The following is a 123,263-nucleotide window of genomic DNA, read 5'->3' as shown; positions in this document are numbered from 1 at the left end:
CCTCCCACCCTTCAGCTGGTGCTTAGGAGGAGGCTTGTTGGATCAGAGGGAGCAACTAGGGCCCTCCTCATGACCTTTAATTCATGACCTGTGCTGCTAAGCAGAGGAATTTTGGAACTCAGCAACCTGTGCAGCTTGGGGAGAGATAGGACCTCTTCAGACCCTACAGCTTCGAGAGCCTTGGGCCCCACAGTGCAGACCTGGACAGTCTGTGACTAGCAGAACTACAGGTGGAATACCAGTGGAAGGCAATGGCTGGAAACTAGTGGCTTCCAGCACTGCATGTAAGGCTCCTACTTGTAGTGCAGTTTTAATGGTGTAGCAGAGCTACAGTTTCAAGGCAGTCTCATAGATATTGCAATAGAATCTTCTGTACACATTCCAAAATTGAATATAATGCATGGCAGCAGTGATACCATACCAAAAAAGAGATTTTCTCTCTGAAAAATTACCTTCAGGCAGGAAAACAGGAATTAGACCCAGTATTCTCAGATGCTTGATGAAAAAGTAAACTGTTAGGAAATCATGTCCAAATAGGTAGCAGATATAGAAAACCTAAATAACCAGTGGCCCAACACTCCAGGGTCATCAGGGCCATAACCTGTTAATAGTGAGAATCAGTTTTCTGTAAGAGGAAGTAGAACATGGTGTTAGTGGTATATCAGATCCACATATACAAGGACAAAAAGATGAAACAATTTGTGTTACATTGTTTTGTGATTTTCAAGAAAACTGGATGTAAAGCCAAATTTAGCTCTCCTCTGAAATTCTGTGCCTACCTGTTTAATTTCTTTACATTACCCTTGTACACCTCTTCAGAGTGCTTTCAGCATACTCTTAATTTTAACACTACTCACTGACCTAGGCATTACTCTCTGCCTATCAAAACTAGTAAACTTGCAACTAAAGTCCTCTTTGTGACAGGAGCCACTCACTGCCCTATCCAATTTCATTGCAAGACTGGGATGCATTGGGTCCAGCTGAGATGAAGTTAATTTTCCTTACAGCAGCCCTCACAGTGCTGTGCTTTGCACTGGTAGCTACAGAGGTGTTGATAACACACCAGTTTGGTTTCTGCTGCACAGCACTGGCACAGCACCAGCACTGTCTTCCCAACCAACATTCATCAGTAGGCCAGGATTGAGGAAGATCTTGGAAGGGGACACAAATAGGCCAGCTGACCCAAACAGACCACAGGGTGGTCTTTTTCATGCCGTATCACGTCAGCTCAGATAGAAAAGCTAAGAAGAAGAAGGAGGATGAAGATGGGGCATTTGTTTTTTTACAGTGTTTGCATTCCAGAGCAACCAATGTCTGTGCTGATCCCCTGCTTCCTGGAAGTGGCTGAACATCATTTGCTGATAAGAAGTAGAAAATAAAATTATATATTTTCTCTTTGCTTGTATGTGTGTAAACTTTCTCTTTTGCTTTAGAAAACTGCCTTATTTAAACATGCAAATTGTTTCCATCTTATTTTCTCTCCTGTACAGCTAGGGAAGGGGGAATGATAGAGCAGTTTGGTGAGCACCTGGCATCAAGGCAAGGTTAACCCACCACATGGGGTTATTCACAAAAACATTACTTTGTTGTGAAGAACCCAGTCTTGCAAGGAAATCACTTAGAACAGACCCGTGGACACTGAGATGCACAGAGGCAGGAACACAAATAAGACTTTACTAATGCATATTGATTGAGTACTGAGGTTTACAAAAACTGTAGATTAATAAATAGTGTTATGGAGAATTTCCTAAAACTTAAATAAGTCAATTTCACACAGCTTTAAAGAGCATTAGTTTATTATCTATTCTCCATGTGTTACCTCAGAAACAGTCTTCTTATATACAAAAATTTGGAATGTTGAATAAATGCTGATCAATAGAAACATTACATAGCTGTTGACAAGGGAATATTTCTAAACAAAACCGAAATAATAATGAATGTTTGATTCTGTGTGTTGCTTATTGCTATGTCTGTGTTCATAGAATGCTTTCAAGTATTTACACTTTTTCTTAATTCATTCAAAAAGAAACGAAAAAAATATTTACATAATAAATACGTGGGAGACTTCATCTTTTCATTACATCAGTTGAACTGATTCTTTAATGAACTATTAAGAAGAGAAAGAATTAACACAGTTTGCATCAATTCACTGCCATGCTGAGTAACTCAGGTTGCTGATGGATTTTATTCTATTCAAAATGTAGTTTACAATGCATTCAAACTGAAAAGTGCTGATATTGTCTCTGCTCCTTTTGAATCCTGGCTGGACTAGTTCAGGAGTCCTCTTTCTCCCACTCCCCACAAAATCATCTAGTCTGACATGTTTACCTTCACACACTGACACTGACAAAACAAACATATTTCAATTCACTGAAAACTCAAACATTTAGTGAGTAAAATGAGCATAATCCATGTTTTATTAGACGATTAATTTGCTAACTGACGGAAGACAAGCTTTGGCCAAGTATTTCCACAAGAAGTACTAAACTTCTTGCTATAAATCTCTACTTATATAGTTCTACCAGCCGAACAGTTTTTTGGTAGGATTTTTCTGTGATACATAAATCTGAAAATTAAGTGACACAACAACATTTAAAACTTGTTACCATTAAAGCAAAATACAATACAGTATAATTTCTCAGTGATATATTTAAATGTACTGCAAAATGTATACAAAGTCAGTCCAAGATCAGTAAAGAATCAGTTCTGCTTTTTGGACTTTTCCCTTCTCAAAGATACAGGTTTTATAGAAGACCAAGGTCATTTAGGACTTGTCTGTATGTATCCCCATTAAAAGGCAGTGTGTGATAAAAATAACATGATTAAAAGTAATGAACACATGATGTGAACATTTTGCATTTTCAATAAAAAAATAGAAACTAAATAACAACTAAACACTGAAGCCTGCCATTATATAGCTATGTTTCTCATTCTTTAAGATTAACAGCACACAGAAAATAAGTGAATTTTATCAAAATACAGCACATTTCTGCTAATATATCAAAAAAATCACTTTCTATGCAAATATTACTGAAAATCAACTAAAAAGAATTAAAATATACAAAGAGTTGTTAAAGGGTTTCAATTAAAATTATTAGAACTATACACAGTACAATAAGCAATAGTTAACATCTTTGAAAGAAGTGCAATAATATTGGAGTTCACTTATTAAAAAAGTACTGCCTGTTTATTACTGCTAGCTACGTATAATTCCTTTCTCTTCCAGCTCATTGTTCCAAAACTAAAGGAAGCTGGTGTTTTTGCTAGCTTTATTAAAAGCATTTACTTTTTGGGTTGAAAAAAGCGCTTATACCTGTCCCAAACTACCAACTTGTACATAATTAAAAATGAACTGCAATAATTGAATATTGCTCCAATGATAGGCTAATTATTAGCCCTGATTAAAAACAGTTATCGGTCTTCTATGGCACTTTTCCCTGGTCCATAACAACCGTGTATGAATTATCACTGCAGACTATGCAGTCTCTATTCAATTACAAAGGAGAAAGATAATGTTTCTGGTAAACAAAATTAATAGAAGCATAATTGAACCTTTTATACAGTAATAAGGAACAAAGGCAGCCTGTGGTAAATCACTATTACATTAATGTAATTAGAAACCCTTTAATGACTCTGAAGTGTCTAGTTCACATTTAATGTTACCTGTAGGAACAGCCCTTTAAGAAACCTCATTACGAACTGGTGGGTTGTAAGGACACCCTCCCTTTGCTCTCCATCTCACCACAGCAATTCTCCATCACTGCTCAAAGTTTTACAAACTTGCTTTGGTTACCTAGCTCCATGCGTATGGTTTCCTTTTTGCTTAACAAGGCAATGCAGAGGCCAAACAAAATTGAGATATCTTTCATAACCTTTCCTGCATCATTTTTGTATGTTTAAATTTATATTACAGGCAACAATCTTAAAAACTGGCCATTTCAGTTTCATTTTTAAAATCTGTCAGCTTAAAATGGAGTCTTTTTTATAAAGATAAAATTATCACCATTTCCACAAAATTGGGGATTTCCATAGCAGAGAAAAATCTCTGGGCACAATTCCACAGTACAAGTTGAAAAAATAATGTATGCAAGAAAACAACTAAACATGAATCACATGTGGCAAATGAATATTCAATGACTACATTAAGAACAAATCCTGTATAATATCACAAATTTGTAGTTACAGTCTTCCTAAAAAAAACACCGTAAGCTTTTATTGCATTTTCTATTGGTAGACGTACACTCCAGAACTGAACACTTTTTCTTCTCTCCTGATTCCAGATTTAGAAAGCAGATAATTGTTTCACCTGACCTTTATTCCGTCCAACCAGCACCACCTTCCATCTACCCATTCATCTATACAATGTGCACATAGCAAAGCCAACACTTCATATCCCCGTTCGTATCTACAGAAGTGGTTCAGCGTAACATGTTAATATCTGGTGAATAAAAATAAAGGCAATAAACAGCTACAGGACAGACAGCCCTGCCATCTGTCCATTGGCTACAACTGAGGCTTCGCAAAGCCTTGCACAAAGTTTAGTAATGTGTATGAATTATCCAAAAATAAACCTACCATCTGTACAAAAAAACAACACAGGTTTGTTCTTGGAGGAGTGATCCTTAAATTGCTATAATGCTTAAAAACAAGTTTATTCACCATACGCATTTCCAAAATTATTTCCTGTATGTTCTCTACAGTGGTTTTTCCCCCTTTAACCTCAAGTTCAGTATTTCCTGTACAAATTTTGATCATAATTCTTTTTGAGTTCTTTTCATGTATAAAAATATGCAAAATATTCAGTTTCCCCATAGTCCTTCAATGAATTCTGTTGGTTTATCCCCACAATCCACGGTACTTATGAAGAAACTTCTCGCACAATGATGAGTTCCACTGCATTCTGAAAAGTCTTTAGCAACGACACTGCTTGTCCATGATCAATATTGATGAAGCTGTATCCATTAGCCTAAAAAGAAATACATAAAATTGTAAATTACAGTCTTTATTCCATGTTAGTAAAAGATATTTCATGTACATTTATTTAAGCCTGAAGGTTTCTGTATGAATGTGGAGAATAAAACAGCACAGATTACTTGGATTTGTACCCACATGCTACAAAAAACTAAATTACCATATCAGCCTTGGAAGAGTATTGCAAATAACAAAAGAAAACTGAACTTTAAGCTATTAATATCAGACATCTAATTCATCAGCTGTAATACAGCCACATGTGCTACAAATGACACATCCTGTTTTAAGTATCAGAATATTAGAAATGGCATCTGTGAAAAATTAAAACAATTGAGTCCTGTGACAAAAACATTAATTGCACTGGGAGCTATTTTTTTGTGTTAGACTCTGAGGTCATCCCCAACTTGTTTTTGTGTGTGACTCCAAACAATATTGCTACTCTTGGACAAGTTTGTCTTGGCAAACACAGACAGGCCCAACTGGCCTACAAAAGACAGGGAAAACATGGCTATGGCTCTACTTCTCAGAGTCTACCAGTGCAAGATCATGCTCAACCTGGTCAGCAAAATGTTGCAGAAGGACAAATTTGTCCATTTAAACTGCTACTGCTTCCATCTGTGCATCCCATCTTTTTCCCTGAGCTGCTCATATGGTAACAGAGAACTGGACATACTCTCTGTGCCTTAACAGTGACATTTTGAAAGTTACAGTTCTTATCCCATCACTGAACACTCGCTGTAATTAACAGCTGAATCCTTGGTTAGAAAACCAGGGATTTTCAAATCTTTGCAGAGGAAGATTTATGTAGAGTGTTCAGAGAGCAAAAGTAGCAACAACCCTTCCAAATAATAATTAGTACAGAATGTCCTAGCCTAGTTTTAAGTCTTACTTTGAATTATCTAGTCATTAGTCATGTAGTATATTTTACTAGAAATATGTATTAGACATGCATTGTAATATGCATGCCTTTTGAATGTTTTTACAGAGAAAATTGCAAAATCAAGCATAGCAAAGGCAATTTGGAAGAGATTATATAAATTTAAAAAATCCACAGAAGTCTGAGTGGCTCAAGACAGAGTGGGACTGTCATTACATCATCACTGGGACTATCACAGCTAAAAAGAATGTGCTGTTACATAAAAAAATACTCTTTGTTATGAGAAATAAAGTGCCTTCTGATTGTCTAAGAGCATGGAAACGCAACCTGTTCTTGAGCTCTTTTTCAAATTTAATTCCTTATTAAACAACATTAAAAAAAACTTCAGTAAGTAATTTGATTTGTCTGCATGGCATTTCTAAAGACAGGAATAAACCACTAGAACAGAAATTACCTTTCAGGTATGTTCCACTTTACAAATACGTAAATGTGCTAGCAGTGTTTTCAAAGTTTTAACATGCTTCCTGTTCCTGTATGTGTTGGTAACCCTGGGTGTTAGGTTATCACCATCCTAGTATCAGTAAGAGAACTAGGACCCCTCTCACCCCAGTGCGGAGAAACAAGCAGAGATTCTTTATTGTGCTCAGGAACAATCCATCTTTTAGCTGGGAACAACTTAGTCTCAGTTCAGTTCTCTTGTGTGCCTTTTGGCTTTATCTTTCATTTGAAGAATTAGGCTGAGTTTTCAATTTTGTTTTGTTTTAGAATACAGCTCACAGGATGTTGTGGTTTAATCAAGATACTAGTGGGGGTTTGGGTGTTTGTTTTTGGGCTTTTTGTTTGTTCTGTTTTTAGAAAACTGAAACGCAGCAGAGTTGGCTCCATCAACATTTTCACGACACGATGAATATTTTTAACAAGCTCTGGAATTTAAGAGTATCTAGAACAATTTTCAAATGTCCCACTAGCCCATTTTGGTTAAGAAAGTAAGGCATTATGAGTATACCGTTTATTTCCCTGACCCCTCCCCAATAGCTAACAATCTCATTCATATGAGACAACTTCAAACAAATCTGATACAGAAAAGGTCTGATAGGTACAGCCTTCCTAGAGAAAAGAAGAACACAGCTTGCAGTCCAGAAGCCATGGCTCCTGAAATGCTTGATTTGGCTGGCCAGCAGCAGATGGGCAGCCAGGAGGTGCATGCTGTGACCAGCCAGACACCAGACAGCAAAGGGGCAGCTCTGGCCAGGGCTCGGGCATGTCTGGCCTGCCAGTGGGGGAGAGGCAGCAAACGGAGAGGGATGAAACAGGAGAGTGCGACTGTGGAGAGCGGCTGTCAGGGGCAGCTGCTGGTGTTCACACAACCCATTGTTCACAACACTGCATGTGAACGACCACGAATGCAACAACTGAATGACAGTATCGCCTAATGAAATGTTCATGCTCCATCTCAAATGACATCTTTTGCCACTGTTTTTTGTCTTCAGACGTGTGGAAAATGTTCAGAATTTGAAAAAATTATCCACTGTGCTTTAGTCTGAATCACTTATTGGCATGTTAGGTGACAGAAAATGAAAAGTTTCATCCCAGAATGTATCAGGATTAGACAGCAAAGGAAAAAATCAGGAAAAGATAGGTAATCTGTCTGAAAAGTAAACATTCTGCTCTTAAGTGCAAACTGAAACCAAACCAGTATATTACATTGGCTAGTTAATTAAGTCATTACTGTAAATAATTACATTAAGTACATTACCTGAATTATTTTATCCCCTGGCTGTAACAGCTTAGATGCTGGTCCATCTGGCTGCACTCTGGTTACAAATATGCCCTTGAAAAACAGATGTGGAAATATTTTTGACAACTTATTCATGAATAACAGGGTAACATCAATCAGATGTAATTCAAAATATTTTTGCAAATTTCCATCCTAAGTAGAAGAAAACACAATACTATTCTACAGGTCTCTCTGGCTTTTAAAACTGTCTCCCTTTTCTGATGTTAAAAATCCAGAATTATCTTTAAAGGTAATTGCGATCCACCTTGGTTTAATTTGGCAGATGTATATATCAACATGAATTATCTACTACCAGAAATAGAGCTGTAGGCTAAATCACTGTCTCTTTTATAAGAGGATTCCTAATTGTATACTCCACAATTCACCATCTCAAATCTGCTGATAACTAGAACTGTTAACCACTGCAAAAACTACTCATCTGGAATAATCATCTATACTGTCATTCAACCGTGACCACCTACAACCTTGATTTTCCATACAATTTTCCAGTTCTCTCCTTTCCAGTCCTGGAATGTAGTGGTTTGGGAAATATATATACTTTCTTTTCTCCCATTGCTGAACGTGAGAAACATTACAGATCAGGAGGCTTTCAAGAAGCATTATTATAGAATACTTACATCATCTTCTGGTCTGAATGGATTTCCTCTCCCTCCAACTCCTCCTGATATACTAAATCCAAGTTCTGGATCCTTGTCAACTCTCACTCGAATCTAAGTAATTACAACCAAAGTTAGATGAATAGGCTGAAAATCTATATTCAGAGCTACTGTAATGGAATTATTAGGAATTCAGTTGAATAAAAGCTTTGAAATGAAAAAAAAAATTAAGCAGGTCAGAGAGTATTATATCTCATTATATTAATGCAGAACAAGATTGCAATATAACATCATGTATCATTGTGCCTAAGTTTTACTCCAATATCACACTTATTATAATAACAATTCACATGGGCTTTAAATTCAGAGATATTTTGATATTATGTAGGTTACTTTAATGCCCCGAGCAAATATACATGCTTATGTGAAAGAATCTGTTCTTCCTATTTCTTTGCTACCTCTAGGTAAATTTTGAAAATCAAACCTCATTCCTACTTTGACTGCAAGTTGTACATAGCACAGACTGTCCTCTTTCTCTTGCTAGAAGAGTTGAATAAAAAACTTAATTGACACAGGAAGTGGACATTCTCATTCTAGCACAGAATGAAAATGAAGTTATCAGGATTTTCTCAAAAAAAAACTCAAACAATATAGAAAGATGGCTGTCACAATGAAAGAGTCATTAAATGGTACAAGAATTTCTTATATACACATCTGTCTATCATAAACAAAACATAATTATCAGGCATGCATCAGATTGCTCCAACATTTTTATGGATTTTTGCTTACAGATACACATTTCTGCACTTGCAGGTTTTTTATCCATTTCAGATGCAAAGTACTCTAAGCTGTACTGTGATTTTGTGTTTTCTTCAGTTACTAGCTAAACAATGAAGTTGAGAGAAATAAATTTAGTTGAGAAAATAATTTTTAGCTGAGTAAAAAGATGCAAGTTAAAGTTTCTGGTGCGTTCAGTTAAAATTCTACCACATTTCTCTCAAAATGGAAGGAATGTGTGATCTGAGGGACAGAATTGCTCTGAGATTTTTTTGCTGGAGATAAATCCCTATATAGCTTCTGTCACCATCTACAGAGAAATGATAATAAATGAAAATAATGTAACAGTGTCTCTGACTGACAGATGTTGTATGTATCAGATAGATTTTACTCTTACCTCTTGCTTTGCCAACTCATGGCTTTGTCTGGGAGAGCACTGGGACTGGGTATAGGGAGGTTGGTGGGCAACTTTCAACATCAGATAATCAATTAATTGCTCTCTAGATGGATGTCTTGCGACTGATGATTGAGGAGGGAGATGATGGACTTGGCTATAGTTTGCTGGAAGCCTCTGAGGCTGGCACATTTGTCCATTTGTTAAAGGCATCTGAAAAAAAAAATATCAGGGTCATACATTTTATAAGCATCAGTCCTCAATTCTACTCTTAATTTTCAGCAACATTATTAAAACTCTTCTAGATCATGTACAATTACATCCATTTTGTTTATAGCTATCAGCTCTGACCTACTGAACAATTTGAAAAACAAAAACTTAATTTGAGTGCTAATTTATTATCACATATTATACAGCCTTTGCTTTTAGCATGTGTTTTTTTACTGAGTTTTCCCAAATATTATTTTCCAGCAGTGCAACTGATAGTATTGACACTTGATTCATGCCATTATAGTCTGCACTTTTCTTGCCAAAAATTCAGAGGTTTTGTAACAATTTCCAACAGATCATACAAAAATAGACGTTCCCACCCACCATCCCAGGCTAGCAGACTACATGCTCACCAAGCATATTATGGTGACCACTTCATAAGAAAACACCCTGAGCAAGTTACCATCCAAGCTCAAGATTTTTGTATCAAAACTGTAGTATTTCCAACAAATGTTACTCTTTGCTTAATGCATATGTAATTGATTGATAGGTATAATGATGACAAGCAGCAGTGAGGTACACAACTGTCAAGACATACAGTGCACTCCAGTCATGTCACCAGGAATGATGCTAATGTTTCGTAAGTGAAGGTGTGTTGAGATGCACAGCCTTTTTACCCCCTTGCCAATACATCTCATGCTCTTATCCACCTTAATTAGTCACTGATTCATCTGTATGATTCCAAAATTGCTATCACTCAAGTTACAGACTGGCCTGTCACCCTTATCACATTAGTTATGGGATACAAGGATATTAAAATACTCACTCAGTATTACAAGTAATATGTGTGCAAATTTCAACCTGTAACCATGCTATGTGAATGGACACGCATAAGAATATGCTCTGTTGAGTTTATGTCAGACTGATTGTGACGATAACGTGTGTATATAATACATTTTCAGATTATTTACAGATCATATGTATTTAATATACACAATTTTGCATTGCCTTTTCTGAAAACCTGAAGTACACCAGAAAAACTTTTTTTGTTGCTAGAGGCAGAGTTTATATAGGTAAAATGTATCCACAGCTGTGCAAGTTCCCAATACCCATTGTCAGTAAAATGCCACTGAAATTACTGAAGGCGTAAGAATAAAATCAGCTTCTGCTGATTAATTTACAAAAATCCATTTAGTTTCATGGTAGCAAGACCCGCTTCCAGACATGGTGCTTAGAGATGAATACAGAGTGTTTCCTACTAATTCTGGTTTATCATCACAATTTCATCACAACAGATTTCAAGTTTGTTCTTCAGAAGGTTTAATCAGTTTCATATTACTTTTCTGAATTCATCTGCCATATTCCAATTTTCCCTTGCAAGTTTGGCTGCAGATTTCTTCTTTCAAATTACCTACTGAAGAAAAATAAGAACCATCTTTCTTCATACAGTCAACTGTTTCATTGAGGATGCTGTTTCATTTATGCCAGTTTTGAAGCCTGTGTATTTTAAAGAAGCCCTAGTTCCAACTGCTATCCCAACATAAGTTTCTACTGCTAATAAAATATACAGACTTATGAATAAAAGCAAATAATGTCCTATCCATGTTTTCATCCAGATAACTACCTGTACAGCTGGTTTTTTCATGCTGTCTGGAGGAACATCTTTTAGACTAAGTGTGGCAGATGAGTAATTCTGCTGTCCCGAAATAAATACTTCGTCCTGGCATTGGTCTCCTGGAGCAGAAGCCTGGGGATGCTTTAAACAGAATGAAGTGGTAAAGATAAATGTCTTTATATAATTTAAACTTAAAAATTCTCAAAAGAAACTCAGGATAAAACAGTTTAAAGGCTTTATAATTCTTTATATTTTTTTATTGACTAGGACATTATTTATGCAGAAAATCTCACTAACCAAGACATCCACACTTAAAATACTGATGGACATATACAAATCTCACAACTGCAGAGGTGTCTTCTTATCAGCAGTAAATTAATTAACAAATCCTAGGGACTAACTATTCAAAGATTCAAGGAAAATTTCTGATGACTTTATCCTGCTCACTAGGGATGCCATACACACCACTCAGGGTGCTTATTTAAAAGCTCATTTCCTCATATTTTCTGACTATAAATTTTCTTGAACGCCTACAGTATTTTACACTACACTTTATATATTGAGAATTTCTTTTTGGGGAGGAAGACGAATAGTAAGGTTTTTGTTCAAACCTTATCAGCGTAGGTTAAATTCAGAATTGTACACTTTTGATCACAAATGTACAATGAAATCAGACAGTTCTACACATATTCAACTATTTACAAAGCCAGTTAGAGAACTCCATTTCATGACATTAAAATGAAAAACCCTGCAATAAGCTTACAACATATGAAGGTACAATATTTAATGCCTAAAAAAATAATTTCAGCATATAAATTATATTCTTTTTAATAAAGCATTGTTCATATGTAAAAGGATAACTCAATGTATCAATTTAAGGACCCCCTTACAGTTTATTCTTTCCCCCTCTATATATTGCAATAGCCTCCTGTAGGTACTCACTCGAACAATGTGCACACCAGAACCTCTTCCGTCTGCAACACTCAAGGCAACACTACCCTGGCTGCCATGCAGATCCCTAGAGCTGCCATAGTGAAAGTTGCTAACTGCACCATAATTGGAATTAAAGGACCGAGACAGCATGCTCTGAATAAAGAGGGGACAGATTTAACACAGAGATTAGTGCAGCATGCATAAACCACAAGACATGTTATACATGTAATACAAACATATTCCATTGTCATGCAAGATAAAACCATGCAAGAACAGTACCACTGTGATATATAAACACAACTCAGTGACCCTATTTAACTTTATTTACTGTAAATCAGCATGCAATCAGCAGTTCACATGCAGAATTACATGTAAATAAAGTAACTGAAATATTCACATGTCTGAAAAAAACAACAAATGTGCTTATCAAAATTTTCAGGTTTTCATTTTATTTGCAACATAACAAGTATGTTATAGGAAGATAAGCTGTAAAGTAAAACACCTGTGGAAATTATCTAATTACCCCTTACTATTTTCTCATCCCCCATCACCACTACTAGTAAAGTACAAATAAAAATTTAGACAGAGATTTGACTGACTGAATTTTCTTGCTATAACCACGCGGATAATATCCAGTGCATTCCAGTAATACTTCACTCAAGAATTTAAACAAGCCTCATTTAAAGGAAGAGGTGTGAACAAAACTGAGACTACCCCTGTGCTACTGTAGGCAATCAAAGAGGTAACGTGACCTCAAGGACAGATGTGACAGTGGTTGGAGTTTGAGCTTCATTAGCCTGCAAACCTGACCCCTGCAATACTAGCAAGGACAACAAAATGAAAGCAAGAGACATTACCATCTTGCCACCACGGTCTTTTGTAGCTGTAAGAACAAAACGAAATGAAAAGACAGGGCAAAAGAAGAAATAAAAAATCTTCCATGGGCCATCTGATAAATAAAAACAAAGCTATCTTGAAAATGTGACAACCCCATGAAAAAAATACTATTGTAGAAAAAAGATACACCACAAACCCAGCAAATTCAAAAGCTGTTTTCTGTAAAGCTTTTAATTTTTCTGAGTTAAAGAAAGGAGTGTTCAAAATAGGTATAATTGACTAAGATACTGTAACAATTCCTACATGTATAAACACATTTTGGCATTTGCCTGTTGATTATGTATACTAATATGATTCTGAAAATAGTCACTAGTCCTTAGGCAAACATCTGGTCTTTTGTCCTAGCTTCATCTTGTAGAACTAAAACTAGTTTAATAATCAAAGCCATATGCCTCTGCATACTCATATTCCCCAGATGCTCTGGTAGCACAGTCATTGGAAACTCCCTCGAAAAACTGTCTTTACTGACAATACTGGTTTTATCTTGGCTGAAGCTCTTGGATAACCTCTGCCTCAGTGACATAGTAAGCATTCTTCGTGTTTCTCTTTTACACCTTCCCTGTTCTCTAGCCAGTGGATTTTTCGAGCTTCCAAGAAAGTCTGCAGATGTTTTCCCTTTCTTGGGAGAGGAAGACTGTTCTTAGCATTTAAATCTACATTCACTAAACACTCAATCTGAGCTTACTGCTCCTCTAAGTTTTAGGTTAAACACCCAGGCAAAAAAGCCAAAGTCAATTTTCCTTAGCTTCCTAGTGCCTCAAACCATCTTCTTACTATTCTTCTCATAACAGTGTCTGTAATTAACCATGTGGTCTTCTTGCCCCACAACTACAGGCAATTCCTTGAAGTATCCTTACAGGAAGCTCTCAGAGGCTCCTATATCTCTCCATCCTCTGTAAGTGGCAAAAAGACTGATAAAAATAGAAATAATGCATGGTGGGACTAAAGAGTGCTCTCTTCAAAGTGTCTCTAGCTGACTATCGTACTGCAAAGACCCCTAGATCCACTGGGTTCATTCTCAGAGAGAGCCAAACAGCCAATAAATAGCAACTATCTGTGCGACAAGAGAGATAAGTAACAATGCAAATTTGGATTTAAAATCTAAGATAGATCTGCAAAAGAGAGGGAGAACATTCCTAAAATTTACAGAGGTATGAACATCAGGAACTGAGATTTCAGTTAAGTGAGTTTCAAGGTGACTACATAATCTGAGAAGTATGAACTCTCAAGGGTTTATAACATTTTCTTTCTTGAAAGAGACTTTTTTCTAAAAGTACAAGAAATCATTATGCAGTTGGTGTAGGGAAGAGTTGGGAACACTGCAAACACTGTTACTCTCCTTTTCTACATGAGCACAGCACCTCAACACTAAATTAGAAGAAACCCAGAAGCTGGACTAACAGTACAAAATAAATACTATTTAAAATGGTCATATAAGAAAGTTTTAGCTTAACACAAGAAAAGATTCCTAGGGACAAAACAAGAGTATTTGTCCTCTACCTGTTTGAGCTGGGAAGAGAGAAACTAATGCATCTGGAGTGTGAACAGCATTCCTGTTAATTTTGTTTCTCAATATGAGAATGATGGTGTATATTTCTGAGAAAAATTCCTGAAGACTGCTGCACCAGAGAACACATCTTCTGAAATCTAAATATGCAAATGCCACTAACTGCCCTGATTTTCACTACAAATTATTAAAAACTGAATCTGGAATAAATGCATGATCTAAATTTCACACTAAGTATGACTGTTAATTCTAAATACCAGCTCCATTATTTACCTGGCTTGCTACTATGTCTTAAGGCATAATGGCCTGCAAAATATTAATTCAACTATTTGAAGCCTGAGAAGAATTACTTCAGTTACTCTGAACTGATACACACTAAGAAATAAACATGTCATGTTTCAGCATACTTTTTACTATATATTTAATGATTTATATATATATAACGTAATAGATTTAAATTACATTTATATTTATATTTCATTGAATATATTTTTACTAGAAAGCAGTTATTTAGCCATCAATAGTCCATATTAGGAACTACAACACATCAAGCAAAAATAGCTATGTACAAAATAATAATCAGTATGTTCATCATAATAATTCCAATTTGTAGTCAAATTAGTCTCTAATGGAATCAGTTTAGATGCAGGCTAGTAGCATAATTCTGGGGTTTACTTGTATTTTTTTAGATTATACAAGCTGGAATGTGTTATCTTTTTTGCAGCTTGCAAAAGAACTAACGTTTCAGACTCCAAAAGTGTGTGATTTGGGAATTGAAATGCCTTAATGCATTTACTTAGGTGCAAGCAAAAAAGTAGTGGAATTTATTTAGAAGAATTTATAGGAGAAAAATATTGTAATTTTTATAGGCGAATTATATTGTAATTATTAGGAGAATAATATTGTAATTTTAAGACTGTTTGGAGTCTGTCATGGCAAGCCATGACATTTGGGCATTGAAGAGGAACTAATAGTTTCAATATCTGCAGAGAACAATACTCTACATTCTATTTATCTTGAAACAGCCTAAACTGGTAACTTAACTGCTAAGCCTTAGTCTTTTTTATTTATTGATTTATTTAACATTACCTAGAATCAACTGCAGGGTAAAGGTGGACATAGGTCATCCTTTGAGACAATATTAAGTGTCTAGAAATCCCCTCAGTTTTCATTCCCACTATCCACATAACAGACTCTTCCTATTGAAGAGTTACATATGGAAAAACTACACCTAATTTAAATTCCACGTCAGAAAATGTTTGCAGATTGGGAACTTTTGCTGTTTACATACCAAATGCACAAGAATTTTATTCCTTTTAAAGCATGGTGGTTTGACTTCTGAACTCCACAAAATATCATTATAACACAATGATGGTTCAGATGTCCATTCAAAAAGAAAAAAATAGTAAATATAACTAAAATAAAAATGTAAAACTAACAAGTACTAAAGAAATAATACTCCTGTAATTTATTAGGATATGAAACTATGTAAAAATATTCTTCAGGTTATGATCTTATGAACACTTCAGTGTTTTATGTATGCACAGACCCACTGAAGTCACTGTCCTTGACACACCGAAGCAAGTTTAACTAGGAAGAAAATCTGAGGTCATATCAATTGAAATATTTTTGCATGTTAACTATGTGGCATTAAAAATATGTTGAAGAAAAAGTTTCAAACTTTAATTAAAACTGCAATTCCACATCAGTACTGAAACAATTACACATTTTTCTTTTAATAAGGCACTCTAAGAAAAAAAAGTAGGAATTAAACTATATCCCTCCTCTGAATGCATTTTAGACAATCTGTAGATTAGGTAAGTAGTAGATAAAGTAGATGAAAAACACAGGACTTAATTTCAGGTGAAATTAGAATTGAAAGCAAACACACATCTAATGAACTCCCATGAGATCTGCAACAAAAAAAGGAAAATATACATATGCAAGGGAAGGACAATCAAACTCAGTAACTAATTTTGTATTCTCAGCAAGGTCAAGTACTCATATTTGCAGGTAACAGTTGCAGATACTTTTTACAGCAATTTATGGATGAGAAATTCCTCTACCACAAATGTGTGATACTAGTCTTTTTACACAGGTGGAATTTTAGCTTCATTTCCTTAATAAAAGCCAACAGGAGTAATAAAAGAGTCTATTGTAACATACTAAGTAGTAAAATGGGTAAGTCACACTCAAAAAAGAAAATATGCTGAAAAATATTATTGCTTTTGAAACTCTGCACTAAATTTTTTAAGTTGGGGTAGGGCTGAATTGACTGCATGCTTTCCAACATGTTATGTATGTAACCACTAGAGAGCAGTTTGATATTTAAATAAGCTCCTGTATCTCCCAATAAAATATGCTTTGCATCAGGTAAGCAAATTGTTTCTTCTAATATATGCAGATTTTCTATTTACAAATGGTCTCATGAACTATTTTCACCTTCATTCACTCAGATGGATAATTTTAGTTATTCATTTCACAGAAACACACAGTGTTCTGAGTGTGAAGGGACACAGAAGGATCATCAAGTCCAACTCCTAAATGAATGGCCCATACCATGACCCTTACAGGTTATTAAAGGTATTACAAATGCTAGCTATTTGGCTGGAACCCATTGTTAATAATTTTTGCTAGACTTAAAACTAGTTTGCATCTTTGCTTAAGCAAACTCCTAAAAGTTCTTCCCACCTATCTCAGGTAAAAAGAGCTAATAAACAACTAGTTTCTCCAGTTTGTCCAACAAGCAGACACTGTTGGACAAATTTAAGTGGGTTCACTCCTCTCTCTCTTCAGTTACTAAATGTTATAAAAATACAATTAACATGTCTTTCAAGTGCTTAGGAAAAGAAAATAAAACAACCAAACAAAACAACAACCAACAAAACCAATCCCCAAAAGCCCGCCACATTTTCCTTCCTAATAAGCATTTCTACCTGTAAGGATACAAATGATAAACATGATTAAATTCAATAACAGTAGAGTCACAGCAAAAGTATTACTATTAATCTATGCTGGTCAAGAAAATAGGTATTAGATATTCATCACAATGCTTAATTTTGAATTTGTAATTTTTTCAGTGTTGCATCTTATGTTAAAAAAAAAGTGCCATTTTAAATCCATGAAAACTTTGTCATAGTTGTTTCCAATAAACGTTCCTTAAGCAAGCTCTGTAACTGAACTTGTTCCTTAAATGAGTTCTGTTAATTATTGGATTTTTTTTCAGATTTCAAAGCATTTCAGAAATCTGCTTTATAGATAAAGCACCCTCACCACTTGGCTAATTTTTAATTACAAACAGAAATACCAAAGCCATTATTTAAAAAGAACTAAGAAATATTCAGTTGATTGCTAGAATTTCCCTATTATCATATCTGCCAGCTGCCATACAGGATCGTATCTACATTTTTCACAATTCAGATTTTTCTTTTTAAGTTGGTTATATCCTAAAGAATATAGAGAAGACAATTCAGTATACACATTCACTCTAAACCCTTAAATAAGTCTCAGATTGTTAAGACTACTTTAAAAAACTTCAAGGCCAAAACAAAAGAAACATAAAAAACAGACTTAAATGTTCTGTTAAATTAAATGCACAGCTAAAATCTTAAGAGCAGTTATTTTTCCTACTAGACATCAGTCTAGTAGGAAAAATTAAAGTTTACATATAAAGCATAATGAAAAGTATTGTCAGATATAAACGGAATCAAGTCAGGCAGTCAACGCCATTTAAGTAAAGGTGACTACACTGCTGCAGACCCAAACAGATATCACTGCTGCATTAAAAACTGATCCTAACATACCAATGAACAAGCTATAAACAACTGCATTATCAGGGCACTGCAGCTCTGCTTCCCTTTGTACTCAAGGATTGCTGGTATTTTTGCTTCTCTTGTCACTTTATGTAAGATTTGATACATCCATCCAGGAGAATGGAAAATGAGGGAATGCGCATTTTATTTGAGTTGGAACATGGTGAGACTAGTGACCCTCTTGTGGGACAATGGGTCCCCATATGACAGCACAGTACTACCCTAAGACACTTCCTGTTGCACATGACGACCTGGATCAGAAGAATAAGTACAGCTTATGTGCAGGTGTCTATAAAAAAATGAAACCCATCCCCTTCTGTCACCAGAATTTATGCAATTTGAAAGAAAAAATCCAACCCAAAAAACGCCCCAAAAAACCAAAAAGCAAACCCCTCCCTCCAAATACTGGGATTTCTGAAGAAAAATAATAGTTAAAAGTAATTTCTCCAACTATCTCTAATTAAATTTCTCTAGCCATCACAGATATTCAAGTAGTTACCATAATAATTACAAAGCAAACTATGTTCTTAGAAAAGAAACTAAAAAACAAAATCCATCTAACAGGCACAATCAAAATGTCATTTGGATAGTTAATTCCCTTCCAAAGAAACATGATCTGGCTAAATGACTTTCAAGCCATTTTTAGTGATGATATTTTCAACTGGGTTAGCAGGACAGCACAGATTACACTCTTCCAGGCTCTACTCAAATTCTTTGAAGATACATAATTGTTCAGCTCTACTTATCAGCTGAAATTCTTGATGGCATTTACAGTACATAAAGAATCCTGTTCATCATCTCTACTTATATCAAAACCTACTGTGATTTTTCTGAAATGAACAAGATTTTAAAGTGTTCTCATCTCACAGCAAGCAATAAATATTCATTCAACAATCTGTCAGATACCCAACTTCAAAAGATAACTGGCTTGAAGGCAAATACATGATAATTATGGCTTTTGAATTCCTCAGCAACTAAAGCTGCAGAGCCATACTTCTAAATAGATTTTACTGATTTTCTTTTTCCATGTTCTTAAAGAGAAGAAATAGGGTGAAAAAAAGGCAGAACAGAAAGATCAAGAAGTCTAAGGGAATATTTTAGTAAATTGTGAATACAAATCTACAATAAAATTTATCTTAAAAATTACCTTAAAAGAGCTGGCTTTGCAGTCCAGCATGTCTGTATGACATTATTTAATGTATTCAAAAGTAATCTAGCTAAGCTGGCAAGTATGATGTTAAAAAAAAAAACAGCACCTTTCTTTTTTTCTTTGGGGGAAAAGATGTTTTTTTCCTTTGAGGGAAGAATTAATTTAGTTCAGTCTACCATCTGAGTGTTTCTCAGATATTCATCACAAACACATCCTTTTTAAAGCAAGATTAGAATTAGATTTTCACTAGTAATTAAAAGCTGTTCAAAACAGAGTGTTTACCTTATTCCATATCTAGGTAACAGAAAAGTATAAAAAAATTATTATGATTGTTTTTACCTTTTCTAGCTTTTTAGCCTCAATATGTCGCAGCACCTGTTCCCTCCAGTCATGAGGGACTTTAGTTTTTCCTGCAGGGTCTAATAACGAGTGCTCGGAGTTAACCCTTGGGTTTGATCTCTTGGAGGGGCTAGTCCGCGAGTAATTGAAGTCACTGACTGACATAGTTCTTTCTGGTATTTCGCTGACCGACGGCCGTGCGCTCTGCGGCCGGGCCACGTTGGGACCATCGATGCTGTATGTCCGGGCAGAGAGAGGCCTCTGCTGTCCCGACATTACCGTAGCTGCAGCTCTTCCCATTGAATGCAAATCTCTGTATGTTAAGTAGTCCCCCTCAGGAACTTGGGCTCGTCTTGAAGGTCCACTATCCCCAATATTTATGGAAGCTGTAGAAGATACACTGCTCTGTCTTTGAAGAGTGTGCCTGGTTGCTCCTGGGAGCAGTCTGTCACCTGGTGGAACAGCCCACAGATCTGCGTGTCTCCCAGCCATCCGCTGGTGAGTGTTGTACACAGCACTCGCCCGGACATTGTTATGATTGGAAAAATTCATGTTGCCAGAATGCTTTACATAACTTGGAGTTTCTGTACTGTCAGATCTAAGCAGACGTGAAGGAGGTAAAGTGCCTGGTTCTACTTGGGTGTTTTGTTTCTGGGGCCACAAGGCATCTTTTGCTGCTGCACTGCTGCTGTACTGAATATTATATTGGGGAGCACAGAGCATCTGTGCACCGCCTGTCACTGATCCCCTCACTACATTAGCACCTTCAGGATTGTGATTTGAGTCAAACTTGAACACCGTTTTTGTAGAAGATACTAAATCAGATGATGACGATGACCCAGGAAAAACCTGTAAAGGCTGATCATAGAGAAGAGTAGCAGATTTACTTCGGACAATGTTTTTTCCATCTGCAGTATCTGATCCTGGTTTTACCGCTGAGTTTGGTTGTTGAGATCCATTCTCATTTACAGTATCATAGATTTTCAACCCACCACTCTCCATACTTGTGATGCTGTGAGATTTCATCACAGGACCGCTTCTCTGTGGGGACAAATCTTCAGTGCTTCTAGAAACAGACAGCTCAGCAGAATCCCCATCAACTGTAGTGCTTTTTGCAAGTTTTTCTTTACTGGGAGACTGTACTGTTTCCTCAGCAAGTCCATTTACTTTATTTACACAATATTTATTTTCATTTTCCAAGTGCTCACTTTCTTCTTTTGCGTTGTCATTCAAAAAGCCCATTACTGAAACCATTTTCTGTGTTTCTAACTTTTCTACAGGAACAGGCACTGCCTCTTCACTAACAAGTTTATTGATGTTCATGTTTATTTGGTCTAATTTGTGAGACTCCTCCATAGGAGTGCTTAGATCAACGCCTTTTCCTATCAGGCCTAATCTTTCCTCAATGCTCAATTCATATTCAGACAAATTTGTAACCTTCTCCTGCACATTTAGTTTTTCTTCTACAGTTATATTCAATTCTCCTCCATTTTGCAAGAGATTATTCAAATTTTCATCTTCTCGCCTGGAAGGAAAAAGATGGCTCTTAAGAAATTCTCCTAAGAATGAATGCATTTCTCTAAGTATCATTTTAGAAAAAAATTACCATTAATATGTAACCATGCAGTGCATACCAAACAGGACAAAGAAACACATTTATGATTTGCTATCTTATATCGAAGAAATATGTTATAGAAAGAGTTCATTTGGGCAATGTTTTTACATCACGTGGTTTCAGAAGTTTGTTTAAACTCAACAAGAATAATTAAAAACAGTTCAAAAGTGTCAAGAAGTACACTTCTTGACAAGTGATAATAACTTACTTTTAAATTAATTTCTTTTAGTTTCCATTTTGGACAACTTTCCTGTTTGTATTAGCAGTTTTTATGAAAAATGGCACTTTTAAACTAAAACTCCTAGAAGAGTAACAACCTGTAATTCCAATCTTTGCAAGTTTTTAAGAACCTTTAATAGTCATGTTAGCAATCAAATTGATTTTTAAAATTAAGCAAATAAAAACACGGAGCTTTTAAAATGGCACACGGATGTATTTTGTAGGGAAAAAAACTTAAAAACATAAAATTATTACACCCTATTATTAACAGAAATGAGAACCATGTATTGTGTACTACAGCTAGTCTCTGAATGTTTTCATTTTTTTGAGAACTTTATTAACATGAAAAAACATTATTAACCCTATTATAAAACACTGAAATTTTAAATATTTAATGAATGATAAATGAATGAATTAAAGGAAGGAACACCATATAAAATATTAAGTAACATTTTTCTAATGTATCTTCTTAGTGGTCCACAATATCTTACAAACCTGATTTTGGATAGAACAGCAGCATGTGTTTCTTTGTCAGGAGAACAGAGAGAAATATCTTGGCTACTGTCAGTATTTAAGGAAACAGAATCTGACATTCGAGAAGGAGAGGAACAGTTGCTGTTATTCTGATTACTATTGTGGGTAGCTTCATCTGATAAGGAATCAGTATCTTTTGAATCATCTGAAATAAAAATTTGCCAATTTAGTTAGACACACAGATTTTATTAATAACCATTTCATATGTGTATGTATAGTATTTAGAAACTGTCTATTGTTTTTCAGTAATTCTTACTACCAGAAACTAAAATGTAAGCTAACACCTTAGCAAAGTTCATTTAAACTTACAAAATACTGTTGTTAATAGTTCCTATCTTTTAAAATATTTGGCCTTATGTAAACAGCCCTTATCTGCTAATTAAAACTAAATTCTTGCTTTATTCCCATTTCCTTTGTCATACACAAGTGCTATATTACTGAATACTTCCTTAAAATATCTATCAAATGATACTTCTGTTGTCATACTTAGTTATCATACTATAAGGATTTCAGAATTGCCTATTACATGAGTCTCTTGGCTTCTAAGAAAACGAAGCACACTGCTTCACATGCAGGATTTGAAAGGGTACACTGTTCCTGATTTTGATTATTTTATCATTATTAAAGCTATTGACTAGACCAAGTACTCTGGAACTATCTAGATCACTGGATGAGATCTGTAAAGCTTTTTAATAAAGTAAAAAAAGCAGCAATGAAAAATGTTCTTCTGCAGATTTTGAATTGAATGCATTCCCATGCTTTGCAGATCCCTTAGGACAACATTTTCAGAGTAATTTACCCCTGTGCACATTGATTCTTGCATAATGTATGCATACTTACATACTACATCCGTATAAAAATAATTTCTCTGGGGGAATTCAAGGCAGCCGTGATTCTGACATGAGTGTAGAAACAAATACATTTAAATTTTTGCTTCAAGCCAGTTACAGATGCCAAACGCATACATTTTGTGGAACTAATGTCTGTCTTCAGAGACAAGAAAGAAGTTTTGACCTGGTACTTAAGTCAGACAAAAAATCCAAGGAGAGCATTGGTAAACATCCACCTTTTCATCTGTATGTGATCCTCAGCAGACTTCCTGCTTCCACCATGGGGTTCTCCTCATCAAATCTCACCTTTTTACATCTAATGTCCAGAAAAGCTTTTTGTCCTGGAAGTACTGGACTTGGATATCATATGAAGCAAAATATTATTCGCTATCCTCTTTCTATATCATGTTTTCTCTGAATCTTACGTCACTTCTTAGTCCTAAGGAAATTATTACCCAGACCAAATTTATATTTCAGAGAATATAAAATTTAGTTATAAAAAACAGATTCAGAATTTTCATGCTAGAGGAGCAAAGAAAAATAAAAGAGTAAAATAACTCTGGAGAAAGAGTTTTCACAAGAAAGGATTACTCTTAAACCTTAGGAAGAGAGCACTGTAGAGAAATTTAAATAAGTGATACTGCTGCCTATAACAGCAGTTATAGCAGCTGCCTATCTCAGCAAGAATTCACAAAATCTGGGTGAAGGGGGAGTTACTAATATAAATACCACTTTCTGTAATCCTTTTCTTAAGTTACATCAAGATTATGCTCAAGCTCCAAACCCCCCAAAACTTTCTTCTCTTCCTCTCTGATTTAAACTGACAAGAATCAAGAAAAATAAGGTATCAACACAGATTTCTCTAGCATGCACTCCAGTATATGCAGTTTTTTCCCACTTTCATTGCTTAACTAGGAAAATCTTTATTTTAAAACATACAAATTAAGCCTACTTAATTTAATTTGAAAAAATAGCCACTTTGAGTCAAGAAATTATTGAAATCACAAAACACTTCCAATGCTTTTTATGGTTTGTTACCTTTTTTGCTGTTGCTTAGGGCTACCACTTTTGGTTGGTTTATGGAGGTTTCTATCAGTGGTGGTCGCATTTCTGCCATTTTCATCTCTTCATCAGAGGAGAGTTCTTCTGATTCCTGCTAAAGGAAAAACAGCTTTAGGGTGTCCATTTTGAAGAGCAGTTCAAAGGTAAGTAAATGCTGTCTAAACTATCACCCACTAAACAATAAAGGGGTAAAAAGATAAGTGAGCCACATAACATAGGCAAAGCAAAACAACTTTGTAGTGCATCTGTAGTGCAAGTCAACTGAACTATCTTTAAGAAGCAGCACTTGCAGACTTGCATTGTCACTGCTGAACTCTGTGGAATGACATTCAGACAGGTAACTAACTGCAAAAAACTTATTGGAGCAAGCAGATGAAGCCTTCATTCTATCACTGGAGAGAGCATCCAGTGGAGTCCAAGTCACAAAGTGATCAGTGAACCAGCAAACATGCAGACTGAGCAGCTGGTATTGGTTTTGAAGAAAAGAGCTCAAACTGAAACAGCTATAAAGTAGCCATGATCAAGGCAATCCTAGGAATGGAGACGTAGACTGTGAGAAAAAACTGAAGGAGCTTGGCTTGCCTAGTCTATCTAACAGAAACAGATTAAAGGTAGCTTGCTAGGGCTAAATTCCAAAAGGAAAAAGTCATTTAACTTCAAGAGCAATGGCAGAGAAAAGCAATACTGAATACATTTAAGCTAGTAACCACTAGTTCTGAACCAAAAGAGACAAATCAATGCACTTATGAGAGAGATTAATAGACAAAGCTGCTGCAAGAGCTGCCATGCAACTAATTCAGTTCCTACTGCAGCCCTCTTTCTGAAGATAAATATTCATTTATCTTCAAAACTCAATGGTTTTCAGTAATATTTTGAAGAAGCAAATCCCCAGAAAACCTTTCCTCAAAGCAGAAATTTCTTTCTAGAAAGCATTTTCCTGCTACAAAATCTATGTTGCAAATTGCAAAGAAAGTCTGCCAATATTCACTTTTTCTTACTGTTTTGGAACATTTAATGCATGGAACCTATTGGAGCACTTTCCCATGATACCAATTACCTGGTCAGTTCTTAAGTCTGCATAAAGGACAAACTTGACTGAAACGTAACAAACAAGCTATGACAGTCCTAATTAGAAATAAAAAATAAAAATCCATCGGCTTTTCTCTACAACCCAAATAACCAACCTGTTCACTGCATCTACCACATGCCCTTCCTCTTGGATGTGACATACAAGGGTAATCGATGCTGAAATGAAAAGCTTACACACAGGCAACATTCTGGATCTATCTGGATCCTGAAACAGCATTACCAGCAGGAAATAAGGAAATACAGGGAAACAAAGATGTCACTGTACCTGACTTGTGTACTTACTACAGCTACAAAGAATTACTGTCACTATCATTAGGCAACTATCATGAACTTTCAAAATCACATTTTCAAATGAAAGAAAAAATGTCAATACCAGTATTTTCAAAAAGAATGTAGAAGCACGAACATACTAGTGGGGAAGTAGCCAGTGACAACCACAACTGCCTGTCACTCAAGTCTTTTCACTGTATGATATAGGCACATTCCACAGCTTACACAACACAGGCAAAAAAAAAAATCACTGGTGAAAAAAGTTTTATTTTATAGGTTGTGACTGGGAACTGATTGAATGACAGCTTCCAAAATTTGTCATAAATCTCAAGCTTTCTAAATAAATAAATACATAGTGTTTGACAGAGAGGTGCACAGTTCAGAAGTTTAAAATCCTTCTCTGTAAGAGGTAAGTATATTCCAAGTAATACAGCTGTCAGGAATAGACAGCTTACTAGTAAATACAGAGGAATAAATATTTTTAAAACCACTTTCTACATTTCATTTGAAATGCACGTGTATAACAACTTGGATACAGAAACATTTTATTGCTACCACTGATCCTGATTTCAGCAACAATTAAAAGTGATTATTAAATGAAGTACTGACAGTCAAACAACTGGAGAATTCCACAAAAGTATGAGTTTTTTCATGGTGTATATCAATCTTTAACTGAGTTTGTATTATCTTTTCTTTAATTTAATGCATCTTTTATTATGAACTTTTTATTAGCTGTTTCAACTTTTACTTAAAAAATCTGAAGCAAAAAAAGTACTGTATTGAAAACCATCTGAATTTACAACATTTATGGAGGGCAATTTTCTTCTATTGTCAACAGAAATTTTCATCTCCCAGAAGAACAAATTCAATACAACACCAGCACAATTTCTGACTGCTATAATGCTCATTGCAATGCCATACCTCAAGCATGTCCTCATGGTTGACAGTTGTTTTCGTGTTCTGCAAGATTTTAACAAGTGCAGTCATCTGTGAATTTGCAGTGCTGTGCTCAGCTTCTGGTTCACTAGGCTTCTGCAGAGAGCTTCCTGCTGAATATTGCTTTCTCTCATCGGCTTTGTTCTTTATTGAACCAATTTCAGAGGTCTACAAAATAAAGAGTATTAGCAAAGAAAGCATCCTGAAACATTTTTAATGACATATAGATCCAGCATTATATATTCTGGGAAAACATGGAATGGAAAAATCTGAGCTCTGAAATTATAAAGAACAGAATGCATCAGGTATGAAATGCTAAGAAAACACAATAGATAACTAAGCTACAGTCCCTACCCTATGTCAATCAGTCTGACTTTTATCCTTATGGTGTCAATATGTACCATTATATTTCCAGTCATATGAAAAAGAAAAAAATCAAACAGGCCAATGCCAGCAATGATTCAATGTGAGCACCAAAAAGTAGTCCTATCTTCTATCATGCTGCATCAAGCTCTTAGAGACTTGGGAAATTTTTGCCAGTCTGCTATTACTGCTTGTTACCACACATAGCTTTCAGTCATGAGCAGTAAAAGCCTTTGAGATTATCCAAATTTCATTGTGAAATCTGACAGATGAAAGAGGAGCAGAGGATGACAAAGATGCCATCCTCCAGAAACCAAAGAAGGCAGCTCCTTAACACATCCACAGTTCTCTTTAGGTGGCGGAGTGGTAAACTGGTTCTGCAATCTAACAATTTTTCTTGCTAAAGCATCAGAGGGGAGGGAAAAGAGAATTAAAAGGAATCAATGACACTTTAGTCTTTGGAATTTTTTGCAAAACCAGAAGATAATGTTATTTCTAACCTTTACCCCCACATCTTTTACAGAAACTGTCTGGACTTCTCGTTTTGACTCCTTGGCATTATCTTCAGTCGATTCTTCATCCTTTAGTCTATGTACAATTGTCTGGACTGTTTTGACCATATTCTTAAGTTCATCAGGATAAGGAGTTGGGTATCTCTTCAGATTGCCCTCCTGTGTAACAAAAGGCAATAAGGTTCTACACTTATTTAAATGTCAGAACTAAAACATAGGCTTTAAAACAATTAATTAATTAGGCCTCACCATGAATACTCTAGAATCTCCACCTTGATATTCAAGTCTGTTGGCACTGAGGCAGACATAAGCTAATACAACCAGGCAAGATTACGAATCACTTTCACTCCCTTTCCCCCAACATGTCCAATGATTCCAAGCAAGGATTAAGCAAACTGTAATTTACTCAAAATAAAATCAGGATTTATCATGGTTTCCCCACGTGTTCTCCACAGCACCATTAGTCAGGTAGTATTTTAGGTAGGCCTACACTGCCAAGTATTAGCTCCAGCTCTTCCCTTGTGCCCTGCTGAAAATGATTTGGCCAAATAACGGCCAAACTAAAAGCAAACACAACAAAAAAATCCAAACCATAGTGTTTCATCCTGCTAGATACTCTAAACTTATGACTTGATTTATTCAGCAGAGTGAAACCTATAACCAAAGTATGGATAAGGCTGAGGTTAAGGGTGGAAGTAAGAGGGAGGGAAGCACCACGTATGCAAAAGTAAATTCACTACTAACCCGAGGTGGTGCCTCTCTCTCATCTTTGTCTTCATCACATTCAAATGCCACCTGAGCACGCTGTTTCCTCTGTTCCTCCCACAGAGATGGATTGAAACTTTCATTATCAGATATGAACATAACTGGAAAAAGAACCCCAAAGAAGCTTGTATAAGAATAGGCTACACTATGTAAAACAAAATATACTCTTTTTCTTTCTCTTGAGTGGGATTGGTGTGCTTTTGTATTCATTCTTTTATTTAAAAGATGAAAGACTAACAGCATCATTAATTGAAGATTGGATGCAATGCCACTGCTTTATGAATTTTATGTACTTTTATATTAGAAAAATCCCTACCTTTAAAAAGAAAATCATATGCTCAGCTGTACATTAGTCTTAACATTCACATTTGAAAATTTTCAGCAGAACTCTGCTGAGTGGTTTTAGTCTACAAATAAATATGAAATAATGTATTTGTGTGTGGATATGTATATAAACATGAATTATACTTGTATAGATTTATGTAGCCTATTATCAGTGTTTAAAATCATTAAGCACGGGTAAGAACATTCATCTTATTTAATTTAATGAAAATTTAAAAATGAAAACTCAGAATGACTTAGTGAGAAAAACCTGCATTCTTACTAATCCTAAAGCACTGTAAGCATATAAAACTGGAGGTTAATTTAATCTGCATGATTTTGCAGCACTTATGCAGTTGACAGGGGCTTTAGATACAAGTATTTCTTGCTTAATTTTACAAGAGATTAAAAAAATCTTGTCTCTTATTTTAGCATGTCTTGGTGTTACGTCAGCCAGGTTCTACTTTTAGCATGACAAGTAGTCTAATAAATTTGCCACTACCACCCAGAAAGTGTATATCCTTCACTAGCAACACCAAGACTGTTCATATTAACCACTTCTACACCTGACATAGAAAACCACTTAATTTTAGAGCTTAGTAAGTGCAATGGAATATTTGTTACTCCGCATTTAAGGGGTAAACTTAGAATTTTAAAAATCTGAAAGTATTTTAATAAACTTCACTATCATTATGAGTTCCTGACCAAAAGCCAGGAACCTAACCTTTCATAAAAACAGTTCAAACTACATGTGAACAATATGTTTTTTTCTGAACGGATTTTTTTTCCTAATTTCAAAATAAACCAGAGAATACTAAGTACTTTTCAAAAAATACATACTTGGTAAAGAAGGAAACATTTTGCTAAAATAGTTAGTTTGAAGCTAACACTTGCTTAAAGATAATTTCACCCCAAACCATTAGGCTCTTTTGGAAGGAATGTCATGCTGGGAGTGGCAACCACTACAGAACATGTTCTGTCAGTCCATTTCTCACCTTACTCACTGAAATAGTTTCATCTAGAATTTACCAACATCTAAATCTCATTAAGTTAGTGCTCTCATTCATCAGACACAACTCATCATCTCCTGTAAGTATACTTCAAACTTTAAGCATTTAGGTATTTAAGCATTATTTAGTGAAAATCATATTAGCAGGAAGCCTTCCCATTATTATTTTCAACAGTGACCACTGTGACAAGTAATTTCAAAAATTCCTTACCCTCCTCAGTCCTTGGTTGCTGAGGGAACATGTAATTAGTAAGTACTGTTTTCTGTGTGTCAGGGTCAGCTTCTTTTTGAAGAGGGATAAGTGGTTTAGACTAGAAAGTAAATGAAAGAAGGCTATGTTATGAGAATACATATATATGCATATATATATATAAAAAAGTAAATATGACCTACATATCACAGAGCATGCCTGTCCCATAACTTTGAAGGCTACACTCCCTTGAATTAAACCATTTCTCCTCTGAATAATTTTCACAAAATGATGAAATTAATATGTCTGTATTTGATTGATGACAGGCTTTTTGATTGAGGACAAACTCAGGAACAGCTTTTGTGAAAAGAAAACACTAGACAGTCCAAAAGTAACCCAGTTTCTTTTTGATACTTACTACTATCCCAAAGCACCCTTATCAGAAATGCATAGATATATTTAGCTATTTAAAACTGCAGACAATCATATAAAGAGAAAAATTCAGCACCCTTGTTTATTCATTTTGAGACCAGATTGAACATCCTCCAACTCTTACAGGGAAATGCAGAAGATTCTTGAAATTACTGTTTTAGTAAAAGTGCACGTCGGAGGCTACTGGATTTCTGACAGCTCTGTACACTTTAATGCCCTTCAGAAAATCAGCATAATATCAAGGACTTTAATAAAAAGGAAAAATACAAGCACAGGAGTTATTGCTTAACTGCTTCAAAGCTGAACAGTGACACAGTTCAAAGGTGTGCAAGAAACCTAATTCAAAACCAGGCAGGCTGAGCTTCCCTGCTGGTATAGCTGTGAAAGCAACAGCTGGCTACATGTTCAAGTTCAAGCTTATCAAGCACTAAACTTACCTGAGTAAATTAGCCTGCACAAACAAAACCCAAAAAACCACAAAAAACCCCCCAAAACAAAGCAAAAAAAACCTCAAAAAACCCCAACAAACAAAACCAAACAAAGCAAACAAAAAAGAAAACGCAAAAAACCCAAAACAAACAAAACAAACAAAAAAACCAAAAGCAAAACCCAAAAAACCCCAACCAAACACAGAGAAAACACAACAAAACCAAAAAACTTCCCAATATCAGTTCGTCTGCATTTCCTCACAGCACAGAATTTCTCCAGGATTATGAGCCTCCAGAGACAGGTAAGCTTAGTATTGGTTACTTAAGGAGAACTGACATTGTAATGTCAAGAAAGTATTGATTTACACAGTACTAGGTCTCTTTATTTAACAGATGGCTCTGTTCTTGTCAATCCCATTAGGAATGACGTCAACAATCATTTATTTTCAATATTAAAAAATCTTACCTGATTGTCTGATAGCCACATCGCAGTGAGTTGTTGCAGTTTTGTAAAAGTAAATGGTAAATTCTTCAGTCTGTAAATTACAAGAATTTATGTAAGTACATTTAGCCATACTGTTAAGACTTTAAACAATCCTGCATTAGTCTGTAAAATATTTTAAAAGGACATTTTCATATGAAATTCACTTAATAAATAGTGAGAGCTGAAAAGCTATAGCATGTAATTTAAATTCAATTTAAAAAAAAAAAAAACAAACAAGAAAAACTTGTCTGCCCAGTATAGCAAGTAGCTTAAAACAAAAAAGTGACATTGTGACCTGAATTTAACTCAGCTGAGTGACTTGAATACAAAGACAATTAACATGAATTAATAAATCCGAATCCTCACCATTTTAGCTGTCAATATACATGCCAATTAAGGAAAAATGTGTTACACCTGAAAATCTTTTTTTTTCCTAAAGATACATGTATGGGGAATGGGCTGTCATGGAAAATGGGTGCTCTGGCATTAAGGGATAAATCAAGCTACAGAAAGTGTACAGAGAAGCTGGATTGACAGAAGGGGAGAGAGAGCTCTGCTAGTTCTCTCTCCCAGTACACTTCAATTCTATAAACTAACAATTCTCCAAAGCTAAACATGACTATCTCTAATAAAAGACAACTTTATCCCCCTTGCACAGAACACCATGGTCTTTTACACTATCCTATGATACTGTTGGGTGCTCCATATGCAATTCAAGAAGCTGTTAATCTTTAAGTAAGAATCAAAAAAAATTTTATGAAAATAACCAAAGTAATTTCTAAAAAACAGATGCTAACAATCACGACTGTAGTGAAGCTGCACTTCAATGCACTTTCCAGGCCATAAAAATAAAGATAGCTTAATATAATGGAGCTGCAAGATCCAGAATATGACAATAATCCATTAAATACATCTCAGTCACCTTCTGAGCTATGTGTGAGATAAGGAAAGATAGCCATAATGTAGTCATAACAATCCGTCTACATTATTGTTGCATTTTATACAATGTCTACTTGATTAAATGCATTCACAAACCTATTGTCACTCAGATTAATGACTTTTAATTTCTGCATATCACCCATTTCTTCAGGAAGAAATTCAAGCTTATTAGAATGCAGAAACAACACTGTTACATGCTTCCAGTTTCCAATCTAAAAAAAAAAAAAAACCACACAAAGAATGAATTCATCTTCACAACATAAATATGAAAGTTTTAAAAACAATTAGTATGAAGGCTATTTCGCCTTGAAAATTTATTCTTACATATTAAACCTTTTCGTTTCAATACACACCAATGAATTCCTACTTGTTGCTTAAAAAAATCAAATTTCATTTTTTGTAAACTTGTATATTTGCATACATCCTCCATTAAAAACATACACAAAGAAAATCCCCTCAAAAATTAGTAACTTGTTATTCAGCAGCTGTACAGACTATATAAACACATTAAAATACTCATTTTACAGACTTGCAATTATATACATACCTCTGATGGCAGCTGAGTTAAAAAGTTATGATCTGCTGCAAATGTTCTTATATTTGAGAGCTGCCCAACAGATGAAGGCAATGTTTCAATTTCATTGAAACTACAGTCCAGTTCTTCCACTGATATTAACCTGCAAAAAAAAAAAACTTAATTCCTCTATACAGATTAATTAATCCAACATTAATTTAAACTCTGAAGTTAATATCACTATTAATTATTAATCACAAATGTAGTTCAAAATAAACCCTAAGGAATTAAAATCCAAGAAGAATCCTTTACTGATGGACTAAAATGTGTTTTAGGGTGGGTGTTTTTTCCTGTTATTGATTGCAGGTTTTTTGGTTCTGTTTCGAGCTTGCTTAATTTTTTTAAATCTCCTTTACACTGTCCTCACAATGAAAACAGTGAGGCCAGCAACACTGAGTACTTGTGTACTGCATGACAACATGCCAGTGTAAGGCATTAAAAACATTCAGAATGGGATAGATCATAGTGAAATTAGAGCTGAGTGCAGCTTCTGAACAAGCAAAGAATTTCAAGAGTTATAGACGGTGAACCTAAGAATGTGGCAGCAAAGAAGTACTTTGTAAACTCTGACAACAAAAGACAAGCTATATTAATTAAAATATATGAAAATAAATTGGAAGACGTTGTACATTTGTACAGCACTTAACTGTGAGCCAATTATTTTTGCTATCATTTGCAAGTTTAAAATTAAATTGCTGAACACCAAAATATATACTAAAAAAATCTTGCTGATGGACAGCTGAAAATTCTTCATATATACATAAAAAAGATAAATACATGTTCATATTTACTTTTTACAAGATTTTTGAGATTGGGAAATCATTTGCAATATCTACCACAGCCATGTTACTGTCAAAAAAAAACCAACCAGTTTCAGAAAACTAACTGACTGTTGAAATATCTTATTTTCTGTCACACTTAATTTTTTTTTATAGATTGGTGGCTGCATTAAGTGAGGAACATATGTGCTTTGGTATTAAGTAATAGAAATATACATGCTGCAAAGCAGAACTAAGATGAAAAATATTGCTTTAAATTGTATTAGGGCATTAACATGTAGAAGAAATTAAATCAAGTAGTTAGAAAAAAACTTCGAAAGAGGAGCCACTGTTACAGAAGAGTGTTCAGAAAGGCAATTCAACTTTTTATTTTGGTGAAATACCTACCCTCCTATGGAGTCTGGCAAATAAATTAACTGGTTTTCATCAATTTTAAGTGTTGTCACCTTTTTCAGAGAACCTATAACAATAGGAACAAGTAAATCAAAATGGACATTTGAATTAATTGAGCTGAGTTTTAACTTTAAATTAAGAGGGGGAAAAAACCCAACATTATGGGCAAGCCACCACATCATCTCTATTCCCTGGTGTGCCTATAGTGCTGTATTCCTAAGGAAACAAGGAGATGAGCTTACAGAACTTGTTTGCCAGTTTACAATGTGTCAACCATTTGGGTAGGCAAGTGGGGGCAGGGAGAAAAAGAAATATTTTTTTTCTGATAGACAGCAGGTTTTCATCCATTTACAAACCACTGTATAAAGTAAAAAATTCTCCAAACCAATTTTAAGTTTATTCAGCCATACATTACAACTTTATCAAGAATTGGCACTTCTACTCAATTGAAACAGATCTAGAATATGATTTTTGTATTTTCAAGTTCTCTGTGTCTGTACTACAGGCTTCTAACAACATGAATTAACTTAAAATACAAACCAATAGACTCTGGTAGTTGCTGAAGTGAATTACTGGATAACAGTAGGTCTTGCAGGCTTTCACAACCTGAAATACCTTCTTCGACTACTTCAATGTTGTTTTTAGAAACATCCAAGTATGTCAGTTGTTTCAAAGTGCCTATGAACTAAAAGCAAGAGAAAATAATGCATTCTAGAAAGGTGCAAGTTGAAAAAAAAATTGCAGCATATTTGACTTCTCAAGTGTAATGCCACAGGAAAAAACTTACAGTACTGAAATACAATTTTGTACAAAATATACAAACTTTCAAATGAACTATTTTGTGCAGATAAGGAGAGCTGATGTTTTTACACACAGAGACACCCCAGAGTAGCTCTGCATGTCCCTAAAGTCAGTCTTCTGCACATTCAATGGTTTAGTTACCATGAATCAAGTAATTGAAGCTTTAGAACAGACTTCAGAAAGAGACACATAATGTGAGGACATCATTATGCTCCAGTAGACTTTTAATGCTCATTTTTGCCTTTTGTGTAAAACTGCATCCTCGAAAACAACAATGAATCCCTAATTGTACTAAACTGAAAGAAACAAGGCAAAATATAAGCTTGTATTACCATTCCACATGAACCAAGCATAAGCTTTAAAATTCATGCACACTACTCTATTGAAATCTTCACTCTCAGAAATACAGTTTTATTTTACTGCAAAACACTGTTCAGCTCATATTTTATAATCAAACCAGTCAACTGTCTAAGAGTTAGATGATGGAAAAACAGTAGAAAAGACTACTGATCAGGCAGGAAGGCCACATTTCACATGACTGCTAGTGATTTTAAGGCTGAAACAAGCCAGCTGCTTCCCAAATTTCAAATACTTATCTATTAGTTTGCTAAAACTTAAGCACGGACTCTCAAGAACTGCAATAATAGGTCAGCCTGGACCACATGTAATCCTGAAAGATGTCAGGAACCCATACAAAGCCAACAGACTGTTTTCTCAGGAACTGACTATGCTCCTTGTTTACACAGCACTGGAACTGGCACAGCTCTTTTACAACTGTGACCAGTAAAAAGTCACACAACATATTTATCCTATATATTCCTGCTTGCTATCTAACCTAGAATAATCCCTTTTTGGAAAGGCTATTCAAACCTAAGTTTTATTTAAGACTTTTACTCGTTTCCCTGAATTGCAACATAGTTTTTAGATGAGAAATATATAACTTTCAATGAAAAAAACCTCACCAAAAAGCTGAGAACTCAGCTCTCATGATCAGCGATTATTTCTAAGTGGACTAGTTAAGCACTCAAGTGCCATTTATCCTTTTGGCTTTAAGTAACACTAAAATTACATAACAACTTCAACATACATAATCAATGACAAAGCAAGTACCTATGTAATTCAAAATACTGTATGTTTAACACAGCAAAAGAACTTACCCCAGGAATAAGCGTTAGTCTATTACCATCCATCCAAAATTCCTTTAATCCACTCAGTTGTTCAAGTACTTCAGGCTGTAATGGGAAACCATTTAAAAAAACTCTTATGAAACATCCCCAGTGAATGGCAAAACCAACTCCAGCAAGTTTGTCTATTGCAACTTTAGTAATGTGTTATTGTAGCTGTTATACCCACTTTTTTCACTGGGTCATCAAAGAAAACCGAGATAACTCACTTTTGAAATGAAAAATATATAATCAGATATATAAAAACTTGGAAGAACTTGACCACAGCACTAAATAATTTTTAGAGAAAGGCTTTCTGTTGGCTTGGTATCTTTTACAGAAAGTATTGTTTTTCAACAGGCACACCCTCTAAGTACATGTTACATGTACAGTTTTGATGGAGGATGTCTAAAAACCTTTAAATTTCATAAACTCACAGGACCCGTTTTTCAAAAACCCCAGTGATTTTTCGGTTTGGGGGAAAATCAAAACAAACTTCATTTTTTCTATCAACAAGGGTTGCATCTCCATGATAAAAGCTAACCACTCCATGCATAAAATGAAGTCCAGGATTGTGTTTCCAATACAACTTATTGTAAAAAGCATCTTGTTTATCAGGGAAAGACCCCTTCTTCGTAAACATTCATGTCGCATATGCATATGTTTAAACTTCCCCTCAGAGAAAGCAATACAAAAGAGGTACTACTGCACCCTAATAGATATAGCCAAGTTGAGATAAATGCCAAGTAAATTTTGTTATACAGTAAATAGACAGGATTTCTGCTGAAGCTGTGGTCCTTACTCCTAATAACTTTATTATTTCCCAATAACTAACTCACTTTCCAAGAAGAAGATGTAATTTAAACATCAGTTTAAGGCTCCCACACAAATATATACCCTGTGATGAGAATATGGCAGTCATGGTAAGGGCTAGATGTTTAACTGTAATAATGAAAAATTCCTTAAATACACTCCCCTATTTTCCAAACCATATCACTAGGCAAGTGTTCAGCTCTGCATGTTCTACTGCTGGCACACAAATACTTGACTATTGTGTTGCAGGTCAGCAAGTTTCTTTATACTTCTATTTCAATTCCTTTATACAGGAAAGTATTTGTGTAAAAGCAGAGACATGTTATGTGACCCTTAAATACAACATATATTTGCCTGTGAGAACACAAACAGGAAACAAGTCAATGCATGCTGAAGGAAAAATCAGAGCACTTCAACTGTGAACATTCAAATTTAATATACTTTCCCTTGGATCTAATAGTGCACAATAATAAAAGCAGGTTAGGCAAAAAACTGTAATATTCAATACATGATAATCAGTAAGTGTTTAGAATTTATTCTAAGCCTAACAATTATGTTTATAATTCAAACACATATTACTCTTAATTATTTACCAGTACAGTAACCACACTATATAACAGAGTGCTATTTTAAAATGGAGTAAAAACATACCCTCATTCATAAGATCACACATGTGAGTTTTATAACAGGCTCCGTAAAGTAGCATAAGGTATAGATAATGCTTGGAAGCAGAACTCTTATGATGATGTTTATGTTTTCATATTTGTTAAAAGCAGATCAAAGGATAAGAAGATTTATAAAAGATGCAGAGCTCTTTAACTAAGGCAAAACTCACCACTTCTGTGAATTCATTACTTCCTAAGTCCAGTCTCTCCAGCTGAGTCAGTCTGGACATGGTTCTGCACAGGAAGGGGATTAATAAAGAATTAGGTCTAAGAAAATACTAGCAACATCAAATCTGCCAGATTTACAAAAATCTAGTAATGAGTATTAAGTAGTGATGCTATTCTGTAACTGGAATGATACCTAGTTAAAGTTAAATTTTTCACACACTGGTCAGTCAGGTAGATATTACTGATCCTGCAGACTGCTGAGTCTCACACAAAGCATACAGAGCAACACATTTGAGGCTGCACAATGAACATGCCAAAACTAAAGTCCAGTAAAGAAATTTTCATGATAAAGAGTAATGCAGTGGTGCATCTCTTCTTTTGAGTGGTTCAGTTTTTCACCTTCAGTCACAATATGTCCCTTCAGCAGTCAAAGGCTGGTTAACTACATGTTTTCTTCTCAAAGGAAGACTTGTGACCAGTTAAAACAGAGAAGGGCCCTGTTGAATCACAGTATGCAACACCACCTTTGTACCTCTCCAGGCTGCTACATTACTTCCATGTGATGTGGTTTGGAACTCTAATTATTTCTCTAGTCATACATTAAATGAGATTACTAAATTGGATTTTGTGACACATCAATTCTCTTTAACCTAACTTACGGCAAATGCTAAATCAATGTCTGAAATAAAAGTAAAATCCATTACTTCGAGTTGTGTTTTAGAAACCTTTTTCCAAAAATGTCTCTTTGGGGACTCCATAGAGATTATCTACCACTGCACATGTGGTCATAATGGGTACTTCACAATCAACAGCAGTTCTACCTGGAAGTATTTTTTAAGAAATTGTGACCCCCACATATGAAAACATATTCATATATTCATTTAATGAGACATTTTCACAGAACTATTAGTAGTATCTAAAACTTTTATATATAAACTGCAACTGTGTACATACTATAAAATTCTGGAAAAATTAAATGTAAGAGCTTCTAAATGGTAAAGTCTTGTATATTGTCAGAATATCACACTAATTTCTTCAAGAAGCAATTGCATGAGCACAAGATACTCTGTGCAGCTACGCAAAGCTTCAGTTTTTCCTCAAATACAGTAAGATCTACAATTGCTCTGAACATACAGTTAAAAAATAATTTACTGGACAATGTCATATTTACTGAAAGTAATTTAATGTGATTATTAATATTATTAATGAAATAATCTCCAAGAAGAAGAATCAACATTTGTTTAGAAACTTGATTTTCATCACTTAATTGGAGTAATTTAGCTAGAGACAAACAAGGAATTTGGCATAAGTAGGTAAAGACAAGACCAAGACAAAAGCAGTAGAAGCCTTTTTTGCACTGTACAAAGCGTATACACAGGCTTTGAAGGAAAGCCTCTAGCTAACATTCCTACTGTGCTAGAGAAGGAAAAAAAACCCCAATAAAACATAAAAATACTATTTTCAGAAGATTCTAAGAATTTCCTCATTTCTTGAAACTAATGAATAGGATGATTATCAGTAAGCTAATATTCTTTTTCAATTTCTAACTAAACTGATATGAGTCCCTCTGAAACCCTGCAGAAGATTGATCACTCAAAACTTTGTGAGACCATGCCCATATCAATTTTAGTGCTGTATGTTCCTAACAAATTTGCTCCAAAGAGTCTCCCAGAAGTACTGCTGAACAACTCCTTTTGAGGAATCTAACATAGCATTTTGTAGCTTTTGCAACTTCATAGACCACATTATGCAAGCCAATGTTACATAACAATGACAGGATAACAAGTTAACTTCATTGATCTGGAGCCCTTTTTTCCCTTGCCCAAATGACTGTGATCTAGCAAACAAATTTGCTCAATGACTAAACACACACAAATGTTTTTGCAAGATGAGAGTCTCCAAAATATTTCCTCCTTTCCCTCCTGTTTACGTAATAGCACTATCAAATATTCTAGGATTACTATCTCCTTGCTCTTCTGTATTGTTTATAGAGAAATACCATCAGACAAAATGCAAACAAGGCGTCCAATAATATTATTGGTAGCAGGAAAATTCAATGCCAAATCATGTTGAAACAAACATTAACTAGATCATGGAGTTACACCTATTTTCATCTTTGACAAGGTGCTGCGTAATCCCGCCCATAAATTAAAAGCCTCTTTCAGAATTCATATTATTGAACTTGACATCAATTCAACTGAATTCTAAGGGATCAGATAGCCTAAATTATGTCTCAAATTATGTTGTATACAGACAGCTTCACTAAGGTTAACAGTACAGCTTATATCAAGTGGCATACAATTCAAAGAGAGTATGCATGATGGTAAGATTGGGCCCCGCATCACTGTAATTATACTCTCAAATAACCTGCTTCTTTCTAAAACACTTACACTTTTTATTGACAATTAGACCATAGAAGCTTAAAAAATGAAAAAAAAAAAAAAGTACCATATTTTTACTGGACCATCTTTCCAATTTACCCATCAGAAAAATGCCTCTAAAATAGTCTCTGTGGTTTTGCTTTCCTTTCAGTGGAAATAGTTTCATCCAGCTGTTTTGCATTATAATGCTGCCACTTGCAGTCTCTGGCTGTGGATAAGCTCCAAAGAAAATGATACATATTTGGCATAAAGTTTGGCATAACGTAAGGTTGATGTAGTGTGTCGGCATTGATTACCCATTTTGATTAACATTCTTTCAAGGACTTCATACTTCAGTGTCAAAAGTTATGTGGATGTTTTACACAGAAAGAGGGCTAGTTTGATGCTGCCAAATTTATCCAAATACATTTCTTATCACAAATAGGAAAGAATTTGCTGTATGAATATTAGAAAGATGAGAGACACAGGAAAATCAGAAATATATTCGTATTGTATAGCAAAAATATTAGGACCTACTGCTGCATCTTATTAACTGCTTTGAATTTCCTACACTTTTTAAACCTGTATTGCATCTTCTATAAGAGCGCCAGAATAAAATAATGAAGCTGGCATGTACCATAGATCATTATGGAACAGAGGAGCTCTTCATGACAGTTATTGTTTAGTTTTCAATCAAGAACAGAACTCTGAAAACACTGAAGTCTACAAAAAGTTTCCCAACACCTTCAACAGAGGGTATGTTTGACTTAAACACATTAAAGTACATATTACTGTCTCATCACTATAAGAATAAACCACATTTTCAGAAATATTTAATGTAATTCATGCTGTTAGTGTTAATTATGGCAATTAAGGTCAGAGTGATCTTATACTATTAGCTATAAGTTTTAATTATAGCCAGTATTCCTCAGTTGGGAGTAACTTAATTTAGAGAGCTACCACTCTAAATTACATGTCCTGTATTTTTTTTCTGCTAAAAATTAATGATAGCAGAGAGAGCTGAATAGAATTGAGAGTATTTATACCACAGAATGCTTCACACTTTGAAGATGTAAATTCACACTTTCTGATGCTGTACATGTCATTCTAGATAGAAGTTCTGGCTCGTTTATACTGCAGACTTCAGAGTACAGTATGTAGGCACTTAAAAAGGGAATCCCAATAGAACATAACCCTTGATCATGTCTTACGCATACAATTAGCTACAGTCACTAAAAAAGCTGGCTGTTGTATTTGAAGAGCTCACAGTTTCCACTTCAGCCTACATCATTCAAGGGCTTCCTAGCATGAATTGGACAGAGCAAATATTGAACTGTTAGAGCCTCCTGTTCTCCACCAAAATTTCCTACATCCACCAAAACCAGCAACTCTACCAATTTCTGTTGCCCGAGAAAGATCACTTTTACAGTACACCACAACATATTCATGACTCTGTGGTGGCTATTCACATCCCATCTTTGGGTTCTGTTTCTTTCTTCATGGACCTCTTGTATCTTTGTTAACCTGCTTGGAGCTCCAGAGTCCCAGTCAGAAAATACTGAGCATTGCCCTTGTTCATAGAAACAGCAGGAAGTGCATCACCATCAGCCTAGGCTTGTTTGATGAATTAAGTGAGAATTGCAAGCCAGAGACTAGAAAAATGTTAAATTTTAGGAGAGAGGTACAATGGATTAATGTTAAAACAAATGCTGTATGAATTTCTAGAACTATACAATACTTACTTTGGCAATATTTTTAACTGGTTTTCTCTAAGTTCCAATATCTGGAGTTTAGTTAATCTGTAACAGAAAGGCATAACAAATTACTACAATATTCTGTATTTAATGACAAAAGCAATCTCTGACCTTACTTATACTGTAGAATTAAAAGAAAAAAAAAATCTGTAAGTTTGAAATTTTTTTCCTGTAACATGAAGGTGAAACTTTGTGCAAAATTTGCATGCTATTTTAAATTCATTGGCTGGAGTTTGATTTTGGTAAAGCAACAAACAAAAGAGATTTTGCCTGCTTTTCTGCACCTATTTGAACACTATTTGTTCCTTCACCCCAAAAATTTTGAAACACTTCATTGGATTAATTATGGGTACATGCTATCATCATAATTAAAAGTACACAGGAAGTAATGGAAAGTTAGGATGACTTTGCACAACTAAAAATGTTTGATTTCTCCTACTGGCAATGTATTGAACACTTTAATAAAAAAAATATTATCTGAGGAATACCTATAGTCTTTCACTTGACAGCTTTAAATTAATCTTGGATTTCCTTCCATATTCTTTCTAGTCAGCTTTTGAATCCATTTTGACATTTCTGTCAAAAAGGTCAAGGTAGTTTGCCCTTTTTTCCAGTAAATCCTTGACTGCAAGACAAATAACCTCTAAATCCCAACTCAACTGCTTAGCCAAGGTAAGTTTCAAGTAGTCTTGACATACATGCAATGTACCATTCCCAGTGAAATTTTTTGTATTGGTACAGAAGTGACAAAGCTCTATTTGTTAAAAAAAAACTAAGAAACTGATTTAGTTTAAATACAGATAGGATTGTAATGACAAGAGTTCTACATGTGACCCACTGACAGCCCTCACACAACACAGAATAGGGCATTAAGGTCCCTGAATCAGAAAGGAGCTTGGTGAGTAGACCAGTCTTTCCTGAAGGTGCTTAACTTAGTGCATTGTAAGGACAGAGACAAAAATCTTAATTTTAATTAAGTGGTAAGAACTGTATTTTGTGTAGAAAGAGAAAGCAGAAAACAGTATTTATTTTTCCTCTAGATATTCACTCATTTTGGATTGCTCACTTTGAAAGCAGCAATATGCCATGCACACAAATAACGTTAAGAATGTAAGAGTCACCTTGAAAGGGAAGAGAGGTCAGTGCAGCCCAGCACTGCAAGCAGCACTCACCATCTGGTAGCAACTGCTGGAAGGGAACCTCCTCCCTCCAACTTCTTAAAAAAAAAAAGCCTGCTAAACCCCGATATCCTAACAGTGGTGACAGAATACCCTAATAAAAACCCCATTCATGGTAATAGCACTGCTGTTCACCTATAGCATAAGTGGGAAAGACCTCCTAGGGCATCCTACCCTACCAGCACCCTAAGAAACCAAATCTAGAGCAAAACAGAACTTTAAGAAACCTCAGACATGAATGCACATTTTGGGCTCTGATTTCTAAACCAAGCACTGCATTAAGCTTCAGCTGGTGTTTTGCTTTGATGACAGGCAAGATATCTACACAGTTTGTAGTTTTTTCTTCACAACCCATGTATGCAGTCAAATTTCCACTGAATGCAATGGCAGCAAATCTCCCTTCATATGCTAATCTATAAATATGCACACCCACACTTTGCTGACTTTAGCCAGAATTGACTGTGTGATGCTTGCAATAAGCTAATTCTGTGAACTTAAAGATTGCCTTTGATGACAGAAATGTTTATAGCTTTGTCACTTTGTTCCTGTTCTAATCTTTCCTCAGTTAGGCCTAAGAGACTGAAAATACAAATATTGAATTTCTTATGCGTAGAGCTTCACAGAAGCTACTCGGAAAACATTCTCAACCTTTCCTAGCTGGGAGACACAGGCTGTGTCTAAACATGTAATTTTCTCCCAGCAACTGATGAGAAATCCTGGACTGATGCAGTTGTCACCTCTTCCATTATGACCTGAAGAGCTAATTCAAGATTAAAATAATAATGCACATCAAATACTAGGTCTAGCTGTTTTTTCAGTTGCTGGTGCTAAGCATCCACCATCCATCCAAGCTGAGTATCTGAATTGCAATAAGGGATGTGAAGAAGTGACATTTAATTTGGAAAATAAATCAAGAACTAATTCACCTATACTAAAGGAAAAATGGAATTCATAGTGGCAGAATGTATATTATCTGGGCCACTCTGTGGCAAAGGTCTGTCCTACTGGTACAAAAATATTTGATTTCTGAACTTGAAAAAACTCTTCACAGAACTATCTGCACATCACAAATGCACAAAGCTGTAACAGGTATTATTCAACTGGAAGTATATATTTTAAGTATAATAGCTTAAAAATTATTTTTTCAGTATTGGTCTTTAATCATAATCATCTTAGCATGCATTTTAAGTACAACACAACTTTCCAATAAAACAAAATCTCTACAGGAACAATTTTTCAGAAGATCAATATCCTTCTTAAATCTGATTTCATAAACTATGCTACCTGTAAAAAATGTAAAAGAAACATATAGCAGGTACACTCGAAACTTGCTGTGTGACAAGCAGTAATTCCTTGGAAATATAAAAATATTGCATTGAGAGATGTTCCTTAATTTACACATCCTCTGCAGTCTTCCTAAAGCAGAATATTTTTATTTTAAATTGTTAGTAGAATGCAAAGGCAAGCAGAATAAAAAGTATGCATGTTGAAGGCTGCATTTACAAAAGTTTCTGCAAAACACATATATACACACACATATATACACACACACATATATATGTGTATATATATAACTAAATATATATTAAATATATTATATACATATGCACACACACACATGTATTTTATTATTACTTATATAATATATAAGTAATACTTATCTTAAAGTACACTTATGTAAAAAAAATCCTGAAGTATATGCTACTAAAACCATCTACTACAAATTGCAAATTGTTGAGAAAGTAGATATAAAGCAAATTAATTGCAACATCCAGTAAAGAGGCTCTGGAAGCAATATCCCATTATAGACAACATTGCCAGACTTTTAGAATTGCACTAAAGATAAATCCTGGTTTATCCTAAACACTCATTAGTAAAAAATGTTTCCCTTTTAAAATCCTGTCCCAAACTGAGCAAGAAGTGAATTTCAAGCATTTTCTGCTTATATATTTGTGTATTTAAATGTAAATATATATTATGTATTCAGATACAGCATATATGATTTTCTTAGGCAAGGATAATAATTCTCATGTATTTGTGCACTGGCATGAAGGCTAATGCCACAATCTGTGCCAATATCAATGCAATCAAATTTCAATTTAAGAATGGAGGAAAAGCCCCCACTTTGTCACCTGAGAATTCCAAAGGAATGGGTATATCATATCAAAAGTCTGGTGACTTTTAGTAAACCGAAGAGGCTGGACAAGAATAACATCACTGAAAGACAGCCAATATACAGTACTCACAAAAAAAAGGGGAAAAAAGATGGCACAATCTTGACCTCATAGTTATGAAAATCTTTAGCAAAAATTCTGAAGATGAAAATAAAGCATGGAGATAAATCTAATAAAACACTGCATGGATATACTAAAAGTGCTTTCCATAATAAAAAATTTCTTTCCTAACCATCAGGCTGAGTGTTAGGTTAGTAGTGATAGAGGTGCTCAAAGACCCTTTCTAGGACTACCCTGTTCAATATTTTTTAATAGCAATCTTTTAAGATCAGAAAAATATTTTACTTGGCTTATGTCATGACAATAGAGTGATTTAGTAAGACACCATAGGAGGGGAAAAACCTGTACAGCCTTAAGGACTAAAAAAAAATTAGAAAAAAGGACAAGATACCATAGCACCAAGCCAATTACTTAGGATTTCCTTGTAGGCATCAGCCATTTTTAACTGAACTGTCCAACACATCAGTTAATCATGTAGGAAATTACACTAGGCAGCTGCAAAAAGGATAATTGGAACACTGGAGCATAACCACAGACATTTCCAAGAGAAACAAGAAGATAATCATGACACTGTACAAGCCATTAAGAGACCTCAATTCAAATTCTAAATATAGCTATAGATGTCATCATCCTCTGTCATGAATTAAAACTGCAACCTGTTCCAAGATATATTAATATACTCAGACACAAAGGAAAACTTACCACACCAGAAGAAAGCAGAATTTTGTTTAGTCTAGTAAATTGAGGGATGTGAGAACACTACAAATACAGCAGGTGAGAGAATGGGGGACAACATTAATGAGAAATGGCAGCAATTAAACTGTAGAAACAATGAACACTCAGAGAGAAAGAGATGTAAGAAATCGGGTTTCTAACCTGACACACAGAGCATAAAAACCTTGCTAGCTGTAACATGTATTGGCTTAGCTTTTAGGAGACATTATTATTGACAATAGTTGCCAGTAACAGCAGGCAACAGAGTTGAGTTACTTCGTATATTCCTAAACAATGACAAGTAATAAAAAAATTCCTAAACAAGTAATAATAAAAAAAAATGCACTGAACTGGAAGAAACAGAAGGTTTCTTCCTTAGTCATGTATGAGATTAAATATTTCAACAGCTTATAGGAGAGCTTTTATTTGTTTATAAAAGAAGTATTTCCATATTCTGAAGCAGAAGTTAAAAGATTTTGCACTAGAAAGTATTTATACTTAGATGAAAAATTGTGGGATGTCAAAGCAGTCCCATCACATACAGAACAGAAGTATTCAATGTTAGAGGAGTCTGAACCTTACTTTAAAATGGTATTTTAATGTTCCATCGCTTTCCAATTTATTTGATCTAAACACTGTCTTCCTATAGAACACTATACTTTCTATCAACACTATTTCGGAAGGTAAACTTACATACATGAATACTTCAAATTCATTCTCCTAGGTATACAACAGGATGCTGCAAATCACTAGATTTTAACAAACAAGACAGAATTCTTCATAACTATCAAGATAACTTCAAAGCCAGCTCACCATTGTAGTATTTGTCTTCAGTAATTGATTTATTCTTATGATACTAGTAATTAATGACTTTACCATTTCACTAACCATTAAGCATTACAGAAGCTGACAGTGACAAAAAAACTATGAGAATTTTTAATGTGTATTATGTGTAAGATTAGCCACTTAAACTATCACCTGTGTCAACCTCAACTCTTCAAGTTTATCTGTAGTGCCTGTTTTAATTATGAAAATCTTGCCATTTAGTAGTTAAGACTACTAAAAAACAAAACAGAAAAAAGCACAGACAAATATTAGAACTCCAACAACCTTAATGAAGGCTTCTGAAATGCAAACTTTGTGCACCAGAAAAAAAAGCATGACAATAATGCATCTGCATAATAAGCAGCTGTTTTGATAGCTGAATGTGTAGAAGATCTGGTGTTCTTAGTCATTAATTAACCTGGTAACAGAGAAGAGCAAGCCAACCGCTCTGATCACAGATGACTAATAAATTAATGGTCACTAGTGGAGAGCACCTGTGCTTATGTTCCATTGTTCATCTCATCTGCCCAACTGCTGCAGCACTGTTTGGGGGCTGTGCTAATCTCTTGCAAACTGTGCTGACCCAAATACAACTATATGGCCTAAGGCATTTTTTTTCACTCAGCAACATGATTGCTTAACTAATTGCTGTATTTTCTGAAAGAGATGCTTGCTAGACATGGGAGGGGTAAGGAAAGCAACAACCTAGAAGAAAAGAGTATAAAATAAGAATGGAGAGGGGAAAACTGCAGAAATGGCTAAAAGCAGTGTGATAAGGACAGCTTAACCTATGCTCATCTAGGAGTTTTCCTTTTATGAGTATTACCCTTTCACTTTTGCTCACAAGATATAATCTGTTTTACAGAGATAGCAGATTAGTATTTATCTTGTACTGAAGCTATGAACATGTAACAGTTTTGCATAGTCAGAATGCACCATAAATACGCCAGGTTTTTCAGAAATATTCCTGACAATAAAGGACTTGAGAGTTATAGTTGTGCATGAAGTAATTTGTGGATCCAGGACAGGCAGAACAAGTGGAATTACAGTTGTCATTATTTGCTTCACTCCAATTACTACATGACAAGCAACAAAAATTTCAAAAATACTTCCTTACTTACCATACTAGTGTTGGAAAAGAAACAAGAATGTAAATGAATTTTACGCCCTTCATAAACATTCTGTCTGTCCTTCAAAAGTCAGAATTAAAAGCTGCTGATACAGATTCAGGGCTTTTTCCCCCTGTAACTATTGCAAATTGCTATGTGCACTTTTCTCCTTTCTTCAGTACCCAGTTTGCTTCAGAACTAGAAGAAACTGCTCTGCAGAACTTAAAACTAATGTAGATATAAAGTTTCATGTTCAACTTACCTTCCAAAATTGGCTGGCAAAAACTCAAGAAAAGCATCATTCAGGTACAGCTGTGTTAGGTTTAGCAGTTGAGAAAATCCATCTGGCAGCCTATATAGAAGTAAAATAACATAGTACCTTTGTTTCAATTATTTTCAGGGCATTAAGTCATATTTTCTTAAGAAAGAGTAGAGTAACGAAGTCCTACACATTGATAAAATTAAAAAAAAGGGGGCGAACTTTTTAAAGTCACGCTAGACAGTTGTTTTGTATAAGATAAGTTTCAAAATTATTTTAAGTATTCAGAACAATGTCTACAGGCAATAAAAACTACAAATAGATGGAGTCTTGCAACGAACTTGTGATCTCCTGACATGTAATGAGAAGAAAGCATTAATTAGAAAAACAGGATAAATTTTAAAATACACTACCCCTTTTTTCCCCAGAAGAGATATGTTTTATCTCTGGCAGTGGAGATTTCTGGCAAATTAATTTTGTCACTATAGCAGAAATGCATATTAAACCAGAATTCATTTTTGTTATTAAGAAAACTCTTTGCACACTTCTCTACAGTCACAGAGAAGTGATGGATTTTAAGAAGCTGACAAAGCTACATGGTGTAATGAAGGATAGTTCATATAGCCTATTAACTTTGGCAAAGTACTTTAATGAGATAGCTATACTGGATCACAGCGCAACAAGGTTAATGAAAGTATTTCTCAGGGAATTCTGTTCTCACCTCCAAGGGCTGGCACATGTCTTGGGGCAAATTCAAGACTCAGTAGTATTTGCACAAAATATAAAACATCAAAAAATTTACAAACTTACTTTGAAATTGGATTTACGCTTGCCTCAACAACTGTCAAGACTTTACAGTTTTTTATATTTTCTGGAAACTCCTGTATGCCTGCAAGATGCAGAAAGGGGTAGAAAAACAGCCTTTAATTATTAGATTCCACCATGTCCATAAAAATTATGCACATGAAACCACTAGCTGTAAAAACTTTGATTCATTTAGCAGCTAGTGAACTGGTTTTCTGATGTCTCATTTTACATACAGTTTTCATTAAAGAAACACTCCTACACAAGATCATTTTTTTACTGTACTATTCCTAAAGCGTTTCAGGTTAGCAGGAAGCTCACAAGCTACAAATGCACACTACACTAAATTCCCATTGCTTATTGCCAAATATTGAAGTACTTGTGCTTTGGAATGTACTTAAGAACCTCTGTCCTGATATAATTTATTTTTAAAAAGGCAATCACTTGGTAGCATGAAGTTTCCAGTGGGATCTGTTGATCAAGTCCATGGCTTTTATAACATCCACACAAAATGGTAAGGCTTCAAATATTTAAGTATTTTTACAGCTTCACAGTTCTGAACAGATATCCATCCCAAAATGTGATGTATGCTTGCTGTAAGCTTCTAGATCATTTGAGAGAAGGACAAAAAATGCTCCAGGCATACTTATGTTTGAAAATTAAAACAATAAGCAACCTCCTTTTTTTCCAAGATTATCTGTGAAAATGCCAGAGTGGAGCTGCATTCCACATATCTGTCAAATCTCTATTTGTCAGAAACTGATAAAGCAGGCCTTGAATATGACAGGTATCCATCACATCAGAAGAAAATCAGTATTGAACCATTCTACCATGCAAAACCTTTACCTCCATCTTTACTATATATACCATAAAAAAAAAAAATTAAAGTAAACCCACTGCTATTAGAACTGCTGTTGCTTTTGCAATTGCAACATGTTCTTATACCCTGGGACAGGTATCGTTACTTTAAATATATTGTCCTAAATACAATTACCACTCATACTGGTATCTTTCTATTTGGAATAAGAATACACTGTTGTTTGCAGCAAAAAAACCCCATATGCTAATAAATAAAGCTTGTTTAAAATTACTTTTTTTCCCCCAGATACCAAACCTTAGCTCTTTGTCTTTGAGTTAATGCCTGTTAACTGTATTTGTGAGTGCTTTATCAGGTATGTGGAAAGTGCAACTGAACCCAGGGAACAAGACCACTAAGAAGGAACTACACTCTGTGAATGCTTGTTTGTAGATTAGTGACAGCACGGAATTTTGTGCTGCTTGAAAAAACATTAACAGTCCAGCTGCAGAGAGAACAAGGGCAACATCACTTCCCATTCAGGCTGGCAGGTGGAACTTCATGCATCTGTTCTGAGAACACGTGGTGAAGCATTAGCTGCTAAGTAGCATTTTTACTTACATAAGAAATTGCAGAATATTTGAAGTTAGCTTAAAGCTTGATTCTGTGTTTGCGCAGTAACAAGACTGGTCTGGTATATTAGGACTTAAGAGATGGCAGTAGACAAGTAAAGCAGTGACAAAATACAAACTTTAACCAGTTGGTGATAATGAGTGGCAAAGCTACTGTGCTGACTTCTCCACAAATTCAACTAAAGCAGTGACACCATTTCTTTAAAAACAGACTTTTAGGTCTTTCTTGACCGGAATTTGTTTGTCATACTACCATTGAAACTATTACTTTTGACTTATTGTACTCTGCTACTCAAAGGTGAAAGGCAAGAAAAAAATATGACATTCAGTTAAATCCAGGAGTTTAAATACACCTAAGTATCATGGACATTTTTGGGAAATGACTTGCTAAACTCAGAAGCAGAAGGGACCAGGAGGAACAGAACCATCCATGGTAAAACAGGCCAACATTTCTGATGCTTCCTGAGTAACAGGCAGGTTTATGCATACGCGCAGGTGTAAATAAAAATATAGCTTATGTATATATATATATACACACACACACATATATATATACACATGTGTGAGTGCATGTTCACGCGTGTGAGTTCAGCCATGTGAAGTTTACTGGGTCTGTGAGTGGAGTCAAAGCAGAAGATGGCAATGGGATACTAATTTAATTCATTTCCATTACTCAGTACAAAATCAAAATTAAAAAGGTATCATTTATAATGTTATGAAGTTTAATTTCTGTAAGGCACTAAAGTTATTTTCGAGTCCAAGAAAGATTAGGAAACTACCAAGACGGACTAGAACTGCACCTTATTTATTGCTGTCATATACTCTTAGTACAAAGAGAAGTACACTTCCAAGAAACTTAAATATACATGATCTTAATCCCAGTTGTAGCAATAAACCTCATTTAACAAAAGGAATATCCATACATGGAAAGCATCTAACATGACACAATACTCTAAGCCTGTAGAAATAAATTTACAGATGATTTGTATGAAGTGACCTTCTGGTGCCTGAAAAATAAATTAATACCTCTTTATTGCTGATGATACAAATTTACCTTCTTAAAATAAGCATTTACACTAATCAGAGTAAACCACTGCTAAGGTCTTCCTTGGAGGCAAATTTATGTCTCAGACTCACTCTGTGCCCTTAGTCTTGCTGTTTGAATCATGCTGAGAGATTCTCTAAACTTAGTTTTTCTGAGAGATGGTCTCACTACTAGCCTTGGCTTGGTCTTTGGATGAAAGATTCTCATCCAACACATTAAACCTTGTTTTTGTAATATTAATATTAGTTTCCACTGTCTGTGTCATGAACTCATGGAAGCACAGAAAGCTTAAATTTGCGGTAACTACCTAAAAACCAAAACACATAGCGCATCTATGAGAGAGGAGAATTTAAGCTTAGTCTCAAAACAACAGCCAAATAAAATATTAGCTATCCAAATACAGACATGTTAAATCAGCAGGCTTTTATACATAATCAGAGGACACTACAGTAGTCCCCTATTTGACTATGCCTTGGGCAAGAGACAGCAACAGTTTTAACAACAAATTAATAACAGAAATCCAACTGATATGAGAAACCTAACAATGAGGGAGCCTGGGAACTTAATTTTGCTTTTTCTTCAAGCCAGAATCATTATGGTACATACCATCTTAACCAAACTCACTCAGTACTTTAGTACAGATAAACAGCCATCATTCAAAAAAGCATCATATTGAGAATGACAGCATGAAATATACCTAATATTTGTTATACACATTCTGAAACTAGGAAAAAAAACCCTAGGAGACTGCTACTCTCTACCACTTGATTGGAAGTTGCATTTACTGACTGGTTATATAACAATGTTCTGACCATTCCCTTTTCCTCAGCTATACTCCTTCTGCATGCTAGAAACATGCAGTTACTGTTGGATTAGTATTGTTTTATTTCTCCCACCAATAAAAATTCAAGAAGCAAGTAGAAAGAAGAATAAATAAGAAGACAGAGAGACATGAGAAAAAGATATGAGGAAAATGGGGTTGTACAGAGTGCTTTGTAAGAGGAATTGTTGGTTGTTTTTCTGCTTTACATCTATCCTCAATATTCTGAACTTTCTCCCTCATTAAGGAAGCTCAGAAAATCTCAAGGGATTCTGTGACCACATATACCCTCACTCATTTTTAACACTGTGCTAATTAATTCATTTGATAGCCAACTCAATCCTTCCATAAGCTTCTCATTAGATGAGTACTGCAAATTGAGATCCACATTCCTTCTAAATCCTCTTTTTCTTTTGGGGTTTTTACTGCTTTCTCTGTACACTGATACCCAAGGATTACAGAAGACAGCACAACAGCTCACGTCATCTGTTGCAGCCTTATTCTACTTTCACTGAAAAACATTATATGGACAGGTTCTTCAACACATCATTAATTTTATATTTTACATTGCAACAATCACTATGCCCAACACATTTCAATGCTCAAATTTTTTATCGCTCATGTTCACTGTTTTCCAAAAAAATACAAACCATTGTGCCTGTGGACATGAACATTTGCAGAACACAATAGAAGAAAACACAATTTGCTGATCATCTTTGACCACCAGATCCAAACTGAATTGGGAGCACTACTTTTTGTAGTGTAGTTTACCAGAGAAGTTAGATTTATGTAATATCTTTTAGCATTTACTTGACTGTTCTTTCCTCCCTGTTTTCCCAGACTTCAAGCACTTTTAAACTCACTGGCCAGTTTTTATCAAAAACATCAAGTCCCCTCAACAATAACACCCCACGCCCCCCCAAACAAAACAAAAAAGCCAACCAACAAGGAAAAAAAAAACACAAGAAAAAACCCCCACCCACCCCCCAAAAAACACACAACCCCCCTAAAAAATCCCAAAACAAAACACAAAAACAGACCCCCAAAACAACAAACAAAAAGACCAAACAAAAGTGTAAATAAAAACCAAACCAAACAAAAAAAAAATCTCTGAAAGAATGTTTAAGAACATTTGGCAGTAAGGTAAGGAAGAAGAATTTAAAATTCTTGTCTGGATTAGGCCAAAAGCAGAAAGCATTCATCATTCAGATCTCTACTTGGCAAAATCTCACTATCTAACCTTGTGGTATTCAACTACGATCCAAGACCAGCTGTGGCACATGCCCAAAGGACATACCAAAAAGGTCATACAGGGATTTTGGGTTAACAAACGCAAATCTGGAGGCAATCAACCTCAGTTCTTGATCACATAACATGACTGAAATACAGAATTTCACCTGATTTCTAACCCCTTGGAGAGCAATGATTTTTTTTTTTTTTGCATAGCCTATCACAGCAAGTGTGTTCAAATGTCCTTTCACCTGGCTTAAGGACTGTAAGTATAACAGGGGTCCCCCTCACCATTTGGAGTTACACTCATCTCCTCCGCTATACAGCACAATCCTCTCCTATCACTAGGATCACTGTAACTTGCACAGCAGGAGAAAAAACTGAGACTTTTTTTTTCTCTCCATCAGGTAAGACTTTTTCACTCAAATACTGGCAATTCCATATCTATAAAAAATTGTGCAAGTCAGATCCACTGTTAACAGAATCCTTTGCAGCAATCGATCAGTGCTGACAGCCCTGTATGCTCCTGCTTCAGCCCTAATGCAGATGGGGGCTCACTCTGCAGCTCATACTTAATTCAGAAACAAACGCTAAAGTTAGCACGTCCAGACATCAGTTATAGAAACCACCACTGCTATACAGAACTGGCAGTATCTATTGATTTGTGGTAGTATTCGTAGAGAGTTACACCTCTTCTTACACAGAAAAATTTTAATTAAGCTTAAATAGGACCAAAAAGAATTTTTGGTTCAATACCTAAAATGAACAGAGCAAGAAAATCACTAACACATGTGAGACCTCTAGAAGCTGTACAGGTGATGCTCCCAAAGGAGTCTGCAGCTAGATCTCCCAGTTTGTAGAAAATGTGAGGGGAAAAATCTCTCTCCAACACACAGGCACACTAAAAAGCTCTCTTGGAGCAAAATACATTAAACTACAGCCTCCTGTGCACTTACTCCACTCTGCACCCTTCCAAGTATAGAGAACACACAGGCAAACATATAGGTTCAGTTTGCATGAATACAAATTACCATTACAATATAAATGAAGAAATTACCAAATGTATTCCCTCACCTAGTCTGTTTATCCTGGTCTAACTTCTGGGCAAGCAGCTCCACCACAAAAAGAGAAGCTGTTGTTTGTTCTTCCCCTCAGGCCTCTGCTACAACTGTCTTACAAGCACATATGGATCTAACATAGTAAAATATTTAAAAAAATATATGCCACAAATGTCTCAAAGAATATGAAGATCTGTTTTCAAAATCTGAAATTTTAAACTGAAAACAAAGTATAAGTCACAGCCTATATTCTTACATAATTATGTATTTACATATTTAATGTTGCATACCTTCTGAATGAAAATGAGCACTTTCCATTATTTGAAGTAAGTTGTGTATTAGAACCCAAACAATTCAATGCACAGTACTGACTCACCTACCCTTACTTTGTGAACATTCATTCCCCTTTCCATATTCTTTCCTTGCTGCAGCTGGTTTCAGACCCGCCAGCATCTCAGGTTTACATGAGATGCAAGGCTCATCTGTAGGACAGCAGTAACACCTTTCTCATTACAGTTTTGGGGTTTGTGGGTTGGGGTTTTTTATTGCTTTTATACACATGTCCCAGCACAGCTAAGACAGTGTAGCAAACATTTAAGAATCTTCCAAGCATTCCTCCTCAAACCATTTGTAAGATCTTCAGTTTTTAGAGAAAGGTCTCTCTAAGCCTGTTCTAGCCATGTCTCTTACATAATGTAAATGAGAAGGAATATGAGTAGCAAGACGGGTTGCTCAATACATGCTCTATGGAAAAAAAGAATGGCCAGTAATTCTTGAGTAATTCAGACAGGCTTCTTAAAGACATGCCTGACACACTACTTTACCTAAAGTAAAACATGCCAGGGCAGGGTAAAATTGCAAAATGTGGAGCACTAGCAGAGTTGTTGACGATAGTTGTGGTCATAATGCTGTTTTGGACAATTTCCAAGGTTAGATGGTTTTCAATCATGTCTAATTCATGGATGGAATGCCATCAAGTACCCAGAGAAGCACAAAATGTAACCATTGGAAGCTGCTTTGCTTTTCCCTGTCCTGTCCCCTACTACCCTGGACTGCAAAATCAGTGCTGCACATCCAGTCACTTTTTGCTATTACATGACAACTGTCACTCAAAGCACACCCTGTTAAAAAAATAAAGACACAAGTTTCTCCTTTGCTGAACTAGTGAGGCGCATAGTGACAGTGGGGACACCACCAGCAGCTACAGGTAAATTCTCGGTGGACTTAACACTAGGTTTGAGCTGGGCAGGAGGTTCCTGGAGTCAGGGAAAACTGAGTAACAGCTGAGAGACCTATCAGAACTGCCAGGAAACAGTGAAGTCCCTGCCATTCTTGCAAACAAGAGAGAGCAGTTCTGCAGTGGAGAAGGGAGTAGCTAGGGGCAAGCAATCATGAGAGACTTAAATAGGTCCAGTGTGTGTGAGTGACTGGGAGTGTGAGGAACAGGACATGGGGCTTTAGAAGGAAGTGGCACAGGGGTCTCCATGGCAATCCACGAGGAAGGGCGCAGAGGAGGAGCCACTTCATCCTATGGAGACATCAACATGCAGCAAACCTTTCTGGCAACAAAGTTGGTGTCTACCCCTTAAAACTGCTGTGCTGAGCATCAAACCCAAACAGAGAGGCTACAGCTTCCTCAGGTAGATGCCTACACCTGAACAGCTGCAGGGAACGCCAGAATGTGGGAGCCCTGATAGAACCCAAAGGCAGAATTGAGTGCCATGGGTGCAAATGTGCCCAGATAGACAAGCTTCATTGCATAAAGTGCTGACTAGCCAGGGCACCATCTGGGAATCTGAGAAGACCATTGATGCTAGCAGGGTGATGACCCTCCCTTAAATCCTTGGGAGCTGAAGGTAAATTAACATCCAACCCAAGCAAGTAGGATCAGCTAATTCACAAGGCAAAGGAGAACACACTTTTGTCTCAGCCCAGAGCAGGAGAAAGAATGTTCCCTGTGCTACCAATCCACCCTAGAAACAGATATGATGTTCTGGAGTTAGAAGGAGAAGAATCTAGGACAGGTAGTTAAGATCCAGAAGAAGAGAATTCTACTAAATTTGTATAGTCATCTTCAGGGGACCGAATTACAGCATTCCAGTACCTGAAGGGCTGTACAAGAAAGGTGGAGAGGGACCTTTTACAAGAGCAAGTAGGGATAGGACACGGGGTGGACAGGACTATGTTTAGATTTAATGATAGGAAAAAGTCTTTACTGTGAGGGTGGAGAAAACTGGCTGCCCAGGGAAGCTGTGGATGCTTCTTCCCCTGAAGTATTTAAGGCTGGGTTGGATGGGATGGGACACTGAGCAACCTGGTCTAGTGAAAAATGTCCCTGCTTCTGTCAAGGGAGTTGAAATAAGATGATCTCTGAAGTCCCTTCCAACGCAAATCATTCTATTCTACGATCCTATTCTATGCTGTCTTTACATGTAAATCCATATCTACAAACCCTATAATTACTTTTACAATACCTTTTCTTGTGTTACAAACATTTCTTCTGAGTCCAAGAAGACATTTTAAATAAACTTATTTCAGAATTTCTGATACATACATTCAAATTTCACATTCAAAACCTTATTTGCATTGAAATTTCATTCCATTTGCATCCTATCTTACACACAGAAATAATTTTACTCTGAATAGACAGATTCTTTTCGCTATCTTCAATATGACAATGTATTTAAGGATAAAGTATTACAAACACTTGAAAAAAACTTTAAATAGAAGGACTGCCTACATTTAGTGCACATTTATAGGATCTATACAGTGATACACTATCTCAGAGCTGCATACTCAGAACTCTGCAGGAAATCAATTATCTTTCATTTCACTATCACAAATGATTTTAGAACCCTGGTCCTGTCCTCCCCTCTGTCAGTATAAGCAGAGAAACAGCAAATTTACAGCAAGTTACTTTGTATTCAGGATCTTCCTGTCTTACTTCTTCCTGCAGAAAATGAAATTTGGATCTGTCTCCCTCTATTACTATGAACAATTCTCAATCCCTTAGAAAAGCCAAATTCCTAAACGTACCAGATGGGCAACACAAAACTGGATAGTTTCTTGAATTCTCATTCTCCAATTCCACAACTTCTGGCACAAAGCATATCAAAGACAGTTTGCCAAATCAACAGATTAATTCAGAACATTGAAGAAAACATATTTGATCTAAATTTGCATCTGTTAACAAAATTCTTTAAAATTACTGGAAGAGCTTCATAGGCACATATGCCTGGAGGCAGGGGGGTGAGAGGAGTGTTTTCTTAGGTTTAGATTGCCTGTTTTTCCATGAAGATTCCTTGTAATACAGACTAACAAACTGACATGAGTAAATTTGTTGTAACATCACTGTGAAAGAAATACCTAAGAGACTACTGAAGGTGCTGTTATTTCCAAAGCCCGAGGTTACTCTTGGTCTTGCTAGTAATTTTCTCATCTTGTGGTTTAATCCTCCAAGGTCTGAATAATACAGAACTTAAGAATTCAATCTTTTTCTTTCACCATCTGCATGTAGGGAAAAGTAGATCATATCACTGTTTCCCACTAGGATAACCCACAGTCACAAGCAATTTCAAGTGCATTTCCTAAGGTTCCGGGAAAGCCTGATTTTCCTGGCAGTCACCTCATCCTATGTTTCAGCTTTTCAAACCACTTGATTTGAGTAACCTGTAAAGCTAACTCTTCTGTACATTTAGATACGCCATCAGACAATGTATATAAATTCCTTCCCCTTCTTCAAGAAAGAGGCAAAAATATTTCCTTGACAGCCTTTCACATTGCCCTAGATGCATGCTAAGGCTGGCATGCCAGAGTCACAAGGAAATGATTGTTCCTTAAAGTTTAACCCCAAAAGACATTGATTTAGGGGTGAAGAGTAGAGTTGCAGGGTTTTTTGGAAGGTGGGTTTTTTTTCCTGTACAGCTGTCAGTTAATAAATAAATTTGCCATACAGGATTAAAAATGTTTTGATTTCCTTTAGCCTCATAAATAAAACATTAATGAAAACTAATTTTTCTACACTGGTCTCACAATCTGTATGCTGTAACTTCTCTTTTAAGATGTAACCCATCAGGTTACAGGGGTGGGAGAAAAGGTATCTCTCAATGCTTTGTATCGTGCAGGATGTAATTTCTGGTATAGGAATGCAGTTTATTTATTGAACCATTTGTTCAAGTATGACTTCCTCTTTGTGACTAGGCCATCACAAGGCTTCAGCTAGAAATCTCAAAGCTGAGGTGTATCTGGAAAGAAGCAACAAAATACTTCTGATATTAAGGGTTCACAGTAGCCTTAGGAATCAAGTTAAAATGCCATAAAAGGACAGTAGACATCCCATTACCAAAAGGCTACAGAATTTATTGACTACTAGCAATAATAAAAGCAGAGTTAAGACTAACTCTAGTCTATGCTTGCTGCATGTATAGCAGCAATTTGGTCTTCCTAGGTTACACTCACGCCACAACCACTTCAGCAGCCAAGGATAATACATTCCAGACCACACTCTTGTACAAAGACCTCTCTATGCTCCTCAACTCACAACCATTAAAGGCTTGCATTCTTAACTCAGCACATCTCAAAACATACATCACTTCCAACAGTACAAACAGAAGAGCAGTAGTCAAATGAAAATTTGTAAACTAAAAAAACACCCTGTCTGGCTCAAGGAGACCCAATAAGAGAAGGAACTGCATGCTGGGAGCACACAGGGAAATATGCATGTCTCCTGGCTTCCTGTATTTTACTAAATTTTCCCTATGCTTCTGCTTTTGGTCACTGCTGGAGGATGCTAGATTAGATGAATCCTTGTTCTGATAAAACATTATCAAATATTCTTAAGTATCAGCATTTGTGCATCTGCTGTGTCTCTGTTACAGAGCTTTATATATTGTGTGCCTGAAACCAAACACATTTAAGCCAGAAATTAAAAGGGCAAGATTTTTCCCATGCTATTAAAGCACCATTGCTTTCTTGGACTAAAACCTTTAATGCAACAAATCTGCTACCTCGTTCTGTGATTTTGATATTTCATCTGAACATCAAATATTAAGCATACACATATATATGCAAAGAATTCTACTTGGACAACTGGATGGTCTCACATATGACTGGTCTCACTCTGTAAACCAGACTGCAATTCATGAAGTAATTTGGAAACATTTTAAATTTGAAGCTTAGTTTTTCATTTTCCTATCAGCTCTTTAGAAAATTAAATACTGTGGTCAATACATCTGATTATGTCTATGCAAGAAACAGCTCAAATATGTTATGCGAAAGTCCTATCATATTTCATGTATACTGGTATTTGAAAACTAAAGTCTAACTATTCTTCTAAAAATACAACCTTTAAAAATAAATGCATATTTGATGTCAAGGCATCTCCACGTCATGATTTAGCCCAATTCATCTCAGAAGGAAACAATGGTATATCAATACTACAAGAAAAATAGAGGAACTATCACCATTTACTTGCCACAACCACAGAAATCTGAAAAACACTGAATTATTTTAGAATTCGGCATCTCTCATCATCCTGCATTTTTCAGGCTTAATCTCCACTAATGATGTTTTTTTTTTCCATAAACTAAAGGAAAGCAATTCTTTCCACAGTAGTCCACTGCTTCCACATTGTATTGTTTTGAGATATAACAGAAAAAGGAAGAATTGCAGATTTTGATAAATTTTGCTATTCTTAGAAAAGTAGAAAAATACCTCCTATTTGGCTCTATTATAGACACCCATCAGAACAATGAGAATGTGAGCAGTAAATTCTTACAAAGAGAAAAACAGACAAAGGGGAGGAGAGTAGGCTTGCAGTCATCAAGAGAAAAATTTTCCAGGGTTGAAACAGGGGAGAGCTGAATAGAAATGCAAAGGCACTTATGCCAACAAATGAGGTCTCAAATAATACAGAATTTATTACAGAATAAAGACCACTATTTCTTACTTCACCCAGCAGGAACAAACAGGGACTCTAATTTGGTTCTTTTAATTTTACAGAGGTTTTGGAAGACAAGATGACCCTAGTAAACTTGTGACCTCACAAGTTTTTTTTGTGCAACACTAGTCAGAGAAGCTATCCAAATTGTGATAAGTCTGACACCAGGCACATGATGATAGTTTAAAGAAGCTTGTACTCCCTGCCATTTCTCTGAAGGATGTTTAAAAAAAACCCCTATCCTCTAGAAAACAGAGATTGATAGTTTACTGGGATAGTGTATCTCATGTCTCAGAGGAACAAGTGCTCTTTCAGCACTGAACTCCGTAGGCTTAGTTCAGGGCCATGACACGTTAGACAGACAAGTCGGTCCTAGGCTTCAGCTGTCTATTTATGTACATGAGCTATGGAATTTGCCAACAGCAGCACTCAAATTCCCTTTTGCTGCTTTCAAGTCTTCTGCATTGAGAACCTGTGTTGCAAACATTTAATACTTTCAACTGTTCAGTCCAGGACAAAAAGATTATTCTTTCTCTCTTCTGTGTTACTGTGACTGTTTTAAGGCCAGCATTCTTTAAGAAAGACTATCAATCCACTTGTACCAGGAACAGATCAGTAACAATCAGGTCATTTATTGCACTAAATGCTGTGTTCATTAAGCAGAGATAATAGAGTAAAAGTTTAAGTAAAACAAACAACTAAGGAAAATACCAACACCTCAACAACTGGAATGCTTTCTTAATAAAGCAGAATTTACTTCTCTTCATGGAGTCACAATTACATAGCAGCCCAAATAAAACAATAAATTGAATGGCATAATCTTTGGAATATTTATGTAATTCTTATTTTCAAGTATTATTTCAATGAGGTATCCTCTTACTTAACTTTAAATTAGTAAGACAAAACTATTTTATTCTCCTCAATTAGCATGACTTAACTTCCCTCTTACGTAAGTCACACAACTAAGTTGGATGACAACGTTATTTCAATTTCTTCACAGTTGCACATACCTGCCAGCTTACCAAAGCACCACCATCAGTAAAACCCCATTAATACAACACTTGGCTGACAAAATTTCATAACTTATACAAGTCTGACTCTCACAGAATGATAGATTTTTAACAAGTCAGGCAAGCGAACCAAGTCACGTCTAAGGACATATAAGTACACTCCCCCATGCAACAGAAGTTAGTATCCCCAAAGCAGGACAGCAAAGTCAAGTCCCACTATACTACAATACACTACAATATTCCAAAAGCTTATTAAAATAAACAAAACAATTTTCATATTAAATAAATAATACCAATAAAATCTGGCAAAATTTACAAGTTCTTTTGCCAACTCTCTTCAGTATAGTGGCAGATGACAAAAGTTACTAAAATTAGTATTTGAGGTTATGTATTTTGAGAATATAAAATGCCAGACAGCGTTGTCTACAAGCCAAAGTAAGAGATACAATTAAGTATCACAACCAGATCATAAAAGAGAATATTTTCATTGTAAGCAGGGATTTAAAGTAGTAATTTTAAAATTACTAGCTGTGCAACTTCTAGAAATTATAGTTTTGCTAGTGTCTTTGTACAGTCAATGGTGATTTGCCTTTTAGTTACCTCAATACAATAAGCAAAGTGACTTACCATTCTTGCTGACATCCAGTTCCCTGAGATTAATGAGATTTGCAATGGATGCTGGCAATGTGGTTAGATCATTGTCTGGCAAACTCAGCTTGTGTAGAGACTGACAGTTAAAAAGTTGCTGTTGAAACAAAGGAAAAAGTGAATGTGATTTTCTCTCAGTTTTCTCTATACAGCTTTTGTTTTTAACCCCTTGAAACTTCTGATCTCATGGGCTGAAGACCAAGCTATTTAGAGTTTTTGTCTACCAAAATTTTTAAATAGTTTTATTGAAAATTTACTCATTACAACTCTTAAGAAAGCAAAAAACTGTAGATAGTTACAAGGCAGCAGTTAAGCTTAATCCTTCCTACAAATGCCTTCCAGAATGCCAGAAACTGTGACCTGTAGTTACATATAGACCTACAAACACTGCAAAACATTTCCTATAATAGAAATGCCATGTGACAACCCAGAGGTAAGTAGAGTTTATTCAAGAAGAAAAAATTGACAGACACATCTTTTGAAGTCAAATCATTCTGGAACACAGGATTTCAGTAGGCATTCACCTCCTCTGAAAGTATAAATTTCATTTTTTTATGTCTTCCAATATTTTTTCCTGCTCATGCTTCTTACTTGAAGTACAAAAAAACATCCAAAAAAGTTGAAAAAAACTTGAAGACTAGTGAAAAAATTTAAACTAGTCAAAGTTCAAACTAGACGTACAGAAAACTGTCTTATCGCTTCTATATACATGCATTACCATCTTTATCAAATAGTAGTTCAGAGCTAGATCTCTTCTTAAATGCAGGGTATCTAGAGATTCTTCTTCAAAAGCTTAACAAATTGACAAAGTAGGGCAAATAACGTAATGAAAGAAAAAGCCTCACAAGATATGCAGGAAACTTACAAAAATTATAAAATAAATATCTCTAAGAAAGCAATTGAAAAGATTAATCTGAAAAATTTATGATGAGTTTCCCTTTCATGACAGCTTTGGATAAGATCATTCATAAATGCCTAGATTAGTGATTTTGGAATTCTGAGAAAGTATCATAAAGAACCAGGAAGGGTTCATTGACTGAAAAAATTTATCCCCATCACTACCATACGATGAGATCAGTTTGACCAAAATGTTTTGTGTCTCTTTTAACTACAAGGCCACTATTTGAACCAGAGACTGAAAATGCCCCATTCCTGTATAAGTTGCACATAACACCCCAGAACAAAAGCAGACATGAATTAGCAAGATGGACAGTTAAAGGAATAGGATAGACAGTTAACTTGTCTACTGCTGTTTCCATCTCTTCAGAAATATGCCTGTTAGAACTTATTTACCATTAAGACTTTGAAGAGTTTCAAGTCCCTTTGGATACGCTGATGAGCTCAGGTGTTTTGGAGCCATTCCCTTATTTCAAGAATATATACCTAGACTCTTTCCCTGGAAAGCAATAATCTAAACTCTTGGAATCGTTAGAAATTTCTCTGCAGCACAAGGAACTGCAAGATCACCTAAAGGAAAATGGAAGGGGAAGGGAGGATGATGTTGACTTTGCAATTGTTCCTTTTGTTGCTCTTTTTCAGTGTTTACATATTCATAGTTACTAGCAGTAAATGCAGGAAGCCACAAAATTAAAGACTATTTTACTAAAGAATTCTTATTTCTTCCAAACATCAGAGTGAGAGAGAGAAGTAAAACTGTTACCATTTGAGCTTTTCAGCTCAAATGCACACTGTGGCTCCTGGGGTAAAAAAGGGTACTTTTCAGATGTGATTTAGCATATAGGATGAAGGAGGATGAAATAATTCCAAGTGCCAAGTCAATTTTGAAGCTGAGACTATGCACCAACATTTCATGTAAAGTCAATTCCTTCCCTACTACAACCTTTCTCCCCTCCATTTTTTTTATACTGTGCCCTTTAGTCAGCTAAATTAAGGAGCTACACTGTAAGAACTGACTTTTGAAATAAGCTGGAATTCTGAAAAGATTCAGAGCAATTAAAAAAATCCAACAGCCACGCTGATGGGTTGTAAGGTTGACAAGCAACCTCAAAAGAGTTGTGTTGTGGCATACAAAGGCAAGATCACAAAACACTACTGGGGCAAAGAAGAAAGGTGAGAGTGAGAATGTCTTAACAGGGTTTCAGAAAGCTAGAGAGGGCCTGATAAGTATCGACCTTTCATATTTGAAGTGGCTTAATAAAAAGTGTTTTTCAGAGTTGGAAGACTAAATAAAATGGAAAAGGAATACACAGCTTGAAACTCTGAGTCCATATTGGCTAGGATAATTTCAAATATTACAGGCCTTTCCCTATAGTTCTGCTTGGAAGTTTAATTATAAAAATTTTCGTCAAATGAATAAAAATCACTTTGACTACATCTTCACTACCCCTAATCTCTCTGCTTGTGTCCTTTGCTGTATTTGAATTCATATGTAGGGGTATTTTCTTTTGAAAATTGAAAGGGTAGCAAAAAATAATGACCAAAATTACTTAAAAGCTGGAAAAAATCTTTCGTTTCTCAGAAATATGCCTTTAAGTATGACTTATTCTAATATAAAAACACATTAACTCGAAGCAATTGTAGGCTATTACATGTCCCTGCACTTAAGAAAATATAACCAAAACCTGAAAAGGAACAAAAGGCAAATGTTCAAGCAACCTTTCTGATCACATGGATAATTAAACTGTAGACTAGACTAGGGCAAGTGGTAGCCTACCCACTCCACAGAGCAAAGAAACAGATTTATTAGCCAGTCTTTTCTGCTTTGTAACTCTCTTGATCTGGATCTGTCATATGAACAATTTCATTACAACTCATGCAACAAAATACTCCAGCTGGAATGCATAAACTTTCAGTCCTCCAAGGCTGCTTCATGACAAACTGTGGCCCTAAAGCTGAAGCCGGACACTATTAGCTTCTACAATGCTGGTAAACACGTAATAAGGGTAGTAGAAGGAAAATCATCCAACATACCTTTGGAAGCTCTTCAATCTGATTAGCATCTAAATACAGTTCTTCCAAGGTCTTTTCAAAAGTAAAAATCTCCTTAGGCACCTGTTCCAGGCTGCAGTGAGAATAATCAAGTGTAGTCACAGTTTCCTCCTCTCCACGCAAACAGCGGCATGGCACCAGCCGCAAAAACAAATTCCGCTTCGTTGTCATTTTCAGGCACTGTAAAAGGGAAATTGGTCAATTTAAAAACCAAGACAACCTCAGAAATACTCACGTGCAGTTTCTCAATCTTCCACTGACCGCTAAATACTGAAAAGAAGTAGCATATATATGTTCCTGCATATATATTTGTATACACATGAGACATAGTGAGAAGCATGGACTTATTTTCTTTTAAATACTACAGAACTGTGATGACATTAAATGGGGTTAACATACCTGCAGATACCAGAAGATGAAGCTGAAGTTTAGCCTATGACTTGTCACCGACTAACACAATCTTACACTGCAGAGAATCAAAGAACTTTGAAATGGGCATTTCTGAACTGTCAATTATGCCTTTACAATACAGCTTATCCCACTTTTACAAAGGTCAGTAGGATATTTTTGTTTAGCACAATAAGATTCACCCTCTGCAGAGAATTAAAATGTAGCTATAGGAAATCTAAGCAGGTTTTTTTTTTTTTTGTACACATAAATTCACATACATTAATTTCAAATCCCTCATTTAATGACAGAATACAATGAAAAAAACCCAGTTTCTACCAACTGTTCTATCTGCAATTTAAACAGACAGATTTCCAAGATAACAACATGACCTCTTCTTGCAACTTCACTCCCTTTGGAAAACTTCAACACATCTTGCTGCGCACAGTGGAACAAAGAAACTTCAGCTTGCTGTGGGAATGTACCTTTAAACTCATTGCTACAACAGTTCCCTCTATTCTCCATGACTTCTACATTATCCCTATTCAGCCTGAGAAGGCAAACCTAAATGGTGCTGACTTGCTAATCCCTGACAGCATACACCAGCATTGTTCCTGCCTCTTTTCTCCTCGGCAGCAGCACAAGTTTAGGTCTCTTTCTCTAATAAGCAATGGATTTTCACAAAATCTTCAGAATGTCACCTCAGGTTTCAAGTTTGGTTGAAATTAGATGACAGACTCAATTTTTCAAGAAGGACCAACATATGCAGACAAACAACATGATCATGTCAGCTTCATTTCCTCAGGAAATTGGCCTAAAAATACATACTTCTCCAAAACAGCACTGAGTATTTACTTTCTCAATCAAACTGCCTACACTCCAAATGAAAATATGCCTTTTTTATCTCCTTTTTTTTTTGAACTGCTGAAATTGTATTTCAACTTCTGGACTAGTGACAGGCAAGTTTCTCCTCCAAATGCCAAAAAAGTGTTTCAGACACATTTAGCAGACTGCACTTCAACTTTCAGACAGTATGTTAGTAATCCAGGGAGAAAATAAAATACCATGCCCATGGCACTATGTAAAGTCACAAGCAAGACCCCTTTTCTCACTAAGACAAAGAAACAAGTAATGCACTTGGATTTTCCTCTATGTGCAGCTTAGCTTTCCAAATATTTCACAGTATGTATAATTCATATGGCAACAGATCAAGGGACTGCTATACTTCAGTATTTTCATTAACCAGAAGTAGAATTTATCATACAGGCTGTGAACAGTCAGATTCTACATACATCCATTTAAAAAATGGAACCAAACTTTTCATTAGAATAGCGGGATGTCAAAACCTCTTTTTTTAGCAATGCTTCCACATTGCTAGAATTTGCTTACAATATTGATTATCAGAACACAATATTTCCCATAAAACTGTAGCCATATTTAAACAAAAAGTGATCTAATTATTTTTTAAAATATTTAACTGTATTGCAATACAAAGAGATTGGAGACTGCAAATTTCACACAGGGATCTTCACAAAATGGGAAAGTCAGCAAAACAGATGGCATAACGTTCTCCTGCCTCTTTCACAGTAACAAGCTCAAGCATGACATCCTCTAGCCACCCACAGACAGATGCCAAGGATGCTATGGAAGCTGATATGCTCACTGGATCAAAGTTATCCATGCCTTCTCCAAGCCTCTGATGCTGCACATGAAAACACAAGTTGAATTCCCTGGCCAACATCTAAAAACAAAAGAGCCTTTGACAAAACTGAAATTTTGTCACATTTTGCTAGTAATTCAGGGAATGGCAAAGCTGTGGAAAAACACAATACTTCTGAAAGAAGCATCAACAGCAGTCTCTTTAAACAGGAGTATAAACAGAAGAACGTATGTCATGGAAACAAGCATTGGAAGCAGAGATTGTACATGTGAATTGATTACCAGAAGTCTGGCAGAGAAAGGCACACCTATATCCCACCAGCTGCAGCCGTCAATAAGTTCACTTTGTCCAGCCATTTCAACTTCTGAGAACTACAGTTTGAAAGCAGAATATTAAGAAGTTTACTATATGCTTCATATAAATAATCTAAAAAAAGATACTACTTGCTATTCAAATTCCTTAAAAACACATTCATTACACTGTTTGCCCCTCTTCTTCAGTGGCTGTTCTTTTCACATGGAGTCCTACTTGTCTATGTCTCTACCAAAACTCATAAAGCCTAACAATGCAAAACCCACACATACCTAGTTTTCCTAAGTTATTCCTTTAATTTGTAATCTTGAGCTTTTGGAAAGAGTGGGGGTAGAAAGATGTGGTAAAAGATCACATGCATCCACAGCACCATAAACAGATCAGTAAACAAGTGCCTGGATAACATCACAGTGCTGGGTCATATCTCCTTCAGTCACCATGTCCCTTTAAGTACCTAAACTCCTATCACATCTTAAGCCAAAACAATCAAAACTCAGATATGAGCATCAAATAAAAAACCACCCGCCAAAGCACTGGTTTGACCACCCTGGGTATATATCTACTTGTAACTCTTCAAAATCCAGAATGAACCAAGAAAGCTTCATTTAAGTGAAGGCAGGAAACTGCAGTGTGATTTATTTCAAAATTATTTTATGTTTGTTCGAATTTTACTTATCTACACATACAGGAAGAACTGTTTAACACTCGTGTTCTACAACAGAGATGGCTGCCAACACTAGGAAATGGTTGCATCAGGATAGCGGCAGGAAGCATTCCCCACTGCCACTTCTCTACAATATATGTTTTATAAACCAACAGTCAGACATACACACTTCTTATCTGTCTCTGTCTACCCATCTTGTGGTCAGTTGCCGAAGAAGAAAAAATTTTAATGGATGAAAGGAATGAGAAAATACAGAAGAGAATCCACTGTTAGAACCATCAAAGATAGGGAAATGTAATTTCACACACATGTGCTTTTCTTATGTTGCTCAAATAGGAACTTCTCCATGTTTAGGTTGAGTAAATACACACAATGTTAAAAGGAACACAAAGGATAGTGATTTTTTTTCCTGCCCATAAATCAGGCAAGTCTAGCAGGAAGAAGAATCTTGATTTCCTAATATACCACAACATCAGACTACCTGAAGCACCCAATTCAACAACGTAAAATTGTCTTGCAGACCTACAACATTGTGATGGCTTATTTTTCTCCACCACTTAACAACTCCAGTTCTTTATGAGGCAGATATAATAAAGACCTCGAAGGGAAAAAAAAGAAAAACCTGAAACACAAATAAAAACCCCTTGTTCCCTAAATCATTAGAGGTTAGATTAAACACAAGTTTATCTTAGGTTCAGTGTTTACAGCCAACCGGAAAATTAATGACCTTTATATAGTTCTTGGGTTGTTTTGCGGGTTTTTTTTTTCACTTCTTGAAGGAACAGGAAGGGAAAAACACTCTGCACAGGCTGCAGGTGTATATCTGCTCCACCTTGGACAATGGTCTGCAGGAGGAATCTCTGTACTAGTGCCTGGAGCACCTTTGCCTGCTCCTTCACTGGCTCTGGTGTCTACAGGGTTGTCTCACATATTCCCACTTTTCTTGCCTGACTGTTGTACAGTTGTTTTTAATGCCTCCTTAAACATGTTAGCACAGAGGTGCTACCAAGATTGCTGACTGACTCAGATTTGTCCAGTAGTGGGTCCATCCTGGAAACAGCTGGAATTAATTCCTATTTGCATGGGGGCAGCTTCAGGCAGCTTCTGCATGTGGTGAAGTCACATCTGCAGACCCCCTGTAGGATCTCAGAAGATAAGGGGGTAATGTGTTTGTCTCAAACACCAGTATCAGGGTAGCTGTGGCATCAAGGACTTCAGGTAACAACAGCCAAGGACTGTTGGCAATACCATGCTGTGAGAAAGAACAAGATGTGACTGGACAAGGGGCCACACAGAGGTAGGACAGCACTTCTCTGGGACAAAGGTCTTTGATCTACCTCCTGGAGATAAGCACAGCTCAGTACAGCACAAACAGAGAAATGAGAAGCACAGACTGTATGAGGGGAACAAGACCACCAAAGACCCAAAACCCTCTGACCCATTTCCACCAAGAACTGGAAAAACAGACAGCACATGATGACTAATTAACATATGAAAATCCAAAACTTTTCTCCAGATCAGGGAAGACTTGCCTATTAAAAAGGCACCCAAAACCAAGCCCAAGTGCGTGGGTGCCCTCTGGACATCCTATTTGCTGGTTCAATACTGGAGTCAGGACTGGGTCTCTCTCTCTTACTCTCTCTCTCTTACTCCCTCTCTCTTCATCTTTAATTTGTCTCTTTGTCTCCTTTCCATCTACCCCTTTATCCAAAATCCACTACTGTATACTTACATTAGGATTGTAGGACTAACTTACCAACTTGCATGCCATATTTAATTAACTAACCAAACTTCATAAGTTTTTGTGGACTCTAATTTTAGTTATTCCTTTAGAAAAGCATCTACAAATCTTGGGTTCTCCCTTTCCCTTTCAGGTGGGACATCATACCCCAACTACCAAGATCCTTGCCATCTACACCCAATAGAAACTATAAACAGTAAAACTGAATAGAATTCAATCATGTAAATTACTGTAAAATGAAGCTGAAAAGAAAAGTATTGGTTTGAAGACAATGCAAGAAAACAAGATCAACAGCAAGCTTGGGTATATACCAAATTCTAATCCAGAAGAGACTAGCATTATTCAGTGAACCACCACTCTTCCCTTTAACTCTGATGATTCCCTGCATACTCCCATCATCCAAATACCTGGCAGTCCGACAGCATCTGGAGACCTGCTGGAACCCCATGGGACTTTTGCAATTTAACCTCAAATAGAGCTTAGGATCACAGTAATTTTGTCCTCAGTCTATGTTAACTTGTTTTGAAATTAGTCCCTTAGATTTCCTGTCTGATGCCAACAGGATGAGATCACTCATGGTCAAGAAAGAGCAGCTTTCCCCTCCCAGGCCTTGTAAAAGGATGTTACATCAGCAGCAATTGAAAATGAAACCAGGTATCAGATGTCTATACAGAAAGGCAAGTCAAACTAGGCTCACAAAATACACAGTGAAGTACTTTTTAGTCCACCTCACTGTCTACAAACTAGTGCAGAATTATGGAGCTAAGCACATGTAAACACAGAAAAGGGAAAGATTGTGTTGGGGACCACATAACCTAATATGCTGCCTGACAAATACAGAAAGGCTTAATTGACCAACTGACAGAAGTTCCAATATTTTCATGTTGAAACAAAGAATTATGAAAAAGCTCACAAGGTTTTTTCTCTGCCCAAAGCAGCAACAAGCACCACAGAAGACACCAAAACACAAGCTTTGTGGTTTCTCAATGAGAGATGCTATATTGTGAAAAGTAACAGCACACTTTACATTAATGTCTTCCAGTTAAAAACAGCACTAATTCTCATTAATTTGGGAAAACTATAAACAACACAGCTGTTTCTAGAAGGAACAAAAAACATCCTAGGTTTTTACAGTAAACAGAGCACAGAATTATTCACTCTTTAAACCCAACGTCCTTGGCGCCTCTTACTCAACAGGAAATCATGGGGGGTGAGAGGGGAAAAGTGTGTAGGGGGTGGCACTAATGCTTGGTACAGACTTCCCCTAAGATCAATCCAGTCCTCTTGGGCAGGAAAGGTGAAGTCTTAAAATAAGAAACTGTAACCACCATTTTACACACTCTAGCTTGAAAGTGTGTTTCTCTTCAATCTTTCTGCTTGTCGTCTTTGGGGAAAAAAAGGATGGCTCAAACCTGATGGCCACTGAAACATGCAAAGACAGCCTGCACTGTGAAGAAGCTTTCCCTTTTTAAGGATCACTGGCATTCTCTGGTTGAGGTGGTGAAGCCTCATTTAGTGACAATGCCAACTTCAGGTATTTTCACTTCTTCCTCTCTTTTCATCCCAGCTGTTTCTTTGTGTCTCTTCTAGAAAAAAAAAAATTCCCCAAACTGGACTGGTTATATCATACATTTCACTGAATGAGACTGGCAAACATACCACTACAAACAAATAAACCAAAGTACTGTACTCTGGAGAAAGAGCAAGTGGGTGGAAATAAAATGGACACAATTTTAACATGAAGCTATAACTGAGGCTCCCTGGTTCTGGCATAAAAACAAACGCTTAACTGCATCCATGGCTGTGTGTCCTCACACAGGCAAGGAACATCAAAAAACACAGTGCTTGCTCACAGACTGCATTCACAGAAAAAGAAATAAAAGCCATTACTCTTGAAACAACAATAGTGAATGGTAACAACAGGAGGAAGAACATGTTAGTAAATACAGTGAATGGCCAATTGTTAAATGAAAACATATTATGGATGCTTGCTAAATTTTTGAGAAAACTAAGGGAACAGAGAGCACAGAAATCAGGTTTGTTTACTGATCCAGCCTACCAGAATGTAACCAAACCCAGCCATTCTCTACTCCTACCTTAATAAATACCAAGCTCAAATTTTTCTTGGGGTTAACTATTTGGCAAATTCTCAGTGCCTCTATACATTAAAATAACCAAAACAAACCACCCGAAACCATCCACCCATCTCCAAGGGCCAGGGCAGCAAGATAATTTCAGTTAATTGCCAGAAAATCAATGTCAGCTATGAATTCTGGAGACATTAGCTTAAATTATCTCTTTTTTGCATTCTATAAATAAATTCTAACCAAATTTCAATTTACCATTTCTATTTTGCTCTGATTTAAAATAATCAGAAATCCTTTACACAATTAGAATGTGAAGCTTCTCATCAAACCATAGTATAAAATCTTACTTGTTGCTGTTACAATGCTGTTACCTGTATCAGTAACATTTTCTTTGTGCAATAACAGCATTTTCCTGTTTCACAGGAATTAAAGAATCTCTAATTAGGAATATGTTCTAACAGATACTTTTTAGCTGAAAAGTTAATCTAAACTGCATACACTAAAACAAACCTCAGGAGTTAATTTTGACAAGTAAAATCCACCCTAAGCATATCAAAAGAACTCTTTAGAATAATTATTTCTATTTATTTTCTGCAATAAAGCTGTCAGCAGTACTTGGCCTTATCATGGCAAAAGCTTAACAATGACAAAACCAGAATGACTCTGCCAAAATAGAACAAAAGTATTATTTTTAAACCGAGAAGAAAAAAATCTCTGGTAAATAACCTGTGTAATAAAATATTCTATTTCAAGTGCAGCCTTTAACTGAAATGCAGTAATATTCAATATCCTTATAAGCCTGGACCAAGACATCAGTAAATCAGATGCACGTGGGAGAATAGATCCATAATTCAATAACCCTAGTATTTTTTGGAGAGAGACAACATGACTCAGCACACATCCAAAGTTCCTGCAGAATTATGGAGCTTTTTGACCATAAGTGGTAGAAGAGCCAACAAAGGAAGCTGGGGGCTGCCTTGGTTGTAGCAACCATGAGATGGCAGAAGTCAAGATCCTGTGTAGAGGAGGTAAAGCAGCAATCAGGACTAGAACCCTAAATGTCCAGAGAGATAACTTCGGCCTCTTCAAAGACCTGCTAAGCAGAATCTCATGAGTTAGGGCTCTAGAGAAGAAGGAGGCCCAAGAAAGCAAAAGACCTGCTAAGCAGAATCTCATGAGTTAGGGCTCTAGAGAAGAAGCTGGTCAATATTCAAGCATCATTTATTTCCTCCAAGCTCAAGACCAGTGCATTCCCATGAACCAGAAATTAAGCAAAGGAGGCAGGAACCCTTTTGTGGATGAGCAGGGAGTTTCTAACCAATCTTGAATAGAAGAATGAAATTTATGAAATGTGGAAAAAGGGACAGGCCCCATGGGAGGTTGACAGGAACATTGTCACAGAATGCAAGGAGGCGACAAGGAAAGCCAAAATCCACTTACAGCTGAGTCTGTAAAAGAATATCAAGGACAACAAGCAGGGCTTCTACAAGTAGATCATCAGCAAAAGGAATACTAGGGAAAATGTGGGGCACTGCTGATAGTTGTACCAGTGAAGGAAGACAGAGAGAAGGCAGAATTACTGAATGCCTTCTTTCCTTCAGTGTTAACTGCTGAGGCCAGCCCTCAGGAACCCCAGACCTTGGGGCAAGGAGAGGAAGGCTGGAGAAAGGGAGACCTACCCCTGGTAATTGAGGCTTTAACTAGACAGGCTTAACATAAATAAAAATCCATGGGCCTTGATGGGATGTACACACAAGTGCTGAGGGAGCTAGTAGATGATGTTGCTAAGCCACTTTCCATCATGGAGAAACCATGGAGAGGTGCCCAATGACTGGACAAAGGACAAAGTTAGTCTCATCTTCAGAAATAGCATGAAGGACCCTCAAACTACCAGCCAGTCAGAGTCAGCCTCACCTCCATCCCCACAAAGGTGATGGAACAGAACATTCTGGAGGTCACCACCAAGCATGCAGAAGAAAAGAAGGTCATCAGGAGCAGTCAGCAGGGATTCCCCAGGGGGAAATCATGCTTGACCAATCTGACAGCCTCCTGTGATGGCAGGGCAGGATGGGTAGGTGAGGGGAGAGCAGTGGTTGCTGTCTGCCTCCACTTCAGCAAGGCTTTGGACACCATCTCCCATAACATCCTCATAGGCAAGCACAGGAAATGTGGTTTAGATGAATGGACAGTGGGGTAGACCAGGACTGGCTGAATGGCAGAGCTCAGAGGGTCAGGATCAGGGCAGCAGAATCCAGCTGGAGGCCTGCAGTCAGTGGTGTTCCTCAGGGATCAACACCGGGTCCAGTCTCACTCAGCTTGTTTATCACTGGCCTGGGTGAAGGGATCCAAGGTACCCCCAGCAGGTTTGCTGAGGATCCAGACTGGCTGTGGCTGACACACCTGAAGGCTCTGCTGCCTTTGGGCTGGGCCTTGGTGGGCTGGAGAGCTGGACAGACAGAACCCTAATGAGGTTCAGCAAGGGCAATGCAGGGTCCTGCAGCTGGGGAGGAATAACCCCAAGTACCAGCACAGGCTGGGGCTGCCCCACTCAAGAGCAGCTCTGCAGAGAAGCCCCTGGGAGCCTTGGTGGATCCCCAGGTGACAACGAGCCAGCAGTGTGCCCTTGTGGCCAGCAGGCCCAGTGGGATCCTGGGCTGCACTGGGAAGAGGGTGGCCAGCAGGTCAAGGGAGCTGATCCTGCCCCTCTGCTGGGCCCTGGTGAGGCCACATCTGGAATGCTGTGTCCAGTTCTGGGCTCCTCAGTACCAGAGAGACAAGGAGCTCCTGGAGAGTGTGCAGCAAAGGGCACAAAGATGATGAGGGCTCTGGAGCATCTCTTACGAGGAGACACTGAGAGAGCTGGGCCTGTTTAGTCTGGAGAAGAGAAGACTGAGAGGAGATCTCATCAATGCATATAAATATCTGAAAGGTGGGTGCCAAGAGCATGGCGCCAGACTTCTCAGAGATGCCCAGATACTGGACAAGAAGTAACGGCAATAAACTAAAGCACAAGAAATTTCACCTCAAGATGAGGAAGAAATTATTTACGTTGAGAGTGGCAGAGCACTAGAACAGGCTGCCCAAAGAGGTCATGGTGTCTCCCTCTCTGAAGACATTCAAAACCCAGAGAAAACTGTTTCTTTTTAACCTGCTATAGGTGACCCTGCCTTGGATGAGATGATCTCCAGGGGTTTCTTGTAACTGTAACTCTTCTGTGAATTTAAGGCAAGATCTTTCATAGCAATATCCTCACAAAAAAAAGGGAGGGAGAAAAATTACAGATTAAGTTTACTGGAAAAAATTAAATTTTAAAATGTTCAGATAACCAAGCAACTGTACTTGTTACTATTTTTTTAAAGTATTTATATTGACTTTCCATAATAACACTACTTAACAATACACATCAACACACACACACTGTCATAACAGAATTGCAGCCCAGTAGCTGCAAGTATGTTCTCACACATTTTCTTTTGCTCTTTTTCTGAGACAGCCCTAGAAAATAACTTCCATCTGGACAGTAAATCTATCCAAGTAAGTGCCAGTGTAACACTTCCTCTAAAGAATGGTTTCTAATTGGATACCATTAACAACACTGCTGAGATTAGCATTAGATCTGAGCTTCATTTCTGATGTTTCACTTGATTGCATATTCTTTGGGTGTGTATTTGTCGTGTTACTAAGAAAACCTTAAGAGGGAGGAATAAATTGATTTTAAAACTATTCCATTTGAATCTCATCCACTTCTCTTCCTTAGATTAAAAAAAAAAAGAAGCACCATATAAATGCAGTGATTTTTACAACAACAAACTGAAGTCTGAAGGAAATTGCTGGAGTCCCACAAATCTTCATGGAATACGCAACAACCCAAGCTTCTTTAAAAGCCATGACATTGATGTTTTCAGATGGCTAAAAAATTCCTTTACATTATTGAACTGACACAGTTTGAATTTAATTTTTCTCATTTTTAAGTTAATACATAGCCAGAAATATGAAATATTTATCCCAACAGGATACTGAAATGCACTCCATCCCCCACTGGCCACATTTTTTTTTAAAATATGCAGTCGAAATAATCATAGCTACTATATACCTAGTAATCACAGCTATTTGGTACAGCTAACTGGAACTAAGCTACTTCAGAACTGCTTTGCTTTCCGAATCCACTAATTTCCACATCAAATAACCTCATTTTCTTTCACTGCTACTGTGAAAAAGATCCATGGAAACAAATTCCTGACTTTCTATACAAAGAAAACAATGAAAATTAAATACACAAAGCAACCACACTAAAGGATGGCAAGCTTCTAGCAGAGCTAAAAAAAATAATAAACAGCTTATGCGTCAGGTTTAGTTTTTTGAGGGATTACTACTGTATGAGAAAATATTTTTTCACATACAGTCAACATCTATTCCAGCAGAAAGGAAGAGATAATGTCTTAATTCCTCTAGTAATACCACCACATTCAAAAGAGATGAACGAGCACAGTGAAGTGAAGGCAAGAGGCAATGCTAGTCATTTGCCCATAAGAAGCAACAAACCTTATGGTGCAGCAAGCACAGCTGAGGCAGTGCAGCGACGGCACGGATTATTAGCTCAGTGGAGAATGCCAAAGCACACAAAGCTTACAGCATTGTAGGCTACACAAAAGGTTAGAAAACACAAGCATGTGCACACGCTTCTCTCTACTAAAGCATATGCTGTTTATAGAAATGCCAGATAAAATATGCAGAAGATTTTGTATCCTTTGAACTAGTATTTTATAGTCTCAAAATTAAAGTAATTGGGGAGTCAATATTTATTAGCATTTCCACAATCTGAGCAGCGCTATTAATAAAATCAGAGCAGATGGAAGCTGCTGTCAGATGTTGTTGGGGTTTTTTTCCTGGGGCAGAAGGGGTCTAGGCAGTAACAGTTCCTCTACAAGAATTCATATAGACTTTCTGACAAATACTCTATTGGGTACTCTTTGTATTCATAGAAAATACTTGCCTCTACAAACCCTTAAACTATGAGGCAAAAGCAAGTAAGTGCCATCTGCACTGGCATCATTTAATAAAGAAAAAAGCTGATTCTGAACACGTGTTGCTTTTCCACAGAGCTTTGAAAACAAATCAAACTTTGACTTGTTAACAGTTTTCACATTTTTATATATGCTCTCTAGCTAAAAAATGTCAACACACCAGTAAGAGACAACGTATATGATGTGATGTAGGTCTAGGCTTTAGAGCAGCAAACCAAAAAGGACAGTAGGAGGCTCAACAAAAATTTATAGCATTTTTTCAAGTACCTTTAATCCAAGTTTTCCAAATAAATATGCTTATCATTTCTAAGAACTTAAAAAAAAATTACAAAACTCAGTATTCTAAAGTTCTCAAGCCAATAGCTTGTGTCCACTTAGTGGACACAGCTTTAAAACAGAATTATCTTCCTTTTTCATATATTTCCCTTTCACGTAAATAAGTATAATTTACTTGGGTCTTCAACAGATATTCAGAGCTAAAAAAAACAGCTTTCAAAGTAACATGAGATGTGATGCAGAATAAAACTCAAGTGCTTTGAAGGCAATTATAACAAAATATGAATAAATAAGAGGATTTCTATTTTAACACATTAGACAGTTAGTCCAGAGGAAAGAAAAATAATGTACTTACCACTGTGTTACTTTCTTCTCCCTGCTGCTTCTTCCCTGAGCTTTCAAAGTCAACATTCTGTTTAAAACAAAGGGACAAATTTTAATAATACTAGATAAGAACAAACTAGTATTTTATTGTATTGTATTAGATATTTTCTTGGCTTTCATAGTTTCGGTTTTGTTAAAAGAAAAGCTTTACATGTGTATGAACAACAGCTTGAATATTTCAGAGTACTTGAGAGACTTCCAAGACAGCAAAACTGCATATATTCTTTTAAAGGCGATCATTCTTGTGTGCACAAAACATTGCTTTTTACCCTGTTTTTATTTTAACACACTCTGTCTACAAAGTTGTTTCATTTTTACTCCTTTTATAGTTACTAAATTAAAATATTAAGTATCACACAGATTTCTCTTGCACACAGTTCTGAAGAATTCCAAGAAAAAATATATTAAAAATTAACCAAAGACGATAAAAGTACATTTTTGCATGTTAACTTCAGGAATTTTTTAGAAAATTGCAACATAAGGTGTAACAGATCTGACGCTAATTTCACTGATGTAGAACAATTAAAAACAAATGAAAACATCCAGTGTTTTTGACTGAACACACGCAAAATTAGTTGGCTGGAGTGATGGGAAGAATTAATTTTGCCTCCAACAAAGGCAGAAGTAGAACATATCTTCAGCGGGATTAAATGTCAACTGTAGTCAGACAGATCATCTAACCGAACACAAAGTTATGTAGAGCAGATAAGAAGCTAAGTCAAGCAGAGTATAATCTGTCAAATTCTCAGTATCTAGAAAAGAATTTAAGTTGTGAGGATCACAGGTAGTAGCTTTAAATTCAAAGTATTTACCTATAAATAGAACTATATTTCATTTCTTTCCAATAAAAGCAGAATTAGGCCACCATAAAATAAATAAATAGATCCTGAAAGAGATTTAAATTTAACTTTTTCCAGGAGAAAAGCAAGTTCCTTGTTTTGGGGTAAGAAACAGGTCAATGAACTCCCACAGAAGCCAAGACTTCCACAGCTAGACTGCATTAGAATCAAATTTTGCATATCACATGTCCTATTCCTCATTTGGGAGTCACTGGTGTCAGCTTCCGCATTCGTAACAAATGAACTCCAATGCACTACACTGCATATATCTATACATTTATTTTCAATAGAAGGGCATCCAAGACATGCAAATAGCAAGGGATAAAAGTAATATTAAAGCCACAAGTCTTTCAAGCTCCCTACTGAAAGAAAAAAAAATCTATTAGTTTAGCCAGCCTCAGAAATGCAGAGCAGAACCACTCAAGACAATTCAAATGATCAAGAAAGACATCAATGATCAAATCAGATTCTGAAACTTGGGCTCCTAGTAGAGTCAGTCAAATTGCCATGTCTGCATGCTTCTTTCCTTTCCCACACCACTTTGCTCCTACCGCAAAACTGTGATCTTTACAAAAGCTATTTCAGAGGCACTACACACAAACTCCTGAACAGAAGAAAGGCAGGTCTGCAGTACTTCTGCCAGGATAAGCAGAATTCATCCAGAGAACTCAACAATGCAGAGTTGGATCTGACAAAAAGACAGGTGATTGTGCCTCTGACAGATAAAGACTTAAGGTCAAGAGTTTGCAGGCAAAGCATTCACAGTAGAGTAATTATCAAAGAAACAGCTAGCCCTATAATTGTCACAAAAACAATAAACAAAACGGGATTACTCTTGCATTATTTCCTGACACCTGTTTGGCTGCATCTGTTGAAATGCCTAAAAGAATAAAATCCAGTGGTAGGCAGCCATTACCATTTGACCTGTTTGCAGATTTCCAACCCAAGTAGAAGGAACTCATCCAATCTCAAACATCCAGAGGCAATAATACAGCAAGAGCGTGCATAAGGGGAAGAATACATAAAACTACCTGGATATTTCACATCATGCTGCTTTATAGATTTAGAAGCTACACAAGTCTCTGAACAAGAGACGACAGTTACAAAATCAAACAAAAGCAATTAACTCAGTGCAAACGTAATGTAACAAAACTGTGACATTGAGTCGCACAACCTTAAGCCTCAGTCAAAAGACGACAGCTCAGGATGTGCTGTAACTACATCTGTAAGCACCTATGAGTTTCCAATAGCAGAAACCTCCTATCACCACACAGTTTGCATGAAACAACCTCTCTAAGAAAATAAACTGGGATATTTGGAGGAGCTCAAAGTAACCATGCACCAGAACTGCAGAAATCTAGAGACAAGGGCTAATGTGTTTTTCTCAAACACTAATAGCAGGGTGGTTGTGGCACCAGCCAAGGACTGTTGGCAATACCATGCTGTGAGAAAGAACAAGATGTGACTGGACAAGGGGCCACACAGAGGTAGGACAGCACTTCTCTGGGACAAAGGTCTTTGATCTACCTCCTGGAGATAAGCACAGCTCAGTACAGCACAAACAGAGAAATGAGGTGGAGAAACAGGCATGGACTATATGGGGGGGAACAAGACCACCAAAGACCCAAAGCCCTCTGACCCATTTCCACAAGGGCCTGGAAGAACTGTGAGTAGTAAGTAATTTGCATAGAAAGCATGACACATCCCCAGGGCAGGGAAAACTTATCTATTAATTGGTACCCTGATCTAAACCCAGGAAGTGGCCCAGGACATGCCATCAGCTGAATTGATGTGGCAGCCAGGACTGGTAATCTCTTTCCTACTTTCCTTTCTTTCTCCCCCTCTTTAATTCATATCTCTCTCTTCCTTTACACCTTACCCCTTCATCCAAAATCCAGGGTCACATGCTTATATAAGAGGCCAGTGTACTAACATACCAATTTCCAAGCCAAGTGTGTAATTTACTAATAAAACTTCCTAAGCTTTTGTGGATCATCTGACTTCTCATTCCTTTCAACCTATGAGTATCTACAAATCTTGGGCGCTCCCTTCCCCCTAAGGGTGCAACATCACAAAGATTTCAGCTAGTTCAGTTCACCACTTTTTTAGTTGTTTTGCAGAAGTGGTAACAGGTGCTTTAGATGACGAGTGGTTACTTACCGTCAAGGTAAAAATACCTAATGAAATCTTATTTAGCCATACTCTAGGTAATGATATCAATCACATCAGACTGAGTCTCAATATGTTTCTCTAACGAAAAAACTCTAGCATTCAGTCTTATGGAGACAGTACTTGGGGGAACTATTTTATGTATCCGTCCTGTTCATACTCTTTCTTAACTAAAACCCAAATGCTACTAGAAATGCTTGCCAGCTGGATTCCTAGTCTGACCCAGAGCTGCTGTTCCAATCACTGCACTCCAGGGGTTGCTCACAACTAATTGGACAAGTGTTCCTCATTTCACCAAGTATTTAACTTCCAACTTACCACTGGCTTTAGCCTACAGAAGGTGAAAACAAGGACAGACAGCCAAAGAAAAATAGTGGAAGACTAAGCAGTCAGGGATCAGGTTAGGAAAACTAAAGCACTGGTAAAATTAGATCTGGCCAGGGGGATCAAGGCAACTAGAAAAGCTTCCACAAGATGGTTTCTTTCCCATACAGAAGGAATTGGACAAACTTCAGAAGCGCATCACAAGAACCTCCAAGTTCAACAAGGCCAAATGCAAGGTGCTTCACTTGAGTTGGGGCAATCCCAGACATAAACACAGACTGGGGCGGAAACTCAGTGAGAGCAGCCCTGTCAAGAAGGACTTCAGGTTTCTCCTGGACAAAAAGCTGGACAACAGTGTGTGCTCACTGCCCAGAAAGCCAACTGTATCCTGGTCTGTATCAAAACAGCAGCTGAAGGAAGTGATTCTGCCCCTCTTCTTTGCCCTTGTAATGCCCCACCAGAAGTACTGTGTCCAGTACAAAAAATTCTTTACCATGAGGGGGATGAAGCACTGGAACAGACTGCCCAGAGAAGTTGTGGATGCCATTTCCAAAGCAAATGGGAGAACTGGTTACCTGAGACATGGAGAAGGCCAAAATATTCAATTACTTTTTTGTCTCGGTCTTCACCAGCAAGTTCTCCAGCCACCTCACCAGAGCTGCAGAAGACAAAGGCAGGGACTGGAAGAATTAAGAACTATCTATCTGCTGTAGAAGAAGATCTGGTTTTTGACCATTTAAGTGAACATGAAGGTTCACAAGTCCATGGGACCTGATGAGGTACATCCATAGATCCAGAAGGAATTGACAAAGGAAGTAGATAAGCCATTACCTATCATACTTGAGAAGTTGCGGAAGTTCTAGTGACTGGGAAAAGGACATAAAACACAATTTTTTAAAAGGAAAATAAAAACCCATAGAATTTACAAGTCAGTCAGGTCTCACCTCACTGCTCATAAAGATTATTGAGCAGATCCTCCTGAAAACTCTGTTAAGGCACACAGAAAACAAGGAGGTGATTTGTGACATCCAGCACGTCTTCACTAAGGGGAAGTCACGTCTGACAAATGTGGCTACCTTCTGCAATGGGGCTAGAGTTCACCTCAAATCCTCAGAATTCTTTCAATTGGTTTTGGAGATCAACTTGGAAAGAATACTGATGTACCCAGAACATGCAGTAAACTTTCACACAACAGATCAGAATGTAGGGTTATACTTCAGTACAATGAATGAGGCCCAAGCAGTTTTTTTACTTTCTCCAAACTGTTATAGGAAACAAAACAAAACAAAAAAACCCCAAAACCAAAATAAACCAAAACAAACAAACAAACAAACAAAAAACAACCGCACAAAAAAAAGCACAAAAAAAAACAAAATAAAACCCAAACAACAATAACCAAATCAAAAACAAACAAAAAAAAAAAAAAAAGAGAGAGAGAGAGGGAGAGAGTGGGTAAACCACAACATGCTCTTCATTTCAGGAAGGGTTGGAAATAAATGTAGGAAAGACACTTCTGTGCTGTTCTTATGAGCCAGCGAAGGCTTCCTGAAGATAAGGAAAGCCTCGTATCTCTCTTAAGGAAGGTACCAAGGTTGTCACCATGACAACGTGAAGAAAAAGAGAAAGTCAAAAGATAAAGACTTTGGTTGGCTCACAGAGTGGCATGGCTCCTTTTCACCTATTGAGAGTTTTGTTTCTTCTTCATGACCAACGGGCAGTATATGTATTCGTTAAGCAAATGTAAATTTCTTGTAAAACTATAAAGGCAACATGTTGCTTTAATAAATAGATCTATACAGACTTCTGACGGAGTCCTGGCGCTTTGCGCCATGTTGAGCTCTATAGCGACAAATAAGTATCTTAAAAACTGCTTGCTTCAGAGGCATTTCAGGCAGCCTTTACCCCTCAATAACCACCCTCCATTTTGAATACTGAAAACAGTAAAACCAGCAAAATATTTCTTTAACTCCAGAAGAATACTGCAGAATCCAGATTATCTGAGCTTGTCCTTAAACATCCATTCATATTCAACAGGAAAGTATATTTAGCTAAAGAGTCTTTAGACTGATCAAAATCATCCATACTAGAGAATCATTTTAGCAGAAAGAGATCCCATACTGAACCACAAAAATCAGTCTAGTAATCCAAGAATAATTTTAGGGCAAGTAGAGCAGTTGTTTTTTTGCCCTTTGGAATGGGGATGAGGAAGACGAAGCATTCCAAAGATTGAGAAAAAGCAATTGTATTCACCATTGGTATCACTGAAGATACCACGATACCGGGTAGAAGAAGACTTTGCATGCCAAAGGATCCCCATAACCAGATTTTTTTTTTTTTGAAGTGTCAGGGGAGTACATGAAGATGAACATAATCATTTCATACGCAATAATAAGTAAGTTTTAATGTCAGTGTTCAGAATCGCAAGATTCTAATTCACAACCTGCCACATTGGAGGGAAATGTGTGCCTTACAGTGAGCTAGCTTGAACAAACAAAACAACATATGATTTTGATTGAGGAAACAAAAGATAAACACAGCTGAGAAAATATTTATCTCTTAGACAGTATATCTTTTGAAATTAAACATATTTTGCACAAAGTAGAAAGGCCTGTAGACCACAGACAGCTTAGTCCATCTCAGATTCCCAGACTGGGGAACAAGGAAGGATAAGAGAGAAGGACCAAGGAGACACAAAGGATCCAGAGAACACTCTCAAAAACAAATTCATCTTGCTTTTCCTGGAAGCAGATGCTGTCATCCTGTCCCACTGTTTTTTGGTTTTTTCAGTATCTGAAACAAAGGCAGACATTTAGAGTGAAGCAAAGAAACACAGAACTGTCTCATTGACAGAGATCTAGCATGTTTCAGGGAGCAGAACTATCCTTCTATTGATTTGGGGTGGTCAAGTCTAAGACGTTAATAACAAAACATTACCATTACCTCAAGCAGCATGAGACTGACCTGCTTGAGGATTTCTTGCCTCCTAGTACCAATGCTGTCAGAGCTGCTGACAACCAGAATCCTTTAATGCAGGAAGAGGACAGCTGATAGCACATTCTAAGCAGGTTCACATTGGCTTCCAGAATGCCCCAAAATAACCTGCTGGTGTACTGCAGGGGACATGCAGTTCAAAAGTGCTCTGCCAAGGGCTAAGGGTATGCTTACCAACATATGGAATGCAAAAGGCACTATGACAGACTAACTTGCTATATGACTTATATCTCAATTTAAAGAGTTCCACTGTTCTGCCAGATCATCTACAGTTCTATTAGAGGTTTTTTAATTATCTTAAAACGTAATGGACTGCCTAGAGTTCAATAAAGTGAAATTTTGTTACTTTCCATATCACAATGGCACTTTTGCAGAAGACAGTTAAGAAAACACATTCATAGCTGTGCCCACACAAATAAATCAGAACTGATGGATTTTGTGGTTGACTACTGTTCCTTGGGAAAGCTGGTCAGAAAAGGGTCTCCAAGTCATAAATGAAGGCTGCACCTGTGACCTCAATTTTTTTAAAGGCAGCATTTCCACCTCTGTGGATATAGCTACAAAAGCCTTGTCTAAGTATTCTGAGTACAAATTGTGATTTTGCAATAAAACAAACATACCTAGACCTAGGAAATTGTCTGGTGTTCAAAACTCCCTTTTATAACAGAGCAGATATGCAGAAATGACCAATATGTCAACATTTGATCTCACCAGTGAAACATTCATATGCACCTGATTGGAGGAGTTTTGGATCTCATCAAACCGCAAGAAATCATTTATAAATCAAGACACCTGTTTCCCAAAGCATAAGCCTCAGCTCATATGCTCTGAAAAGTTATTCAATAATGTAAAGAACAAAATACCATGTTGTTATTAAACATAAACAGTCAGATCTACAACGCCCTCAGAAGGCATAGCTGCTGTAGGTAAGACTCACATTGTGATTTGTAATTGCCTTTAAACCCCATTATTCTCCAGAGCAGTATTAAGATATAGCACTATTTTACTTTCTTTCCCAAGCAATGAAAACAGCAGAATGATGGAGGTTCTTAGGCACCTCTCCGGATCATGTGGTCCAACCTACCACCCAGCCTACCACATCAGAACAAGCCAACATTAGATGCTACAAAGTCAAACTCTACTTTTGAGTTAAAGTCAATATCATTTTGTAAAAAAGGACGCAGATCAGTGGGATTATTGGGAAACATTTCAGGGGAAGAAAGATGAGACTTAATGGTTTTTGTTAACCATGGCGGTACATGTTTCAGTGCCTCCACTCTAGCAAAATTGTCTAGTCAATGTACTATCTTAGGTAGTCATTTTCCAAGTCCTACTAAAGCAACTGAATAATCACATAATGATTCAATCATACATGAAGGCATAATATGAAATGTTCCGGCCTGCATTAAGAAAAAGTTATCAGGTACATCTCTTTGCAGAACCAAGACACCTTATATCAATATATTCTGCTCTACAGGAAAGTAGGGTTGGTTTTCACAAACTTACAATTTATTAAAATCTATAAACAAAGGTTGCTTTCCAGAATGGTAAATGTGAGGGGGATTAAACTGTTACTGTATGCTGCTCCTAATCATTCTGCTTAAGGCATTACTAATGTCTACTGTTTCTGTTACATGATGCCATCACATTGGCTCAAGTAACAAGAAACCAAGACAGAAATGAAAACACAGAAAACAGAAACAAAAATACAATATACAGAAAAAACATTGGTTTTCTACTCCCAACTTAATGCTAAAAATTAAGAATTTTAGAAAGGCTTTAAAACATTACTATTCACGACGTCCTTAAACATACCCCTGTCTTAACACAGAATAAAAAAGTTAAGTGATCTCTTCATAACAATTTGATTCCTCTCTTTGAAGTATACAATATAGAAGTAGCTGAACTTAATAAAAAACTAACAAAAAAACCCCCCACGAACCCTATGCGCAACAGAAAACTACTGGAGGTGGTTTTGTAGACCACTTATTTTGGCCTCACAGATCATTCTTATGGACAAAACCAACATATTTCAGAATAGCAACAATCTGTACCCTGTGCAGCATCACAATTCTTTACCAAACCATTTTTCTAAAAGTGACAGTTGTGCTAGCTCAGTGACTAAAAGTGAGCAGCTGTGCCAAGCTACACACTGAGGTCCAGTTAACCCTTCAGAAGCTTTGTTGTTAGTGGTAACAGAAAGAATCCAACTGATTTCATAGTGATTAAAAAGAAAAAATTTTTTTTTCAATCTACAACTTTCACACAAGCTTCAGCCATTTCAAAGATGTCCATTGCTACTATAGAATTGACATTAGCTTTTGAGAGAACTGAACATATCTACGTGACATCAGAAGGCCAATTAGCACCACAATGTGACAGAAGCACTCAATATAACAAGAGAGACTACAAATCCAAGAGACAACTATTTAAATCTGGTGTCCTCACGCTATGCTTCTATGTGTCACTGTTCCTTTCCACCCTGCACCCCTTCATTCTTTAGTTTCCCATCAGCACATGGATCCCAGACAGTGAGCACTACTAAAGGTCAAAGCTTTTTCAGTCCTATTGTTGTTAGCCACAGCAAATGTGGTCAAAACTCAGCATTTTTTCACTGCAGAACAAGAGAATGAGGGGAAAAATGAGGAATGTGGAAGATTTGGAAAACAAGTGACTAAGAGAGTAAGAATACATAAAACAGAATATACCAATTTAATCTGTAGTAATATTTACATCTAAAACCACAAAATTCAGTCATGTATGCACACGAAACAACACCAGAATATATACCACTATTTCTAGAAAGACATACTTGATCAAAATTAAGTAGGTGGTTCACTTGTATTATGCTATTATCATGATCCTAATTTCTTTTTGCCTACTACCATTCATCAGATAAACCCTTTTTCCTCCCCCACTTCATCACACCCATATCTTTTATTAGATATTGAAATACTTTAGGAAGGGACATATCTAATTTTATTGTGCAGTACTTCAGAAATATGGCAACAAGTCTTATAGAGACCATGAGCATGTATAAAATGCTGGTGGCAGCCAACACCCACACTTCTGTGTGCAAACAGCACTTGCTTAAACATCGCCTTAAGTAGATGGCTCACTAGTAGATAACACATTAGCTACTTAAAATGAGGAAAAAAGAAATGATCTAGATAGTAAAGTAAGTATCTGCAAGCATGAGAGAAAGCGGAGGGAATAAAAACCTGTATTGTCAATTCTCCAAAAACATGTGCAACTTAATCAAATAAATCCTAGGATAAATCCTCCATCTGAATGAACCCAAGATTGTCACAGACAGCGTATTCTTGTCTTGAAAGACAATCAACACAAGGTTCAAGTTCTCTTGGACAACATTTTGAGTATAGGCTTCCAGCACTGCAGATTAACCACCTATTGCTGGCACCCCAATAGCAAGACCAATAAAGATGATATATTTCTCTCCATTTAAAACCTAGGCAGTCAGATAGACATTTGATACACTCCGCCAGTTATGACACAGCCTCTGCACAAAACCAATCCCTAGAGCTGTTTCAAACCAATAAAATACAGAAGCTCATGACAGACTACAAATTTTATCAATTCTGAGAATGTTTGTGGCATCAAATGTTTGAATTCATCTTGTGCCTGTGGCCTTTGAATTCGTCTTGTGCCTGTGGCCTTTCATGGCTACTGGTTGGCCCAGGAGATACTAAAACACAGCTTGAATCGTTACAGCTGAGGCTTTATACTAGAAATTATCAAATTATGCATAAAATACTGAATTCTTAGAAGTAATGAGACCTAAGTTGTCTTAATATATTATGAAATTGATATTAGGAATTGGATGAATCTTTTACATTTCACATCCTTCAGAAACATAATTTTATATCATAATGGAGATTTCATATTTAAATTGTCTCAAAAAGAGAAGAAGCTAACAACAAACAGTTGCTGTTGTATATAATTGTATACTTAATTATAGATCTCACACTACCAGCCAAGTCATTATTAGGGTATATTAATTCCTGAGTTCTCTTTCCTTTCAGGGCAGAGTTGAGCAGGGCTAATCAAGCAACACTTTAAGCTATTTTTAGATATCATTTCCCCCCCGACATGTGTAGAGGCATAACTTTCCAATTAACAATTGCTATTATGAACCTTTTACTTCCTTCGGCATTTATTTTGTTCCTCATTGCTTTACAAAATTGAATTAGGAGACATCACTGGCCAGTTTGATTACAAATACAATCAGCAATCTGACAACACACTTGCAAAATTGCTAAATATTCATAGCCACAAAGGAAATTGACTTCAGCTGTGCTCTTAACAAGTGAAGTGAAACAAAAATATTTGTGTTATTGCTTGTCTGAGCAGGTTTAAATAAAAAGAAGAACCATCAGATACTTATTACAGCTTCAACTGTCAGTTATTACACATGCCAACTTCAAAGTCAGTGTTGTCTATAAACAGTAACAGACACCAGGAGGAATAATACATTTCTATATTGAAAACAAAAATTATATAGTCGAGCAGCAACAATGAAGAATTAGAGATATGAATTTTTAAAAACACACTGATCTGAAGTAGGGATATACCCTGAAGGCAAATGTCCAGTATCAAAACTTTTTTGTTAGCTCTGGACAATTGAATAGGTGCCTTCCTGGAAGCTGGTGTTTCCTGTTTGAATTGATATTAAATTTTTAACTAACTGCAACAGCTACTGATTATGACTAAACATATAAAACATCAAACCAGTAAGTATTTTTACCCTACTACACTTCACACAGGCATGCACCATCTGTCACTGAGGTATGATCTGTAACTCCGTGACATTATCACATTACTCTCAAAAAGACTAATGCTACTGCCTAATCTCACGGTTTGAGCTAATTTCTAAACACTAAGCCTTGGTTTGCTGTCAGATCTCACTACCTGCCCGAGAACCAATGATGGAGCACAATTGTAACTTTTTATCATATAATTTAAAGCTGCCCAACCCCTTTGTTGCAGCTAATTTATAGTCTGCAAATACTGTTATAGGCGATTTGTTTCACAGATGAAAAGAAGCTACAGAATCCCCCTGGACTTTTGCTATGTAACAGGACAACAATCCTCCTCTAACACACAATACAATCCAGGGCCATAAGCTACCTGAACTAAAAGGCAAACAGCTCATTAAGGTAATAAAAAATTTCTGTTATTTGAAGTTGCAGAGCTGCAAGGTAATTAATCCCCAGCTCACAATATAATTTAAGGAAATTAATATGCTGCATTTAATTGATTGGAAAATAGTCCTAGTTGTTCCTGTCTAAAAAAAAACCTCTGTGGACTGAACTTGAAGTAACCAATGCAGACATAGCTTCTCAATCTGAAAAAAACAAACCAATAATTGCTACTTAAAAATCATGTGTGGACGGCAGTCTCTGGAAAGGAGCAGGATATGAGTTTGTTATACTCCCTCCAATAATGAGATTGCAGTGAGGGTTGTTTTGTCTCTGTTTTACCCTTTTTTATTAAGTTTAATTTAAACCAACACAGCATTACATGCAGAAATGGCTGTTTGTGTGTAGTCTGCAGTATCATATACTGATAGAAGCACTACCAAAATGCATGCCCTAAAATGCATTTGAAGACTATATTCATACATCTTCCAAAATCCTTTTTGCTGTAGTTCATTCTAGTTCAAAAAGTCTTCCAGTAATAAGTGAAATGCATTATTAGATCTGATAGCCAAACAATGGAGGTTCTTAGGGGATTCTGGCTTCTAGATACTGGTCCATTCTCAGTGCTGAGCAAAGACAAAAACAATCAGATATGAGCTTTAAAAACAAGCTAACATCTGCTTAATCTAAAATTAATATTTTTCTGGATCTTCCAGATCTTCAACAAGCTAGTACAAGATCTGGGCAAATCAATTAAGTCTGTATTTAAAGATATCTTAGCAATAAAGCGAGTCAACTGTTTACGTGCAGATTACTGAATTCTAATTTCTAGGAGAAAAACTGCATTACATTACATCTCTGCAATACTCTGTCTAGCAAGAAGACACAGTAACTAAAAAAGAGAATAAAATCAACCCCTTTCAAAAGGTTGATTCCTAACATTCCAGTCAGCTCTGTTAACAGTTGAAAAAGCACTACAATATTCTCTAGTATGGAAAAAAACTTATTTCTTTCTAGATACCAGCTTTCATTTTAATACCATTAAGGGTTAAGAACCTAGACAGATGGACAAAATTACTCAACAGTTTTAATGTATATGCTCTATGACAATGCTCATAGTCCAGTTTTCCCATAAAATAACAGAAATCCAAAAAATAATGCAGATGAAATTTATCTTTTCTGGTGTTAACATAGTAGGAGACTGGGCAGAGAATAAACATTAAAAGTATGGCACATAAAAACAGAGACCAGAATGAGCATTAGCGATTAGATAGCAGTAGTGTTATTGGCACCTCATTTAAAAAGAAAAACATTTTCAACAGCTTTGATTAGACTAGCAGACCAGCATCTAAATCTGGAATAGCAAATACTGAAAGAGAGCTTAACCAATTTATCTAACACCTACTCACTAGTTTAAGACTAATGAGCCTTAAACTTAAATCTTGCTGGATGTAAAAATGCCTGGGTCATCGCACCCAACAGATACCAAATCTTTATCTCCTATGGTTACTGTTTGCTTTAAACGCATGTGAAAAAAACTACAGTTCACATGCTTAAAAATGAGGAACCTTGACCCTAAGTAAAAATTTTACTCTTTCAGAGGTATGGGAATAAAAAGGAAAATAAGGAAAAGAGAAATATCAAAATATAAAAAAGGGAAAAGAAAAGCTGGGTTGGATTGCTAATATCTCCTATCCGTTCAAGACTTCTCAGAGAAGTAGTACAGGTCTACAGGTGATCCTTCCAGTCCTCAATAGTGGTGAGAGTCCCTAAAGAGTCACCTCTCTTGCTTCCTTATCTTTCCACTGCGGTTTCTTTTGCTGTTGGTCATCCCATTCCTCTCCACTCTTCTGCGGTTTCTTCTGTTTCAACATGTTATTTCTCATACTCCAAGTTGCTTCCCCTGCCTTTCTAATAGTAGTGTCCCTGACATGCTTCCATCTCAAAGAACTTTCCAGATGATAAGCACAGCTAGGGATTGCCTACTTTCGTTCAATGCATATAAAACCAAACATAAACTCAACCATCAGCAACAATGTTTTTACCGCATGCTTTGCTTACTTCTGGAAATCACCAGTACAATGTCCATTACTCTGACCCACAAATCTCCTTGCTTCTCCATCCTTTGAATCCTGCCCCCAGCCCCAAATACCCAAAACAAAACCTTAATCCCCCTCCCCCCTCAAACTTATACTTACTAAAAAATATTTTCTAGGAGGCTGCTTAACTGTATTGTTGGCTTAAGTACTGCTATTTTGCCCCTTTTCCTTTGAAGATATAAGCAGCTTATTTCTCTTATTTTTCAAACTATTTTCTCATACAAAATCAAAAGGGAGATTCCTCAATCAATAAAGTTGGCTTCTACCACCATCTATCTAGTCTCCTGTGTTGTAAGATATGGTCTGAGGGTATTCTATTTCCCATCTGTTAGAGGTGGGGCAGTTATCCTCTGTTAATTGGGCAGTTTTCTTCATCCACTCCACAACCAATCCTCCCTCGGGGGAGATACCTTCTGTTAATGCGCCATTGAGTCTCACGGCATGACTGATAAAATTACATCATCCCATTGTGAGATGCTCTGCCCAGGGGGAGGAGCCAAGCATTCCTATCTGGATATAATCTGAGATTTGGAACACCACAGGCAGCCTTTTCCCACTGGACTCCCAGAGAAGCAGCTTTCTTCTGCACTGGATTCCCAGAGGAAGATCAGGTCCATCTACACCACCACAGGACCTTCAGAGCAAAACCCCACCCTTCTACAGGATCACTGCTCCAACAGAACCACACCTTGCACTGCAGAAGGACTGCAGCCACGATTTAGTGGGAGTGCTACCAACACCCTGACCCACAGGGTGTCAGGTCGTATTCTGACTCTGTCAGTAGTTTGGGTTTTTTATTTCTACTATTACATTTGTATTTTTTAGTTTTTCTAGTAAAGAACTATTGTTCCTATGCCCATATCTTTGCCTGAGAGCCCCTTAATTTCAAAAATATAGTAATTTGGAGGGAGGGGGGGTTCACATTTTCCATTTCAAGGAAGACTCCTGCCTTCCTTACCTGTCATTTCAAACCAAGACACCTAGCTTCACCAATTTTTCAGAACTCTCAACAGCATTCCCACATAGATATATAAAATGTATTCACTGCATATTCCTTCGTATTATCCTCATTTCTTGCCTTCACAACAATGCTTATAAATAAAATGCCAACACCTACCAGGCTGCTGTTGTGCAAATACTACTGTTCATCAAACTAAATAGCGTTTAGCATCACCATCCCCCACATCATGTGCTCCTCCACTGATGTCAGTCACCGTGACCTGTTCTGAAGGACAATCAACCTGTTGTCTATACTACACTTGTGTTGAATCATGAGAGGCAATTCCAGTTTGTATACTGAAACTCCTTTAGATTACACAAAGGGTAATCATAATGCTTTGGAAAATAATTGATTTTACCCATCCTGAATGAAAATGCACTACATATGTTACACCTATACAGATACATGCATAAAAACCAAATAGTACAGGTATCCTGGTACAAACATTTAGGCTTTCTAAGAAGAAAATTTAAAGCAGACATATCTACCTGGTCTGTTTCTTTAGTGTTCCATAGTAAACAAAAATACAAATTAAGTTTAATAAAAAACATAAAATCAAGAGAAGAAATACTCTGAGTCCTGATTTTTTATTCAGGAAGAAGAATAAGCCCACCATTCTACCATGAGAGGCAGGAGTCAACCAATTTTCTTGATATCTGCAAGAAGGTAAGTTTTTTCCCCCTTGTGCTCCAGTTAGGTCAGCTACAGTATCAAAGAATGGCTGGTGCTGAAGAGACCTTAAAGATCAATAGTTCAACAATTTTGCCACAGGCAAAGGCACTTTCCACTAGATCAGGTTGCTCAAAGCCTGATGTAGTCTGGAATGCGTCCTTCCCAGCTCCTCTGGGCAACCTGTTTCAGTGCTTCACAATCCTCACAGGAAAGAATTTCCTTCTAATATCCAATTTATACCTACCCTTTTTCAGTTTAAAGCCACTCCCCCTTGTCCTATCACCACATTCTCTTGCAAAAAGTCCCCTTCCATCTTTCTTGTAGGCACCCCACAGATACTGAAAGGTGCCATAAGGTTTCTCTGAAGCCTTCTCTTTTCCAGGCTGAAGAAGCCCAGCTCTCTCAGCCTGTCTTCACAGAAGAGGTACCTTAGCCCTCCCATCATTTTCATGGCCCTACATGAAACAGACTTTCTACAAAAGGTCCAAACTTTCAGAAAGTTTTATCTCTGGACTCGAGGGGAGGTATTATTGCAAAATAAATTACAACATTTTTAACTGTGAATAGAGATTCAGAATAACCCTGGAATACTTTGTACTTGAAGTCTGCATTTCAACACAAAAAATAAGGAAGGACTGAAGCAAAAACCATATAAACATCCAAACTGAGCAAGAACATTCTCTTGCTTGAATTTTACATGGCTTGGTATTAGCAAAAAGAACAGAGGAGCTTCTCCACCTAGCCTTAGGGTGTCAAATGAAACAGATTTTTATCCTCAAACAGCAGCAGTTAAACACAAAAGATAAGCAGAGCTTCTTTCTCACTTAGACAATGAGTTCAAGGGGTAGAGAGAGGGAACACAAGAGTAAAGCAAGAGTTTGACATGATATTCTAGGGAAAATATTAATCCTCTACCATAAAGCCAGAATTAACCTAACTTATTACAGGATTACAGTCAAACAATTTTCCAACTGATCAAAAAATTTATAATGTGAACCATTTGTCTCTTGATCATCAAGTTCTCAACTTTGATAATTACCAAAGTCTCCTATTCTGACAAGCAAATTAAACATATCTGTTAAATTTATTAAAAATAAGTACATTTTGGTATATTTTATCTCATTCTCACTCACTTTAGTGGTCCTAATATTAGCCTCCTAGATATCTTAGGTAGACCCCCGTCATCCTTTACTTTCTGAAGTTTGTAACCCACAATTCATTGCCATAGCTTTTTTCCCCTCTATTTAATTAACAGATGCACACTTCTCACTACCATATTATCCTGTTTTAGATTCAATGTTTTCTAAGCATCCAGTAAAACATCCTTTAACTGATTTCCCTTCAAAACTGAGTAGAAAAGAAATTTCTATATAGATGATTTCACTGAATGACTTCCAAGTGATCTTTATAAAAAGGAACAAATAAATGCTGCTGATTAAACTTCATATTTATTATGTACAATCAAAGTCAATTCACAGTCATTTATACTTTATCAAAAACAAGGTTTTAAATACACTACTGGTTATTTGGCTCCTTTCAATAATAGGTGTGACTACAAATCCTTTTATAATTACTTCTAAAAATACTGCATCCATCATTTTTTTAATGAACGTTTTAGTATTAGTAGTACAAGACCACCTGCACATAAAATTAAGTTTCCTGTACTTAAGGAGTTTGTCATCCTGTATGTGACTGCAATTTGATAGTCCATAGCAAGCTATTTCTGCTATTTCGGCCACAGAGAAAACCAACTGATAAGTGGTTTTTTTTTTTTTTTTCAGTTCTCATCAAAAGAGAATTGTCCTTTTTCTTCACTTTGCCATTCCTAATTTGCCAGCAGCTATTTTAACCATCAAACATATTACTTTTTCTACCATGGGTCAGCGACACTATGCAGATCAACCATAAGCGTTTTCTTTTCTCCTTCAAACTGAGTACCCAACACTTTTTTCTTAATAAATGTTCTTAGAATTATTCATCAGTCTTTCATGAGCAGTATTTCCAGTACCTTGCATTTGTGTTGGGTATTTTTCCTTCTGCACGTTTTAATAGATATTCTACTTGCCTCTTCTCTGTAACTGATGTTTACTTCAAGTCATTTTTATTTGAGGAAAATCTGTTATCTCTTCACCCTAAAATCAAGCTGCCGATTCATAACAGGAAAACCCACTCCCTTTCCATCACTTACCTAGTCAGTTAGCTCACTCTTATCATCTTTGTCCTCATTTACTTATCAACAGAAGACCACTTGGACCTGCAGAAACACTATGCCTTTTGTCATTTATTCAAAAATGACAGTCTGGCTGTCTTGGATGGCTAGAAGTCTTCAGGTATGTAATCTATAGTGTAATATCATCATGATGATATAGCATTCCAAAACACACCTTACGTCCCATGTTACTCCTTCCATATAAATCAAAGCAACTGATTCTTTTGGCTTTTTGTATAGAAGGCTTCTTTGGACTGAACTTGATGCAGATTGGCTAGCTTCAAATTTACGTGGTCTTATTTAGTGAAATCCAGTATTTCTCATCCTGATGCGGAATTCTATAAGACATCAATCTGTACAGCTCTCCACACCATTGTTGTACGATTCCCCTGACACAGTAATGATACGGGAAGAAAATTGTAATTTTTATATAAGCTTGTGCAAATAAATTTGTAAACTCATACAATTCTTTATATTAAGACAAGTATTTTGGCAGAAAAACAAACTATGGCACATCCATTACAACTACTATGACATCACTGAAACAAAGCTATTCTATCAGGCATTTCTATTTCACCATCACCTCTTCCCACTAGGAGGAAAATATACTTTCATATTATAATGTACACAACTGGACCATTAAGAAAAAAATACCCTGGGGTTAGCAGGGGAAGCAAGAAACAAAAGGAAAGGAGGAAATTGTCTGAGAGGTCTGTGAATGACACAGAAGCGGTATCTTAACTGAAGAAACAGGCACTGGCATTCAAAGACAACTGCTGAAACCAAGTTAACCTGCCTACATTAGCTAGCACTTGATTCTATCGCCATGGAATAATGCAGATGGAAAAGAAGAGGAGAGAGGGAAAAGGAAGCCAGAATGTGCTATGCTATTTAAATACTCTAGAAGAATTCTCTGCACAATTCCCCTCCAATACCACCACACATTTATGACACTTTAAGAAGTTTTTTATTTGCTAGCTACTAAATTGACAAACAAGATTCAAGAACTGCTTAGATAATGCAAGCATGTGTACCCCAACATCTAGCCTTTGCATAGAATTAAACAAAGTTGCCTCTATGGAAACAGGATGTTTTCCTTACAATACCCAATTCTGGCCATGTGACAGCCAGCAAGCTTGTTCACACAAGTCAACCCTATGATAACCTAATCTTGTTTAGACTCTCTTAGCAGCGCACACATTTTAAGGGATAAACTAACTACTATTCCTTCTGTGTCCTAAAAGAAAAAAAAACATTCAACAGAGCAGGCCAGAATTTGTTAATAGAAGTGCCTATGGGTCTGAGAATGAGTTATTGAGACAGCTTGTCCATAACCTCACTTACACTACAGGGAACACCAGGCTCACAGAACAATGAGTTCCCCAAGTGCATTGCCAAGATAAAATATATCTCATGCTGACTAGTTTAACCTTCACAGCTGAAACACCTGAGATATGTTTGAGCAGGCATTTCACGCCAGAACTTGTCAAATATAACTAGGAAGGGGGAGAATTAAGGCAGCATTTATTGCTACAAGGAGAAATGAATCAGCAAGTCAAGAGGGCTCACAGATTAAATATGCAAACCAGAGCTTACGTAAGAATGTTGGAATACATCCAAAATAAAGAAGTCACAAGAATACTGAAGGGATAGGATACAGGGAATCCTTTTTCGTCAACACAGTTTTCTTTATTCAGGTGGAAATCTTGATAGCAAGACAATGAAGTAGGAGTTTTCTTAACTAACTATAATTACACAGCTTCAAAATTGCATCCTTAAATAAAGCATTGTCAGAAGACAAAATACACTCCAAATACATCAAAAAACAAGCTGCTATACACTATAAGAGTGAAGGTTTCAGGGTCTTGTCAAATTCACCTATCAGGTGATTACAAATAGTTAAAAAAATAAAAGAACTCTGACAACTTTTAGTCTCATGTTTCTTTCATGTACTTTCTATTCTCAAGTAAAAACTTGTTTATGGTTTCTACTTCCATGTCATATTTCAGTACGTGTAAATACATGTTGATACATTATGTGCACATTGGACCTAAGCATTTAACATTGTGCTCACTATGTATTTAGCAGCTTGTCAAATACATCGACTTTTCCAGAAACCTACTAGTTACAAAAAGCTTTTGAGAAGCTGGAGAACACATACCAAATTGGCATTAAAAAGCCTCTACCCAAAATGATCACAAAACATGAAGAACACTTATTAGATATTTTGTAATGCCTACAGTACATTTTTCATTACAACATGCTTTATAATTGAGCTATTAAAGATATGTGCGCAGCCACAAGATTCTCAAAAAGCATTTGCTTCACAATCCTGTTCTTTTTAGCAAGTAGAGGTTTTCTTACCCCAATAAAGACTCATTAATTAAAGCTGCTAATGAATCAACTGTTAGGAGTGAAAAGGGAACTAGACTTAAGAGCAAACTACTGCAAAGCAGGAAACAAACTCTAGATTTAAACACACCATTCGAATTACCCCAGTAATACTGAAGTGTTTCCAAGTAAAAATGAGCAGAATCACAATGAAACTAGGATTATAAAACAATGTTCTAATTTAACATAACATCATTAGCAACATTTTAATATATGTATTTGCCTATTATCTTACACATATTCAATGTTACTGAACAATATTAGTAGCATAAAAAAAATAAAGAACCGCCAAGCTGTGCACTGCTGCCTGAACTCTTCCACTTTGTGGTTAGCCTGGCAGTAGCAGCTTATTAGAAGTCCCAGCCTTTTCAAAAAATAAAATTATTTCTCTTTTGTGACAATTTTTTCCACAATATCACTCTCTAGTCAGAGAATTATGAAAGAAATCTCCAAAGTTTAACAGAGAAAAATTGCACTTCTTAAAATTCCATAAACAAGGATGTACAGAAACAATTGTGAAACCCTCACACAGAACATCAAGTACTATATATATATATATATATATATATATATGATTTTCCTCTCAAAAATAGAATATGCACCTCAAAAGTCTAACTTTTTTCATTAAAACCCACTCTTTCCCCATCAACTAATTTTCAAGATAAAGTTCCTACACTTGGTACTGTCTTTTCACAATTTAAATATCATGACTTCTCTATTTCCAAGCACATAATTTCAGCAATTATTAAGGATTTAAAACATTATTTTTGCCATTGAAATATTTCCCCTCTCAAAAGTCGAACATTTTCTGTGGCTAGTTACACTTATTTGGGGTGCATTCTAACTATATTCTTGAATCAAAAGATGGTGAGAGCAGAATTAAAAAAATGCATTTGCTCAACAGTCCTTATGAAGACTAAGATTGTATATTATCCTACTCCAGTATATACTGTAATCTATCAAAGATTTTTGTGGCACTTCAATTAGGGACGAAAATTGGACAATAAAAAAAAAACCCCACATCATTCTAGTCAGTTTTTCCCTATTCTGCTATGACCCCTTTCTGAGCATCTATGTGCATCTGCTATTAAATAATGCAATGAAAAATAAGTTTAAAAAAAAAATCCTTTCAGTCTTAGCCCACCCTAAACATACCACTAACAAGTATACAGAACCACAACAGTATATGCATGCAATTGGAAAAAAAAAAAGCTGACTCCCCCAAACAAAAAAAAACCCAAAAAACTAAAAAAAAACAACAAAAACAAACAAACAAACAAACAAAATAAAAAAAACAAGCCCAAAAAAACCCCCAAAACCCAAATCACTCTAACCTTTCTTTAGATAGAACAACAGCATCTACTTTAGCTTATGCAGGGCAGAAATACTTGTTTGAAATTAATTTTATTTTTGCACAAAGCTCTCTGAATACATTACCATAAAAGGGGTTAAGAATTCAAAGTAAGCAAATAATGCAGAAAAATAGAGCAGAAGCAATGGAAGACAGTCTACTCAAGTGCTCATACAGAGCTGTATCAACTTTAAAATACAAACAGACCATGCTCTGTGACCCAAGTGCAAGAGACAGTACCAATACAGTGAATACCCCCAGCACCCCTTGAGAGAAAACAAACAATTCACATTTCTTATGCGTCATCCCTACAAGCTACTGTAATACAAATTCAGCAGTTAAAAATTTGTCATTCTTACGTGTGATGGGGAGAAAGCACACTTTAGAGTGTAATTGAAACAAAAAGTGTGCCAAAACATTTAATTCTCCTTATCTCTTTTAACATATGTGGACAATCACCTACCCAAATCACTCCACCACTGCCAATTTACACCATAGGAGCCTGAATCAGCTTCTCAGCTGGGACCACAGATTGACCAGGACGTCAAACAGTTTATTAAACCATCCACATGGATCTGTGAAAGAGAATTAAGAAGTGTTTTCAAAATGATTGGTCTAAGTGGCCTTGCACAAAACTACAAGTTTCAAATCCACACATTTATTTTGTCTTATACCAGAATCGAACACAGACAACACAGAAGCTGCAATATGTAGCTTACCACAACCACCACCATTCTGTCAACATTAATTTTTGTTCTTTGTCAAATCTGAACATAATGCAATCAGAAAAAGCAGTGTGTCAAAACACAATAAAGGTAAAACTGATTATGGTCTCCTCCTTCTATGGCAGCCAAAACTGAAATATATACACTACTAGCAAGCCAGAGCTCAGAACAGCTCCCTGTTATTTGTATGAATGGAGTCAATTATCAGATTAACAAAATGTAACCAAAACCAACAAGCAGTTATGTGGAGGACTGGGCTGAATGACTTCCTCTTTAAAGTTCTGGTGAATCTCAAGCATGTTCTCTGAAAGAGAATCTATACCACCCACACGGACACAAAAGCTCCCACAGCCCTCATGGGGAAATAAAATTCACTGCAACAAATGAGTCTTTAAAAAAGCTTCAATTATTTTAACTGGACCTGCCAGCTGCCTTTCATTTAGCTTAATATCATGTTTTACTGAAGGTCTGCAGCCACAGCTATTGGCAAGAGTGGATACAGTTGCTTACAAGTAGTTGGATCTATTTCTCAGAAGATTACTCTGCCTGGTGAGCTTTTGTGGAATATTGCCATACACTCTGAATGTTGAGAATGCAAAGTTTTAATACGTGGTCCTAGCTAGTAAGTCAGAATAATGCAGTAAATCTAAGATGCATGTGAAACACATCCATGGCCCCATCTTGGTGACATTTGTTAAAGGCAGTCCAAATACAGTGCCAAAATACAGAAGAATGGTTTCTCATCTGTTTTTTAAACAGCTAATATATCTCACCCAAAAGAAAAAGGTCTAATAAATCTAGGTTTCTATGTTGATAAATTAAATCTTTCCTGAAAGAAGCTGTTCTTCAGAAGATGAGATCCTCATTAGCTCTTAATACGCAGTCACAAAACCAAGTTTCATGATTCCTGTAGTTTTGTGATTCCTGAAGTTTCTATGACAAACAACAGCAACAGAATTGCCAAGAAAATAAGTGTTTCTGCCGCTGCCAGAACACTGTGAGATTTAACAAACCATGAAGCATCCACAGTAATACAGCTGTTTAACAGATCTTAGCTACCTTATCCAAAACATTGGTTTTATCAGCTCCCTAGGGTGTCATGGACATCCCAGCTAGAATCTCTGAAGGATGCCATGGTTGATGACTGCACTGCTACTTTCTGTCTTTCTCAGGAATAAAAAAACTGGGCTACTGTCCCTTAAAGCGGTGGCTCTCAATTTTCCTTCTCAATTTTTCCTACTGCGCTCCCACCTACAACCAAAATTCTTGCATGGCTGAAAATACAATGTAAGTATCACATTATATCAAATTTATATCTAGCCAGTAACTCCCTTCATACACACCCTGTTTAGGAAATGATGGTCTATAATGTAAAGCCTGGAATAGCTTTCTTAGCTCTTAACTAAGGAGAGCTGACAAACTTCCCTCTGTCTTGTCTTGTGATATTTCAGAGAAGATTCAATTCAATTTGAGATGTAAGTGGCATCTTTATAGACACAGAATGGACTGTTGAATATGCTGTCTCTTCCAGATTACCTATTCAAGCTTGTGACTACCTGGCATCCATGATACAGGTGCTTAGTAATGATGTAGACTCCAAAAGTTAATAGTTGAGGAGGAGTAAGAACAAAAGAATTTTACATATCATTAGAAGAAAGACCTTTGACACTTCTCCTAATGCCAGTATTCCCCACAACAGGGTAACCTAGAAAGTAAAACTACGGCTATGGTCTACTTCTGGCTTTTTCTTTACCAGAGACTTGTAATTTTTAATTAAAACACACTACCTAATTAGTATCAACAAGCCAATCCAACTCGACCTTTGAAGGGCAGGTCACGACAGGAAGAAGGACCCATATTACATTTGAGTTATAAACCCAATTCAGAACAGTTATGAACAGCCAGAACTTTTCAGAACTAGCAAGATTTGTGCTGTTGAGTACCTAAATCATCCCTTGCACACAACATGTTGGAGCTTTTGTGTCTGCAAAGACAATTAAGAGAAGAATCAACTTGGATTTTATTCCGCTATCACACTTGTGAAAACCATGCTGCATTTCAAGAAAAATATCACTTAATAAACAGAATAATTTTTTTCCATTTTGAATCTAGTCCCCTGTTACTGTTACTCCATTTTTTTCAATACATGACATGAATGATCAGGGTCTGCTTATCTACATGAAATTTCATTGAAGTCCTGAGAAAATTTAGGTGTGGTTAGTACTACAATCAAGTACTTCAGAGTTTGCAAGAATGTATCCTAGAGCCTATGCTAAAATGACTGGTAATATTACATTATAAACCAAGGGTATCTATCATTTTGGCTAAGCTTACTGGAAAAAAGTTTCGATGGAACACCGCAATGGACACTGCTTTCATTTTCACAAAGAGCCAAGAATCATTATCACATCACTATCTTACCAATATAACAGCAAGTAATAATAGCAGTGAGTAATGGAAAAGATAGCTTAAAGCAGCAAAATTCATTTAGAAATATCCTACTAATAGATTTTTAATAATGTATAAAAGATTAGTTGAGATATTTATTAAGTAAGTTCTACTGCAGATCAGTAGATCTATGCATAAAATCTAACATTTTTATTTCACAATGAACAGGAAAAAAAATCATTTAGTACCACAGGATTCTTCCCCTACATTTTCTTCATTTACTGTGACAAATTTTAAAATGCTATTTAGATTTTTTTCAAGCATAGTTTAGCTGAATCCGAAGTGCCAAATAAGAAAAAAAGGAACTTACAAATATACGGGCGTAATAATTAGCAGCGCACATACAAAATCAATACTTTAGCAATTACATCAATGCAGTTGGTCTTGAACTGAAAAAAGAAGTCTCCTCAGTTGCTTTCTGAAAGGAAGTAAATAAAGATGAACAGAGGATGCATAAAATTACAGGTAACATATAAAAATTAGTTAGCCTATATTACAAGAAGTTGTTTTGATATGCATTTATTTGACTTTTAAAAAATCAGCAGTAAGTGCTTAAACACACTTGAATACTATCATTAGAAGTGTTAAAGGATTATCTGGTTATTAGAAGCCAGGTGATTGGCAGGAGAAGGCATCAACTAGCAGGTATTTTGTGAGCTGAAGTACTTGATGGTGAGCAGATGACTGATTTGTACGCAACCTTAACACTTAAATTCTACGTTGGATCCTAAGGTCTTCTCTAGATCAACGACTCAAGGGGAAGGGTAGGACAAAACCCATTCCAGCAGTACATAATAACCTTACTAAGCTTCACTACTGGCTATAATTCCAGCATGCAAGACTCACAGTCCAATATTCGAGTGTCAGAACTGATACCAGAATACAGATGATCACAGCAGAGAGAGAACGAGTTATTTATGGATCTTTAAATATTCTCCCCCCCAACCCCTGCTTATTTCAAGATACAGAGATATAAATACAGGCACATATGCCCAAAAAGCAGTGTTCAACTTGCATTCTAACCGCACAGAACAAATGTAAAAATACATAGTTATCTTTCACAGACCTTTTCTGCCCAGCATTTTAACATATGCCAGATACACTGAAACTAAACACCAGTCCCTCAAAATCTGACTCTCCCCCAAAAGCCCAAAACCGCAGCATCAAAAAAAAGGAAAAAAAAACCTTTGTGTTTTAAGTGGAAAAATGCAGGAGAAAGGTAACTCTAAAAACAGTAAAAGTGAATGCAGTTGATAATATTTCAGTCACATGTTCACTTATATGGGGAGGGATTAATGCAAACATGAAACTGTACCAAAAAAAAAAAAAAAACTTGCCCTGAGGTTCAATTTCAATTTACCACACTCTAGATTCTTCTTGCAGATAGACTCAAAAATTAAATAAGAAGTGAAGGAAACACAAAAAAAGGTGCAACTTTTTCCATACTCATTTGCAAAATCAACAGACACTTCAGTATTTTAATAACTAACTAAACTATGAAAGCATTTAAGAAAAAAATCCTAAAAAATTTTCCATCTGGGGGTGTGGGAAAGAAATGAAACGACCAATCTTTGTATCACATTTTCAAAACTGCAGTCCCAGAGAAATTATTATCATTATACTAGTTACTCTCAGGTATGCAGAAGAACATCATTTAGCAACTACCTTCAGGAAGAATTTAGTATCTCCAAATCCTGCACAGCTTAATTCTTGTACTACATAATTTGAAAGAAAAAGCCTAATACATAAGATATCTTCCCAATTATAATGTTCAAGAAAATTTGGGACTTAATATATTCTGAGCTTTTTTCCCATCTTTGAACCCCAGGAAAATAAATTATCTTACAGCAAACACTATTTCCCCTAAAATGCTACATCAAAGACTTATCAATCAACCAGAAGGTAAGGTGTTGCTTTTCAGATTAAAGAGCAGGACATACAAATAGACAACTGCTGTCATGAGAAATAGCTTGACTGCTTAAGGATGTGTTGAGAACCATCCATTTGATACCTTAAGACTCCAGTAAGCAGGCAGCATACAGCTAAGCTATCAGAAGTAATTGCTACTAACACTGGTGTGCCTGGAGGAGGAAGAAGTCCTCACAACTCAATTTAAACGTTTTTCATGTGATGATTCTAAGAAGTGCATTGCAGGGAGCAATTTAAACTCAGATAACAAGAAATATGTTCTAAACTCACTAGTGCTTTAACAGATCACTGCACTCTAGTCTCTCCAGAGAAGCAGACATAAGCACAGTATCAGTCTTAAAAAGTGAGTAACAGCACAAATACCAGCTCTTTCTGTTCACTTCACACCAATAAGTGCCACCTCCTCTCTAATATAGGGGCTTGGCCCTTCTAGAAACAGGAGGGAAAGATCAGAAGTCATCTGCATTTCATGAGTGCAGTACAGTCAAGCGAGGCCACTGTACATGGCTCCTCATTACAGACACACAGCACCCCCACACCCAGCTAGCAGTCTTCCTAGAAGATTTGAGAATGATGGAGCTAAATGTCGTCTCTTCTTCCATCCTCTGCCCCCTAAATTATCTTGTACTTTCAAGCCCTCCATGAATAAAGGTGATTCTATCCTGCCCATCTGAAATTGAAAAAGTAAAGTACCATAAAGGCATTGCACACTCTAGGTGACAGACATACCTAAGTCCATCATTTTGTCATAATACATAACATATAAACCAATTATACCAACTGCCCATCACCTGTCTGTTCTCCACTCACACTAGCCTTGAGGTCTAATCTGAAGGAATAGCATGCCACATTCAAATACTCTTGACCTACACATTTCAATCAAGAGATTCCTCTAGATAATGAAAACCACAATGCCACCAGAAATCCCAATGAACTAAAGAGGCTAGATATGTAAGTCCAAAAAGCAAGTGCTCTGAAACGTAGCTTTTAGGAGAAAAGGTCTTCACTGTTTCTTCTCCTTTTCCATGGTTAGTCCCACTCCTGCAGCAATTAAAAGCCATTTTAAAGAGCAACATTTAATTCCCAGCCTACTGTGTCAAGTCTAGAAGTCAATTTGCCTATGGCAAGAAAAAGTAGGAGCGGTGGGAGGTGGTATACTATAAATCTGCTGAAAAGAAGGTGTAACTGGGGAAGTAACCCAGTTTTCAACTGCACTTTTGACTTTTATGTACATATTACCAAGGATCAAATCACTGATGATGAATAGCAACATTTATATGTATTGTGGGTAAGTGGAAGACTATTCCAAATCAGCAACTGGAACTCAAAAGGCAAGTCAATCTCCATCATGCAAAATTCAAACTACAACCTGCTGAACCAAGAGTAATCCCCGCTTTTCCCTCATACCTGCCTTTTATTAAAGCTAGGATTTCATAATCACACTGTAAGTCTAATCAGTAACTGATCCAAAAAGCCTAAACCTGTAAGACATTGAGGAGAATTTTTTTTCATTTGGATAAGTTTGCTCAACAACTCATTGAACTTCAGGACTATGTCTCCACCTTCAATACCTTGTCTTCCTTCTGATGAAAAGAACCCCATTGGAAAAAGAGAGGAAGTGTGCAAAGCAGATGCAGCAGAATGTAAGACTAGACATTTAGCCACAGACTTTATAAATTAAAACTCCTTTCAAGTAAAGGTGATAACTTCATTAATACTGGTAAATTATTTAGTACAAAAAAAGATGTATCAAAAAATATATTCAAGCATATTTTAATGCTCACAATACCATGTTGATGACAAAATTTATTCATGTGTGTCACATTTATAATTTACTCCACATTGGATTCATAGTTTTAGTGGAGAGAGCAGGAGGGAAGAATTTAAAATAGAAATTAACCATGATAAACGTCTACAGGCAAGAAAAAGCAAAGATACTCAGTGAATCCAGTGAACAGTTTGGTCCAGACATTGACTGTGCCAGTACTTCTTTTACTCTACAAAACTGAAAGAAATATTCACAGGATGTGGTCTGAACTTCAAGACACTGTTGCTCAGCAAGTGCTGTGCATGTTTTTGCAACGAAAAGTCAATTACTTGCCCACAAAGCAATGTTTTAAATTTAAAAGAGACTTGAGGGAATAAGAATAAAGCACAGAAAATATACAGGCCATCATCCTCAACATGCTAAGTTCAAAACTTACATACACTCACTTTCTTTTAACCAAAGCAAAAACTATTTATAAATTCCAAAGTGACAAATACAAGGAGGTGTTTTGCAAAGAAGCACTACTGAGAGAAAGTCTCAGTTGTTCACTTTAGCCTAATATTAGGGTTAAAAAAAATTTAGAAAAATTGTCAATTAATATCAACCTGCAACTTAAACCATAAATAGATACACTGAATAGATTTACAAAAATTGATAGTGCCACTGATCTAGATATATATTTCACATGTCCTACTGTTCTTGAAATGTAGTAAAGATACACAAAATGCAGTTCAAGCTTCCTAGAGTACCAGAAAGCTGCCACTTTATAGCCCATGATGCACATAACTTAGAGCAGAATGCAACCTATTTCTAATCTTGATGGTAAAGGTGATTTGTCCTAAATCAAGTCCATGAAATAAGACATTTTCTTATAGTCTTCAGATGCTTGGATGTAAAGCAAGGCTAGTAACTGCTATGAATAAAACCAGTCTCTACACTGCTCTCCAAGTTTCTCATCTAAATTCTTCTTATACAGCCCATCCTATTAACTGATTAACTTAGAGCTACACATACCATGTACCTCAAAAACAGACTTAACAGTAAATCTTGATAAGAAGAAATAGAAACAGGTTTTCTCATTAAAAAGAATTCTTCCATGATGCTGTCTGCTGGTTTGCTCTCCAATCAACATTACCAAGGTGTTAGAGAGCCTTAGGAGAAAGGCTCCTTAGAGCATTTCAGAAATATTTAGAAAGAAACTACAAGAAAGAATGAAACAAAAGTATAACACTCAAAATGCTTTTAAAAGTTACAACAGCTATAAATCCAGGTTAATTAGAATCACAGAGCAAAATAAAGTTACAAAGTATCTCAAAAAGAAACAAAACAACCAAAGAGAAAACAATTCAACTGCTTAAAGGAGAGGTATGAAATAGTATTTACAAACAACAGCATAGGAAAATCTTGGAAATAAAACTGGAATAAATGCCAAGGAAGGAAAAAAACCTCTGTAGATTCCATAGCATTATTTGCCTATTAAAACCAGAAATGACAAGTGCTTTGATGAGAGTCGCAGTTGGTTAAAGAGTGAGAAAAAAAAACATTGTAACTCTTGCAAGTGCACTGCAAGAGTAGCCACTGATAGTTGGAAGAGAAGCAGAAACACTGGAATTAAATGTGCTTGAACAGGTAAGGCCTCTCTGCGGCTAACTTCATGAAACACAAGATTTGGTAACTAGAATGAAAATAAACACCAAACTTCAAAGAAGAACAAAGGCTGAGGAGGAGGGAAGCTCATGTGTCTGAAGATACATCTATAAATTTTCTCATAACTATCCCAAAGAAGACTGAGACCAATAAAACTAACACACATCACAATCAGGGAAGACAGCTAGACTGCCAGAATAAATACAAAAGCAAACAATAACCCAGCTGGCTTGAACCAAGATACAAACAGTCAACTCCAGAGTTTACCTCATCTCTCAGCAGACAAGCAAATCTTTAAATGGTGGAATGGTGGTACCACTACCACTGGACAGCTAAAAATTTCAGAGACTGGAATTTAAATCAGAAAACAAACACAGCAGCACCTCCTTTTTCAACTCAAGAGACATGGAGAAATCATGCTTCCAACCCTGCTTTACAACAGATCCCTTACCATCACCCCAAAAAACTACAGCAGTTATGGCCTCTGCTACAGACTCTTCTTCATATGAAGCTACCTTATTATTAAATGCTTGTTTTAAATAAATCTCTGCCTTCCATAGCCGTGGAAGTAAAATATTTGCCCTCTCTTCTCTTTCAAGGACCTCTCATTTCTTACACAAGACTGAACAGCAATTAGGATGTTATGTAAGTTAATTTACTGAAGTTAAAAATTAACTCAATTTCTAATCATAGGGATTGAACAAAAAAAAATAAAAAGAAAAATGACATTCAGAAAGAACAAGCAAAATTGCTTTAAAAATATACATACTTCATTCCTCTGTCTTAAAGAGGCTTTTAAATTATTTCAGATCAGTAAAAATTATGCAATGTTAGAATGCAATAGTTAGAAACTAATCGAATGAAATTACAGCTTTTTGGTATACATGTATTTTTCTGTCTACACACTTTTTAATACCTCTGCCTTCTAACTATGAGAAATTAAAGTGAATTCCCACCTACTTTGCCAACATGGAATAATAAGCAACAAAATTCTTGGCCTTGGGCTTGTGTCTTTATAATAACAAAAACCCTGCAATATTTGGAGCTGCTAGTTATAAATGTTCCTCCTTGTGTTGAGAACTTGTAGGAATTAAGACACTGAGCAGAAGCAAAATCCTTCATTGGTTATTTTTATCAATCATGGTTTTCTACCTACATTATCAAGCAATTACATGCTTCTCTCAGTGAGGTAAAGAATACATACACTACTAGACTTAAAAAAACAAAACAAAACAAACAAAAACCAACCAACCAAACAACAACAAAAAACCAAACCAAAACAAACAAACAAACAAAAAAAAACACCAAAAAAACCAAACCAAGCAAAAAAAAAAAAACCCTCCACTGAACCAAAAAAACCAAATCACCCACCAAAAACCTGCATACTCTGCACAGGCCTAGATATCCAGGAGGAAAATATAATTACTGTTTTCTTATTCCTTCACTCTTATTGATAGACTCCTGGTTTCAACTTCCATGTACAGCATATGTAAAACACAGAAAAAAGAGGGGATGGGGAAAACAAACAGTAGTGAAAATACTAACAGTGTAAGTCAGCAATTCGTAGTTAATACCATCCTCAATACAAAAAGCTCTCTTTAAGCTCTGAACTCAGGAAATAAAATAGGTTTGAAAAACGTAATTACCACATTCTGTTTCACATGACTATGGTATTTTTATTCTTTTGACATATGCTGCTTCCTGAATGGATTTAATGTATTTTGGCATTCCAGAACAAAACTGCTCTCAGTGTTTGGCACTTCATGTACAATGCAGCCAGGAAGCCACTCCTTAAGACTATGCAGCCATCTGCAGCAGACACCAAAGGTTTTTGACAAGCAAGCTGCACTGCTGTAAATACGCAGTATTTCAACATAAAAGAAAAGTTCTCATCTATTAATCAGACTCTGCATGTAATTGCCTGCAGATAAATTCAGGTGATCTGCAACATAAAACATTTCAGCACAGAAACCAAAAAGGGGAAAAAAAATTAAGAGATACTATTTCTTATCAGAAGGTTACTGATTATTTAAATGCTTACTAAATTGTATGGTGTACACATAAAAAAATCCAGTCCCTGATGCCCTACCTTACATGCACTCTCCCTCAAAAATGTAATTCTCAGAATTCCTACCTAAAGCTAGGAAGGATCAAACAACAGGTCAGAATAACACAGCAAGTGCAGAACACTTGAGATACAAAGTAAGCAGATGTTGGGTACACAGGAGGGGAAGGAAGAACCACACTCAAAACCCTCTAGTGAGTAACTGCTCAGAAAAACAAATCCCAGCAGGTTATATAATCCAATCTATGGTAACAGGAAGATAAATGGAATCACATTCCTAGATCAGAGTTCAAAGGAAGTACATGGGGGTATGCATATTCATTTCCCATCTTTAATTTGGCAGATTTCAAAAAAATATATCATACCAAAACTACAAATAAGCATGCAACCCAACATCTAAAAGACTATACAGTGCACTAAGGTAAGTTACTACTTGAAGAGAAATAGAATATAGAACTGGACTTCCATTTTATTTTACAATTCCTCCTCCTTTAAAGAACACTTCTGTCTTCTTCTAAGCGTTACCCACTTCATCAAGCGAGTTTGTTTTTTGTTCTTACATGTTTAGTATAAATTGGAGTACTAAAAGCAGAAGCCTTTATTCATAATGCAGCTTCAAAAACAGTTTTACTTTAACACCCCTTTTTCACTACAATAAGGAGTGGCTAGAATAAGAAGTAGCCAATATTTTTTAAAAAAAGCAAAGGTTAAAAACCAAAACAGAAAGAAGTTGTATTTTCCAGACTCTAAGCATCTTGTCCCTCTAGTTTATACAATAATTATGCTACATATTATCTCAATATTATTCTCAACAGTTTTACGAATTACTGTCCTGGACATACAAAGGAACCCCTGAAGCTACTCACCTCTGTCTATTGTTTTTCTTTACATTAATTTTAACTGATACACAGATCCCAATACATGCCAATTTGTTGTCTGTAACAGTGATGCAGAAGAACTACTCCTGTCTGCATTGGCTGGGGCTCTTCCTAACTGCAACACTCTTCACATCTTCCATGTGGGTAAGCACCATTATTCTTGTCCTCTATTTACTCAGCTTTTCTCTCACAATGCATGTTTGATTTTTGCCAATTCATAATCTTGTTTTCACTCCCAACACCGTGATGAAACATTTGAGTTAGCATTTTGTACTAATTTTTTTTTCTTTACTTAGTGTTGGGTTCCTCTAAGTGAATGGATGATGATTAAAGAAAAGAGAGCTGTTATGTTATTTTTATTTTACTCTATCAGACATTTTGCAGATCACATAAGCAACTGATACAAAAAAAATAGTAGAAGGCTATTCTTGAGTAGCATTCAAAGTATTTTTGCCTCTTTAGATAGGGAAGAACAGGACTGCACTGCTTACAATAAAACTTTTAAGAATGACTTAGAATTTAGACCATTATATTAAATACACTTTCTCTTAAAAGTGTTGTTTTCAATAGGGATAATAATTCACTATTGAAGCCAAAAACAAGCTTTTCACCTCACAAGGGATTTAAGATGAATTAAAAGAGTCTTCTTTCTCATCAAAATGCTAATTATAGCCTCAAAACTGAATTCAAAGTTGATTTAATAATAACTCAACTTAAAGTGTAACTTAACTTCTGACACTCTGTGCTTTCCAGCATGAGAAAAAAAACAGAGGTACAGTACTACTTTGACACTACCAAAGTAAAAAGTGGGACACCGCCAAGCTGATTTGCTATTAACATGTCACCTTCTTTTCTCAGAATAGGAAAAACTGACTGAAGAGCACAATGCCGAAATTCCAGAGAATTTCATAGCTGTAACTTCAATTAATTTGAACTGTCCAATGTGTCCTTCAGACTTCTCAAAGATTAAAACCAAGTTAATACAAAACTGGGGGAAATGAGTAACATTCTGATTTTGAGGGAAAGTTACTCCTCAGCAGATATTTCATGCTCTGAAGCTGAAATTTGAAATCTGGAAATTTAATACCTGTGGAAGGCTGTGTGAGCTACAAATCTAAACTGAGCAAACAGATCTTTAAATTCAGTGGAACTAAGCAGGGACTTGCTCCACAGAAGAGAGTTTTTGTAAAAGGTCAAGGAACAATTTGTTGGTTCTTCATTGATTAGTTTATGTAACAGAAGAAATAAAGAAAGAAAGAGAAGAGAAAAATCTTGATTAACAACATGTTTCTCTCCCACTCTGTAACACTTTCTTCTAACCTGCTCCATTGACAAGGCCATAATCTTTCCCTTGACACATTACCACCCGCTGCTGCAAAACCAACTCAGTAACTGATATCATGAAAGACTACAGGATAGCTGAAATGTTGACAATACATCTCCAACAGATCCCACAACTTCCCACAGAAAAATCCCACAGAAATGTATGCCTGCTTTACCGTCTTTTTCTTGTAAGAACAGCATCGCAAAACCATAAAATAACACCAGAATCCTCAGTATTTCTTCTTCATTTCAATAAAGCAAAAAAAAAAAAAGTTCCCTGAAAAATTTATAAACTCACTCAGATAAATGAAAAGTAAGTAAAGTAAGTAAATTAACCTCAAGTCTATTAAAATCAATTTTAAGTATAACTTGCTGTTCTAGTACTTCTATTACTTACATTTTCATTTAGTACTTCGTTTTTAACAGTTTCCCAACACCCATATGTGAACCAACAACAGTAACCTGACCAAGTCATAAGTAAAATTGTAGGCTTGTTCCTAACACTGTTTTCTACAGCACTGCACACTCAATTCCCTTTGCCTGTAACTCCTCCAAGATGTTTAAAGAACTCACTAATTACTTGGAATAAATGACCCTGTATAAGTTTACTACAGCATGTATAAAGACTGAATAGGTATGAACCAGGAAGAAGTGAATTTTTTTATTTTCTCCCTCAGTAATGAATTTTACTGCCAATCCCCCAAAAATATAGAGCAGTTCAGAAATTAAACAACAACAAAGCTCCAGGGTTAGCACCACATATGATTTTGTGACCAGAAGTAACCCAAAATGAGTATGTTCTCCTAAAAGGAGCTAACTACCAACCTCACATTCCAGGCCACCACAGACTAACATGCCACAGCAAGCTAACATACCAGCAACAGGAGACCAGTGAACATTATCTGCTATCTGCACGTTCACTGATCCTCCTTCAAGAAGACTCATCTCAAAGGCCAAAGTGGAACCTAAGAAAATTAAACATCTAAATATCATACTTAGTAGCATAAGCAGGGAAAGCATTTACAAAGCATTTAACTTACTAATGATTTAGACTGCTATGCTGACACACTTTTCAGTCTAATTTTACTGAAAATACAGGCCTCAGTCTTGTAAATACCACTGCAGCCAAGCTTTTTTTGTTGTTGTTTTGGTGTACCATGAGAGCACATAGGCACATACAGATTTTTAAGCAACATCTTTCCACAGACAAAAAAAAAAAAACCTATAATTTGCAGTAATAAAGGTTCTCTGATACACAGTTTCAAATATAAAAATCCATGTTATCTTTAGGGTTACCTGTAAGACAAAAGACCGGCAGTAACTTGATAAAATTGACAAATGGATTGATCTTCTAAATTATTACTTCTCCCCTCTGACATAGTAATGCCAGGAAGACAACAGCCACATGGGGAAAAAGCAGCAGCTCTCAAACCTTAGCAGTCTATCAGAAGTCTTCTAGACAAGCCTCGAAATACTTTCCACCATCCAAACACTTGGAATGATATCTACAGTCATTCTAGATGACCAAGCCTGTGAATAACACTCAATCATCTGGCACTGCATTTCAGATGTTTCTGTAGATGCACTGATATAGCTCAAAGCACCTATGCCTTATCCTCTGCTTCTTAAAATTTGAAAGTTTTGGAAGATAGGTATTGAAAAATGACAAGGAGGGCAAAGAATGCTGAAGAAATAATTTCTGCAAACGTACTAATCACATACCCCGCATCATGGGACAAAGGAAGAACATGGAAGAACATGAAACTTCTCTTCCATAACTGTTGGCAAAGATGGAACCCCTTATGCAGTTACTACAGGAACTACTCATGCCAACTGAGAGTTGAAAACTGGTGAGAAGTCTCCAAAGGCAACAGTAAAACTCAAAGCACACTACTTTAAAAGAAAAAAAACAAGACTGTCCTTCTGCATCTATCTTTAAAGCAATACCAGAACTTCAAATATTTTGAATTTATTTATTTATTGGGATTGGAGTTTTCCCCAACAAAGAGAATAGAGCCCTGGCAACTTTGCAGGAAAATACCACCCATTCCAAATTACTACTTAAATTATAAATGTTTCACTTCAAGTATTTTTAACTTTAACTAATACTTCAAACCATCTCTGAACTTTTTTCATTCCTAAAGCTGGCTGCAGACAACCGACACAAGAAGTAGCCCCTGTGCACTACAAGCTCACAGCAAGACAATTATACCCCAACCTATACAAACCATCATATCTAATAAGATTGAGCCTTATAAGGCTCAGTTACCTTCTGACATTATTACAACGACCAGGATCTCCACAGCAGCCAAGATTGTTCAGATTGCCCTCCAACTCTGCCTAATCATCACTGTTTGTTCTGACGCATAGTGATCGCTTAGTGTCAAGTATCTACAAATTCCTTCCAAGAACAGAAAAAAAACTTCTATACTTTTTAACTTAAACTTTTATTTTTAAACTCTTAACTTTAACTTTTTACCCTAGGCAGGACAGCCACAATGCTAGTGTTCTCCAACATAAGTACACTTCAGTTTGGTTTCATTTAGACCAAAGGAAGAGGTTTGTTCAGTTCTTATATCTCAATTATGCAAGTTACAATGTATTTTACAATTTTATTTCTCAATTTTGCAAGTTACAATGTATTTTTGAAGGTGGAATTGCAGTCTAGTGTTGAAATATCACACTTCTGAATCCCCTTTACAGAAAGTACAAAGAGCAATAAACACCTGTACTGAAAGTCAAGCATCAGAGAAACAAATATCTTTAAAAAAGCTGACTTTGATGATGCTCCTTTGTATCCACAGAAATTCAGGACTAGGTCCCATCCAGGTCATCAAAACTGTTACCAAAAATCGGTAAAAATAAGAAATTCCATACCACCAAGGCAGCATTAAGAAGCAGGCAGATGTGGCCAGATGCACAAGAGGGTATCTCCTACAAAATACCACGCATGCTGAGCACAGAAAAAGCTCCTGTTTATATACTATATTTTACATACATATTCATTGATTTCCTAGAATAAACATACATATGATAACCATTTCCCCAAAACCATTAACATATTTTCCTTCCCCTTTCCACACGTGTCTTTCTGTCCTGGGAGTCTCTTTGGTGGTCTCTGGTGGTCAGCAACCCCAAAGTCATAACTGACTGCTTGGGGAAGTGGTAAAAGTTGGCACAACTGGGCTGGTTGCTTTCCAGTTCTTCCTAAAGAATATGTATTGTGCAGTTCCATAGGCCAGTGGTTTTTGAAGAATAAGCATTGTATTAGCCCACCAGGTGCAAATGATCTTTCATCTGGCAACAATGAAGGCAAGCCAGCAGAAAAAGCCTAATTATCCTGAGATTGCTATAAAAGAAAAATACTATTGATTCCAGCATAACATTTTTTTTAATTTTAATTAGATGGGAGATACATTAAAACTCTCCTCAATCAGCATCCTTATTTTGAAACCTTACATTTTTATGATTTAACTCAACATCCAAACACAGTATTCTTAGTTTAATATGAAAGATGTATTTCAGTGAAGTAACCTTTTTACAACTAAAAAAAATCCTAAAAAAGTCCCATTACCAACGGTTAAATACAGACTATTTACTACTCAAACTACGTTCAATGTTTTCATTCTGATATGAAAAGTGTCTTTTGACACATGGTTGCACGTACTCAAAAGCTGACAAGGTAAAATAGTAATGTTTATAAGTCTTCATTTTCCAGATGATCTTCATTTAACTATCTACTTCAAATGTCACCATGAACATTTGCAGGCTTACATAGGAACACTGTCTACTATTTTCATGTCCGTATGAGTAACTCTTCCGCCAACTCCACTAGTAACTAATTTGGAAAAGGTTAGATTTCTAATTCCTCCACATGGATTAAATGTCAGGCACTTCTTCAGCAGATCAGGTTATTCTATAGGGAGAATCTGCTGAAGATATGACATATCAACTATTTGATCTTTAGATAGCATTTTCTCAAAAAGATCTTCCTTTTTGCTTAGGAGCAGGAAGGACAAAAACAAAACAAGAACGCAGAGCAGACAGACAGTGATTCATTACAGCCCTACCGGAAAGCCCAGTTGACGAATTTGCTCCCATCCCCTTCTATTTCTAGGACCTGCTGCTAACATGTGAGGTATAATGTATGTTACACATGTGCAAGCCTTTCCTCTTAGCTTTGATCTTCCAAGCATGGCTCTTAATGACTGGGACTAAAGGCTCTCAACAAATTCCACCGAGAACAAATCAACACTGTTTTCTGAGACCACCAACTTAATACACTAAGAAACTATCCCTAGTATTTTCTCCACAGAGACCCTTATCCACTCTCTATGAACATGATGTGCAAATTGATACCCTACAGAGCTTTGTGTTTACACTAAGCATTGTCTACTATACAGCTTATGCATAAGACAGATCTATTCCTATTTTACTAATAGAATAATCATCTTAATGATAATCACATTCCATAGTATGCTATATACTGCCAACTTCTAGCTCTTTGATTGCAAGCATACCTTCTTAAAATTAGCGATGTTTACTCAAGCTTAATTTAATTCATGAATAAGAACCAGTCACGTCAAAAGAATGTTTCCCCAAGCCATCAACACACAGCTATAAAAGTGCTGTTTCAAGCACATGAGCTACCATGTGTAAGGTTAAATAATTTTGTTCATAATAAGAATATCAATGTCAGACTGATTTTTAGTTGTGATTGTTGATCTGAAGAAAGAACACATCCCTTCATGTTACTCCCAAACTATGTTAATGACATAATGGCATTCAATGATATAACCATGAGCTGTAAGCAGTACTGAATTACACTTCCATCATTAAAAAGAACCTTATCCATAGCTGCCATGGTGACAAAACACTAGCGTAAAAAGTTGTGCCTCCACTACAAGGAACTATTCTTCTACATGGCATTGAAAAATATCAAGTGCATCATGAGAGACACAAAAGGCCTGAAAAGAAACAAAATTGCCTTGATTATGAACATACTGGTTTACAACTAAATTTGTCATGCACGGCTACAACTCCTCACCCTCCCCTCAAGAATCTCAAGTCATTATTGGGACTGAAACACTGCTCTGGAAAGGGATGGTTCTTTGTAAAAGGATTACTCTATTCAGACTTTCTGCCAAGCATCAGCCACATAAGGAAAGCAAAGTTCACCGCCATTTATTTTGTCCAGATCTTTCTGATGCCCAAGAATAACCCTTACTGCTCCCTGGAAAGATAAGTCTATAAATTGCAAGTCAAATAATTTATTTGTTATCACCCACTGAACCTGCTTTAGGCATTTATATGTTAACATTTTTCCTTACAATATATCAAAGAGATTGAGTTGGATTATTTTCTCTTAAATCACTAAATTACTCCACGATGTTAAACAACTACGTATGTAGCAGTGTTAAAAATTTTGCAAGGAAATTACTTTGTCCAAGACTCCCAAATACCAATACATGTCACACATTGGCAAGACTGAAGCATACACATCCTATCTGACCAACATGTTGCTTGTGAGTTTGACAAATAGGAACGAACATTCCAGAGCTATGGTTTCTACCTCGTTCTAAACAGTCACAATATGTCACAAACTCCTTGCCTTCACGAAAGAACTAACCTACAATTTTCTCTTTGATGCATGAGAAATAAACGTGTATCTAGTTAGTTTGCGTAACAAGCACTAGAAGTACAAAATCTTACACTAAAACTTCACATTTAATTTGCCCCTCAACAGCTTCAAAAAGGAGTTCTTTCAAAAATTAGAAAGGGAAAAGCAGTCACCAAAACCAAACAAGGCTACATTAACAGCTTCAATTGCATGCACTTTAAAGAAGTCAGATAACCAGCTATCTGCTTTGGTTTTGTTCTGCATTTTGTTTTAAATGAAGGTTCTTAAGATGAACTTCACCAGGATCAAAATGCAGGACAGACCTCTGCTATACAAGCTGAAAAACAAGCAGTCCATCTCGTCGGTTTGAGAACAGAGAGGGTAAAGGGGAAGAAGACGGGTGACTGCAGCAATTGAAGGTGGAAAAACTGCGACATTTACAGATGACCAGGAGGGTATATTTTTATAAAGAAACCTAAGAGCAACCCTGAGGAAGTCTGGCCAGACACTAACCGATATTCCAGAAAACAGGCAGACATAAGCACAAGGTCTCAAGAGCTTACGATTAAATAAAATATACTCCCTCTTTTATGACTTTCTCATATCCCAATATATTAATTGCACTTGCAGGGTTACCAAACGTTTTGGAAGGGAGGGAGCTGAAGAAGCAGTTACGCAGTCGAGCAGATTCAGCTCAGTGCCTTCTCGGACCGAACAAAGAAACTTCTGTGTCCGATGAGATTAAAAACTTTCGGTCTCACAGACTCTTTCCCTGCCTCCATGAAACCAGCCCCTCGGTTCACACGTTCAGGCGACACGGGGAGAAATACAATGAGCAGCAAAACTGTGCAGGCCAAGGCGGAAAACAGAGACAAAATATAAAGGCCAAAAACAGGATATAAAACGAAGCCTGAACTCCTTGCTTTTTTCTCCACCCCCTTCCCAGAGGAAGGATTTTTCTGTTGTTTTTGCTGCTGCTGATCCCAAGCCTTCCCTATTTACCTTAGCTGTCGGGCGTCTAAACCAGATCCAGCAGGCAGGAGTTTCTTCCGACCCCAAGTTAAATCCAATCGAGTTTTCTTCTTCAGGGAGAAAGAGGGCAGAGAAAACGGAGAGAGGAGAAGAAGGAATGTTAGCAGCTTTCGCTGAGGACGAGGAAGTTCGTGCGCACGGGGAGAGGGCACCAGAAAGCAGCCGGGCTCCTCCCGGCCCCCGCCGAGGTCTGCCCCGCGGCCGGCCCCACGTCGCGCCGGCCCCGCCCGGCGGCGACACCGCAGCGCCCCCCACCACCCAGCGCGGCCCGGCCTGGCCTGGACCGGCCCGCCCGCCGCCACCGCCCCTCGCCCGCCTGCTCGCCCTCCCGGCGCGATGGGCACCGCCGGTGTCCCCCGGCTGCGCACCCGGGGTCGCGCTGCCCGAGCGCGGCCGCCACCGCCGAGGGCTGAAGGGAAGCGGGATGGCCGCCTGCCTCACCTGCCCGCCGCCGCCGCCCTCGCTCCCCGCCTCCTCTCGCACACTTCCCCCTTCTCCCGCGGTTTCAGCCTCCCGCCCCCCTCCCCGGCCTCTGCAGCGGGGGGCCGGGGGAGGCGGCGGAGCTGTGGGAAGGGGGAATGAACGTCCCGAGCAGACACGCGGCGGGGGGAAGGGGAGGTGGCCGCGGGCGAAGCCGCCGCGCCCCTGCTGCTGCCGGCGCCGCGGACCGCTGGCCAGACGGGGGAGGCACTGCAGCGGCACGGGGGGCGGAGCGGGCGCAGAGCCAGGGCCGAGACCTGGCGGAGGCGGGGAGGCGGGCAGGCGGGAGAGGGGTCGGGCGGGATCGGGATCGGGAGCAGGAGCAGGCAGGCGCGGCGGGCGCGCCCGCACTGGCTGTGCCGGGTGGGAGGAGGGATGGGAGGACAGCGCTGGGCGGGGGGCCGAGCTGGGGGAAAGCCGTGAGGGACGGGCGAAGCGGCCAATGGGGCCCGGCGGGGGCGGGCTGTGCAGGAACAGGGCGAGGCAGGGCGGGGGGCGCTGGCGCGGGGTTGGGGCAGGCGCGGGGCAGGGGGAGGCGGGAGCGGCGCCGGGCGGCGGCTATGTCTCGCCGTCGCGAAATGGCTCCTCCCGCTGCTGCTCGGCGTGGGGCCTGTCCTAGTTTGTCTTCTGCAGGGGAGCGTTAGTCGCACAGGCAAATTCAGTCCTGAATGACAGAAGTTTCCTCGTTAGCAGCTCAGCTTCGTAGTTTAATGGTTGCACACCCACTGTAGAAAGCGCTGAGGCGCCGGCTCACGCCATCAGGCGCTGGCCTTTGCGCCTTCGTGGCCATCCCACCCCGAGTCAGGCAACCGCACCTTGTGCTGCCGGACTCGGAGTTACCAAGGGTCTGAGGGAGCGAACACACACACCCAATGGAAAAACTGACAGCCTCCGCCCAAGCTTTGGTGTTTGGGTATGCTACATTAAACTTGGATGCAAACAACAACAATTAAAATAACGCTGCACATATTGTCACAATGTTTCACGTAAACCCTGGAACACTGCTGTGCTTTCTCTTCCAAGTATTTCAACACTGTCAGTACAGTACAATGGTACTGAAAATGCGTGTTGACTGAGAGAGTCATGTACAAATACATGTTTGAAAAGCAGGTAGTGCATAGGTCACACGGCTTTGGTATCGCTTGGGTTTGGATTGCAGTAGTATAGTTGTGATCCAAACAGAAACAGTGTGGTTCTGTTTAATTTCCTGGATTGTTTGAAATGGGTATTTGATAACCTATTGTGTATGCAATATGCCATTTTAACAGTCCTGGAGCCTGGAGTTCTGCTCAGCCATAACACAGCACTGAAGCTGACAGCAGGGTGGAATTGTACATGCTGCTCACCTTATGCTCCTTAATTGTGCTCAGCAGAGACCATATCTAAGGACAGAGGTAGTTTTGTTTTCACGCTAATTTAATCTCTGGCTACTCTACTGGGACTGCCACCAACTAAGATGGAATAGTCTTTTATGATGATAATCTGTTTACTGGGAAATTGGCAAAATGCTAAGAGGTGTTATATGAGCCATTGAACAACAAGGTAAAATGGTATGTCCTGTTGCTATTGACCTGTCCGCGATTTTAACGTATGACTAGATGAGAAAAGTCCTTTACACCCCTACCAGTCCTTGACAGTAACTCAAACTGATACTTCCTGTTCAGGATCATTGTTTGCTTCATCTGTTTTCTTATAGGGTTTTGCATTAAGGGTTTAATCTTTATCAACAAAACATAGAGATGATCACATTTTTATAAAAGCCCACTGTGTTTAACAATAGTGTTCTTAATTTTAAACTTCTTGCCTGTATATAGAAATTGTATGCTCAAATATCCAGCTTGTATCCAGATACAAAAAATAAGCATGAGTTTCTACTAGGATAATAATATTCACTTACTGTTTCTTTACTTTTCTCCATCTTCACAGAGCATACAGCCCTACTTTGGGGACTACATCTACGCCTAAATTTAAATCATTAAACTAAATTAAATGTAGTCATCAGAGTTCATAAAAAAGAGAATTGTATGTGTATATATAGATATTTCCCAAAACATTTAATTGCTTCTATTTCTTCTTGTTCAGAAAAGCCATTTTCTTCAAATGAGTCAGCTTTGGACTAAGGCCAAACAAGAGAACTTTACCCCCACTGACAACAGATTTAGAATTTCTCACTACAGTGCCCTGCATTGGTGCCCTACACTGTGTCTATAATAAAATTACTAATTTTTTTTAATATCTTGCAAATGATTGATCATTTGTGTCATATACCGCATAACATATCCTCATCATAATTAATGTGACTAGCTATCTGCAACTCATGCTCTCCATCATGAACTCTTCAAGGCACTTTCTTATGTGAATTATCACAACTTTTTAATGTGAAAATATTTTTTGGAAATGTATATTGCAAATTGCCCAATGCATTTATTAATGCAGCAGAGTAATAGAGGAGTGTGAGAATTTATAGTAGCTGTTGCTCAGATGGTGAATCTCCCATAGTTGTTAACAGTTGCAAAATGCAAAATGTAAAATGCTGTTTCACTTACAATTTTAGCTATCAAAATAAAAGCCTGTCCAAAGTCTGCTGAAACTAAAGCTAGCTGGAGCATAACTACTGAAGACATTTTGCACAGACAAGATATAACTATCTGTACAAATTGAGAAAGTACCAGGAGTTATCCTCAGGATCTAAATGTGCTATAAATATCAAGACAGTATTTAGATTACAGCTCCAGCAGAGTCCCCAGCAATATTAATTCCCAGAGATGGTATCCCAGTTACCAAATAATTACAGATTAGGTGCACAAAGTACAAAATACAGAGTTACATAATGAGTCTTTCAAGTGAAACTATGCATCTGATCCTACTGAACGCTTAAACAAATCCTTTATACACACTTTAATGCTGGACATCAAGCCCAAACTCCTCTCATTTTAATTTCTATTTTTATATTTGAACAGGAGCACTAGTAAATACTGCAACAACATGCACCTAAATCAAAAGAACATTTGGTGAAACAGTCACCTGTATGTTTGCCTCTTAGGAATTAAGTGGTCTGAACCATTACTACATAGTTTCTTCCGAGTGACAGGGTTTAATTGCTGCTTTTCCCTATTCTCACTACTGTTGTTCATTATGATTGCATGTTTCCACTTTTCCAGGAAATAGATTGAAAGGCCTCTGGGGTAAGCACTTCTGCTTATTAAATGCTCAGGTAGTGACTTGAATGGTGGATTTCAAATTTGAAGTGGAACTTCTAGGCATGATTGCAATACAAATATTAAATAATAATTAGTGGCAGTAACAATCACCTGAAAAACACAAAGAGGCAATAAGTAATTTTTTCTTTAATAAGTGTATATTGAAGTTTATTTTAAGTATCCCATAATTTAAATTTGCCAAAATATCTTACTGTAGCATTTTCTGAATTTATGTGGTTCACAACTGGATGACAATAACATTTATGCTGGTGAAATTAACACAAAACTGGTATAATTCAGTGGCAGTTAAGTCTTAGAAGTGTCTTGCTATAACTTCTAAATACGCATAATGCGTATCTACCATATTTGAAGAGAAACTAAGTAAACAACTTCTGTTCAGTCTAACTTCAGTACAATCCAAAATATACACTGTCTAAACACACCATACAAATAAGTTTTCTCTGTATTTGGTTGCTTTGTTTCTCAAACAGCAAAATCAAAGTGATAAATTGTTATGCAAGTACCAATAGAAAACCTTGGTAACACCACAACCTCTTTTTTATATTCTGTGTTCTAGACATGGTTAGAAATGTTTTAGAGTTATTTTTAACCATTATATTGTGACTTTTTGCTTGTATTTACCTTCCTTGGTTTGCATGGGAGAGCATGCAAACCAAGGTGAATTCTGAGGAATACTTGGGACATGGAGGAGCATTTCATATGGAGGAGAAAAGACAAAACGGTGCTGTTAAGGTACTTTTACTCTTTCCTGATTTGGACTGCTTTGTTCCTGGATAGTCTCCTTAACACTGATTTTAAGCTACACTGCAGCCTCTTAGCCTAAGGATCTGTTTTGGCAGCTGATGCCACCACATAAATCTTGTTCTGGTGAAAACAAAGAGAAAGGAATGAAAATAAAACCAGACTATGTGAGGACACTGACATTTGTAGATCATAACCAAAAATCATTTGCTGACTAGTTTAAGACAAAGAGTTACACATGAAGTTGGCAGAAAAAGCCGACTGTGAAGTTGCCTAAAATAAGCCATGTGCTCAGTATGTTGCCTATGCATGGATGGTAGTTTTGGACTGCCTTTGCTAAGTTCTTGGATCCTAGAGGGGTAGCAATTAATGCTGTTGAGGTTTTTTGTGTCCAAATAGAAAACCTAAAAGAATGCTGTACCAACTTCTAGTCAGATCTGGGAATACTCTTCTATGGAAAATCAGTTATGCTAACTCTCTAGGACCCATCATCACACAAGCATTAAGTAAAACCAGACTTCTCTAATGGTAGGATGAATTGCATTTATTTTATATTTTATGGCTTACCTCTATTTTGACAATTAATTTTTCTTAGAAGGTGCTACTGCTGACAATACAAATCTCTTCGTAGTCTTTAGCACAATATTGTATGCATGCACACATACATTTTTTACCTTTCCCTTATCTTTTTCTGTGAATAATGTCAGTAATGTAAAAGTAAATGCTAACAATGTGTGAATTCTTGCCTTCAGCGTTGGTTCAATGATATTTTAAATTTAATTTCTTATGTACTACCATATTTGGAATCACAAGGTAAACCCTTTTGAAGCAAGGACATGCAAACAGTCCAGTGAGATGAACTATTCTGTCTCTAGGCCAGCTAAACTGACAGATTGTACTTCAAGAAAAGAGTTTTCAATTTCTAGAAAAGCCACCATGGACCGTTTTTAGAAGAGTTTCAAAAATACTTTTCATTGTTTTCCATCTGCAAAATATGGTTCATGATAAAGGATTATTGCATTTTGGGGAAAATAATTACTTTTTTCAGAATCTG

The 123,263-nt window shown here is 36.7% G+C and overlaps 1 protein-coding gene across 9 annotated transcripts; it reads right to left on the bottom strand.

The window, feature by feature from the left end:
* Nucleotides 1-1,820: 1,820 nt before the first annotated feature.
* Nucleotides 1,821-118,416, bottom strand: ERBIN (erbb2 interacting protein). Of its 9 annotated transcripts, XM_084225933.1 has the most exons (30): nucleotides 118,209-118,416; nucleotides 117,738-117,817; nucleotides 101,816-101,923; nucleotides 98,796-98,907; nucleotides 77,100-77,156; nucleotides 64,576-64,773; nucleotides 61,624-61,741; nucleotides 48,474-48,552; nucleotides 47,667-47,756; nucleotides 41,333-41,389; nucleotides 37,233-37,296; nucleotides 35,579-35,653; nucleotides 34,161-34,305; nucleotides 33,615-33,687; nucleotides 32,422-32,551; nucleotides 31,971-32,086; nucleotides 30,918-30,987; nucleotides 29,613-29,712; nucleotides 28,051-28,172; nucleotides 27,295-27,465; nucleotides 26,417-26,599; nucleotides 24,113-24,230; nucleotides 22,206-22,389; nucleotides 19,877-21,401; nucleotides 12,181-12,324; nucleotides 11,248-11,379; nucleotides 9,417-9,626; nucleotides 8,264-8,356; nucleotides 7,605-7,679; nucleotides 1,821-4,966 (listed from the first exon to the last, which is right to left on the bottom strand). In XM_084225933.1, exons 6-30 carry the CDS (start codon nucleotides 64,762-64,764, stop codon nucleotides 4,859-4,861), a joined length of 4,371 nt encoding a protein of 1,456 aa, XP_084082059.1. In that variant the 5' UTR covers nucleotides 64,765-64,773; nucleotides 77,100-77,156; nucleotides 98,796-98,907; nucleotides 101,816-101,923; nucleotides 117,738-117,817; nucleotides 118,209-118,416; the 3' UTR covers nucleotides 1,821-4,858. The 9 variants fall into 9 exon arrangements, with proteins under 9 accessions (XP_084082059.1, XP_084082058.1, XP_084082060.1 ...); XM_084225932.1 differs by lacking the exon at nucleotides 101,816-101,923; XM_084225934.1 differs by lacking the exons at nucleotides 98,796-98,907; nucleotides 101,816-101,923.
* Between the last annotated feature and the right edge of the window lie 4,847 nt (nucleotides 118,417-123,263).

This window comes from Fringilla coelebs (assembly GCF_963513975.1).
Source record: "Fringilla coelebs genome assembly, chromosome: Z".
Classification (NCBI taxonomy): Eukaryota; Metazoa; Chordata; class Aves; order Passeriformes; family Fringillidae; genus Fringilla; species Fringilla coelebs.
This window is presented reverse-complemented; position numbering and strand designations above follow the sequence as displayed.

Bases quoted from the DNA above. Each gene is read 5' to 3' on its own strand.
- ERBIN (XM_084225933.1), bottom strand. From the start codon at position 64,764: ATGACAACGAAGCGGAATTTGTTTTTGCGGCTGGTGCCATGCCGCTGT. The intron at 27,466-28,050 runs GTTAGTAGTGAA...TTTGTTACACAG, and splicing joins AGAGAGAGGCACCACCTCGG to GAGGGCAATCTGAAGAGATA. The intron at 21,402-22,205 runs GTTTGTAAGATA...TTTTCCTTCCAG, and splicing joins GCTGTTCTATCCAAAATCAG to GCGAGAAGATGAAAATTTGA.